Source organism: Alligator mississippiensis, chromosome 1 (assembly GCF_030867095.1).
Source record: "Alligator mississippiensis isolate rAllMis1 chromosome 1, rAllMis1, whole genome shotgun sequence".
Classification (NCBI taxonomy): domain Eukaryota; kingdom Metazoa; phylum Chordata; order Crocodylia; family Alligatoridae; genus Alligator; species Alligator mississippiensis.
The window spans coordinates 120,728,128-120,851,465 of record NC_081824.1 but is presented as its reverse complement, the minus strand read 5'-3'; the positions used below and the strand labels follow the sequence as shown (position 1 = coordinate 120,851,465).

Genomic DNA, 123,338 nt, shown 5'->3' with positions numbered 1-123,338 from the left:
AACACTACTGTGCAGTGGTATCATGCACTGTGCAGTCAGTGTCTCATGTAGACTTGGCCCCTCATGTAGACACAGGTGTGTCTAGCTACATGTACATTAATGTGCTGTTGTTACTGTGCATTAAATTTAGTACCTGTAATAACAGGTACTAACTCATGTGCAGTAACTAGCTCTACTGCACAGTAGTGTCAGCACACAGTCTTAAAAGTGACATTAATGCACAGCAGACTAATTCTACTGCACATTAGCCAATTAGCACGGCTTTTGCCGTGATGCATTAATGCACAGTAGAATTAGTCTACTGCATATTTAACGTCTCGTGTAGATGAGCCCACTTGCAGCTAGATTAACTATGAGCAGCCTGTGGCTGGCATCTGATAAAGCTTTAACTCACACCTCTGGAGCTGTAGCAAGAGTCCTTCATCATTTAACTGCACCCTGCAATTTACTTTAGAGTGGGTGTAAATTACATTCACTGTTAGAATAGTTTAAAGGAGCTTTGATGTACAAAGTCTTGAGAGTCCTGAAATGGAGTCTTGTGAAGTCTCTGCAAAGGCTGATTACATTTTATACTAGTGCACTAAAAGCACCACATTTTAAATTCCTGAGCTTGACTTTTAGTGATCAGGCAGAAGCCAGGTCAGAGTGGCACCTTATAGGCCAGCTCGTTCAGCAATGAATAAGCTCTGTAGGCAGCAACCTACATCATCAGATTTTATTAATGGATTTGCAGAAAACAGGAGTACTAGACAGAAAGGAATAGAATAATTTAAATACAAAGGATAGGGAAACAGGGAGGAAGAGGTTGTGCAAAGGGGCACTACTAAGAGAGGTGAACATGAATTGAAGAGATCACAAAGTATAAAACAAAGCCTTTAACCTATTGAGAGACACATGGCTTATACAAGCTAGTCCAAGTAATGGGAGAAGTATCCATAATGTCTTTTGAGATCATACCTAACACAATCCAGCCTGTGGATGATTTATTGCAACACAATTTTGAATTCAAGTTGGTTTTAAAAGTTTTGCTATTAAAGGACAGCTACTCTGAGGTCAGTGGTAGAATGTCCAGGGAGATGAAGTGTTCTGCCACTGGACTGTGTGTCTTTTTGGAAATGAAAACCAATTGGTGTTCATTCATTCTTTCACATAGAGATTGCCCTGTCTCATCAATGTAGACAGCAGAAGGGCACTGTAAGCAGATGATGACATATCAGCATTTCCCAACATTTTCCAGCCCAAGGCACACTCACATTAAAACTTTTTCGTGGCACACTTTTTAAGGCATTCCCCATTCTCATAACTATTATAGTTCATAATTGTAGCTCATTGCCATGGCAAAAATCCGTGGCACACCTGTTCATTTCTGACGGCACACTTTTGTGCTGTCACACTGGTTGGGAAGCACTGATATATATGACATTGGTAGATGAGCAGGACAGTGAACCCCAGATGTGATAATCCAGGGGTGAGCAAAATACAGGCCCCAGGCTGGATCCAGCCTGCCAGGCCATTCTATCTAGTCCATGGGGGCCCCGCACCCACCCTAAAAAAATTAGTAAATTAATATTTATTTGCTCCTGGCTGCCTGTCAAAGCTGACAGGAGCCAGAGACAATAGGACCCACCATACACATGTACCCACACCCCCCTCACCCTGCCATACATACAGACCCCCACATGCACACCCCCTCACACACTCCAGCCACCCTCCCCTGCCACACAGCCCCCCACAAATCCCACACCCACCTTCTTCCACATACCCACACACCCACAGGCTCCCACAAAACTATACCCACCCCCCCAGTATACAATAGTAAGACTTCATTTTAAGCTATTGTGCAATCACCTCTATGTGCACTACACAAACACATGTAAATCAGGACAAAAATATATTTTGAAATCAAATTAATGAATGCTGTATATGTTTGCTTTTTAGAATATAATTTGGTATTTTTCTAATTCTGAGATGGCAAAACCCCTTGCTGAAGGAGTACTTCCAGGGAAAGGAGAGGGACTTCTGGTGGCAAAGGTCAGGGGTTAGGGAGCGGGACTTCTGGTCACAAGATGGTGACCAGGGGGTGGGGCACCTGTCAAGGGGTAGGGCTATCCATGCGGCCCTTGACAGCTTGCCAAAACATGGTAAGTGGCCCTCCGCCCAAAATAATTGCCTGCCCTTGTGATTATCCATATTGTTTGGTCCAGTGATGATATAGTCTGTGTTGATAATGGAGCATACCTGGCACCTTGATCGGGAACAAGACTTGGTGGCTTAATGAGAATAGAATGTAGGTGGTCTGTTGCTGGAGAGACATTGTGTGAGGTTGGGGGGCTGCCTCTAAGCCAGGACAGGTTTGTGCCCCAAGGCTACAGACGGCCATCATTTTCCAAGAGAGTTTGGAGGTCATTAATGACTTGTTCAAGGTGTTCAAGTTGGGGGCTGCAGGTGACAATAAGAGGGATTCTGTAGTCCTTGTCACCTGGTTGTTATGGTAGCAGGGCAGAGCACAAGCTGGGCCTCTTGATTTGAGTGGATATGGTATTGGTATCTCCTTCCCAGATCCCCAAGGTGTGCATCCTAGTTGGTGAGATCATAGTAGATATATTTTTGATGGAGAGCATGGGTGTAGATGATGGATCTCATGGTGGGCTTAGGATGAAAGCTAGAAGTAGCTGTAGCAGTTGGTTGGTTTCTGATGTGATGTGGAAGTGATATGGTCACTGCAAAGTTTCACAGTGGTGTACAAAAAATGAATTTTCTGGGTGGAGTATTTTAGAGTCAGTTTGATGGAGGAGTATTTGTAAAAGTCCTGGTAGAATTTCTCTAGAGATTCCTTCCCAGGTCTGATTAAAATGTCACTAAAGTACCTTAGGTTTACCAGGGAGATGAGAGGGCAGCTGCAGAGGAAGCAGACTTCAAGGTCTGTCATAAATCTATTGGCATACTGGGGGGCCACGCACATGAATGATGCATGCCCCTGGAGGCTGGGGAGCACGGCAACTGCCTGTAGGCAGCAGCAGCGGTGTCGGGGGGGGAGGTGAATGGCAAGTAGGGACTGCCCACAGCCGCCATCCTCAGTGTTGGCAGCAGCAAGTGGGGACCACCCTCAGCAGCTGGCAGCCACATCAACAGCAAGGGGGCAGGGGGGCACCCGCAGAAGCCAGTGGCAGATTCAGCAGCGGCCACCAATCTCAGTGGGGGCACATGCCCCCCGGTGTCCCCTCTACATGTCGGCTATGGCCACGCATATGCCCATGGCTGTACCATTTATTTGTAGGTATAAGGTGTCACCAAATCTGAAATGATTGTGTGAGAAGCAGAAGAGTGTAACGGAAACAGGTAGTGTAGTGTCATTGTTAGGGATAATGGTGTTTATAGCTTGTAATCTGTGCTCATGAAGAATGTTGGTATACAAAGATATGACATACATGGTAACTAATATGGTGTTTGGTGGAAGCTTGTTAATGAAGCCGATTTTTTTTTAGGAAATCTGTTGCGTCTTCCATATACCTGGAAGCTCCAGTGGTATATGGGAATATGATAAAACCCACATAAGCCATAAAAGCCCTCTGTCTCTGGCACTGGCACCATCACAATGAGGCATCTTAGGTTGTCAGGTCTGTGGATTTTGAATAAAAAGTAAAATATTTCTAGGTGGTATAATCAGAAATGCTCTCCAGTGTTTCCAGAGACAGCATCTTTAAGAGACTGCCTAGTTCCTTTTGGAATTGTTTCATGGGGTCATTGGTCAAAAATTGGTAAAAACCTGTGTTGGAAAATTGTCTCTTGGCTTCTTGTATGTATGCTGTTTTGTCCATGGCAAGAGTGGCACCTCCCTTGTCAGCGTGTTGTATAATAATATCAGGGTTGTTTTTAAGTCCAAGTATGACTCTCTGTTCTGTAGAACTGAGGTTGTAATGTATGCATTTCTCTTTGGCAAACTCAATGCACGCATGGAAGCAGAAACAGTTGATGTACAGCTCTAGCCCTCAAGGAAGTGAAGCTGCAGCCCTTGAGGAAGACACCTCCAAGACTCCACCTTTGTGCTGTGTAGGAGTCAGGTCTGTGGGGGCTGATCATTGTGTGGCTCATTGTCATGGAAACATTTCCTTTATTTTAAGAAACCTCAAAGTTCTCACAAAGCTGTAACTGATTGAAGGGTAGAAGGAAGGGGCAGAAGGAAAAACCAGGGGATTGTACAGATACCTCAGTAGGACTGAGAGTGTTGATGACATTGCTGTGGATTGTAGGGTTGTTGCTGGAGTATGTAAGGTTGAAAAAAGTTTTGCTTCCTTCATCTTCTTTAAGGAGTGGAAGTGTTTATGACAGACTATGACAGACTTCATGGCTGGATGCAGAGATCGCCTCTTGGTAAATGGCTGTTATGTCCAGGCAGTTCTGTATGTTGTTGGTTAGTTCTGCAAGTCTGGTGGTGATTTCTTCCTATTTACTGTATAGAACACAGACAAGGTGGTTCCTCTATTTCTCAGAAACAATGTAGCACAGAATAGGCTGTGTAGTACGTAGAACGGAGTAGACTGGTCACATGGAGTCCCTGAGGTATGATATTCATCTGCTAGCATCTGTTCAGAAAAGAAATATCAGAGTATACCCAAGAAAGTTTTTTTTTCTTTGTAGACTGCAGCACCACACAGCTTTAGATAGAGTGAAAATTATTATTGTGTTCTTTCTATAATTTGCTGTATGCATCCTTCTGAACAAACAACTCAGCTGCCATTTTTCTATAAAATACAGTTATTATTCTGGTTTAATTCACTATCACTGTGCCAATTCTTGTTTCCACCTCTATCTACATGTTTTGTCTTCTGTCACAGGTATTCCTATCATTTCCAAGTCCTATATATGTATTACCTCAATTTTCATCCTTCCTGTTGTAGCTATCTATATTCTTGCCTCTTGCATTAGGTAGATGAGTCACTAGTCTTATTGTTGGTTAGTCCCTTCTGGCTTATATTTCTTTGTAATCAGTATCTGGTCCCATTCCTCTCCAGAGAGACTTTTGGCTCCAGTCTTGAAATGCTTTGTAGCCCTTGTGTCTCAGAACAGCAAAGGATTTAGCCTTCACTAATTCACTTTATTCTCAATTCTCCTTATTAGCAAGTGTTGCTTGTGAAATCAATGCAAGTTTCACACACAGAGCAGCTGAAGGTGTAAGCCCTTAATAGACCTTTTCCAATTCTGCAAGCCAGTTCCAGTGATGACCTAAATTATTTGCGAAGTGAGGGGGTGGAAAGAGAGCACAACAGAAAAACCAACTAGTAGTGTAAGTATGCAGATTAGGCTCCTTTATCTTACACACCACTAACATGGTTACTTTCCCTTCTTTTCCTTCCATCCCTATTCCCCACATCCTTGCCACATACATTAATTTGTACTTACATCCAACGTGTAACTTATATCATCACGGTCATCTAAATGTGTCCAGAGACTTCCATGGGAAAACCAGTTGCTTCCATGGAAAAACCAATACTTGAAAACAAGTGTAAATTTAGCACTGTTCATCTTTGATCCCAGACGTCTATTGATCCCTAAAGGTCTTTTCGGGTAGATGAAAGCTGACTTAGAACAGAATTAAAAAATATTTTCCAGGATGTTTCCATTCCTCAGTTTAGGGTCTGCTCTGTTTCATAGTGGTGTAAATCAAAAGTACCATCATTAAAACAACAGACTAAATGACACATGGCCTTTTTTACTTTCCCAGTAAGTTACCTGTATTGGCATGAAAGAGGGCCATTCCAAAACTGCAGATATGTATTCAAATATGACTTCACGGCTCACCTAAGGGATTTCTTTACCTTCAGCGGGGGTTTTCAAGTGAGACGATTCACCAGTTTGTCAAGTTCCTCAAACAGCACAGATCATAACAAATTTATGGAGAGCCTATCTTTTGGGCACGCTGAAGTGGTAGAGACTGCCTAGAGAAACTGAAACCCTGATAATTGATTTCTCCTGCTCTAAAAGTTTTTGAAAGAACTGAATCTTTCCAAATTTAAATCAAAACTGCACAGTAGCAAGCCACAGGGAATTCCTACAATTTAGAGCAGTTTCTTTCCTTCAATCCAAAAATAATATTCTTACAGATGTAGATTAAGAATTTAATTATTTTCCTCAAAGTGATACTTCTGTTTCCTCTAGGGATTTTCAATGGCAACTAATTTGGCTGTTACTAACTTTGTCATTAGTATCCAGAATCTATGAATTGTAGAAGAGGAAAAGTAGCCAACTTTAGTTATATAAGAAGCCCTTAAGGTCATGAAATATTATTAGATGTCAAATTATAACCTCACCACCCCTTTGATATTGATTTGGTGCTAGGATATCATCAGGAGATAGATACAATATGGGGCACCCAGTTTATGTATCCACACACCTGTGTACAGTTGACAGAGGAGCAGGCACTTCCAGGTGCCTGACAAGGTCACTGTTCACAATGTCTCATTTTGATTTCCAATGTTCAATTGTTTACCATATTCTTCTAACCAAACCAATATAGCAACAACAACAATTGTGACTGGCTGCCAATGAAGTTTTGTAGCACTCTGTGGCCCCAGCACTGTCTGTGATGTAGCTGTATAAGACAGAAAAGACCAACAGGCTCAGAATAAGCCTTTGCATTCCAGGTTACTGGTATATCAAACTACTGTATCTCCTCATACCCTAGGAGTTCTATTTAAACAATTTTAAGTAGCATTCTTCATAAATGCCATACTTACACAAGGTTTCATAAAACATCTTGCACATATGTCTGAATATGACAAACCAAACTTATCTCCAGTAAAGCTTAAAAGACTATTGTGGAGTGACACCACACATAAAGCACATTCTAGATGGACAGAATTCAACTGCTTGTACCAAATGATCACTCATTCGTCCCTGGCCTCACTGCAGTCCATGTATAGGCATGCTGCACTGGGAGAAGGAACAGAGATTCTTCTTGCTTATGTTCTGGCTCACTGGTGCCCAACCTTTTGGGCCCTGGTCCTGGACACTATATCACACCCATGGCCAAAGCCCCACATGCCAGATTGGGCCCAATACCTTACCCTCAGTCAGTCCCACACATGCTGGATCAAGCCCCCGACCCACCACATGTGCTGGATGGGGCCCACCACCTTGTTCTCAACCCTGCATGTACCATATCATGCCTGCCATCCCACTCCAGGCCTGGGCCTCAACCATGCACATTCCAGGTTAAGCCTACCTCCCCAGCCCTGTGTGCTCCTGATCGGGCCCACCACCCCAGCCCCAGCCACACATGCTGCATCAGTCCTGCTGCCCTGTCCCCAGCCCTGCACATGCCAGATTGGGCCTACAACCCAAGCCCTGGCCCCACAAGCAGCAGGCAGATCCCATGCATGGGGCCATGCCATCTGATTCATAGGGCTTGGAAATTTGGCAGTGGGGGAGTTTGGCATTAATTGCCATTGCTCCCCTGCACCACATTTCTGGAACACTGAGGAGCCCTGCAGGCCAGATCATACAGTTCAGCAGGCCAGATCTGACTGGCAGGCCAGGTGTTTAGCACCCCTTCTCTAAGTGAATAGAGAACTTTCTTTGAGAATTGTAGATTCCATATTACAGGGATGGGGCCCTGGGGAGTGTGTAGAAAACCTTCAGAAATAGCCCAGGTTTAACCAGTGTCATCTTTGTAAGGTATGGATGTTGCTCTTAAAACCGAAAGGCGATGCACTAAATCAGGGGTGGGCAATTATTTTGGGCGGAAGGCCACTTACTGAGTTTTGGCAAGCCATCGAGGGCAGATAAATATTAATTTTCTAAATTTTTTAGGGGCCCTGAGGACCAGATAGAATGGCCTGATGGGCCGCATTTTGCCCACCCCTGCACTAAATAGAGTCAGAATTAACTATTTCATTGATGATCATTTTAGAGTTTGGGAAACATGTGGAGGTAAAGCTTAAATGGGAATTAGGAGTCCCAATGTAGAAGATAACACAGAGGAAAGAAAGAAGAGGAGATAGAGAGAACCAGAGGAAGCAAGCTAGGAAAGGAAGAAAAGAAAGGGCAGGAATATTAATAATGCACAGATCTCCCTTCAAAGTAAAGCTAACTGCAGTGAATAATATAGTGAACGCATAAATAGAGCTGAAAGTTTAGTTACTAGATCTGGTAAACGGTCTGCCCTGTTCCTCCACCATGTTATTCCAGTCTTGTATTTGCAGAAATCCCATGACTCCACACACCAAGCTAGAACTTTAATACAGCAAAGAGTCAGGCCTATGGCCTTTATGCAAGCCTCCCACTGACAGCAGTGAAAGTCCTGCTTTGGAATGAAGAGACCAGACAGTCCTAAATTTATAAATCAGCTCAAAAACCCTAACTAAAAATGAAATTCTGCCCTGTCACAGGGATCTCTCAAGCTGTGGGTCTAGCTTTACTAAGACGAAGTCCCAAAACCTCTCCTTTGAACTTAAGTAAAGATTTTATTCAGCCTTCCCCAAACAGGGACAGGACGTTCCAAAAAGATTTATAAAAACCCTCAAAATGTCAAAAGAAATTCAGGTTTCACAAACCAAGTTCTCAGCATGCAATCTTCTCTAGTGTGGTCTTTGCTCATCAGGCTTAACTGTCTTATTATCATGCAGATTCAGAATACTCACAGTTTTCAACATCTGTGTCAATGGTACAACAGTTTCAGAGTACTGCTGAATACTCCTAGCCTGAGTTAGCCTAGTTTCAGTTGTTCCAGTGCATAGTATTTATCCCACTAACATGCATATAACTTCCCTTTTCTTCTGTTTTTCAGGTAGTGCATGGAGCCTTTGGCATCAGCTGGGAGTGTCAGTCAGCTGATCAGTGTTGGCCATATGTTCAATTAAGGTGCAATGGGAACCAGCCATAAAGTTATTACACATATTTTGTTTAATAACTTGGTAGTTTATTTCTTGTTTTATCACACCATTAACTGAATTAATGTTGGGCCAGGTTACTACTTAAGACTTGATTAATTGGCTAATATATCTTAAGTATACCATCTGCCAGAGGCCTGGGCCTTTTATGATCAGGGCAGTTAGATCCTGGTCCTAAACAGCCTGATTCTTGGCTATAATCTTGACAAATTCAAGTAATTTCCTAATGTCAGCAAGCTCTGAGACTCTAGAACACACTTCCCAAATAAAGTAAAAAGGGACTAGAACCAGGAAAATACTGCAGGCTAAATAGATATACAGCAGAGGAGGACAAAAAACAAGATAATCTGTCATACTCCATTAATATCATATTCACTCATTCACTCAATCATGCCACATACAACATGAGAGTTTATCTTCTACCAAAAACTGCTTATGGTAAACCTCTCCTATCTCACCTTTCTATGAGGACTGCCCTTCCTGCAAGATTTCAGACTACTCTGTTTTTAACCCTCGTCTCAAGTTTGATAGCAATGGTCGAGCCCCACAGGCTATTACAGCTATGACTATCATAATTATCACTTAGGGGGTATGTCTACATATGTGCTTTAAATCACAGTAGCCTATTTTACTGCACATTAAAGCATCACATTAAAAACCATGCAATTACACTAATGTACAGTAAAATAGTCTACTGTGCATTAAGCACCACTTTTAAAACGTGCGTTTTTGGCACTGCACATTAGGGTAGCCTAAAGCACATTTATTTAGTACCTTACATTAGAAGTATTAAATTTAATGTGAATTAGGACAAGCACATTATTGCATGTGTAGATGCACCCAGGAATTCCTAGCTCCCATTACCATAACACTACAGACTCCCACAGGACTGGGAACAATCTATCCCAGAAGGGTTTGTCTTAGCCACTTTTTCATAAACTTGAATCAGCAAAGGATAAAAAAATTGGTAATGATAAATTCTGGCTTGGCCTTCATAGTGCCTACCTTTATTTCATTCTTTTTTAATGCATACCTGCTTCAAGGAACACTGTGAAATTTAACAATATTAAAAAGAGACTTTAAGAATTATTCTTGTTTTAAGCCACAGTGTCTGGATTCCCTTTGGACACTTGTTTCCAAACCAGATTTCCCCTGTTGAGAAATAAAACTAATAAAAATAACAGACTGCAAGTATGCACATTTTCTCTAGCTTAGTTTTTACTATCTCTGCTTTTCTCTCTCACCAAGAAAGCTTGATCTCCTGATCTAGCATCTCCTCCTAGTAGTCTACCTAGCATGCTCAGCTACCATTTTCATCTTCCTCTGTATTCCCCTCAAGATAAGATAGATAGCACATTTGAGTTCTTTAGATTGACATTATACTGGGTGATCTTGAGAATTTTTGTCCAGTTCATTATAAAATGGGTGCGTTTTTGACCCTGATATAGACTAATCATTGTCATAGGCCATATTAAATTCTACCTTCACTCCCTTTGCTTTTCTTATGAGACTGCTTCCATCTTGGCTGGTGCCTCTCTTTATCAGTTGTGTGTACACATACTTATAACTGAGGTACAGCATATCAACATGTTAAATGGCCTGCATCTCTCCCCAGGGCCTGCACACCAGCCCTAGGCTATCTGCCATCATATTAAGCTAGTTGCTTGAGAGAGACGCTGATGGCATAATCATCTGGGTCACAGAAGTAGATGTTGGGCTCCATGAAAACAGCATGCAGTTGAATTTCCTTGCAATAGATAGATAGATAGATAGATAGATAGATAGATAGATAGATAGATAGATAGATAGATAGATAGATAGATAGATAGATAGACAGACTTCTGACTGATTTGAGGTCTGCAGATTAGGGTGCAAAAAGTAGGCCAGAAAGGCTGCCTCGGCAGTGGCTGGGACACTAATATGAGGATGCGATGTCTCTCATGCTGTGCCCCCTAAGGTTGCACTGTCACCCCCTTTTTTTAAATTAACACAGCTCACTTCCCCAACCAGCCCATGTTCTCACCTGCTACATCTTGGTGCTTTAGTTTGTTATGAGATTTGAGTTCAGTTGAGGGACCATTGTCCTGATTCTCTCCAGGGCATTAATAGGAGGTCTCACACAACCACAGGTCCAGCCCCACCTGGGGTTGGCCTCAGTCTGATCATTCTGATTCAGTAAGACCATCTTCTTGCCTCCCCTGAAGATCTACTCTCAATTACCCACCATCATCCTCAAGGTGGGTGGATAATTGGTCCACCCACAAGCCATCTTTATGGTTTGGCATATGCACAAAGCCATCTCTAGGGCCTGGTTCACCTGCAAAGCTTGCTTTAGCTGTCTCCCCTTTTTCCACTGGCCATCAAGACAGCTAGAAGAGCTCCAAACTGTCTCCTATTCATCTACTTAGCTCTTTGACTAGGCCTCTTATATACCCTAGAAGAAGGCAGGGCTTCTGCTCTGTGCCTACAGCTTTAAAGGCATATAACCCCATTCAATTTAACAGGGTCTTATACACTAGCAATCTCCATTCACATTGGTGCTATGCTGAGCATCAGGCAGCAGATGGGCTTGTTCAGGGAAAATCTGATCCAAAGACTGGCTGCAATAAGCCAACACAACTAGAAGACCGCATGCAGAAAAGCCCACCAAATTTTTCTTGTATAGTCAAGAAACCTAAGCCCACATTCTATTTACCTTCAAAGGCACCTTAATGGTACTTCAGCAATTCTACTTCACCATGGTCCTAGAAAACCATTAACAGATCAGCTTTGTAACATCCCTTCATATGAGCTTGTAGGGAGGCAGTTAGACGGGCCAAAGCTACCATGGAGCTGAGGATGGCATCCCAAGTTAAGGATAACAAAAAATTGTTTTTTAGATATATAGGGAGTAAAAGGAAGGCCCAGGGAGGAATAGGACCCCTACTAAATGAGCAGAAGCAATTGGTGATGGACAGGGGGGACAAGGCTGAACTCCTCAACGAGTTCTTTGCCTCAGCGTTCATAAGTGAGGGGCAGGACAAGTCTCTCACTGGGATTGTAGAGGCAGCAGCAAGGCGCCAGACTGCCATGCGTAGACCCTGAGATGGTGCAGAGTCACTTGGAGGAACTGGATGCCTTTAAGTCGGCAGGCCCGGATGAGCTCCATCCAAGGGTACTGAAGGCACTGGCCGACGTCATTGCACAGCCACTGGAAGGAATATTTGAACACTCGTGGCGCACAGGCCAAGTCCCGGAGGACTGGAAAAGGGCCAACGTGGTCCCCATTTTCAAGAAGGGGAGGAAGGAGGACCCAGGCAACTATAAGCCAGTCAGTCTCACCTCCATCATTGGCAAAGTCTTTGAAAAAATTATCAAGGCTCACATTTGCAAGAGCCCGGCAGGACAAATTATGCTGAGGGGAAACGAGCATGGGTTCGTAGCAGGCAGATTGTGCCTGACTAATCTAGTCTCTTTTTATGACCAGGTTACAAAACGCCTGGACGCAGGAGTAGGGGTGGATGTCATATACTTAGACTTTAGGAAGGCCTTCGATACGGTATCCCACCCCATACTGGTGAACAAGTTAAGAAGCTGTGACTTGTATGACTACACAGTCCAGTGGGTGGTGAATTGGCTAGAGGGTCGTACCCAGAGAGTCATAGTGGATGGATCAGTTTCGACCTGGAAGGGTGTGGGCAGTGGGGTCCCACAGGGCTCGGTCCTTGGACCGATACTCTTCAATGTCTTCATCAGCGACTTGGACGAGGGAGTGAAGTGTACTCTGTCCAAGTTTGCAGATGACACAAAACTGTGGGGAGAAGTGGACACACCGGAGGGCAGGGAACAGCTACAAGCAGACCTGGACAGGTTGGACAAATGGGCAGAAAACAACAGAATGCAATTCAACAAGGAGAAATGCAAAGTGCTGCACCTAGGGAGGAAAAATGTCCTGCGTACCTACTGCCTAGGGAATGACCTGCTTGGTGACATGAAAGCGGAAAGGGATCTTGGAGTCCTAGTGGACTCCAAGATGAACATGAGTCGGCAGTGTGACGAAGCCATCAGAAAAGCTAATGGCACTTTATCATGCATCAGCAGATGCATGACAAATAGATCCAAGGAGGTGATACTTCTCCTCTGTTGGGCGCTGGTCAGACCGCAGTTGGAGTACTGCGTGCAATTCTGGGCACCGCACTTCAAGAGAGATGTGGATAACCTGGAGAGGGTCCAGAGAAGGGCCACTTGTATGGTTAAGGGCTTGCAGGCCAAGCCCTATGAGGAGAGACTAGAGAACCTGGACCTTTTTAGCCTCCGCAAGAGAAGGTTGAGAGGCGACCTTGTGGCTGCCTATAATTTCATCACGGGGGCACAGAAGGGAATTGGTGAGGTTTTATTCACCAAGGCGCCCCAGGGGGTTACAAGAAATAATGGCCACAAGCTAGCAGAGAGCAGATTTAGACTGGACATTAGGAAGAACTTCTTCACAGAGTGGCCAAGGTCTGGAATGGGCTCCCAAGGTAGGTGGTGCTCTCCCCTACCCTGGGGGTCTTCAAGAGGAGGTTAGATAGGCATCTAGCTGGGGTCATCTAAACCCAGCACTCTTTCCTGCCTATGCAGGGGGTCGGACTCGATGATCTATTGAGGTCCCTTCCAACCCTAACATCTATGAATCTACGAATCTATGAGCTTTATGCCTTCATCTGAGTCATAAATGGAGGAGGACCCACTCACCTTAAACTTAGACACCTTGCAAGTGAAGCAGGATTTGGATGATGGGGCATATTTGACCACTGAGAACCCATCAATAACAGTCATTCCTACAATGCACAGAAGGTCCAAATAGACTTCAGTCTGCAGAGAGGCCAGTACTGGAGGTCTGAAGTTAACTGAGAAGAGCAGCTGCATTTGGATCAAATCCTTCATTTATCCTCTCTCTGTTTAAAGGCCCTCTAGTTCTCTGTTCTTCTTTTCCCATTATGATGTCAGAAAAGGGAACAGCAGTTCTGTCTAGGCTTGGCAGCCAACTCTCAGGCAGCCTCTCTACTCGCCTATCAGATCCAGTCTCTTGGGAAGCCTGCCTTTGAGTTTTGGAGTGTTGCTCTCCTGCTGTCATCTAGTCCTTCCCCCTCCTCTCATCTCTCAATCCCTCCTTCCCTCCATAGCAGGAATACAGTGTGAGAGTCCTATTGCTATCTGTCCTTGTCTGTGCCCTCCTCCTGACATTTTCTCCAGTCAACTCTCTCCTCTTTCAGGTAAGTCTACCAAATACTTTCCATGCTGCCACTACTTTGTGGTATTGTACAATGTCTTCAATCAAAGTGCCTCATTTTGGGACTCTCAGGGCAAGAGTTTTCTAGGTACATCAAAAGCACAGGTGTTTTGTTTGAGAGAGACATCGCTGATATGTTGGGCTGCCATTCTGAAAGGGAACGTGCATTTCTCGAAGAACAATTAGAACAATTAAAACATAATCTGATGTGCATTGCTTCTATGTGAGAAACTAGCTGGGTTGCAACAAAAATAGATCATTGGGACTCAGATGTGTCACGAAAGAAGGAAAGTGACCTGGAAAAGTTTTGGATACGTTTTCTTTCTATTTATGTATTCGCAGCCTCTGGTTATTTTGTTGATCTTTGTAGTAAAATATTATACTTAAATCCTGAATATATTAATGTCTGTTCTATAATTAGTACTGTTAGTTTTATTGCTCTTTTTTTTCAAGTAATATGAAAGGCAGGGACTAGGTCACAAAACACATCCATTTGTCTGTGGGGTAATCAGAACTGATCTGGCATAGGATGTTCCAGAGTTTAATATTTAGAACTTCGAGGTTTTGCTATAGTTCAAATATAGTTTTGTTTCAAAGTAATGCTTTAACTTTTAACAGCACATGATGTCTGTTTTAATAACAGTGGAGACTGTTTTATAAAGGCTTTTTTGGTGAATTTCAAGGATAACGTGCTAAATGCCATTGCCCTTTTTAGAAGTGCTTAAAATAACTTCTGGCTGCAGAGCAGGTGCCATGTGTCTTTCTGCTGGTTACACAGGGAGGCAAGAACTAAATTTAGATAAGTTTGACAACTCTCTCGAACTTCAAACTGCAAGAGGGGCAGGAGAGAGCAATTCCTGTGACAAAGAAGGTCATGCTTTTTGCAGTAAGATCAGCAGCCATTTAAAGGACCACTGTTATTCAGAGAGAACAACATTTATTTTTGTGGCTGTTCAAATTTAAACAATATTCCCTATCACCTTAACACAGTGTCCAATTCAAAGTGCAGAATATAATAAGTGGGTTAAGGGGCTATATGACACAGCTATTTTTCCTAAAAATAGAGGCATACTATTATCACATTTTTATATCAGGGCTGCAGGACTGAGACCAATATGTTACCAAATTTGCCCATTACCTTGGGGTGTGCTCATTTATTAGGGATAGTTTCTAGGGTCTTGGTGATTCTGTCAGTGTGCTGCTTGTGTTACTATACGGAGCTGTATTTCTCCCTTCTGCAAGCCCTCACCCCCAGTGGAGCTATCTTGCAGGACTCAGTCTCAATGGGACTGGGTTCCTCCAGTCACCAAATCAGTCATACACACAAACACACACAAATTAACGTGACACGCCTGACCTGGCTGGGCTGATCAGCATGGACAGGCTGACACCCTCATATGCCAAGAATCAGTTCATAAGAGCAACAATAAAATGCAGTCAGACACAAGCACACAGGTAAACAGAATCCCTCTGAATCCGGCTGGGTGTCCAGCTGACACCCTCATGGGCCAGCATTCAGTTCATAAGGGCACGTCTGAGTCAAACTGGGTCAATCAGCCTGTACAAGCTGATCCCCTTATGTGTTTCAAACTCAGCACGTCCCAATCTTTGGCCTCTTGATGAGCAGACCCCACAATAATTTGGGCTTCACAGGGATCTTTAATATAGGTAAAAGAAGTGTTGCTGCAGAGCACGGGAGGAAAGAGAAGCAGAGAAGGAAAAATATACCCAATTACTACCAGTTTGACTATAAAAGTTATTTATTGCTAAGCATATGAAATATATAATAGTACTAGTAGTAATAGACATGCAAAAGAAAAACAAACACAAACAATGACAATACTACCCTGGTTTCACTAAGTATTTGGGGAAACTTAGCTGAGGCTTAACTAATACAGTTCAGGTTCAGAAGTTTATGCCTAGACAGAAGAGAGAGAACGCTGGGGTCTCACCTAGTCCACGGTACTCAGGCTGCAAAGCTGACAGGCACAGTCCGTAGCACAATCCTTGAAGAGAGAGATGATCTGTTCTTCCAGCGTCCCAAGAATGACAGGGGATGGTGTCAGCACAGGAGTTTTCTTCTTCTTTTCTTTTCCTCTTCTTCTCCTTTCCTCCTGCTTCTTCTTTTTCTTTCTCTCTCTTCTTTGCAGGACACACACTTACAGATTTTTATACCCTCAGTTCAGCTGCTTCGAAGCACCCTCAGTAATGTAAATCATTGTCTTTTCTATTGACAAGGGGTTATCTGGTTTGGACCATCTCAGGAAACTGATTGATAATCAGGAAACACTTAAGATTAGGGAGTAACCCAAATACTTGGGAGCCAGCTTGAGATTCCTATGGATGGCAGATATACTGATGGGATATCTCATGGTTTTTTCAAGAACAATAGATAGCTTGCAGCATCAGGATTTTGGATTTTTACTTGTTGTGCACAAGCCTCATCTTAGCATGACTTTTCCAGATCTTACTATAGTCTTTTAACAGACTTAAAGCAATTATTGGGGTGCTCATAACCTTTTGTGGAGAGGACTCCCACCAGTCGTCTTGGGAAAGATATGACAACACCTGTGATTAGGGCTCCAGCAGGAACCCTTAACCATTGTTCAAATGTTGCCCATACCCCCTCTGACTCGGTCTCTTGCCTCAGCATTCCCTAACCCGGCAACCGAGTTTTAGTCAATCAAGTTTAAATAGGCCTCCCATAGTGGGACTGGGGAATGTACGGCCCGAGATGCCTATTAAACTTAGAGCTCTGTGTGTGTGTCTGGGGGGGAAAAGTCCTTAGCAAATCCAGATTAGAACTGGTCTGATAAATGCTGAGCTGGGTGTGTGTGAACATGGGTTGATTAACATTGGAAGCACAGATTCCCCATCACGCAGTGCTCTCCTGCTTCTCTGGTCCCAGAATTCACTGCAGTTTCTGCTTCAGGCTTTCTGTTTTCCATCTCTCATGTAAATGAATGGTCATCTGGTTCCATCTCGGATGCAAATGAGACCTAGGGCAGTTGATTCACTCTTGTCACCCTTATCTGGTGAGGGTCTTAGGTGCGTCTCTCACTGCATCTTAATCAGTTTCGTTTATGTAGAGGAGGGGAGGGAGTGGGGGGGTGAGTCCTTTGTGAGTCAGACAGACTGCATCCTGTGCCAGGGTTGCCCAAGAACACAGAGCTGAGACGTAACAAATAGGACTTTTACTTTAAAAGTTCTTCCATACTTTAATGTACATATCTAATCACAATGTGTTAGGAGACAGTCACAAACATTTAAAAGATAGCTGATCAAGGAAACTCAACATACAATAATCGTATTTTAAACAAGCTGGAAATATCCATTACAAACAAGCACAATTGTCTCTCTTACCTAAGCAGATTGCAAATTCAAATTCCTCCAGCACCTCCTGGGCTAACTCACTGACCATGCTGTGCAGTATTTGGGGCTACAGTGTTAGATATGCTGCCTAGGTGAAGTAAGGCCCTGTTGGCAGCTGAAACAAATGTTCCTAAAAATAATTCCAGGGTTACAAACCAACTTTTTTCCCCAACATATCCAGAAATATACCATAGTTTCAGGATTCCTGAGCCTCAGTATGCAGAGACAATTTGAGGCAAGGCAGGGCCAAGCAATCAAGGGCACTACAGATCCATTGGCCACTCATTCTCTTCCTTACCATATGATGGGATGCAGCCTGCTTGAGAACCATTACAGCCAAGAGGCAATAGTAGTAGCAAGAAAAAAACTCTATAAATACTTCATGCTATGACAAGTATAGGATTCCTGATATACAGTTGGGTTACGTGGAGTAAAACAAATGGAAGATCAGGGACTATATCACTGAAATTTCCTAATGTCCAAAAGGTTATGTCAGCTGTTACTCAGCATTCAATAGCTGCTGCTCGTACCCAAACATAGTTGCCCTCTGATAATGTTTTGTTTATTAATATTTCAAAGTACCTTGGCTGCCCGTAGACATGTTCGTTCATGTTCTAATTAAAGCGCTCCAGCGTCACCTCACTGTCATGTGAATTAAGCCCCCCTGCATTTCAAAATGGCCACAGGGGCACTTAAACTAAACCTTGTCAAATGAGCTTTAGTTACAGACCCCCCATGGCCATTTTGAAACACAGGTGAACTTAATACACGTGACAGTGAGCCATTTTAATTAAAGCAGCAGTCTGGGAACCAGTCTAATTAGAACATCTCCCGCCACCACCACCACCACCTCCAAGCATGTGTATAGGCAACCCTTCAGTCTCTGATAGCTGCTGTACAAAATGAACTAGGTTGGTCTTTGTCTAGATAGACCAGAATCTCTGTCACTGGAAACTTTTAAGCACTATGTAAACAAATGTTTGTGACAGATGGTTCAGACAGGGATGGTCTTAAATCCAGTCATATTTTTTTTATGATTCTGCATACACAGTAGTAGTGGTGTCTCTTTAAACAAGCGAAGTAGAGAATGGATATAACATCAATACATCTATTTAGGAAATAATTCAATATGACCTAACAAGAGATGCCCCTAAGTTTACAATTAATTTGTCTGAGGGTGGCTTTCACTCCAGGGTTTTAAGTCTGGTTATGGTTCATATTGACCTTACAATTCAAGGTAACAGGCCAGGACTTCAGCCTGGTGTGAATTGCTGTGATTTCATTAACTTGATTATAATCTATCTCTTTCCACTCATGGATGAGATGGATTATCACCACAAGATTATCCTATTTAGACCTACATTTAAATAAATAAATGTGCCCCAGATTCTAAACAGCAAGGCTCTTTTTAATTTATCAGCTTAACACTGTGTTTTGTGATTGCAAAACGAGGCGGTAAACAATGTAACAAATATTTTAAAAGACCAGTGCTGACATACAGATGATGATGCTGGGACACAGGAAAGAACTAAATGAAAGGAACCATGTTGTCTTATGTCTGGCTATAAACATGTTGGGGACATAATGTGAGAGGAGAAAGGGAAATTAATATTTATAAACTGGAAAGGATGAAAACAGCTAAGGCAGAATCCTAATTAATTTTATCTGCCCAAATGGCACTTACCCAGCCACATAAATACCGCTTTTGGCCCTTACACACTGTTTGTGATCCTAGTGCACATGCAGTGTGGGAGTATTCCCACATCTAGTGAGCATGCACAAAAGGTTGTGCTCTAGCCAGGCAGGTATGAAATGCCATACACGTGACAATCACTTGGGTGACTGTCAGTCACAAAATTGCAACTAGGCAAAAACCCATGACTAGCAGATATAAAAAGAGAAGGGTGGCCTTTCCTTGTTTCAGCCCAATAGCTGAAACCCATTGGTGATAGCATGGTCCGGAGCTGGGGCAGAGCCACAATCCACTTCCTGCGCACCCCTGCCCCGGGGCATGTGGGCAGATCGCACCTCTTCCCTGCCTCTGGACCACGCTATCACCACTGTAAGATCCTGGCCCCAGAGCAGCTCCCCAGCCAGCTGCACACCCTGCCAGCTCTGCTAGGGCTGGTCTCCATGGAAACTCTGGAGCCACCTCTGCTGGGGTCTCCATGGAAACCAGCCATGGTGACACGGAAAGGAGCTGCTAGGAAATGGAGTCTCTCATGGGCCCAATCTGGCCTGTGAGCCAGACTTTGCCTGCCCCTGCTCTACTTTCACTATAGCTGATCTGTGCTAATGGCCATCACATCCTAAAAGAAAAAATAACCAACCTGAATGAAGAACTTCCAAAGCAAGACCCAGGTCTTGAGTCTCCAGCTAGTGCTTTGCACCATGACAAAAGGGCAAAGCAGCAATAAAGGATGGAGGCTCCATAGCTTCTCTAGGTAACTTGGTCCAATACTTGACTACCCTCCTGGTCAGAAAGGTCCTCCCAATCTCCGATCTAAATTTCCCCTCCTGCAGATTGAGGCCATTTTTTTCTAGTCATGTCCCCTATGTTCACAGGGAAAAGTCCATTTCTAGCCTCTTTGAAATCACCCTTCAGGTATTTGAAGAATGGTTATCAAATCCCCCCCTCAGTCTTCTCTTCTCCAAACTAAATAACCCTAGTTCTTTCAGTCTTTCCTCATAAGTCTTGCCTCCTAGGCCCCTAATCATGTTTGTTGCTCTGCATTAGACTCTTTCCAAACTGTTCACATCCTTCTTGAAGTGTGGGGTCAGGACTCCAGGTGAGGCCTCACCGGTGCTGAATAAGAGTCACTTCCGTTGATGTGCCTAATTTTCTTCCTGCATTCCTGTATGCTACTCTTATATTTTTCCCTACTACTGTGACTAAGTTTCCACTTTTTGTAGGATTTCTTTTTGAGTTTCAACTCATCACTGTCTAGCCAGCGTTGCTGCCTCTTGCACTTCCCATTCTTCCATCGCATTGGGATAGCTTGGTCCTGTGCCCTTAAGAGGGCCTCCTTAAATTACAGTCAGCTCTCCAGGACTCCTTTTCCCCTCAAATTTACCTCCCAGAGGGTCTTGCCCATGAGGTCCTTGATTTTGTTAGTCTGTTTTTCTCAATCCAATATCCTTATTCTTCTGATCTTCTTCCTTCCTTCCTTCCTTCCCTTAGGATCCTGAATTCAATCATTTCACTGTCACCCACATTATCTTCCATTTTCACATTCTCAACCAATTCCTCCCTGTTTGTGAGCTGTAGATTGTGTTGTACCTGACTTCCTAAATCCTTTGCCCAGTGCTAAGTGGCCTCACAGCACCACTAATTCAATAAATGGGAATCATGCTGTAAAGTAATTTAATGTAGTATTTATTATATTGGGATAAGGCTGAGAAGCCCCACTCAGGGATAAAGGTTTCACTGCTTCTGGCTTTGTAACAACAGAGCAATTTTACAGCTGATGTTTTAGGTTTAAATGTCCCTGGTCAGTGCTGTTGACTCAAGAAATAGCAAATGTTATTGAGCCACAGTGTCAGAAATGGAAAGTGAAACTGATCCGAATCTGAAGTAAACTTCCCCAATCAGCGGTCATTGTCTCAGCTGAATATAATGCAGAAAAGGCAGAAATACATGCAGGAAAGCAAGAAATGTAGGTCTTTTCTGGTGTGATCTTTAGTGGTATCACAGGCAACATTAGCAAAGATTATGTTTTTTGATGTTAGTTTGCTGTCAGTTGTGTTTCCCCCTTTCAGTATGTAAAATGTGATTTTCTCAGTTGGGATAAATAGCCTCAGATGCTGATGTTTTTTACATGATGTATTTATCAAGTGAATGCCAACAGATAAGCACAGTCCCCTGTAATTCCAAATTCTATACAAAATCACTGGTATATTATATGATATTCATGTATGATTAAATAGATGAATTCATTTGCTTAAGTTAAACGTTTCTTTTTTTCCCCCTTTTTAAGCTCCAAGATTCTATAATAAATATGGAGAATAACCAGTCACTTGATCTCAAACCTGAACAGCAATCCCTCTCTCCTGCAAACAGCACTACGGCGTTACCTACTCAGAATGGCCTGGAGAAACAAAACACTGAGAAATCAGCTTCCCAGATTCCACCCAACCCCCCTGAGAATGAACCAACTTCTCCACCTGAAACAATAGTTTGTGACATATCAGAAGAGCTGAACCGACAGCTGGAGGACATTATTAAAACCTACGGGTCTGCTGCTAGTCTGGTGGAGGAGAGAACTACTAAGGAAACAGACAAGTCTGAGAAAGGGGAGTCAGTTAATAATGAGGAAGGAGAATACGAAGATGGAAATGATGAGAATGAGAAAGAACAAATAGCTACTGGGGATGCCTCGGGAGCAAAGGAATCTAGCACCAGTAAGGAGCAAAAACTGGAGAAGAAAATCCTAAAAGGGCTAGGCAAGTACTTGTATAACATAAATGCACCCCTTCTGTGAGCCATGGCTTAAAACAGAAATTAAAAAAAAAAATCCTTCATAGTACTGGTTCCCACATTAAGGGCATGTCCAGATGAGCACGCATGTGCAGTTTGCAGAGCTGCAGACCCATCTTTGACACCGCAAACCACCACTGCACATGCAGGCATCCATTACACTGTTAATTTGCAGCACAGCAGGTTTTTTTGACACTGGGAGATTCTGGTATCAAAAAAAACCTGCACCAGAAAAAATAGCACAGTGTACATGGTGGCAGCATGAACCACCCAGAACTGGAGCCTGGCTGGCCAGAACCACGCTTCAGCTGCCAGCCAGGCTCCACACACCAAGATCGCTGCTGCTGTGGCCCCAAGAAGCCCCCAGAACCCCCAGTAAGGCTGCTGGAGCCAGCCCAGGTACTGTTCCCATCCTCCCCTACCCCACCCAAAGGCAACTTGCCACATGCCAGTGTATATGTGCAAGGGCATTCCCCAGGGACTAATAGCAGTGGCACAATTACGTGCAGTTGCTATTTGTCCCTGGGGAATGGACATGTCCATATGTCCATCATTTAGCGATAATAAGAACTTCCTGGTTACTAGTGACCAAATGTGGCTGGTTTTGCAACCTTTGACTAGTTCATCATTTTTAAACAATTTCCCCAAAAATACATTTAGCTTGTAATACACATTTGTTCTTTTAATACGGCAAAACCACCCAATCCAACATTTTTGTCTCCCACAACCATATGAAAACACCGGATTTGAGAACATGTTGTGGGAAGTTGTTCTTTTAGCAAAAGAAAATCTAATCACTGATTTATTCTAATATAATAAAGGGCATGGTGTATCTGTCTGTCTGTCTGTCTGTCCGTAACACTGTTGGCCAGCTGCACATACACTGCCAAGAGGGTGGGCAATGGCTAGCTGCATGGGCCCAAGTTTGAAACACTGCCGGGGAAGTTTGTGGAGGCAGCAAACACACCCCAGCCTCACGAGCAGCGGGCTTCCCCATGTCTCCCTGCCTGTGGGCAAAGCAGGGGTCACGGTGGCAGCATCCCCCCACCACCCATCTGCGATGCCCCTCGAAACAGCCATTGGAGGGGGGAGGCAGCAGGCAGGGAGGGAGGGAGGGAGGGGAGTGGGGCAGAGGGAGGCAAAGAGGGGGTCATGGTGGCAGCTGTTCTTGGGGTTGGTTGACAGGGAGAAAGGGAGGGGAGCAGGAAAGAGGCCCTGACAACAGCCAGCAGGGAGGGGGAGGTGGCAGGGAGAGAGGGAGACTGCACAGGCCCAGGCGGGCACAGGGGGAAGGCGAAGTGGGGGGTCATGGTGGCTGCTGTTGTCAGGGCCAGGCGGCAGGGAGGCAGGGGAGCAGGGGAGGAGAGAAGAGGTGGAAGGAAGTCCCCATGTCAGAGGCTGCAGGAGGAAGCGGCAGCAGCGAAGGGAGTCTTTACATAGCTGGCCCTGAAGAGTGAGCAGGGGATGAGGGAGGGCCATGTAAACACTCCCTGAAATCCATCATTCTTGATGGGCAATTAGCTAGTAATTCAATAAATCCCTTCTCCAAAACTCCTTACAAACAATCAAAACAGTGTTTATTGTGCTAAATTTATTACTAAGCTTGACTGAGAGGAAATTGCAAAACAAATGCATTGCCTAGTTGAAGTCTATGACAAGGCAGACATCCCAGAGATCCATTTTACCTAGTAAACCACTGAAGTTGCTTCAACAATGTGTGACAGATCTATATGCCACCTCTGTGCAGACACCCTGGGAGTAGAAATAGAACTGTTGGCTGCAGAACAGTAGGTTATCTGAGCTAAAGAGTCACTTCTGTTTTTCCTGGTGTCATATCTTGTATCCTTCTAGTGCAGCAGCCACTGTAGAGTAAGAAGGTCATCTTTCCATTTAATCAGTATATGATATACTCACCATCCACACTCAGCTTGCTTAGATATAACTTGACCTCAAGTTTCATAAATTAACATGATCTCAAAGCCAGTGGCATGCTGTAACAAAACTATTAGGCCTGTGCAAAGTGGCTAGCATTTACTTTGAATTCGGATTTGAGTGATTCGGGGGACAGTGATTTGATTTGGTGATTCGAATCACTGTCCCAAATTGATTCGGTTAAATCTGATTTGGAGATTTGGCTACTGCCGAATCTCTGAATCTCCAAATTACCCAGGCCCATCCCCCACCTGCTCTCCCAGCCCAGCAATGGCTGCCCCTCCCACCTCAGCTCCCAGCACTTGGGGGGAAAAAAAGCCCTGACTCACCAGGTGCTGCCGGGTGGGGGGGAACTCCACTGCCCGCCACTGCCCCACGCTGCATGGAGGACTCTGCACGAGACCCCTGACCCCACCCTGCTCCCCCAAGTCCTCCCCACATGGCTGCCCCACCCACTGCAGCTCAGGCCCTTTAAGAAAAAAAAACGGATAAAACCCCGCATTCACTGTTCCTGCCAGGTGGGGGGCGATCCCTACTGCCCTTCACTGCCCCACGGTTCTTCATGAGCCTCTAAAGCCCCGAGGCTGCTACAGGAGCAGTGAGTCCCAGGACTTTTCTCTGGGTTTTTTTCCCTTAAAGGGCCGGAGCTGGCCGGGGTGGGGCAGGCATGATGGGGGCAGGGGGGTCAGGGGGATCATGCAGAGCCCCCCATGCAGTGTGGGATAGTGGGGGGCAGCAGGGATCGCTCCCCTGCCCAGCATCACCCAGTGAGTTGGGCTTTTTTTAAAGCACCGGGAGCTGGGGTGGGCAGGGCAGCCATGGTGGGGCTGGGGGACTGAAGGAGGGAGGCCAGGGGGGCTGGGGGAACAGGGGGTTGGGGGGGTTGGCAAGGGTTCCCCCATGGTCCCCTCCCTCAGCCCCCCCCCCCCCCCCGCTTACCAGCTCCAAGTCTGGCTGCAGCTCCCTGCTGCAGCCACCGGGGACTATCCGAATCATCAAAACTCTCCAAATCTTTTCTGAAGATTTGGAGAGCTTTGAATCGATTCAGACCTTTTTATTGGTCCCCTGATTCAATTCGGATTCAGAGAATCGGGCTGAATCTCCTCTGAATCAAATCACCACTCAAAGCTTCACACAACCCTAAAAACTATTGTAACAGGCTTGCCTTTTGGAGCTCGGGTTGAGTCCCAGGCTTGAAATCTCCCCCCTTGCTGTTTTGATTGGTGGAGCTCATCTCCCAATCAGGAGGCAGCAAGAGGAGTTCAGTCATGCCCCTTTCCTGAGGGGAGGGGGAGAGGAGTCCCCCCCTCCCCCCATGGACCTGATTGAAGACTGCAACACTCAGGTCTGGAAGACTTCAGGGCTCTGAGACGTATAAAAGGATCTGTGTGTGCAGCATGAGGGAAGCACATCTGGGAGAGAGAGGAGAGAGAAGAGCAGGGCTTAAAAGAGCTGAGGAGAGCTGCTCAGCAGGGCAAAGCAGTAGCCCAGAAGCACCCCTGAAGACTTCCATCAGTGGGAAACGGCGGATGGCTCCAGCAGCTAGGCTCTCGGTGTGCAGCACAGTGCACGGCGTCCAGATCCTGGGAGCTGTGTGAGGCGGCTCAGGTCTGCAACCTCTGGTGCGTAGCCAGAAACCCTGATGCATAGGATGGTGCATGGAGTAGGACCTTTGGAGGGTTTGGGCAGCTCAGGTCCTCAATCCCCAGAATGAGACTGGGAGCTTGGTGCAGGAGTCACTGCATGGAGGGTCCGAGAGTGGACAAAGCCTAGTGCTGCACGAGGCAGCCCAGGCCTCTGACCCATAGCAAAAGGTTGAGTCCAGAGAGCTAGATGGTGATCAGGCTACTGAGCCAGCTGACAGGGCCAAGCCAGAGGCCCCAGAAGCCCTGCATAGCGGAGCCGTGTTCCAGGGGGCAGCGACCCCCACCCCAAAGCCCACTGCAGGCAAGAGAGCAGCCTAGCGCAGAGGACGAGGACCACCCTCCAGGCCTGGGAGCCAAGAGTTGCAGGGAAAAGAGGATTCCTACAGGGGAGGGGAGGGGTTAGTTAAGGGCTTCTGAAAGGGGAGGTCCCACTGAGAGGGGCCCCCTAAAGTTATCAGCTTCTATGTAGGGCTTGGGAAAAGCCCAAGGGCATTGGGGTTTTCCCTCAGGATTGAGTTTATCTTTGGGGTTTATCTGTTTCAAATCAGATACTTACCTGTATCTGGAGCACTGGTATAAGGTTTTATGTCATTTACCCAGAGGGTTTTGTTTATGTTACTGGTTTAGATAGCTTATAAATATATATATACATTGTACATATGTTTATATCCATGTTCCTTTCCCTTGTGATAAGTTAATGTAAATAAATGTGTGCATAGTTAAGTCCCTTGACTGTCCTGGCCTGGTTCTATAGGGACGGAGGGAAACTGAGCGGTCTGCAGTTCCCCCACAGCACACCTGCCAGCTAACAATCCCCTTCAGTTGGAGAAGGAGAGTATATACCAAAATTACCTGGGCTACACTATACATCTAATATACAGGATGGGTCTTCACACACCTGGAACTAAGAATAAGGACCAAGAGCTTTGTTTCCTAAAAAAGGGGCCTGACTTTCCATGGTTTTGCATTTAGTGTAATTATGTAATCTGGTAAGTATAAAGCACTAACAAATCAGGATTTGCCACCTGGGCCTGTAGCATTTTAGATTTATTTTGCACTTGTGTGGCCTGATTTTCTATTGCACTACAGAAGAAAGGCTAGCACTACGGAAGAAAGAGATTTGGGGGTCATCATTGACCACAAGATGAACATGAGCCTTCGATGCAATGCTGTGGCTAGTAAAGTGACCAAAACGCTGGCTTGCATCCATAGATGCTTCTCAAGCAAATCCCGAGACGTCATTCTCCCCCTGTACTTGGCCTTGGTGAGGCCACAGCTGGAATACTGCATCCAGTTTTGGGTCCCACAATTCAAAAAGGATGTGAAGAAGCTTGAGAGAGTCCAGAGAAGAGCCACGCACATGATCAGAGGTCAGGAAAACAGACCTTACAACGACAGGCTGAGAGCTATGGGGCTCTTTAGCCTGGGAAAGCGCAGGCTCATGGGCGATCTGATGGCCACCTATAAGTTTATCAGGGGTGACCACCAGTATCTGGGGGAACGTTTGCTCACCAGAGCACCCCAAGGGATGACAAGGTCGAATGGTCATAAACTACTGCAAGACCATTTCAGGCTGGACATATGGAAGAAATTCTTTACTGTCTAAGCCCCCAAGGTCTGGAATAGCCTGCCATTGGAGGTGGTTCAAGCACCTACATTGAGCACCTTCAAGAAAAAATTGGATGCTTATCTTGCTGGGATCCTATGACCCCAGCTGACTTCCTGCCTTCGGGCGGGGGGCTGGACTCGATGATCTTCCAAGGTCCCTTCCAGCCCTAATGTCTATGAACTCTATAAATAGTGCAATGGTAATGTAAAAGATTTTGGTCCTAGACAACGGACTTTGCCCAAAGGAAGTGGATGTGGAGTAAAGATGGTCCTCAGCTGGTGCACAGCTGGCCAGTCCTCTGCAGAAGGAAGAGGAAGGTGGTACCCTAGAGAATGTTATGTATACCAGGGGGCAGCCATATAGGAAGCAGACTTCAAGGTCTGTCATAAATATAGTGGCAGATAGGGGGCCCATGCATGTGTCTATGGCAGTGCCCTTCATTTGTAGGTACAGGGAGTCTCAAAATCTTAAACGGATGTGTGTGATAACAAAGCACAGGAGTGCGATATAAATATCAGCAGTGTCATCAGCAAGGATAATGTTCTTTATGCCTTGTAGTCTGTAATCATGAGGGATTTGGGTCTACAGAGATGTCTATGATAGCTAAGAAGGTACCACTCTGTCCTGAATGCTGCCTGACTTCAGACTAAGAGGGTAACTTCCTTCCCAGGATCTAGTGTAGGAAGTATACTGGGGAATATGAGGGCATATGCTGTGCTCCAACTATCCTTAATTGTCCATGACCCCTAGAGGGGCCTTGGCAATCTGGACATAAATTAGAGCAGCCCTAATCTTGTTCTAATTTATACAGACTCAAAATGATACACGGGGAACGCATCTACAAATGCAGTTAACTCAACTGAATAAACTCTGGCGCAGTTCGCACTGGACCTGGCACCACAGCACCTTAAACTGACCCCACAGGATCAGCCTGTCAGGCTGGAGCTGCTCCAACCGAGCTCAGAGTGCTGCAGAGGGGCTGGCTGAGGCACGAGTGTGCTCTAACATGGGGCTATCCAGTAGGCAGTCCCTACACTGTAGCACCTTCATGCCCCAGCCAGCCCAATCAGCATCTACATATGTGTTGCAGCACACTAAGTAACACTGCCATAGGATACACAAAGCTCTTGGGTCAGATCCAATACCTTTTATTAGGCTAACTAAATAGTAGCAAAAAAATACTTTCTTTGCAAACTTTCAGTCACATATACCCTTATCACGCTGAGCAGAATTCAAAGATTGTAAAAGTCCCCCTAGATAGAAAATAAACTCCATTTTGCACAGGGAAGGTAGAGGGTGGAAGTTTATTCCCCTGGGTATCTCAAAGTCCTTTTGTGAGAATGTTGCTCTGTGATGAGCAAATTAGGCTGTCTTCTTCCATGGAGGTGTCCAATGTCAGAGTCAGACAGGGAAGTGAAAAAAATCCTTCTTTCTTGCTTAGCAATGAAGTTTGCTTTTCCAAATGTTTACTTTTACAAGTACTATCCTACAGAGGCATTTATTAGTTTACTGCAGCCTAATAAGGCCATACGTGTAGATGCTGAAACTTTATTGTAGAGCTAACTAGTCAGCTCTGCAGTAAACATCTTGTGTAGACATGCCTAGGGAAAACCAGATAGTGTTCTTCATCTCAGTGACAGACATGGGTATTGGTCTGTGAATGTATATGTAATACTATTGATAATATAGAACCTGATTCCCTTCCGCATCCAAGCTTCTCAAGTGGGATCAAGGACCTCACTGATTGCATGGACCAGTTAAACCGAGTAGAAGTAGTGCACTGGCATGTGGTTACAAAGGGCTGGTATAGTGGTACAGAGTACTGTCCCATTCTTCCCCAGCTCAGCTCACATCCAGCATGTTCTTTCCATACCCTACTACGTTCTGGCTTTGGAAGAGGGTGATATGGTGGTTGGCTGTGCCAGCTTTACTTTTACATAGGGAATTCTCAGTTGGCTTCCAAATCCACACCATTGTATCACATGAGAACCAAGTTCGCAAACCTCTATTTCAGTACGATGCATAAGACTCAATCACTTCACAAAAAACATTGAACAGATATTCCATATTCTCCCCAGTAAATTGTAGGGAGGCACATTTTCAAAGGCAATTAACTCCCACTGACTTTCAGACCATTAGGTGCCTATAGGCATTTTTACCTTTTAAAATCTACTCTCATAAATAGAAAACTGCACATGGCTAAGTTCTAGAATAGGAACAAGTTATGGACCATTTTTCCATATAACAAAAACACGATATCACCCTCCCTTGATCCAAGATGCTTCATTTCTCACAGAATCGTTTAGATTTGAACATCAAATCTCCTATTTATTAAAAGCATGCCGTGTACAAACCTCCTTTGCTATCAATTCTTTATTTCTTTTTTAAGGTAAAGAAGCCACCTTACTGATGCAAAGCTTGAACAAGATGAATACGCCAGAGGAGAAGCTGGACATGTTATTTAAGAAGTATGCTGAGCTGGTTCGTAAAACATTTGTTGCCTTTTGTGGAATCAATCTATACCTGAAGTTAGAAACAAGATAAAGAGTGCAATAGGCACTCACAGTATTCATGTTAGACCCTTTTATACAAAATGTGTCCTAGAACACTTTTCGGAGTTAAATAATAAATCATACCCAGAGGACACAAAAAAAAAAGAAAGGTCAAGGAAGAAAAGATAAGTTTTTGGAGACAGACAACTCATGACATAGAACATTCGGAGTTGAAGTGAAATCTGTACAAAAACTTTCAGTAAAATGGAGTATAATTTTGAATTCATAATTTTGCCAACCAGCTGTAAAGCTACAGCCAAAATAAAGATTATTCTTCCTTATCAAACCTATTTATTTACCACAGTTTCCAGTCCATTTTTCAGAAGATTCAATTTTATTCTTTTTATTCTCTCAGTACTCTTTGATTTATCAAGGATCAGAAGAGTTGCTCTCGTTCCATATGTCTCCCTCTTGTTTCCCTCTTACCCCACCAGCACACATCTCGTAAATTCCACAAAGATACTTTAGGACAGATTCCAATGTCATATACACTACCCTGACTCTTTTTACCTTAAAATAAGTCCTGTTCTGCATGTAGTTGAGAGTAGAATCCACAGCAATATCATTTGTAACACCAGGAAAGCCAGAAGGGGTATTATTATACCTCTGATTTCCCATGCTTCTGGACTTTGCTGGTTGCTCCCTCCCCTTTTCTGTTATGTGTGTCAAGGTGTCTTTAGACCTTCCCAAAGGCACTGAATGCTGGCTGGGGTATGCCAATATCCCTGCTAGGAGCAGGGTCATAGATTCCTGGCTAGAGGGTCTTGCCCCTCTGCTCAGTGTCAAACCAATTGCCCTATTTGGGATCAGGAAGGAATTTTACCCCATGATCATATTGGTATGGGCTATGGAGGATTATACCTTCCTCTGTAGTTGGGGACATGGCCCTCTCTCCAGGACCTCTTGAGCATATACTGACAAACTTTTATAGAAGCAGGACATTGGCTACTGTGGTTCTCCTGCTTTACCTGGGGCAGGTTAGTGTGTTAGGTCTATGTTGTGTCAAGGTTGATGGTAGTCTTATGTACAGTTTAGATTATAGTTGTACGGCACAGTTTGGACAGGGATGATCCTGCCTCAGGCAGGGGGGGTCAGACTAGATGACCTCTGGAGGTCCTTTCCAGCCCAATTTCCCTATGAGTCTATGACTATGAAACATATATAATGTAGGGTAGGGGTTTTCAAACTTTTTCGATCTTTGTACCCCCCTGGCGGCCAGACGCAGGGCAGTGTACCCCTGGGTGCCGAGCAGGGGGTGCACAGCCAGATACCAAGGTGGAGGAGAGCATGCAGTTGGACACAGAGTGGCAGCAGTCACTGTATGCAAGATTCCCCCGCCCCTGTGTCCAGCCTGGTGGGTGGCACCTGCACGGCAGTGCAGGATGGTGCATGGTGGCACTCCGTCCCCACCTGCCTGTGATTACCCCCTAGGGCCTTCTCAAGTACCCCCAGGGGTACATGTACCCCTGGTTGACAAGCCCGGAGGTAGGGCATTTTACTTCTTGTACTCTCTATCATTACTTATACCTATTCAAAGGTGTTATAAACATCTATTAGTAGGGTGACCCAATTTAGCCAGGAGAGTCCTGAATTTTGGAGGCTGGTCCTGGCCAGCTGGTGAGAGTTAAAATGAACATTCTGGAAATGCAAGGACTCAGGGAGCAATCTAGTGAGGAAGCAGAGCAGTGCAGAGTGGCACAGCATGCTAGCCAAGCAGACAGGCAGACACCATTGGGAGGCAGTGTCCTGCATGTCTGGAATTCCTTATGGTCAGCCTACCCATTAGGCACTTAAATGGACTAATAAACCTATATGCAATCATATTCTACTCTGCTTGAGTCCATGAAAAACTGATAATACAAAAAGCAAATGGGCCCTCCTCCTTCTTGCTGTTTTTTTGTAACTTAATCTTAAGGCTAAGATGACACCAAGTTACAAAAATAGATGCATGAATACATTTTCAGGAATCAAACAGGGTAGAATAGGATCAATCAGGCACCTAAGTCCACTTAAATGTCTAATAGATGGAATAGGATTTGGCTCTTAGGGCCCTGACCCTCCTTTGCCCTGCACACTGTAAAAAACAGCACAAAGTACCATACTACCACCGTGGTTCAGTTGGGTTTTATATTCAAATTGTACATGTACCATTTAGTACAACACAGTGAAGCATTGGATCATGTAACTGCAATCTGAGGCATGAAACCTATAGTGAACTGCCAGTGACAAACCCCCTTTAAATGTATAGAGCCTCATCTAATTTGACGAGAGCTGATTTTCTGCTTCAGTAGGCTGGGGTCTGTGTGGGAACAAATATCTTCCCAAGCTGAGCTCATTGCAGGATTTGGACAAATTGGCTGCATCCAGATGAGCTCCGATGTGCAGAATGTGGCACCACATACCATATATGCAGGCATTCCTCATGCTGCTACCTTGCAGTGTTGGGGGGCAGGTTTGACTCAGGGAGATCTCGGGGTCAAAAAACTGACACCGAAAAAAAGGCAGGGTGGTGCAAGCCATTGTTTTGGAAATGTACTCTGGAGTTAAGAATTACAATTAGCTCACTACACAGTATTGGAGGAGACAGTAGGTCAAGTTTATACTTTTGACAACACTCAAAAGAGAGAAAAACAATAGAAGTTATTGGTATATCATATTTGAGCCTACCCACCTCAGGCAATGTTTTTCTCAGTATATTGGTTCCTGCACTGTTTGCCTCCTAAAACAGATTAGGGAAAATGGAGAAACTAAGTGTGGTTTTGCATTATCAAGTTAATACATATTGGAGATTAGTGGAATCCTTACCTTCAGAAGCGAGCATTATTTTGGACACTCTATAGCTACTAAGAATGATTGACAGTTTTACTTTACCTTTTCTTTATATACATATGTTTGTATGTAAACATATATTAAAAGGAAATCCTACTATTTTTGACATCTTCTTTAAGGTTTGGATATGATTTTATTGATAAAATACCAGGGCTTAAAAAAGCCGGTAAACTGTAAAGTTGAAAACACATTTAAATAATTTAAGATAAAAAATGTGCTTATTGAAAAAGGGGGAAGAGATATAGAAAACCAGAAAATACAGAGTCAAACTTAAACTTAAAAGAACCTAATATATCAAAAAATATAGAAATGAACAGTCAAGGTAGCAACAACCATAACTTTACCCTGTAACCATGCCAGCCACCCACTTCCCCTTCTTTGTTCTTTTCATACTTTGTAAGATGCGCTATTTTTGGATCAAGACTTTTTCTAAATGCCACAGGCTGTAGCTATCATACATACAGAAATGCCGCTGAATTTTTGCAGAATATTAAAAATCTGCCTCACATACCATTGATTTTATAATTGGTTTTATATACAAATGTATCTGAAACTGTGAGTGGTGTTTTATCACAAAACTAAGTTGATTTTTTTTAGTGAATGTTCTAAATTCATATCCTGGGCCTCTGTTCTTCTACTGAGTTTAATGGGACTTAGGCATGTATTTAAAGGGACGTTATGTTTATGGTACAAGTTAAAGCATTATTCCTTCTACTATAACTTAAACTCTGGCATATTTAGAGAGAGGTAGTTGGCCATATTAGTCTGAAGACAGGAAGAAGCCAAGAAAGGGTTGCGCCTTAGAGACCAACTAACTCAGAAGCACATAGTCTTTAAGGGCATGCGTAGACAAAACAGGGGCCCTAAATTGAAGCGGTGGGTTTTCAAAAACACTGCTTCAATTTAGGGTTGATTAAACCCCTATGTCATGTACACACCTCGCTGACTAACCTGCCTCTCCGGCAAGGAGGGGAGGGCGAGCTGCTGGCCATTAGTGCAGTCCCTGGGCTGCAGGGGGAGCTGGTGCTTCCCTCCACAGCTCCCCCCCCCCCCCAGGCAGCACCCACCCACAGGCACCCAGGGGGCACTGCAACCATGAAGGGAATCACCAGGCCCCCGAGCAGTTCAGGCAGGCAGGCTCCAGGGGGGAAAGAAAAAAAAAGATCAGAGGCTCCCTGCTTTTCTTAGGTGGAGCCTGCTTTCCTGGGCTGCTGCCATGCTGCCTGCATGGGCTTCCTGCAGAGCCCAATGCTTTGCTCTACGGCTGTAGGGGCAGCAAACTGTGCCCCAAGTCATTAAAGGTGCATTATGCCACTGAATTTCCTATAGTGGTTGGAATTAATATGCAATATGCCACCAAAGCATGCAAACACCGACACCATTAAAGTGGTGCTAAAGCATTTAACCCGCTTTAAAGTGTCATACACACATGCCTTTCATTTTGTCTACACATGGCCTAAAGTGCCAACGTGCCCTGCTATATTTAAAGACATTTTGAACATAATAGAAAATTTTGGTCCATACAGTCAGGGCTCCTAACAAAGGGAACAAATGAAGCAAGAGTGCATTTTGATCCACACTGACCCTGCCAATGCAAATTGATTAATAACATTAACTCAGGGCTTGCTGAAAAATCCTCATAGAATTAAATCATCTTTACTGGGTTGCATGGGGCCCTTTCAGGATCTCTTGAGCATATATTGACAACCTTTTATAGAAGCAGGACATTGGCTGGACAGGTTCGGGTGTTAGGTCTATGTTGTGTCAGGATTGATGGTAGTCTTATGTACAGTTTATGGTTGTAAGGGACAGTTTGGATAGGGATGACCCTGCCTCAGTCAGGGGGTCAGACTAGATAACCTCTGGAGGTTTCTTCCAGCCTTACTTCTCTATGGGCATGACTACACATTGCCCTATGGCAACTTTGGTATTGCGGCACACGGTTAGTTTTAAGCCACTACTTCGCCATAGCAGCGCACTAAAATGAGGGAGCGTGCCACTGAGGCAAAGTAGCTGCTGGTTACATGTAGACTCACGTGATCACTACATTGCTATAGCGCATTATACAGCAACATAGTGCATCACCATGACGATTCTGTATGATTCCATGATAATGTTAAAGCTGAGATGCAAAAGTATCTGAAGCTGCCGATTGCTTTCCTTTGCAATCTGACTTGATGTGATTTGATTCATAATATAGTTGGTTCAGTAACACCAAGATAAATTGGAGACCATATGCAGAAATTCACCAAGCAACAGAAATATAAAACATTACTCACTACGACTATCGTTCTAATCTGAGCTACATATCACATAACCTAAACTAACAACCTCTCCCCCTTGTCCTTTTCTGGGTTATGCCTATCATCAACAGTACTTTATTGTTTAGTTTTATGTAAATAATCAATGATCAGGTAGACATGCTAAGTCTAGTACACATATTTATTCATAAATATGATAATATGCTGATAGGACAGACCAGTGGTTTTCAACCTCATTAGATTCGAGGCATCCTCATTAAACTCAAGGCAGTCCTCAGAAAATGCTAGCTCTTAGCTTTCACTGGTTTCTTGACTATGGAAAAATAATAGAGAAATTCTTCTGTTGCAAAGAACTCAGATAAGATCACAAGTGCTCAGAATGTTTTTGATACCGTGAAGTCCTCTTTGAAATCTCAGGGTTTATTGGATGAATCATGTGTAGGTATTTGCACACCTAACATTGCTAATATTGTGTGGCAGTACCGCACAAAAGGATCTCATGGAACGGTGAGAATCACTGGTATAGAGGAAAGGAAAGTTCCCTTGGAATAAAAATAAAGATGTAAATATTTCAAAGATTACTCTGTGGTATTTCTGTTGACACGTGGGACTTGCCTGATTTGAAAAATGGACATTCAATACTGCTCACAAACATGTGCCAGGATCAGTGAACAGTATATGGAGCATAGTTTTTAATGTTACACTGCCTTGTTTTTTTTCCCTCAATGTGGGCTCTTGAATTTATAGTAGAATACTGTAACATCAACAGAAAGGTATTAAAGTCCGTGGAGTATTTTATGGAGACTGCAGCACCTCTTATTCCATGCAAATGTTGGAGGCCAAGTATGTGCCTGACCACAGTGAAAATTATATTGTGCTTGTACATATATAATAGAAGGGACTGTGGGGTTTTTTGGGTGTTTTGTTTTGTTTTATGCGGAACAGAACATTTTTTTAGGAGGTGATAGGCCTCTAGTCAGCTTGACTAGATTTCTATCCTGTGTCCAGTGTGAGCAATGGTATTATAGGGCTGTTTCTGCAGGTCTTCAAAAGCTGACAGAACCCAAGTGCTACCCACATGTGTAATTTCGTTAACAAATATTTGTTAACAAAACTAGAATTCTTGCATCTTGATGCTGTACCTCAGGATGTGTGTGTCCTGATCAGCATGGTATAACATGAACCCCTTGAACAACACAACTCCCTGGTGCAAGCAGACCTCTTACAGGGCCTTTTTGGAGAGGAAATTTTGCTTGGGATAGGCTAGTTGTTTGTTAATTTGCTTGTGGGTTGGGTTTTGTTTGTTTGTTTGTTTGTTTGTTTGTTTCAATGGGTGCATCCACACAAGTGTGCATGTGCCCCTTTCAGTGTCTCAAAGCCCTTTGAGATGCTGCAAGAGGTACCTGCGGGAACAAATAAACGCTCCCCGCACTGCAAATTTACAGTGTGGAGGCAAAATTAGACCCCAGGATATCCAGGGATCAAAAAAATCCATGGGAGAAAAAAGCAGGGCAGGCAACCGGAGGGCTGGTCCTCCACAATGATGCTAGGGTAGCAGCCAGAGTATCTCTATGGCTGGCCCTTGCCCTGGTGCTGACGCACGCTGCTTGCCAATGAGGGGCAGGCACTGTGCCAGCTGCAGGGAGCTAGACCCGGGCTGCTGCCGGAAACTAGAGGGTGGAGGAGCTGGAGGAGGGGGACAGGACCATGGGGGGACCCCACCGACCCCACCTGCACCCCCAGACCCCGATTGCTGCCTGTGGGGGCCATGTGGCCCCTGTTGGGGGGGCTGTAGCCCTGTGGGGGGGCAGTCTGTGAGCTGTGCAGGGGGAAGTGCCCTGTGGGGAGCAGGGTGCCCACCCCTCCTGAGCAGCATCCCCTCACAGTCCCTCTACAATCCACCCACACCTACCCACACACCCCACAGCCTCTCATATCCCTCCACAGCCACCCACATCCCTCCATCCCCCTTCTCCCCCTGTCCTGCAAACCCCACATTCCCCCAGCAAACACCCTGCGTGCCCAGCTGCCAGACAGGATGAAATCTGCTGGCAGGAACTGTGGCTGCAGGGGCAGCTGTCCCCACATCCTGGTTAGTGAAGGGGTCACAGAGAGTTCTAACTGCTCTATGGCTTCCAAATTGCTTGAACACCGTAGATATAGCAATAAAACATTGCCCAACTGATTGCTGTCTCTCTGTCTCTCACATATATATAGTGGTTTTTTGTTTTAATTGTGGAAGAACATGGATTTGGGGGTATTTTACATAGTGACTTTGGGATTTTTTTATCGGGGATTTTTCAGTTTTCAAATAGGGCACACCAGAATTCCTGCTAGGAAGGCAAGTGGCAGGACCCAGGCAGAAGAGCCTGCTCAGAGCTGGCATCTTGGATCCAGCTGGCTGTGGCTGACCTCCTGGCCAATTGGGGCCAGGAGGACATGTTTTGACAGTTCAAAGCAGGCCACCAAACTGGGAACATCTACCAGGTGATAGCTGCCCAGATGGGCAGGCAAGGGCACAAATGGCAGTAGTGCCACACAAAGGCCAACTCTGCAGCCACAGCCCACTGGCAGGGAACTCTCAGGGCTGCTTCAGCTGGCACAAGTGGTAGTGTCCCCAGGTGCCAATTGGCTGGGCCCCAGAAGCTCCTGAGAGCGAGTAGCCCTGAGCTACTTGACAGGGTAGGTTTTTGTACTGATGGGGCCAAGAGAGGGCAGTTATTTATACTGCTGGGGATAGAACAGGTGCTGGCCCTGGGCTCTAGCTCCCACTGGCTGCAGCTCCGGGAGGAGCCAGGCAGGGTTCTTTTGCCCTAAATGGCACAATTTGCCCCACACCAAAGTGCATGTCCAGGCACATGTGCTGAGGCAAAAAGCTACAGCTCAAATTTGCACCACTTCTACTTGAGCTGTTGCAAGCACACATGCTCGCACGTGTAGATGCGCCTATGCAGAGGTGCAACAGAGCAACAGTGACTTCTGGCTGCTGGTGCTGCCAGTGCAGACATGCAACTGTGGCAGCAGGTGTTATTTTGCAAAACCCTGCCACAAGTTGGCACCCAGGGCTGTTGCTCCAATCACCTTGCCTTAGTTATGCTACTGGGGTTATGGATAGCAGGGGTTTCACTATTGTTAATGACATTCTTAGGGCAGAAATGCTTTTTCTAAAAGGATGGGGGGGTTCATATTTCTTCAGTTTCTTCATATTTCTGACCTGTAGATATCAAGACTTGTGCATTTCACAGTTGAATAAATAAATCACTGTCTGTACTGCTTTGGTTAGTCACATGGTATTTTTCTGGTCACTGAACAGATGCCTTATATAACTAATAATATTGACCTGAAGAAGATTGCATTGCATTTGAAAGCTTGTCTAAGTCTATCCCAACCATACAGTTGATCCAATAAAAGATATTATGCACCAAAATCCTTGCCTCTCACATATTTCCTGGATCATCATGGCTATAGCATCATTCAAATGCTAATAGGCCCTGTGAAATTCAGACTTTCTATTCCACTGTAATCATTTCCTCAGAATTGTACTGTGGCATTGCAGAAGTCAACTGACAGTCAGGCAACAGAAATAATACCATGTAACTTCTATAACTGACCAGCATAGCGCAAATAATGCGTTGCTTAATTTTTTTGTAGAATCTGCAATGCCAGCTAAGGAACAGCATCAGTTATTACCAAACTTGAATTAAAAAATTGTCTTCCTGTGTACTTGTTAGAATTAGGCAATGGAAAATATTTGAAAACTTTTGCCAGATATTTACACCAGCCATTACTTTATAATATTATTATCCTATGCCCTAAAGGAATTTTTACAACTGAAGGATATATCATCAGTGACAACAGAAACCCATAGAAGGTGTCTCCCCACAAGTGCGAACTTGAGTTTCCCCAGGGACAAACAGCAGCAGCACATATTTGTGCTGCTGCTACTAGTCCCCAGGGAAAGCCCCTGCACACACATTGTGGCACACAGCAAGCTGCCCCAGGTGGGGTAGAGGAGGCTGGAGCCAGCACCTGGGCTAGCCCCAGCAGCCTTATCTGGAGTCCTGGGGGTCTCCCAGGGTTGCAGTGGCAGCGATCCGGGCATGCAGAGCCTGACTGGCAGCTGGAGTGTGGCTTTGGCCGGCCAGGCTCTCATTTCAGGTAGCACACACTGCTGCCACATGCCCTGCCCGGCTTTTTTCTGGCACAGTTTCCTTTTACACTGGGAGATCCCGGTGTAAAAAAAACTGCTATTCTTCAAATTAGCAGCATGGTGAATGCCTGCATGTGCAACATGTGCATTTTGCAGTGCTGCAGATGGGTTTTTGGTGCCACAAACTGCATCTGCGTGCTTGTCTGTATGCACCCAGAGAGGCTACATTCTTGATCTCCAGGTGCCTTTCTTTTAACAGATGCCTAAAAAGAAAGAAAATATAGCATTTTTCCTTTTCCTGATATATCTGCCTGCCCCTCACAAATCCCATTGCACGAGTCTCCAGTTACTGCCTCAGTTTAAACAACTAAACAAAAACTAAGATAATAACCAGGAATCAGAATTCGGAGCAGAGGTGATATCTTTTATTAGACCAACTAGATATTTGCAAAAAAATATATTTGCAAGCTTTCAGGCACAAGTCCCCTTCTTCAGTCATAGGAGAGAGCAAAGATTGTAAAAATTCTCCTCAGTAGAAAAGAAAATGAAATATGAATTTTCATTTCTACCTAGGAGAACTTTTATAATCTTTGCTCTCTCCTATGCCTGAAGAAGGGAGCTTGTGCCTAAAAGCTTGCAAATCAAGAATTTTTTTTGCAAATATCTAATTGGTCTAATAAAAAATATCACCTCTGCCATGAGTTCTGATTACTTTTGTTTCTAAGATAATAACCAGGTATTCAAAATAAATTTGGATCTGGCAAACTGAAGAAGAAAAAGTTGAAATAAGAGAATGGAATATTAAAAATTACTTCTTTCCCCTTCAATGCTTCCACACCATTCATTGGGCTATTGTAGAAAGTAGGTTTGTGATTTTACCATAAGCAGTTTGCTTTTTTTCAATAGGTGCTAAAAAACACAAGCAAGTTTCTAAATGCTTATGAAAGAATGAGATTGAACTGAAAGCCCCGTGTACGTATTCTTTCCCTTCTTTTCTTCCCCTCTCTCTTTAGCTGGAAGAACATCGTGCTGAGCAGAAAAAACTGAAGCACCTGCAGAAGAGACAGGCACAGATCATCAAAGAGAAGGACCAGCTGCAGAGTGAGCACAGTAGAGCCATCCTTGCCCGCAGCAAACTTGAGAGTCTCTGTCGAGAGCTCCAGAGACACAACAAAACCCTCAAGGTAAGTAAGGGGCCTCTCAAATTACACAGCAGGATATAAACTCCATACTGACTGGGCAGGCTCAGAAACCTCCTCATTCTGGTCTACCATCATACTGAAAAGAATTTTTACAGGAACGTACACAATATACAATTATTTACAGTGCGTTTGATTCCTATTTACATTAAGGTTGCTTAAAACAGCTCCTAAAGAAGACACTTTACAATGAGAGTTCAGATAGAGTCCAACTTTTCTTTACAGCAATGGTATGGGATTTTTGGACTCTCAGAATTGTGAGATAAGCCTTATGGTACACAAAATTTGGATGCAATAAGCATGCATATAAATGTATAAACATACAGAAATTATTTATGTAGATAATTTGTGTTGGTAAATCTACAGGTACAAATTAAAGTGTGTGTGTGTGTGTGTGTGTGAGCACGTGCGTGTGCGCGGGCGGGCACACGCACACAGGTGATTTTCTGCCAAAGATTCTCTATAGTTTCTCAGGTATCTTGATATAATTTGGACAGTGGCATATTTGGAAAAGAGGAATTAATATTGACCAAGGAAAGACATCGGCCTGATTTGCCTTGAAGATGGGAGGAATGTTGATTGGGTGCACAAAAAACTTCTGAACTTACAATATGAGTTTGAGAGAAAAAAAATTAAGGGGTATGATGATTTAAACTATGCCTCGCTCTTCCTTGATATATTATGCCATTTAGATGCTAAATCTAAAACATAGCCAGATATCTTTAAAGGTCTAATTCTCTATATATTTTCTTTCGGATATAAACATTCTAACCAGGTATAGCTATGTGTGCTAAACTTCTGTTCTGTTACTGGTATAAACCAGTTTTGTGTTCTGAACTTCAGTCCTGTTACATGTATAAACCAGTTGTGCTTGCCAAATTTCTGTTCCCTTATGGGTATAGACTGGTTTCCGATCGCTTATACTGGTAAAAGTGTAATGTCTGTACCTGGCTAAATGTTAGTTATAAGCTGATCAAAATGGAGCATTAGCAAACTAGCTTCTAGGGCTAGGGACAGAAGTTTAAACTGGTTTAAGTGATCAGAAACCATATTATACCTATAATAGAACAGAAGTTTAGTGCACATAAATTACTTTCAAAATGGCTGAAACCCGTTTAAGATAAACCTGGAGGTAGTAACAGACTTAACTGATTTAGGTCAAACCAGTTTATGGTTTGGTCAAACCAGTTATGGAATTTCTGTCCCAGAACCCCTCCTGATTCCAGTTAACTCATAGTGCCTCAGCATCCCAGGATGCTCTGCAGACCTGAGCTGTGTTTTCTGCTCCAGCAGAGGAGGGCTTGCCCCACCGCCCCCTGCTGTCATGGAGCTGAAGCAGTAAAGCCTCTGCTCCCTAGCCGCTGCTTGTACCTATCAACACAGTGGGATGGGGGCCACGGGAAGGTACCCCAGGCCCTCCTAGCATGGGTCTGCACAGAACAAGGGGAGGGAAAGCATCCTCTGTGGGGCTAATCATCCCAACACACACACTCTTGAGCTGGCTGGAATCACCTTAGTCACACCCCACCCCCCAGCTGCCCTTGCCTTGGAAAGGCTGCAGGGGTGGGGAAATGCACCCACCCAACACAGGAGCCCTATCTGGGGTCTGCACCACATGAGGGAAAGTCCCTTCCACCCTGCCTCCCCCTGCAGATATCTGGGCTGGGATCCCTTAGCCCCACACCTTTACCAGCTGTCATTATCTCCAAAGGGCTGGGGGGGCAGGGGAATACTCCCCCCCAGCCCAGCACCAGCCCCCCCCCCAGCTGGGGTTTGCAAGAGACCTGCAAAGATTGAAACTATTCGGCCTCAGGCTTTTTGACTGTCTGAACTTAGCCTAGGGGAGGTTATGGCCCTGTCTACACAAAGAAACCATGCTAAAAGATAAAAGCTCTTGAATCAAACCAGGACAAACATCTCTGTGGACACGTAATTTTGTTTTCAGAGAGTTTCTACCAGTTTAATTTACTCTTGTAAATTAAAACAATATAAGGCATTTTTAAAGTGATTTAAAAATGTTCACTCAAGGGTTAGTACAGGTTTAACAAGGTCATTTTAGAAAGCCAGGCCTTCAGGCTGCTTGCAGATGTGGGGAAAAAAAAACAGTGTTTTATTTTAAACTCAGCACACTTCCACCCCAAGCCCAGCAAATGCCCAGAAGAGGCAGTGAGTTAGCTGCACCTAGCTTTTCCAACATCCATAGAGATTGGGCGCTTTACTGGGGCTTTTTTGGCACTTTTATCTAATATCTGATTGAATCAGCTTTAGCTAAAAGCTCCACTGAAGTGCCCAATCTTTACAAACGCCACAGAGCCAGGCCAAAGTAACATGCTGCTGCTTCTGGTAGAGTCCAGTTTTTTTCCCCCCATGCCTATCAACACCTTCAGTTAACCAGTGAAACTTTGTATGGAATGCTGCCCTACTAATACATAAAGAGTATGGACAGACATAACACTTAAAGTGCTTCAAATGACTCTGAAATGGTGAATGCCCTCCAAAAATAACCCTGAAGAAAACAAAAAACTCTTTATAAGAGCTTCAAAATGAAGCACTTCCTGTTTCATGTGCATGCTTTCTGCACCTGCCCGTACCTAATGGAGGGAGTGTGGGGAGAGTGGAGCAGACTGTCAATATGCTCTCCTGTGTGCCCCATCTCTGCCATCTCAGAGGTGTCCCATCCCCCCCAGAACTGGAAGACTGGAGGCCCTGTGCCCTCCACACCTGTCCCAGTTCCAGCAGGATGGTGCTCTGGGGCATGGGCAACTGGTGCTGCATTAGTCAGGGGGGGCACATGCCCCCCCCCAACAACTAGTCAGCGACCAGGGGGAGGGGGTCCCCCTGCAGCCAATCGCACCAACCGGGGGGGGGTTCCCTTGCAGCTGATCACGTTGACCGGGGGTGGGGGTCCTCCTGCGGCTGATCGCATTGGCCAGGAAGCAGCTGTGACACGCCAGGAACCAGCCGCAGCACTCCCACTCCCCAGTCGGCGCTCGCAGGGGGCGCACCGGTGCTCCCACCTGCCCCCCCGCCCATCACCTGAATGAGGAATGTGGCCTGTCAGGGGGTGCACCAGCACTCTCAGGGGGTGCACATGCACCCCTGTGCACCCACTATGAGCTCTGGGAGAACAGAGAACACGGGAGAAATCTCACTGGCAGTCAGCTCCATTCACTGTTACTGAGCACCCCATGTACAACTCCCCAACCCCATCTCCCCAGTTTCCTAGAAATTGATGCATCCTGTGGCTCAGCTCTGTAGCTCCTGCTATCCTAAGGGCTGCTGTGACCTGCAACTCAGCTCTACCCCAACACCACTGGGATGGGGATGAAGCAGAACTGACTTCCAGTGAGTGTTTTCCAATGTGCCCTGGCTCTAGTCTTGTATGTTCCACCTCCACTCTCCTGGAGTCCCACCCCTCCCTCCAAAGTTTGAGAGGCACAGAGGAGTGCAGGACCCCTGGTTTCTGGGTTCTGTTGGTAGGAGAGTTCTCTGAGATATGGAGACAGAGCACACAAGGGACAGTCTACTTCACTTCCACCCTGCTATGGTCATTTTGACGGACTCCAACTGGGGTCATGACAGGGAGCTGTACACCTGTCCATGGCTGATGCATTCCATTTTTAAAGCACTTCAAAGGGCAGATGCACTTTGAAGTACTTCAAATGTTACATCTGTCCTTACCCAAAGACTGAATCTGAGGATAGAGGCACTACCTCACTGTAGACCTTGTGCTGACATCCAAAAAAGCAAGATAAAATGAACTATGAAGAAAAAAATAGTGTCTGTAGAATAGATAAGAATGAAAAGTGTAGATAAAGAAATTGTTTTCTTACATAGAATTGCCAGCCCTCACAATGTTAACATTGTTTTTACAATATTCAGTGTTTCTTTATAGCCCTCACTTCTGGAGTCATGTGATGACATGACAATCTCAGTTTCCAGTCTTGTAACTTTCTAGCCCTTGTGATTCGAGGAAAAAAGTCTTGAAAATAAGACTAATAAACAAAATCCAAAATTTGCTGTTTAAAATCTGTTTTTAAGTCAGTTTAAAAACTCTTTTGTAAGTCAGTTTTATGAGGGCAGAAGGCTTACTTCTGATATTTTTCATACTTGAAACTGGAAATTCTGCTAATCTTGAAGAATACAGAGAAATAAAAACTGTATTAAGTACTTTATTGTCATTCAGGTAGCAGAAGGTAAACAAAACATACCTATCCATCAAATTTCCCCTCATTTACCATATAACATATTATGTCATGTGAATATCATAAGAATATTTGTTGCTCATTCAGTGTCTTAAATTCCCACTCACTGGAGATCCAAGAATGGAACTGGTGCTTAATAGATAATATAATACATGTCTGCATTCCTGCAGACAAGAATTTCTCAGTTCAGATCAGAGAGGTGCAATTTTGCCCTTTGGCTTTGGGGAGAGTTTTTCCTTCCTAATGCCAGGGATAAAGCCTCAAACCATTTACAAATTGCCTTGTCTCAGAATCTTGGGACCATTAGATGTCATTTATATCTATTTTTACTGGTGTGACTTCCATGGAGTAACAGTACACCAGGGCAAGATGAGAATCAAGCCCAGATAAATTTAATTCTATTAGTTTCCTTTTATGTACAATATATTTCTTATTCACATGATGAAACCTAATACATAATGTATTTTCTGCGTAATTTTATGGGAGCTTATTAAATAAGTTCCATTGACAACACTGAAGGATATGAAAGCTATATCAGCATGATACTGGAATATAAACGCAGGCATATAATTCAGCTATTGGAAAGATGGAGAAAATAGATTAAGAAAAGAGGGAGGTAGAAGAAGGATGGAGAGCTAGCTCAAGAGAATAATATTTTAAAACTAAACTTTAGTCTCCTGAAGCTCATCCACTTGGAAGTACAGGAGAGATATAGCCTAACTGTGGTAAAAGCAGACTTTTATCCCTGAGATGGCATTAGAAGAGCAAACATAGATTGCACTAATTAATGCAGAAAGTATGATTAGGTTTAGGGTCACATATGCTAAAAAGAAACTCCACGGACAAATTCTGCTCTACTACAGCAGTGTGACTCCGGAGCACCAAATCAGTTCAGTTTTTTCCAATGTAACTGAAGTAACCAGGAACAGAATCTGGCCCTTAATCTTCATTATTGTGGGGAAAAAATGCTCTTGCTTTATAGAAACAAAGCTTGAGAAACTGAGGGATAAGAATCAATGGAGCTTTTGCAATGGTGTCAAACTCACTTGGGGCCCCGGGCCATATCTAGAACATGGGACTCCTTGGGCGCATCCAAATGAGCCCGAACATATGCTCCACATATGTGAGCCCACACATCTGGAATATGGGACTCCTTGGGCATGTCCAAACAAGCCTGCTGCAAATATGCAGTGCGGGGAAAGTTGTTTTTGTTCCCAGAGTGCCTCTTGCAGCATCTCAAACTGCTTTGAGACACCACAAGAGGCATGCTGGGAACAAAACAAACTTTCCTTGCTCTGTATATTTGCAGTGCAGGCTCAAAATATGATACCTGGAAATCCAGGTATCAAAAATAAAACCCAAGGAATAAAAGTGGGACAGGGCACAGTCCAGCACCACACCCTGAGGCAACCAGAGGCTGGGGTCCTCCAAAGAGATGCTCTGGTAGCCAGCCAAAGCATCTCTTTAGCTGCTCCTTGCCAGGTGTTTCAGCACACTGCCTCCACGTGTGGGGCAGCCTGGAGCAGTGCAGCTTGCAGCTTGATGGGACCAGGCTCTATCTCAGGTAAGTAAGGGACTTCAGGGTGAGGGGGACTGGAGCAGGGTACGGTGTGGGTGTGGGGGACTGTGAGGGGGGGCTGCTCAGGAGGGGTGGGTCCCCCGCTTGCCCCCCCCCACACACACACACACACAGCAGCAGCAGCCATTGGGGCATGCAGGGCCCTCCTGGCACACCAACCCTGTGCTGCGGGGCATCACGGCATAGCCTGGCCGCCTGACACCCAGCGCTGCCTGTGCCACATCCTGCAGACCCAGCTTGGCGTGGGGTCATGGGCCTTTGGGCAGCTCTGGGCCACTCAGGTTGTCACCCAGGAGCCAGCATCGCTCTCAAGGACTGTGTGTCGTGCTGGGCCAGGTCCTGCCTCCATGGGCCCCACATGCCATTGGGCCAGGCCAGTTTCATGGAGGCAGGACCTGGCCTGACACAACACATGATCCCTGAGAGCAGCACTGGCCCTTGAGTGACAACCAGAGTGGCCCATTGGGTCTGAAGGTGCAAGGCCCTATGTCAGGCCAGGCCAGGCTGGGCCCACACGATGTGGCACATCTGTAAAATGGGGACAGTAATAATACTTCCTTTTCCTACCTGGTTGTAAACTCTTAGACAAAGAGTGTTTTCTGCTAGCCCAATGGGAATACAATCTCAGAAGCCTCTAGACACTACTAAGAAATAAAAACAATGAAAAAATAATAATTTACTTACCAAGAATTCCCCCCACAGGGCACACATGCCTCCCCCACACCCCACACATGCCCCCACAGAGCACATGACCCCCGCGCCACACAGCCCACAGCCCCTCCCCCCTGCAGCAGCAGCAGCAGCAGCCATTGGGGCGCTCGGGGCTCTCCTGGCACAGCCTCTCCCATGGCATGGGGCAGCACTGTGTGGCCCAGGCTGCCTGGCACCTGGTGCTGCTTATCAATTCAATCTACACAGCTTAAACCAGGGGTGGGCAAAATGAGGCCCATGGGCCAGATGTGGCCTGCCACGCCATTCTATCCTGCCCATGGGGCCCCTAAAAAATTTAGAAAATTAATATTTATCTGCCTCTGGCTGCCTGTCATACAACCAGCCCTCAATGGCTTGCCAAAACTCTGTAAGCAGCCCTCTATCCAAACTAATTGCCCATCCCTGGCTTAGAATAACCTGTGAAGACTGAATGTATTCAGCCTCTGGCTTTTTGACTGCCTGTACTTAGTCCTAGTGCTGCAGAGTAGTTTATACAAGGTCCCAGAACCCCATGAGGCAGCTAGTACCTTGGTCATTCTCTAGTCTTTTGTTTGGGAGAGAGGAAAAGATCAAAATTAACACTCCAGGTCTCTGAAAAAACTGCTGCATTATTTAAAGTGCCTTTTACTAGTGATATTTTTCTATAATCTTCCTGGTCCAAGCAATTATTTTTCCCTTTACAGCATGATAAATGATACCTAAGATTCAATGTGTTGTCAGTGTGCTTTAATATTTGCGTAATTTTTATTTTCTGGCTGTTTTATTTTCATAGTGTTACAAAAGCTTGTTACAGGTATAACTAATACAGGGAGATTTTTTTTTTTTAACATTCAGTTGAATTTATTACTTTGCTAAGTTTCAAATAATGACCATGATAGCACTGTTTTAATGAAAGAAGTTGTCATTTTTGAGGAAGAGTAGTCCAAAGACTTTGTTCAATTCCCAGCTTTACCGTTGCCTTCTTGTGTGATCTGAGCCAGTCACTTAATCTTTCTGGGGCACAATTCTCCACAAAACAGAAATTATCATTAGAACGGAGTGGTTTGGGTTTTTTTTCATTAAATAGTGGATTTGCCACCAAAAGAACAGAGTCTTGAGAGAGGGACTCAAAAAAACATGTGAATTTGGTTAAATTTGGCAAATACTTTAGGAAAGGGGTAGCCTACCTGCAGCACAGGTGACAAGTGGTACGCAGATCTGGGAGAGGAAAGGTAGCACAGTGGCAAATAAGGCAGGGAGCAGAAAGTAGAGCAGCAAATTGGGTAGAGAGCACAGAAAAGGAAAAAGAGTAACAGAAGCTACCCAGACATATGCTGGGAGGAGCAGTCAGCTAGATCTAACCACTCACGCAGGTTCTTAACCTGTATTCAGGACCTCTACCTAACACAGGAGGTAAGGTGTCCCGCCAGGGGCAACACCTTGCTTGACTTGGTGTTGGCCACAGGGGATGACCTGGTGGGAGACCTGCGGATTCAAGGCAACTTAGGGGACAGCGATCACCAAATGATTAAATTCACTATCCAGTGAAGGGCAGGCATTATACCCAGCAGGGCACACGTGCTAAACTTTAAAAAAGCTGACTTTAACAGACTCAGGGGATTGGTTAGCAGGGTGCTAGGAGCTAAGAACTTAGATGCATTGAGGGTCCAGGATGGGTGGACATTCCTCAAGGAAACCATTCTTTGGGCTCAGAGTGAGTCAATTCCATGGCAGAGGAAAGGGGACAAGGGGGCCAGGAAGCCCCTTTGGCTAACCAGAGGCATCCAGGATACCTTAAGGGTAAAAAAAAGAGGCGTACAGGAAGTGGAAGCAGGGGGTAGCTAGCAAAGAGGAGTATACTTCTTTGGCCCGCACCTTCAGGGCGTCGGTCAGGAAGGCCAAGGCAGCTCTAGAACTCAGGCTAGCATCAGGCATTAAGGACAATAAAAAGTCCTTCTTTAGGTATATGTTGGGAGCAAAACGAGGGTGTGGGGTAGCATAGGACCCATACAGGATGGGCAGGGAGGCTTAGTGATGGATAACAGAGACAAGGCAGAGCTCTTCAATGAGTTTTTTACCTCTGTCTTCTTAAATGGGAATATAGACAAACCCTCAACATACATCACAGACACCAACAAAGAGAACATCAGCCGACCAACAGTCAGTGCCAACACGGTAAAAAGACACTTGGAGGGACTGGATGTATTCAAATCACTGGGACCGGAGGGACTCCACCCATGAGTAATGAAAGAATTAGCGGGGTTCATAGCTGATCCACTGGCCAGGATATATGAGTGCTCATGGTGCTCGGGTCAGGTTCCAGAGGACTGGAAGAGGGCTAACATCGTCCCAATCTTTAAGAAGGGGAGGAAGGAGGACCCAGGGAACTATAGACCAGTCAACCATACCTCTATCCCTGGGAAAATCCTAGAAAAAGTTATCAAGGAACACATCTGTGGGATCACAGCTAATGTGATGTGGAGGGGTAACATGGGTTTTTAGCAGGCAGGTCCTGCCTGACTAACCTAGTTTCTATTTACGACAAGGCCACCAATTGTTTAGATGCAGGAGTCAAGGTGGATGTTATCTATCCGGACTTCAAGAAGGCCTTTGACAAGGTATCCCATACCATCCTTATTAATAAACTGAGGAGATTTGCCTTGGATGATTACACGATAGACTGGGTAGCAAATTGGCTCAAGGGTCGCACTCAGAGAGTGGTAGTGGATGGGTCGGTGTCAACCTGGAAAGGTGTGGGCAGTGGAGTCCCTCAGGGCTCAGTTCTGGGGCCGGTGCTGTTTAACATCTTCATCAGTGATCTGGATGAGGGGGCGGGAAGCACCCTGTCCAAATTCGCAACAACACAAAATTATGGGGTGCAGCTAACACCTTGGAGAGAAGGAACCAGATCCAGGCCAACCTAAACAGGATGGGAAAGTGGGCAGAGAGCAACAGGATGCAATTCAATAAGGACAAGTGCAAGGTGCTGCATCTAGGGAGGAAGAACTGCCATCATACCTACAGGCTGGGGGGCAACCTTCTCAGCTCCACTGAGGCAGAAAAAGATCTTGGAGTCACTGTTGACTCCAGGATGAACATGAGTAGCCAATGTGATGAAGCAGTTGGCAGAACCAATCACACTTTGTCGTGCATCTGTAGGTGCTTCACAACCAGGTCCAGGGAAGTGATTCTCCCCTTCTATGCGGCACTGGTCAGGCCACAGCTGGAGTACTGTTTCCAGTTCTGGATGCCGCAGATCAAGGAGGATGCGAACAACCTGGAGAGGGTCCAAAGAAGAGCCACTTGCCTGATTAGAGGCTGCAGGGAAGGCCCTATGAGGAAAGGCTAAAGGACCTTAACCTTTTCAGCCTCTCCAAGAGAAGGCTGAGAGGGGACCTTGTGGCGGCGTACAAATTCATAAGGGGAGAACAACATGAAGTAGGTGACAATCTGTTCACCAGGGCACCCCCTGGAATGACAAGGAACAATGGCCATAAGCTACTAGAGAGAAGGTTCAGGCTGGACATTAGGAACAAGTTCTTCACGGTCAAGGTTGCCAGAATCTGGAATGGGCTCCCAAGGGAGGTGGTGCTCGCCCCATCCTTGGGGGTCTTCAAGAAGAGACTGGACAGGCACCTGGCTGGGATCACATGACCCCAGGGTTGGTGTTTCTTTTCTTGCCTGCCAGGGGCAGGGGGTTGGACTAGATGGCCCACTGAGGTCCCTCCCGACTCTATGAATCTATAAGAAGACTGGAGTGGCACTTGGGGATCATGCCAGATTAAGTTGTGGTAAAAACACCAAAAAGGTTGGCCCCTACTACTACAGGTGAAAAAAACATGGAAATGTTGAAATATTGCATTTGGACCTTTTCTAAATGAAATGTTTCGTTTGAGAAATGTCAAAATGTTTTGCTTTGACATTTTCTAAACTAATTTTTGGACTCTTGAGTGAATTTTAACTATCCTTGCAATAGCAGGACATTAACATCCCTTGTTACCCTGCTTTATCTGTAGCAGGTTAGGGTGCTTTTGGTGGTTTAATGGAAAGTGCTTTGTAGTTGTGTGACAGGATTGTGTAGTTTTAGGAATAAGTTAGATAAGGATTTGTCTCAAACAAGCTGGATAGGGATGGCACTAGATGGCCTCTGGAGGTTCCCTTCCAGCCCTACTTTTCTATAATTCTGTGACTTTCTTTTCAAAATGGCCTGACTGACCCCCATTATAAGAAAACAGGTTACATCAAAATGAATCACAACACATTATTTCAGGTCAAATAAAATGTTTTGGGACTTTTTTCCTAATTTCACCACATTCATTGTCTTGTAAAATAAGGGGTAAAAGTACTTCTTTTGGTTGAAGAGTATTCATTTAAATGCAAGACTTTGTTTTCCTCATTTTTTTCAAGGTTACTGTGTAATCTGATCTATGTATTTATAGTCATACTTGTTGCTTGGATATATGAAATATAGACAGGGCTCCAAAGAGAAATGAAACCCTGTAATCCTTCAATGATAACCTTCACACTAATCAAATGCATTATGTTTTTCAAACTGGTTGTTGTGTTATCCATTTAAATGATCATGTTCTCTACCTTTTTGACAACAGGAGGAAACAATCCAACGGGCACGGGAGGAAGATGAAAAGAGAAAAGAGATAACTAATCATTTCCAGGGCACACTGAGTGAAATCCAGTCTCAGATTGAACAGCAAAGTGAGAGGAATATGAAACTATGTCAAGAGAACACAGAGTTGGCAGAGAAACTGAAATGCATCATTGATCAATATGAACTCAGAGAGGAGGTGAGAACAATATGCATGCCTTCCAAACAGACACTTAGGTAGGAAGAGGCAGACTTTGAAGTGTATAAGGGTCAGTCTTATTGCCCTCCTGTCCTCCCAACTCGTTAACAATTGTGTTTTCATGGAGGCTTTTGTGCAGTAGATCATATGCGTAGCACAGTAAAGATTTAAGAATATGCTCCAATTTAACAAAGACTTTAAAGGAGGCAGGTAAAGTCCTTCTTTCTACAGATTAATAAAAATGTAAACATGGGCATTTTGAATAGATTCTACTTGGCAGGCACAGCCTTTTTGATAGATATTATCCTTTCAGTAAATATCACAGCTGATCATAACATTTCAATGCACACAAAAATTCAAGAAATGTTTTCAAACTTTCCTGATTTTTCTTGAATTAAATATATGTGCTTTGGATGGTCTCTAGTAGCGGGCCAAAAAAGTAAAGGGATATTCTCAGGATTTTTAGTCCTGTAATTATGTGAAAGTGGCATGGTTTACTCTGGGGTACAAGAGTCAAAAGGTTCATTCTTGGCATTTCTTTTGGAGATGCTGTTATATATACAAATATTTTAAGGCTGAAAGGAACTACTAGATCATCTAGTCCGATCAACCTCCTGTGTATAGGGGTTAAATAAATTTGCCCAGTGCTTTTTACTGTGTTATGAGGTTGAGCTGGAGCACATAGATTTGTGAGGAGAAAAAAATAATGATCAATGAAGATTTGACCCTGCAAGGTACCAAGAAGTGTGTTCAGGAGATCAGACATGGGTATCCAGTTAAGCACACACGCCTTTACTTAACTTGACATCTGTTAAATAAAGACAGTGCCATTGACTTGAGTAGGACAGCACACATGCTTGAAGATTAGCACCTATCTACATACTTCGCTGAATGAGGGCAGGTGCTCTGTACTCAAAGGCCTTGATCTTGCATGGAGCTCTGTGGTGGTAAATACTTTGCAGCTGCATAAATGGTTCCTTGCAAGACGTGGGCCTAAAGTGCCTGTTTTCTTTACGGGCTCAGTTAGCTTTGAGACTTGTTTCCCAAATCCTCTCTCAGTCAAAAAAATCTTCACCAGTTAACTGTGTGTCACTTATGTTTATGTTTTGGTGAGCAGTTATTTGAGATCTAGCTGGCCTCTTTGATCATACTGATGATATAGGTAGATACTATATATTTTAATGCCCAGTTCTGAAAAGGGCACACAAGCATTTTTAGGTGCACTGGTTTCACTTCCAGCATAAATTCTGACACAACTTGTTCTTACAAGTGTTAGAGTTTCCTGGGAATATTGTGGTTTGAGAGTTGCAGTACATTTAGTTTTATTCTTGTCCCAGAAGGCAGTCATACATGTTTGAGCATGAGGGTATATATGCGTCAGTAAACCTGCACATTCAGTAGGGTTTGTTTTCCTGCAGCACCTTGACAAAATATTCAAGCACAGAGAGCTTCAACAGAAACTGGTAGATGCCAAGTTGGAGCAGTCACAGGAAATGATGAAGGAGGCAGAGGAGCGACATCAGAGAGAAAAGGAATATGTAAGTATCTGTGTCATCTGTCTGATTGTCTGTCTTTTATCTAGCAATAATCCCTAAATCACCCCTTACTGCCATTTCATCCCTCATCTTGGTGGCACTCCTGGTCTGAGTTCTGAAACAATGGCAGAACAGTGTGAAGAAGTCTTTCATTGCTACTCTGTCCTGAGTTGAGAGGAAAGCAGTCTCCTGGACTATCAGACTAGCACTTTTCATTAGCACTAAACAGTTTTTAAGCAAACCATAACATATAATTACATATAAAGGGCCAAGTTGTGCTGTTACTTTGTAAGAATCCCTCTGATATCCCATATTCTCTCTCTTCAAAAGAAAGGAATATAATAAAACACTACACTTTGTCAGGAGAACAAAGTCATATGGTCATACGGTCACACTGAAGTAACAAACTCACCTCAGGGGGCTGATGGCCTTTCACAGGGGTGGGCAGAAGCTAAAAGCAGTGCAAAAGTGATGCAGTCAATTCAGGATGGGCGAGAATGAGGCACTTTGCACCAGCTATTCAGCTGATTCTAAAGGAGTGTTGATGAGATAATATGGAAGCTGTGCTTATCCTCTACTCTCCCCACATTGTCTGAGAAATGAATAGTCTTGACATGTAACCTGGAAAATGGCGACAGCAAAGCAAAATATAGGGAAAAACTAGGAACTTAAACCATGCTTGAAAGGGAGAAACAGTACAAATAAATAGATACGAGTGGACGCTGAGTCGTCGTAGCATGTTGCTACATCGATGTTGCATCACGTGTACGCACACCCAGATTTACCCACTAGTAGAAATTTAGGAAGGGCTAGGATTTTGTTCTCTGGTTTGAGAGCTGCATGAAATGCTAGGTTCACAAGTGGATCAAAACCAAGGAAAATATTTATATAAGCCATTTTATAGATTCATAGATGCTAGGGTCAGAAGGGACCCAATGGATCACTGAGTCCAACCCCTGCCCGTGGCAAGAAAAAGTGCTGGGGTCATGTGAGCCCCGCCAAGTGCTTGTCGTGTCTGTTCTTGAAGACCCCCAAGGTAGGGGAGAGCACCACCTCCCTGGGAAACCCATTCCAGATTCTGGCAACCCTTACTGTGAAGAAGTTCTTTCTGATGTCCAACCTAAATCTGCTCGCTATCAGTTTGTGGCTGTTGTTTCTGGTTATTCCAAGAGGTGCTCTGGTAAACAGAGCATCTCCTATTCCCTGCTGCCCCTCTGGTGAATTTGTTTACTGTCACAAGATCTCCCCTCAGCCTTCTCTTGCAGAGGCTGAAAAGGTCCAGGTCCTTTAGCATTTCCTCATAGGGCATTCCCAGCAGGCCTTTAACCATATGAGTGGCCCTCCTCTGGACCCTCTCAAGGTTGTCCACATCCCTCTTGAATTGTGGCACTCAGAATTGGACACAGTACTCCAGCTGCAACCTGACCAGTGCTCAATAGAGGGGAAGGATCACCTCCCTGGACCTGTTTGTGATGCACCTACTAATGCATGACAATGTGTGGTTAGCTCTACTAATTACTTTGTCACATTGACAACCCATATTCATCTTTTAGACTCAAGGCACCCTCCATTAGACTGGAGGCACCCCTCTGAAAATGGCAGCTCTTAATTTTCACTAATTTCTTGACTACAGAAAAATAATAGAGCAATTCTTCTGTTGCAAAGAATTCAATTCTGAGTTCTGCACAGCTCTGTTCATAGTAAACATCCTGATTGTGACTATGTTATCCTATTACATTAGGATCACTTTAGGAGCACCCATCACTTTAGTATATGCGCAAATAAGGCAGGTGAGATTGAGGGTCTCCCTCATACATGTACAGATATAAATATTTAGTGGCCATATCTACACGAGATGCTGACTTCACAGTAGCCCATGACTACTGCACAATAGTGTTGCATGGCAAAAAGCATGATGCGACACTACTGCGGAGTCTTGGACTACTGCAAAGTCAGGGTCACAAAAAAGCCATTTGGCGGCATTACTGTGAAGTAACTGGTTACTCTGCAGTCATTTACTACTTGTTTATAGTACTTGTTTTTAGTGCTGTGAAGTTAGCATCTTGTGTAGACGCAGCCAGTATGTACAAAAAAAGGGGATTTCCCAGGCCCACCACAACAGTAACATGGAACTAATCAAAATCTGGCAAAGGAGATTTATATTCTTGCCTGGGCACACAATGTGAAGTATCATACCATTCCAGGGACAATGAGAGTAATTATACACTGGAATAATTATATACTGAAGTCTTTGGGAGCTTTGCCATTGATTCCAAACAGCTGAGGATTTCATCCATTTAGCAAAAAAAAAAAGGTGAAAGGCAGCATCAAGACAAATTCCAGGTTTTGTTGAGCAGTGTGCAAAATTAACCTATAAGGCCTTGCATCAATCACCTCTCTGCCTCCCTATGATGTTTGGCTCTGAAGACCCTACACCAAGGGTGAGCAAAATGCAGCCATTCTATCCAGCCCACGGGGCCCCTAAAAAAATTAGAAAATTAATATATATCTGCCCCTGACTGCCTGTCATGCAGCCCTTGATGGCTTGCCAAAACTCAGTAAGCAGCCCTCCGCCCAAAATAATTGCCCGCCCCTGACCTACACAGTATTCAAATGAAGACCAACCACTCAGCTGAAAGCGGTAAGGAATTAAGGAACTTATGAAGAGGGCTGAAGAGGATCATCCAGTAATCAGTGTGTGCTGAAAGTACAGTCCCTATAAGTGGTGGTCCTCTCAGAAGGTGGCTGACCACATGGGGCTGCAATTGCTGTCTTTGGCTGGCTCTGTCTAGCATATAGTTACCTAGGGTACATAGAGACATTGCTGTTATTTCCATTTTTTACAAAGCAGTTGTAATCATCATCCTTCCAAATTGTACAGGGTGGGGATATTTTTTTTGCAGTGCTGCTCTGCGTGACTAACACCTCTGAGATAACAGGCTTGAGAACCAGTTCAATTAGCTAAAAAGCCATATAAAATAGGCACATAATAATAAGGCCTTAAGTATAAAAACCTTTACAAATATTATCCAAGTTAATGCTCACAACCCTGCCTTTGAAGTATGTTCATATATATTGTCATCACCCCTTTAGAGCAAGGGAAACCTGAAGTCGAGTGACTGGCTGAAAGCCATGCAATGAGTCAGTGTTAGAGCAGGATTAGTTCGTCATTCAGAGTCCTGCCTCCAGACTACTAGACTACACTTGTCCCCCTCTTGAATCATATTGTAGACTTAGTTTAAGACCCTGTTATTAAAGTACATCTAATTAAGACATTTTGGGTGCAGGCCTTCTCAAATTTATCTCCATCCAACACTGTGGAGATAAAAGGGATACAGAAGGAAAGTGTTTTGGAATATTCTTAACATCTATCTTATACATTTCTATATACTGTTTTGGAGATCACATCAGCTTAGCTACAGTTTTTTTTAATTTTCAAACTTTTTAGGCAAATATTTTTATCTAAGCATCTGTTTGGTATTTCTTTGAAGCCTAATTTATTGTCTTAACTTCAACACGATGCTGTAGCTTGCATGAGCTTTTACTCCAGCTACAAAAATTCTGTACCACACTCAGCTAGACATGCTGGACCTACAAAATTTTGCATTGTACAAGGATACTTTTTAAGATGTGTTCCTGATACTCAGGAACCTATGCCACAAAGTATTAAACAAATGTTTATGTTCCTAGAACATCAGCTCAGAATGAACCGGGCACTCTATATTGAATGTAGTGGCTTTTTTCAGTATGTAGATGCTTACGCACAGTCAATAGCACAAATTTGCCACAAAGTAAAAAACAAAACAATCTTTCTGAGTTTGGAGCATTGGTCAAGGAGTAACTCTGCTGCCCCCAAGTGTCCACAGAAGAAGATTCCCCCTCCTGTAGTTCCCCACCAAGAACTGGGGAACCCAGCTACTCAAGCCAGGAAGCAAGGGCAGGATGCATCTTTAACATAATGACAAACTGAGTCAAGAAGCTAGTCATTTAATAAAATATAAGTACATAACTGCTCAAGCAAAATAAAGTTCTACACTAAACTCAGTAACATTTTTCTGTGTATCTGTAGTGTGGTAACTTCTGAATAAGGCAGAATACAGATGCACCTTATAAGCTAACAGAATCAGAGATGTATAAGCTTTCATGTGCAGGAACTCATTTAATCAGATGCTATGAAAAGACCTCTATGCTGCCTTCTGTCTGACTTCAGAATATCATAGCTAACTTTGTTTCTCAACTTCTGAATACTGTTTCCAATCAATTTCAGCATCCCAGGAATATTCTGATTTCTAACAGTGCCAGAAAAAGTCAAACCTACAGAGTGATGCAGGCAGAGAAATTTCTCGGGTGCTCCCGCTATTGCTACCTACACTATTACAGACAGCAATTTAATATGGTTCTCTCTCTCCAGGTGCACAGCTCAGCCTACACAAGCAAAAAAAAAAAAAATGCAAGCTCTAGTAAAAAATGTACCAGTTGGCACTAGTTTAGACCTGAGGAATGGCACTGGATGCCCAAAAACTTGTCCAACAGCTCTTTATATATTGGTCCAGTAAAAGATATCACAAAAAAGTCTTGCCTCTAGTTATTACTGTAAGTCCTTCCCTAGAGGTCAGCACAACCTAAGAATTGATTAGCACACAGCTTCCATGGCCTATTATAGCCTTTCTCTATCATCCTATATCTATCTGGTTGATATCTGACTCTATGATATGATTTGGACTCCCCAGTTTCCTTGTCTTACTTGTAACACACATTTTAGATCAAGTTAATTGCAGGAGCAATTTAGACCATTTAGGAGACATGGGTTTGCTAAGTCAACCCCAAATATTTCTTCTTACATCTTGTCTTAAATTCTTTCTGAAGGGCATTCCTATGGGGCAACAACTGTTCTTGTGTTCTCCAGCACAACAGGGTCTGATGCTAATTGGGCCTTCAGGCCACTACTATGCCCAAAGTAACAAAATATTACAAAATATTTTTCAGTGAAGCAATATGTGAACACAATATTAAATATACATTGATATTTTATGAGTTGGGTCTCCCTTGTTACCACTTCATATCTTATTAATAAAAACATCAGTTTTTATGATTCAGTTTCTACCAATTTTATGTTTATACATGACTCCAGGCTAGGTAAGAAGGCATACTGGTTTGTGTCAATGCTCTGCAGTTTGCCTCTGTTACATAAAATTTTATTCCTGGAAGTAGTAATGCAATAAGATAGAAATAGGGTTTCATTAGCAGGTAGAGGTACATTATCAAAAAAACTACTTTCCTCTGCCTCGTCAGTTTATTTTAAGTATATTGCATTATAGCATGAGACCTAAGGTCTCTGAGCAGGGGGCACTTCAACATACTAACTGAAAAGGCTTCCAAAAAAGCTCCCATGAAATTTAGGCAATAATGATCAAAGTCCAAGCAGTCCTTGGGATTAATGACTGGTCTGGAGAATGACAGGCCTTTAGGCTTTTCAATGTTTTGTTTCAAACCATTAAACCCAAGCACCCATCATTCCACCAAAAAGCACAGAGGTACAAAAAGCAAGGCCTAGCCTTGAAAATCCAGCCCATTGTCAAATGTTAACACAAATAAGCAGGCTTCACATATATTATATGCATGCCTTACCAAGAAAGAGATGCAAAAATTAGGCCCATCCAACTAAAAATCATCTATATCATTGCTTCATGCTGGGTGGATTTCCCTGTGATTCTCTGCATTACACTTACACCTGACAATTATTTGTTAGCCAAAACTTGGGATCTTAGCTAAAATCCTGCCTCTGTAAAAGCCAGTGGGAGCTTTGCATGAGTGGACCCAACTTTTTATCCAATTGGCTGAGTTAAAGGTATATAGACATGTTTCATTTGATGCTGTACTGGAGCCACACAAATGACAGATTCTTCAGGTCAGTGACCAAACTATAAAAATATTTTTTTTTGTGTTGACTGAGATGTGCGTTTCACCTGAAACAAAATGTCTGCTTTCACTCTGGGGTTATTTAACTTTTTTTAACAAGTCAGAACAATTTAAAAAATGTCATCTTAAAATTAGAAGTTGAATGTAATAATATTCTGGCCTTTCTGATTTTTTTTCTATTCTAATAGTCTTGACCTAGATTTGTGAATAAATTTGGTCATCGTGAAACTGCATTTTTCCGCAAACTCATCATTCACTAAAGAATTCACCTAGCTCTAGGCTATATGTCCACTTTTGTAGAGATACCACACTGTGTAGAGATATCTTGATTTAAAGACAAGGTAGAGGGCAGATTGTATACTCAACATGAAAGCTCCTATGTTGCTCTCTGTTGTTTTAAATCAGAGGTGTCAAAACAGCGGGATTCAGGTAATGGGTTCTGGTAGGGTTTGTAGAGGAGCCAGACACTCGTTCTTAATTATGCTACTGTGAACACCATTTATGGCACCACTCCTCCTAATCCCAAAGCTTCCCTCTGTGATTCTTAGGTGTAAACAAGGATGTGACCATAACTTGAACTTCATATGACCCTGGTCTGGAGTTTCTATGTGAGTGTTGATAATTTGTCAATGGAACTAGTTTTGCCAACATTTATATGGTATTGCCTCACTTTCTTGTGTTATGTATTGTTCAAGAAATCCTGCCCATGTTATCTTTACTAGAATGGTTAGTGTCAAACTTTCACAATGTCCAGGTGTACTTGGTAGCTATGTTGGTCTGAGACAAGAAGACATACAAAAAACTAGAATTCTTGGTTCCAAAATGATAATACCTTTTATTAGATCAACTAGACTTTGATCCCAAAAGCTTGTGAAAAGGACAACTTTCTTGCTATTTCCCAGTTGGTCTAATAAAAGGTATCATTTTGGAACCAAGAATTCTAGTTTTTTTGTATATAAACTTTCACAATGGAATTTCAGAGTTTTCTATGCTATTTATGTGATCTCCCCCAAAATGCCCCGTACCAGAGAACTTAGTTATGTTTTCAGGTATAGTTCTTCAGTATCTACTTTGGTTGTTCTCAGTACCTCTTGTTTCTATAGAAAACTGGTTCTGAACCCTTTTTTAGACTTGAAGCATCTTTCATTAGACTTAAGGCACCCCTCAGAAAATGCCAGCTGTTAGCTTTCACTTTTTTTTGTGACTTCAAAGAAATACTGGCAATACAGCTATTTGTCTGTTGCAAAGAATTCAGAAAGACCACAATAGATCAGAATGTTTTTGGCTTCCTACTTGAAATCTCTGGGTTTATCCTCATGTTTGTACACTATCAATGTTAACACCGATGTTAGCCATGGCACCCTGGTTGAGAATCACTGCTATAGGACATGGTCCCACATTAAACCAATCAACTCATCCATCATTTCTCAAGTTGCCTGTAGGATTTCACCCTAAAAACATTTATATTTGGCTTTAGCAGTCAAAGAAAATGCTTACTAAATGTTTGGCAAATGCTTTTTCCAGGCATTTCTTAAACATTTCATTACTACGTCAGGGAAACTTCCCGTCTTTAGTTATAAATAATTGTTAAACTTCTACTAAGTGTTTTCCCAGGTGCTGGGAGCAGCAGCGGCTGTTGTTCTTGCTGTTCTAAATGGACACTGAGGGCTGATGCTGCAGTCGCCCAACCCTTGTAACACTACTGAGAACAGGCGCAGGCTCTAAGTTGTATTAGCACAGACACATACCACAAGGAGGATTTAAGAGGCCCATAGAAGTTTGAGGCACTTTTCTGTGATTAGCTGCTGCACTCTTTACTACACAATATATTGTAACTCCCCAACTTTCAAAATAACATGAAACACTAATCTATGAAACATGAAACAAACTAGCTGACACATAAAACAGACTAGCTTCTTGTGCTGCACTTTGCTGGGGCTAACTTCTGTTATTTCCAAAAGGTGCTAGTGAATATAAAGAACACGTTCATGAGTGAAGCACTAGGATTTAAAATTATAAAAGCAAGAAAATAACAAAATTCTCTTTGTTGCTCTACACCCAGCTCCTGAATCAAGCTGCAGAATGGAAACTCCAGGCCAAAATGCTGAAGGAGCAGGAGACTATACTACAGGCCCAGGTGAAGTAGGGGAGTCCCGTGCATGGTGTACCTTTGTTTGCCCATTTTTAACCCATGAGACACATCCCAGGTAAAATACTTAAAGTGCTTTATAGGTGTTCTTTCTAATTTAATTATCAACCATAAAGAGGCCATGGCAATGCAATAATGCTATTTCCAAGTACATAGAAGAACACAGAACTATAGTGCAAATCATTCTGAGGTGTTTGCATATGTATACAACACTGATCCATGGAACTGTGCTGAATTACAGCTGGGTGTCCATACCAGTATACCATCCATATCATTTTTTTCATCCCACAGCTACTTGCCCTCTCATCCACTGAATATTTAACTTGAAGTACTCAAGTGAGATCTTAAATGTGTGCTTAAGTGGTCTGAATGCAGATTCTCATTAGCTTCCAATGAAGTGGTTATGCATAGAGGGCCTGTATACAGAGAAGCTTTCAGACATATCTATAACCCATTGGACAGGGCTTGGGAGTGTTGCTATGACAATCCCCACCCACTCACTCACTCCTTCTTTGTATATGCCACGTGCTGAAATAAAAAGTCATGTGGGTGGCTTTTCATACATGCCTAGCACTGTGTTCAGACTTTCATCAGAGCAGTTATGTGACATTTTTTCACTATGTGGCACAGGCAGAACATAGGCTTGTTTTCACAGAGACATTTTCAAGCACTGTCAGACATGGCCTAGACTTGCCTGTAGGTTTTCTGTTCAGCTAGTGCTTAGCTAGTGCTTGATAAATGCATTTAAATAAATTTTATTTTAAAAAGTGTCACACAGATCAGGCCTGAGTGGATGTCGAGTAACGTACAGCTAGCTGGTACAAAAGCACTGACTGGTCACCACTTCACCCAAAAGGACTGATGAAATAATTCAAGACCTCGAATCTTCATTAAGAATTAAGAGGGACTTAGAAAATATATATAATATCCCTAGCCTTATAGAAACATTAATAGAGAACGATATTTTAGAATGTAAACGAGAATGATCTCTGTTCTACAAACTTTATAAGACAGCCTGTAGAATTCTATTAACTCAGAGAGAATGATCTGAGAAATGGTGTGCTTACTACCCTCCTAGTGCTTGTTGATTGTCCTTGAAGAACTCGGAACCCATCTAGCTAACAAAACAAAGTGGTCAAAACAGTGGTAACAGCTAACGCTAGTGCTTCCACTGGTACAACCACCAATCAAATATCACACCCAGTAACAATCAGAAATATTATGAGGGAGAAAAGGCTATTATAAACATAGCCTTTGTGGCTCTGGATCTGTTTATGGGCTAGAACAGCATTTCTCAACCTGTGGGTCATGACCCAAAAGTGGGTTGCAAGAATATATGAAAGTGTTGCGACCAAACTTTAAAAATGAAAGAAAAAAATGAAGGAAACCATGGCTTTTCCCTTGCAGGTTGGCAGAGTTCCAGCCTGCAAGGGGCTGCTTGGGGCCCCCCATGCCCTACACACCTCCCCGCTGCCCCACACACTGGGGGGCTGGGTCCTGGGGATGGAGGGCAGCAGGTCAGGAGTGAGGGGTAATGGGTCAGGATTGCCCATTGAGATTTACAAATCAGTCATGGTATAAAAGATGTTGAGAACCACTGGGCTAGAACACAGATGCTCAATCTCTGGCCTACAGGCCAACTGTAGCCCATAGAGCCATGGTATCCAGGCTATGGGACTCCCCATGGGTTGAATAATTTAGCAGTGGAGAAGTGGTGTCAGTTAATACAGTCACTGTCCCCCACTTCCAAATTTCCAATCCCCAAGCCCTGCATTGTGGGTTGGGGCCAGGCCACACCCCCTTCCTCCTCCCCACCTCCATGCAGTCGAATCAGGACCAGGACACACCCCTTCCTCCCAAGCAGCTGGACTGCCAGACCACACCCAGTTCCCCTGCTGTATCAGGGCCAAGCCATGTCCCTTTCCCCCATCGCTGGTTTGGGACCAAACCATGCCCCCTCCCCTCCTTGGGGCCAGGTTGGGGTCCTGCCATAATCCCACTGGATACCAGGTCAGGATCACCGGTCAGGTTCGTCCAGATCAAAAAGGTTGAGCACCACTGGGCTAGAATGTAGAAGTGACATTTTCCAAACAACATTCTGGGGGTGAAAGTACAACTCAAAGAACAGCATTTTTTTTTCTGGCCTTCTTCTTGCCCTATATGAGTAAGTTATTTATTTCTTTTTGTGGAGTGTCTTACTTGCTGCTGTGTGTCCAGAGAGCTATTTTAGCTAGCAAGGAAAGGCATAAGAAATCAAAGCTTTCCATGGCTTTTTCCAATCAACCTGTACATGATGCATTATACTGGACTAGGATTTCCTGACCCACACATTTTTGGAGTTACAGTCCATGCAAAACAGTCTAGGTCTCCTGTGCAATCACATCAGAGGTGTCTTCATCTATATTTCTATGAATATGATAAGGTCTTTAATGTACGTTTTCAAAGGTTAAAAAAAAGCAGGGAAGACACTGAAGAAAATTACATTATTTATTGCGAGCCCTCTGTTTACGGACACAAATTTGACAGGTCCCTCTATCAAACTTCAAAGGTCTCCTGAAGAGTTGGTCCTAAATGCAAATCTGTTCCCAATTTTCTTTTAATTAGCTTTTATGCTGGGTTCAAAAAGCTTTGTGTATCAGCTATACCTTTGTAGCCAATTTAATGAAATTGAAAGGACAGATAAAACAGAATAGATTTAACATACATTTCAAATGGTAATAAAAAATTGTAAAAAAGGAACCCAATCAGACTGTTGACAGTGCCCCATGCTCCTCTCACATTGTTTAGTTAAAGGTTTCAGTGTCTGGTTTTAGCGGGACTACTCACATACTTAACTTATATGTTCTGCTGTAGCATGGCCTTAATTTGAGAGGCCAAGTAGTCAAAGAGGTCTATTACTCCTGGGGCTCTGGTGCAGTGCCTGAAGACTGGAAGAAGGCCAATGTGGTGCCTATCTTCAAGAAAGGGAGGAAAGTGGATCCGGCAAACTATAGGCCCATCAGCCTGACTTCTATCCTGGGAAAGATCTTTAAAAAGTTTATTAAAGAGGCCATCCTTAATGGACTGGCTGATGCCAACATCCTGAGGGATAGCCAGCATGGGTTTGTAGAGGGTAGGTCTTGCTTGACCAATCTCATTTCCTTCTACGACCAGGTGACCTATCACCTGGACAAAGGAGAAGAGATTCATGTCATATATCTTGACTCCAAAAAAGCCTTCGATCTGGTATCCCATGATCACCTCCTAGTGAAACTGGCCAATTGTGGCCTTGGGTACACCACGATCCACTGGCTGGGAAATTGGCTCTGTGGTTGGACCCAAAGGGTAGTAATTGACAGAAATCAACTGTCATGGTGCCCTGTGACCAGTGGGGTCCCCCAAGGCTCTGGCCTGGGACCCATATTGTTCAACATCTTCATTAATGATGAGGACATTGGAGTCAGAAGCGGCCTGGCCAAGTTCACCGATGACACCAAACTTTGGAGCAAAGCATCCACACCAGAAGACAGGGGGGTGATCCAGGCTGACCTGGACAGGCTCAGCAAATGGGCGGATGAAACCCTGATGGTGTTTAACACTGAAAAATGCAAGGTTCTTCACCTTGGAAGGAAAAACCTGCAGCATCCTTATAGGCTCGGCAGTGCTACACTGGCTAGCACTATGGAAGAAAGAGACTTAGGGGTCATCATTGACCACAAGATGAACATGAGCCTTCAATGCGATGCTGCGGCTAGTAAAGCGACCAAAACGCTGGCTTGCATCCATAGATGCTTCTCAAGCAAATCCCGGGACGTCATTCTCCCCCTGTACTCGGCCTTGGTGAGGCCACAGCTGGAGTACTGCGTCCAGTTTTGGGCTCCACAGTTCAAAAAGGATGTGGAGAAGCTTGGGAGAGTGCAGAGAAGAGCCATGCGCACAATCAGAGGTCAGGAAAACGGACCTTACGATGACAGGCTGAGAGCCATGGGGCTCTTTAGCCTGGAAAAGCGCAGGCTCAGGGGTGATCTGATGGCCACCTATAAGTTTATCAGGGGTGACCACCAGTATCTGGGGGAACGTTTGCTCACCAGAGCGCCCCAAGGGATGATGAGGTCAAACAGTTATAAACTACTGCAAGACCATTTCAGGCTGGTCATAAGGAAGAATTTCTTTACTGTCCGAGCCCCCAAGGTCTGCAACAGCCTGCCATCAGAGGTGGTTCAAGCACCTACATTGAACACCTTCAAGAGTAAATTGGATGCTTATCTTGCTGGGATCCTATGACCCCAGCTGACTTCCTGCCCTTCGGGCAGGGGGCTGGACTCGATGATCTTCCAAGGTCCCTTCCAGCCCTAATGTCTATGAAATCTATTAAATTACTTTAGAATATTTCAGTAATTCTTATTTGTTATTTATTACTTACATCACCATAGCTCTGAGAAGTCCCAGTCTTGGACCAGTTCTTATTGTACTTGGTGCTGTTAAAACACAGAACAAATAACTCAGTTCCTGCCTCAGATAACCTAAGCAAGTTAGAGACAGCGTATGGATATAGACAGACTGGGAAGCCTATGGAATGAGGAGACGATATTTGTCAGTATGGGAGGCATCGCTTTTGCCCAGTGTAATACCAGAGTTATATTCTGCTCCATTTCCAAGGAGCAGCTAAGCTTCCACTGAACTAAGCAGTAACATTAGCACCACAACTAATCAAGCACTTAAAAAGTAGTGCGCACCTTATGCTGGAGAACTCAAATGCTCATCATAGTTAAAAGTACTTGGTATTAACTCAAAACACACACCTATTGTGTGATGATCTGATTCAATATAATGCACATGCTCTCCAAGTGTACTGCTTATCACTTTGTGCTTTATATTTTGAAAGAAAGCATAAGATAAAAGCTAATATAGGCCTTTCATTTTGTCTGAATAAGACCCTACATTAAAGATAACAAATTGAACTGAATGTAAAACATGTGGTGACTTCATGAGAGTCCTCACTGTAACTCCACACCCAAGCTTTGCAAATGGAGCCACCATCTTTCTGAGGACGTATTCATTTAAAGCACTACCTTCTGCTCATTCAAGCACATAATTAACAGAATGGTGGGAGGGTTCTAATTCCTATAGCACTACATCTATACATTTATACTTGAAGCAGCAGCAGCTGTCTCTTTTTACCCAGGGTCTTCACCCACACAAGGAATTTAAGAGCACGTCTACACCACCTCCATGCCACACACAGGAGCACCAGCACAAAGCACCTCTTGGCCATTCACTCCCACTCAATACACACTAACTCCCAGAAATGAAGCAACATAGCTGCCTTAGAGTGGCCTTGAGCTCATGCCAATGACACACCCACTGCCTCATTTGGGGAGTTGGCACATGCAGAGTGGAAGCAATCGGGCAGGACTTCCTTCATGTTGTGGCTTCCAAGAACAGCATACAGAGGGTATGGACATGCCTTGCCAAACCATGAAAGTGAAGCTAAGTGCTCTTTATCTCCCTATGATAACATGATTCATGGTCATAACAAGGGATGGTTCCTAATCCAGACACTATAAAATACATTAATTTGTTTATTAAATTTAGATTATATGTATTATTATTATTAGTGTGATCCAGAGACCCCAGCCAAGATCAGGGCTTGTCATTGGACAGGCATATTTTACTCTGAAAGAATTATACTATAATGAAGCACAAAAGGTGGGAGGGAAAGAAGGGGGAAGGGGGCACAAAGAAGTGCAGTGACTTTCACAAGAAAGCAGTAGCACTGGGATTTGAAGCCAGGTGTCCTGGCTCCTGACCCAGTAACTAACAGTAGTATTGTTAAGCATCTAATTAACATTTAGAATGACCCATCAGATTTCACATTGCCCTTCAACTTAAATCTTGTCTCTCTCTTGTGTTTACCCTCATTTACATATTTATCTTCAGCAACAATCATATTGTAGATCAGCCTACATCTTGCCAGGCCTCTTGTTAGTTCTGCCAAACTAACCTCTTTTAGTTTCTTCTCAAAAAATAGACCCTCCTTTCCTATGCTCTCCTGGTAGCCTCCCTCTGCACCTGGTCTGTTCATTTCTCTAGAAACATGGGAAAATATGATAGTTTTATGCAGGTGTTATATTCAGGTCTTGTAGTTAAAACAAGAGTCCCTGGGTTCTTTTCTAGGTTTCACTGCTGTCTGCTTGAGAGAACTTAAGGACATCACATATGCAAACATTTTCAGCAGTCACCACTTATTGGGGCTTTCTCCTCTTTTTGGGGGGGGGGAGGGGCACATAAAACCAGCTGAGCCTGATTTTCAGCAACAATAGTTTCCAGCTACTTTTGAAAATATTAGCCAAAATATTTCTGCTCTCTCTCTGAGTTTACTCCTCTGTAATAGAGAAATGATAATACTTCTTGACCTCATAAGTGTATAAAAAGGCTAAATTCACTCAAGTTTTTGTAGTGTTTTCAGATCTCCAAACAGAAGCTGGTCTGCAGCCGCTAAAATATCTTATCATTTAGTTAGAGTTATGCCTCTCACATTTAATTAAATAAGAGCCAATCGAATAAAATCAGTTTGCCCTCATGGGGATTGTAAAGCTGATCTGGTTTTTCTTTCTTTTCCTTTCTTTGCTCCTGGATCTGTAGATAACTCTGTACTCTGAAAGGTTTGAAGAATTCCAGAAAACGCTGACAAAAAGTAATGAAGTGTTTGCTAGTTTCAAACAGGAGATGGAGAAAGTAAGTAGCACAGATAATTTCCAAAAACAGCTCTTGACACTTTTCATTTTGATTTGGATGATTCTCTTTGGTGATTGTCTTTGGATTTCTGCACACATGGTAGAACAATACACTGATCACCAAGACCAATCACATTACATGACTCTGATATACTTTCAATGTATATTTCTAATTTCTATTGTCAGCTGATACCATACTCCAGTGGTTTGCAACCTTTGGTCCACAAACTATGTCTAAGGAATCCATGAAAGATGACTAGGAAAATAAAGTTTTAGATCCCAAGTGCAGGGGGGCTGGACCCGATGATCATGTAAGGTCCCTTCCAACCTCTAATATCTATGAATCTATAAAAGGCATTCCATTTCCAAAGGAGTCTGCACCTCCATTTTCAATTTTTTTTAGGGGTCTGCACCTCCATTCACTTTTTTTAGGGGTCTGCAAATGAAAAAAGGTTGAAAACCACTACCATGCTCAAAGTCCAGTAGAAGAATGGACCTAGGATCTGCTCTTTACAGAAACATGTGGGTCCAGCTCTTCTGTAGACCTAATGGAGCTATGATGATTTTTGCCAGCTTAGAGTTTATACCCCTCTGTGTCTTCTCAGCACTGGAGGTTGAATATTCCAGTCTCTTCTCCAGCAAAAAATCAAAATGATTTGAAAGAATAAAGAGGAACAATCCAAAGGATACCTAAAATCTAACCTAGTGCTTTATATAGTGTCCACTTAATATCATATATGAGTTGGCAAAAATGTTGGCATCAATCTTTAGAGCCCTATTCACCACCACTGTGCACCTTGTGTATTCGCTTCTTCCAATACAAAGAGAATTTAAATATGACCAAACCAAATCTAGCCCCTTTTGGCACTAGTGCCAATAACAGCAAAGTGCAAACACAAAAGCAAATTGGACCCTTACAGTTCATGTGTTTCAGGATGCAAAATGCTGGTGTCCTGGATCATGGAAACTTTAATGATCTTCAGTGCTGGAGGTGCTATTGTAGCCACAGGGTACATGGTTTTCCCTCTTCCCTCCAAGGCAAGGGTGAGCACAGTATAGGCCTAAAGAGTACCTCAGTATTTGTCCTCAAGAGTGGAAATCTTAAACTAATAAGGAAGGAGAAAGAATCCTTTCCAATGCTGGAAACTGTACTTTAAATTTAGTAAAAGCAGCCAAGAGGGGCTTTGCTTTCAGAAGCATCTCAGACTTCAGATGGAAGTGGAAGGAACACAGAATTGGAAGTCACCTCTTGAGCCATCATGTCCAGGTCCCAACTGCCAATACCTCATAGGATGGGGTCTACTTAAATTGCAGAGAAAATAAACAATTTTCATTGGTTGCTCTTGGCATAAATAGCAAATTTCATTCATATTTCCTGGATGAACTCCAGAGGCCCTGCCCCTCAGTGCTGATTGGTGGAGAAATCCTAGTGGGGGGGCGAGGGGGGAGGAGGGAGGGCAGAGGGACAAGATGGCCCCCATCTTATCTGCCATACTTCATGCTACCCCTCCAGCTGGTGCCTCTCACGCCCCCAGCCAGGCTGCAAGGTTAGGTTGCAGCAGTAGTGAGGACCACTGGCTTGCCAGCATTTTATTTTTATTAAGTCTTTTTTAGTTGATTTTGCAGACAATCCCAGATTTTGCAGTTCTGTGAAATCCACAGAACATGAATTGAGTAGACTTAGTAATCAGGAATCTCCCTTTCCACAGTCTTTCAATTTCCTCCACCTCCTGATAAATTTGGTATAGAACTGATATTGGCTACAGATCATTCTCTTGCAAGAGATGGTAAAAGAGAACAGCACTGAGTTTATAAACTGACCCTTTGTATTGGAGTAACCACTTTTGGTTACTCATTATTTGGTGAGACCTGGGTATCCCTTCCCATTACATAGCTTTCCTTTGAGAAATGTTTACTTGCCTCCATCACAGGTACCAGCTTGAACTTGTATTTCCTACATGTATAATTAACTGTGTAATAAACTTCTCCACCTTTAAAGGAGTAGATATCAGGGTGGAAGGCACATGGCAAGAGGGACTCGTGTGTCAAATTTCAGCCCTCAGGAATTAAAACTAAACAAGGTTAATGGTGAGAGTTATTACTCAGTCATCATTCTTTGACAATGGCATTATTATGTTCACTGCAGTTACTGGCACCTGAGCTATAAGTATGCCCTAAAGAAAAGATTGCTAAAATTCTGTTCTTACTTCGGTTAACTATTTGGATTTCCTGCTATGAATTAGATTATCTTCCTGTTTGTATAGATGACTAAGAAGATGAAGAAGCTGGAAAAAGACACAGCTACATGGAAATCCCGGTTTGAGAACTGTAACAAAGCTCTACTGGACATGATTGAGGAGGTGAGGAGAGGAAGCTGTTTTGAAATGTTTCTTCACACTTCAGAGTTAATTATGACTGATCCATATGTTCCAGTGACAGTGGGCAAACTCCAATTAATTTTGATGGTCTCTGGATGAGATCTCTTTTCTTATAGTTTCATAGTTGATAGGATCGGAAGGGACCTGAGCAGATCATCAAGTCCGACCCCAGAAAGAAAGGATGGTGGGGTCAAATAACCCCAGCAGGGTGATTATCTAGCCTCCTTTTGAAGACCCCCAGGGTAGGAGCGAGCACCACTTCCCTTGGAAGTTGGTTCCAGATCCTAGCTGCCCTGACTGTGAAGGAGTGCTTCTTGATGACTAGCCTGAATCTACTCTCCATCAATTTACGGCCATTATTCCTTGTTACTCCCTGTAGTACATTCTTAAGGAGATCTTTTTCGTGGAAAAATACCATATATGTCAGGGCCTAGATATTACTGTATCTGGCTTATTGTGTATATTCACAGTTTGCCTACATGGGGGTTTAAGCCAAATTAGGTAAAGGTATAAATTTTAGCTGCATTTGGCCACATGCAACCCCTGTGTGGAACAGTAAATTGGCTTTAGTTCACTTCAACTACCAGTCCATTTACTTCTAAATTAAAGCCTCCACCAAGAGGTGTGATGCTGTAATGCATTTTAAATTAACACCTTCAGCTGACTGTGTAGATAAACCCAAAGAGCCAAAACCAGGGCCTATCATAGCCCCCCAGCTTTTTTGGCTAGCTGGCAGTAAAGTGGAACCAGAAACCATAAGAGATGTTTTTTCATAAAAATGCCAACCCAGTCTTGCAAAAAGTCTAGATAAGACTTAGTCTTCTGGTGCTTATTTGTGCTGACATCTAGAATGTTTTAATGTTCTTTTATTGCTAGAGATTATTCATCACTGTGTCTATGTATCATAAGAGGCCTGCAGAATGCCTCGAGCACCACAGAATTGACAAACGTGAGTGCAGTAGGGTGAATTTTCCTTAAGTTCTTTGTGCTTATTTAGGAAGACTTCAGTTGCATTGCGCTGCTGTGTGAGAATCAGCTACTTAGCAGGGAAGGAGAGCTGCATAGAGCTGAAGTTGTATCTTTAGAACTGCCACATACTTGCATGACTCACAAATACAAACTCCGTTTTTCTCTATCCTGATTTGATTTTTTATATTTGATCACAGAAAGCAATGAGGACCAAGGAGTATGAATGCTTTGTGCTGAAAATCCAGAGGCTAGAAAATCTTTGCAGAGCTCTGCAGGAAGAGAGGAAAGAACTCTACAAAAAAATAAGAGATGCAAAATTCCCTGAAGAGTTAGAAGAGGAGGATAGAAACGATGACATCTTGCAAGAGGAGGCCGGTGCAAGTCCTTCTGTTATTGAACAGCCTAATACAGAGCTGTACACTGCTGATGAGAACATGCTGAAGAATCTGGCTGCAGCTTTCATGGTGACTCATCAGAAGGAACAGCCCCTCGCAGTCTCCGACGAAAACACCAATCAAGAAACCTGTGACATGCAAGCATGCAGTCCTCTGCCCCCACCAGAGCCAGAACTTCTGCCTCATCCCACCCTTCAGCCTGAGATAGCAAGTCACTCAGAGCCAGCAAGTCCAGCACTGAAGCCAACTGAAAGTGAGCCAAAGGATGAAGAATGTGTAGGAGCTCAGGCTCAGTGGCCAACTCAAGATCAGCCCACACAACAAACACCAGATAATGACATGGAAGGAGTAGATTAAATACAATGCAGTGTTCAGGCTCATTTTCTACCAATCACAGTTCCTCTTACTCTCCCCAGATTGATTTTAAAAACAAAACAGCAAAAAATAGGGCTTGAAAACATGCTGAAATGTATTTGTAGGATACTGTGCTGTTTGTAGGAGCATATAATGCAATTTTCTTCTTTGCCACCATTGTACTGTAACAATAGGTCTTCAGTTTTGCTGTTCCTTGTACTCCAATCATATTTTCTTAATTATAGTAAATTATAAAACAAAAAATTGCAAGATCTTCTTTCCAGGCATTATGAGTCACTGCACTTGGCAAAAATCACTTGAAACCACTGAGGCTTTGTGTTTTAAGAGTTATTGCAATACAGATGCACATTTTTTAAAACTATAATCAACTGTGTCAATTTGGTTTGGTATGACATAATAGATGCCTCTTTAGGCACCAGGTGATTTTAAGAAAAAAGATGAGACTTTGTAATCATAGCAAAATGCTGTGAAAGCCTCAATGAGCTTAGTCAAATCCAGGACAGATAATAACAACAGGCTCATTTGTTGCAAGATTTCACTGTCATTGGCAACTGTGTATAGTATAAACACTCACAGCACTGAACATTGACCCTCACCTCTGTTTAGTGCTGTGGTTATGTCACTGCTTTCAACAGAATCAGCTGAAAGGAAAAAAAATTCCTTTGCTAGATTCCTCACATAATTAGTGGTTTAATCCTGAAGGCCAGATGCTGGCTTTTAAGTAACAGCCCTTGAATGGGAGGCAGAGTAGAGACAATGTTGCATAGACTGCTTCCTCCATGAGAATGAAGCAGATTCCCTCCTGTGCTCCAGTCCTGCTACACAAGTGGGTGCAGACAGAAATGTAATCCTATAGCTTCTATCTCACCCCTTTCCTGGAATCCTGCTGCCCAGAATGCTACCTGTCCTTGCTCCTTCTGGGTATGAGTAATGTGGGAACATGCTGTTGTAAGCAGGAGAGGAGGAAGGTTGTAGGTGCACCCCTGCACACCTGCACGTCCACACAGACATCTCAAGCAATAAAAGAACATTAAAACATTCTAGATGTCAGCACAGTCTGAGTTGGGTTTGTTTTTTTTAATACATCAGGCAGTTTCAAGACCTCTCTCATCTCTACCATGTGTTTTCTATAATCAGTATGGGTCCACAAGATACCATTCTGACCTGAATAGGTCAACGTTATAAAGATATAGACTGTGTGAGAACAGATGTCCAGAAGCTAGACAAGGAAATTTTCTATCCAAGCAAATCCACTTTTACATGCAAACCTTGGTAATCCCTAAACTGCTGTAAAGCAGTCTTTATCAAACTGTGGAACATAAACCATTGGTGTTTCATTAGGCCATAATAAGTGGTCACGCTGTTTCTCTGCCTTTTTTTATTATAATTCTCATGATAAAGGTACATGGTCATCTATGACAAATTTTGAGGGCTGACAGTGTTCCATTGGTTCTTAAAGTACGAGAACCACTATGCTAGAATATTACACATTCAAACTGAAGTTGAAATGTAGATGAAATAAGAGAAAGTGTCATCAGTGGGAGACTGATCACAAAGAACAGAATCTTTACCCTTCATCCACCCAACTGGCAGTTTCCAAATGCTTAAGAGGCATTTTTGTACTGCTTGCAATTTTATTACACATTCTGTGTGGATACATAATTGTCCGCATGGCTTCTGAGCATGTGTAGTAGGCTATATGCTGGCTAGGAATGTACACACATACCTGAGCGTACGTATTGAAAGAACAAGGAAAAGGAGGGCCCTTCCCATCTTTCAGCCCCAATAGTTGAGTAGATAGGGCACCCCCCAGCAATCAGGGGACCCTCAACCAGATGTGTAAACGTCTGAATTGTCAGCATAGTGCCATAACACTACCTATCCAGTCATGCCTGCAGCCCCTCCTTTTGGAGCTGAGCTACTGCCCCTTGTATTTAACATTCATCAACTAAGCTGGACCCTTGCTCCCAGTAGGAGCAAGGGTCTGAGCTAGAAGTCTTTTATCCAGGGCAACAGTCACGTAACTGAGACATACTACACAGCTTGCCTGACCCTACACGTTCTTTGTCTCTTGAACGCTCAGGGAGCCAACTTCAAAAGAAAGGCTAAAAAGGGCCTTTTATTGCCTTTCCATGCCTAACCTGTGGTTTGAGCACTGTGCTAGAAGTTGAACAAATACAGGCTCAAAACCACTCGGAGTGAAGAAGGGACCCTAGAACCTAAGGCTTCCACACCCTAGCCAAGGATGTTAAGCACTCAGCTCATGGGGTGGAAGACCCTTCTGCTCCTCCTGTATCTTGCACCAGCTAGTTGTCAGTTTTTGCAAGATGGAATTTTATAAATTATGCATACCAGCATATGCAGATATGGAGATACATATTCACTCAGCCAGTGCATAGCCTACTACAATATGGTCAGTAGCTGTTGGGTATTTACATAGGCAAAAATTGCAAACTTTGTTTAAGTGCCAAGAATGTCATTTGTACGGCTGAAACACTGCCATTTGGGTAAGGGAATTCTGTTGCAGTTCACCCAAAACACTTTTTACCTTCTTTGCTCATTCCCAATGAGATCTTCACCCTGGTTGACTTAATATAACTTTTTCTGTTTGCACTGTTTGGTACAATCTTTTGGGAAAGGTAACTGGTGTCAGTGTTCCTAGCATGATTTGTAACAGTTGTTTGTTTGGATATTAGCCCTATCTATCCTGGCTGAAATTTTCAAACTTTGAGGCCTAAGTAGGACACCTACATTCATATTCAGGCTCCTACATAAATGGTCATCTTTTCTGAAAATCATCCCATTTAAGTGCCTAGTATTGATAATTTTAGCCTAAATAAATCCTTTCAGAAGCTGAACATCTATAATCATTTGATTTACTCTCTATGGGTTCTAGTGTTTTGTGTCTATAGAAGCCCATATAGCTTTGCTTGTTGTTAGGGTGATTTTTTTTTAATTAACATAATTTATATATCTATTAAACCTTTTTTTTCCTTTACTCATCTCCTTGGCTTTTTTTTTGTCATTTCAATACTCACATTTATGAAACCATCTTTTCTCTTCAACTAAGATAATATCCTTAGCACTGTTATGTCTGACATCCTTACAAACATCCAAAGAATAGTTGAAATAAATTAAGCACCCCTAAAATAGGGAATGACAGAATAAGTGTTGCCTGGGCACGACATACCTTGTGTGTACACATTATAATACCATCTTTAATTACATGATCAGTGTAGCAATGTCTCAGTTGCCACAACTTCCAATTTCTGCAAGAAATGAAACAAGGATCTTACAACTAGTAGCTGCCTTCACCACACGCCCATAATTCATGCCCAGAGCACAGTCCATTCCCAAATAATGTAGGGCTTCCTGTGGAAAACATTGTATATAATCATAACCCTCAATTTCTGCACTTAACTCCCTCCCCGTATGCTATTCCCTCCTTGAATTCCTACACTTGTAGGAATTATACCCAACAATTGTCATCCATCCCTGCATCTTTCACCAGCTTCCATCTGCCATTATTTACCTCTCTGCATTTTAGTCAAGCAGTCTCCTCTCCTACTCTTGCTCTTCCTCCATGTTGTACATCAGAGGCATACATTAAGAGGCTCAGTGAACAACTGTTCACCAGGGCACCCTTGGGGAAAACTAGGAGTAATGGTCGCTAACTCCTGGAAGACCGCTTCAGGCTCAACATTAGGAAAAACTGCTTCACAACTAGGGTGTCCAGACTGTGGAATAAGCTCCCTCCAGAGGTGGTGCAATCGCCTACCTTAGAAATCTTCAAGAGGAGACTGGGCAGTCACCTTGCTGGGGTTAACTGGCCCCAGTGGTCTTTCTTGCTTGGTGCAGGAGGCTGGCTCCAATAATCTTCCAAGGTCCCTTCCAGCCTTACAATCTATGACTCTATGTTGCCTGTGAGCCAACGGCACAACACTTAGAACAGGAGAGAGAATCTTCCTTCTCTTGGCTCCAGGACCTACCATGACAATGGCTTGCACCAGATGGCTTATACCCTGCAATTTCAAAAAGGAGCATGCACAGCCACTTTAGAAATGGCACGTGTAGAATCTGGTAGCATGCAGGAAATCTTAAGGGATGAAGCATGCTCAGTGCAGATCAGATTCCCAGCAAATTTAGTTATGAAATGCTTCTTTCATTTGCTACCCAGACTGGTAGGTAGACAGGCAGCCTCAGTAATTTCTGTCCTATCCTGCCAACACACTTCCTTCCATGACAGCCTTTGTTTTCTGCTGTTCCACAGATATCCATCTTTCTCATTAGTTACAGGCCTCTTCTCTTTATATTTCCCTGTGGTGGTATTCAGTACAATGCTTCTCAATCCTTGCATCCTCCATTCTGGACAAATGGCAAAATCACGTTATTCAACATTGGCACAGCAATCCAGACATTGCTTCTGCACCCACAGTCTTCCTTACTTTATTATTTGAGGCGTAAATGTATGTTTATGATATTTTGAAAGCACTGATGATGAAACATTTCTAAGCATCTTTTGTATCACCTTTCTTCTCACACTGATGATGCTGGATCTCCAGACATCGTGGAGCCTATCAATGACATGCATAGGTTTTTTTATCCCATCAGTTTCCTCCAGCAAACACTCCCTTCCACATCTCATAGTAACAAAACTTTTCAACAGGTATCAGTCCCTTGCTTACAATTTTTTTTGCCATCAGCACTGCCAGCTTTCCTCACCTTGGTCTTCTTAAAAAGTCTCTACTTGGCCTGTGAAAACAGGTCTTTCAAAATCTCATGATTTAGCCAGATTTTGATGAATTTTCATAAGGATAGAGAAGCCCAATTGATTATGCTAGCATGACTCCCTTCCATACTCCAAATCTCTAGCACCTGCTCCAGTGCACGGAGCTGGTAGATCGTGTAAGTGAAAGAGTTTATAAGACTTTGCTCATTAACATGAACAAAACACTGCATCTTTCCCTAACTTTGTAATCAGAAATAGCTGAACTGCTTTTAGCTGAAGATACCTCAAAAAGGTGGTCTGAAGCAATTGCCAGTATGAAAAAATTCAGCCCAGTTAGTTTAAGTTTGGAAAAGCTATAACCAATTGAAAACAAAATGTCTTTGGACACAAAATGGTAGCAGAAGAGCTAGCTTTTTTCTCTCTCTGCTCCCCATCCTCTTCTAATTATCTCCTAATAAATACACCAGCTTTAGCTCTTGGCAAAAGTCTTCCCTGGATAATGTGTCCACACAGTCAATAAAAAATCACATATGTATCTAACTCAACACTGCAGTACATAGAATCATAGAAATTAAGGGCTGGAAGGCACCTTGAAAGATTGAGTTCAACCCTCCCCGCTCTGGGCAGGAATACTGCTAAGATCAAATGATCCCAGCAAGGTGTCTGTCCAGTCTCCTCTTGAAAACTTCCAAAGTTGGGGACTGCACCACCTCCTTGGGAAATCCATTCCAGATTTTGGTCACCTTTACTGTAAAGAAGTTCTTCCTTACATGAAACCATCACCTGACAGTTTATGGCCATTGCTCCTTGTCCTCCCCTGGGTGCCCTAGTGAACAGTTTTCTCTCTCAGTTCCCAATGTTCACCCTTTACATACTTATAAAAGGTCACCAAGTCGCCCCTCAGTCTTCTCTTCCCCAGTCTGAGCAGTCCCAGATTCCTTAGTCTTTCCTCATGAGTTTTGTCCTCCAGGCCCTTAAATCATTCTTGTTGCTCTTCTCTGGACCCTTTCAAGATTCTCTACATCTTTTCTGAAGTGCAGCACGCAGAATTGGATACCATACTTCAGCTAGGGTCTCACATCTTTCCTATCCTTTTTAAATGAACAACACTGAACAGGCTGTACATCAACATTGATTGGGACATTGTTAATTTTAAAAGAGGCTTTAGGAAAATAGTAGTACTCACTGTACACATACCTCCCCCACTCTACCTCTACCCAGACCCATTGACTCTAGAGTTTAGTCATGCCTCAATATAACCAGTGAATTAAGGCTGCCAGCACTGGAGGATTGAGGGGTTCCCTGCATTTGGGGGGAAAGGTCAAAAGGCCACTGAGGTTTTTCCCATTTACATATTTACTCCACATATTATTTGAGGCCCCCTGACTTTTATAGCCCATTGCAAAGATTGTGGTCATGCAACAGTCTCTCTGCTAATTGTTACCAAAAAGGCTTGAGAGCAAGTCTATACCTGAATAAGTAATTACTAGCTAGATTTGAGATTCAGCTGACACTCCCACAATGCAAATATATTTTGCAAATGCTGGCTATCATTCTGCCATGCTCAGCACAAAAGATTTCAAAAGCTTAACAAAGGCTTCCCACCTGATAGCTGCAGGCTATGGCTCAAACAAGGGAAGGAAAACATCTCCTCCTTACCAACTTTATTAGAACATCAGAATGCAGTATCCAAGTAAATGATTTCCTAATTTGTAAAAGATTCCCTGTTTCATTTACCCTAGATCAAGATGCTGCCTGCCTATTCTTATTATCCTTTTCATATAGTACTTTTCATAAAATACCATGTATAGTCCCTTTAATGACAAAGGATCTGCAAATGCTTTATGTTCTGTAAGCACACCGAATCAATTCACAGAGCTGAACAGTAACCATCTTGCAACAGTGCACAATAATATATAAATTCTGGACAGATGTTTTGATTAAACAGATAAGAGATATGTATACTCATACTTCTGAGCAGATCCAACCACTAATTGCATGGGATTTGGGAACTATTTTCCCAATGGCCAGATTATCCCATAATCATTTAATTTTTGCATCTTCCTCTGATGGATTTGACACTGGTAACAGTCAGAGACAGAGGGCCAAATTCTCTACTGGTGTAAATCTGTATACTTATATATAGAACATTGGCAACTTCACTGTTCCTAATAGGCAAATATTTTACCCAGCTGAAATTGCCGTGGCCTTGGGATATATAAAATAAAGTTACCAAATTAGAATTAGTCCAGAAGATCATGTTTAATTATCTACTTGGATCTTAAGTGACCACAGCTGGTTTTAACCTTGTCCAAAAGACAGTTCCTTCAACACAACACTCCAAAAGGTCTCCCATCCCATTACTAGGCCCTCTTGCTCTGCTTTCTAACCAGTTTCAGTAAAATGTGTTCACACCTACTAGATTTCATAGACATTAGAGCTGGAAGGGACCTCGGAAGATCATCGAGTCCAGCCCCCTACCCCAGGGGCAGGAAGTCAGCTGGGGTCATAGGATCCCAGCAAGAAAAACATTCCAGGTTTCTCTTAAAGGCATTCAAAGTAGGTGCTTGAACCACCTCCAAATGGTTTTGCAGGGGTTTATAACCATTCGACCTTGTAATCCCTTGGTGCACTCTGGTGAACAAATGTTCCCCCAGGTCCTGGTGAACACCCCTTATAAACTTATAGGTGGCCATCAGGTCGCCCCTGAACCTGCGCTTTTCCAGGCTGAAGAGTCCCATGGCTCTCAGCCTCTCATCATAAGGTCTGTTTTCCTGACCTCTGATCATGCGCGTGGCTCTCCTCTGGACTCTCCCAAGCTACTATACCAAACCATAAAAGAATGACAAAATCTCACTTGTGTTCAGGTCTCATTTCCAACAAAATATTTCGGCCAGTTTTAGAAAAAAGTTGTTAGATAAACTTGAACTCAGTTTCAAGCAGTCAGTAGGGGGTTCATGGAAATGCTTGGCAGTTTTCTCAGTTAATCATTTGAACCAAGGTCCAAAAAAGGTTCTGAAGTATCTGAAGTGGCACTTAGGTAGATTTTAGAGGTGCCTGTAGACATGTCGTGAATTGGAGCAGACTTGATTGAGTCTGCTGGAGTGTGCTAATTAGCATGCTCTAGCAACCTCAGTGTCTTGTATATTCAGCATCCCCATGCTTCAAAATGGCAGTGGGGGTGCTTTAATCAAAGCTTGTCGAACAAGCATTAGTTAAAGTGCCCTTGCTACCATTTTGAAGTGCAGGATGCTGAATACATGAGATGCTGAAGGCACTTTGATTAGAGCAGCTCCTGAGACCCCTGGAGTATGTGTAAAGACACCCTAAGTACCCAAGTCCTGAAAACTCCCACTCACCTGTCACTCATCCCTGGAGGCACCTAAACTCCACAGCTGGTTCAGTTCTTGACTCCCAGGATGCTAAAAATTCCTTTCTGCACATGCACATAAGCATCTCCATCACAACACAGCTGAGTAGCTTGATACTTAGCTTCCCCTGAAAATGATAAACATCCAGAAAGTAGGCACACCTCTGCCTATCTCACCCAAGGGGTGGGGGCTTTCACAGAACAGGCCTAGGAAATGAGGCTTGGCACAAAATAGTGTGGCAGCTGCCACACTTTTTTTTTTTTAAATGAAAAGGTAGTGTACAACTGCCCTTCTTTCATAGAAATACTCAGTGATTCTCAATGGGGGTAATGTGAGATCCTTTGAAGGGTAACGCATAATATTAGCACTGTTAGGTGTGCAAACATCTACACACAATTCACAAGCACAGATTTCAAATAGGAATCCGTTGTGTAAAAAACAATTCTGATCTGTTGTGATCTTTCTGAGTTCTTTAAAATGAATGAATTGCTTTGGATAATGCAAAAAAAAAAAAGTATGTCAAAAATGTAAAGAGAGCTAGAATAGCTGGATTAGACCATTCATGGCTGTGGAAGACCTAGGTTCTGTCTCCTCCTCTGACTCAAGGTTTCAAATCCACAGCTCTCACCCCTCTAGAGTGTGCTCTAGTTACCAGATAAGAGGCTATTCTGAGCTGGAATGGGAAACACTCTCCATGCCTCCTGTAAAAGTTGGTCAGCTATGAAGAAAAAAATCATTAAGTCAGAGACAGACTCTACAACAGAGTAACTAAGGCATTCATCTGAGAGGGAATGGAGTCCTAGGTTCTGACTCATGCTCCAAGAACTGCTTTTGCATTTTATTTGGTGTCTGTTTCATGTACAGTACACAAGCAGCCCTTGGGACAGGGAGTATAACCAACCACTCCTCTGAACTAACTAAGTGCTTTCACTACTGGTACAGAGAATAATGCTCTTTCTCCCTGGTCCAAGGACTTCTTAATTTTTTTCTGCATAGTAAATAAAGGTGAAGAATGCTTATGGCTCAGAAGGGCCTGGAGCCATAAAGTTAAGATAACTCACTTTTACATCTTTCACTAACAAAGAAAGTAAATCATGCTTGGAGACAGAGATGTAGAGGCTCTCAAATGTTCCAAGAAGGAGACCTGACAGAATATATCTTCATCCAGCTGATCATTGACTAGATTTATCTATGTGGCTCCAGTAATTTCATTGTTTGCTAAAGGGTGAGCTCCTTCGGCAGTAAGACTGCTCAGGATTTTTGTCTAATGTCCAATTCAACATTTTGTCAAAATGTTAAATTCAACAATATTGGACACACTGTTTATTGCATTGCAAGATATGCAATACCAAACTGTCTGTAGACCACAATCTTCCAGCACACAAAGATTTAACTAAATTAGTTTTCCCTCAAATCAGATTAAAGCCAGATGCTGCAAGAAACAGGAAGAAAATTAGAAACATTTTCTTAAAAAGCAAAAACAAAGAACAGTGCAGTCAATGCCCAGTTGTGTTACAAGCAACATTTTTGTGGTTAGATAATGCAATCTCACATTAAAGTCACATATTTAGGGTCGTATCTGGTTTCAATAAAAAGAAAGATAACTTTGGGCTGAAATTTGCTCATGTGAACACTACACCACTACAGAAAACAACCCACCACTCTGGCACTATTTATCACAACTGAAAATGTCTGCTCATAGAAGGCTGAGGACTAGAAGAATGAGGTTGATGAGGGTCTGGAAAAAAGATGTACTTTCAGCTGTGAAAGACAATTTACTCAGCAGTTTTCCCACACTATGCACGAGTTGACCCATTTCATTTTTTGTTCTTCTTTTTCAGGAGCATTAAATTTGTCTATATGATTTCAAAAAAGATATTTTAAAAACCGATGAACCAGGACAACTATACAAACCAGCAACGGTGTGGAACTTAAGCTGGCTTTACGGAAAGAAAACTGAGCACCTCCACTGTATAAAATTATCATATTCATATATTCACTGGATGTGTGTAAAGCAATTCTCACTATATTACACAGGGCTCCTCAGTATATAACTCAATGCATACCACAGAAATATGTCGATCCAGATTTTAAATCACTTGACATAAACACAGCAAAGCAATGTAATTTACGTTTGTCTGTGAATGTTAATACAGTCCTGACATTATCACCACCAATGGCAAAAAGGTATGCATACTGACTGCATCCAGACATGCACTTAACTGCAGAGTAGACTAATAAGCTGTAGAGTAAAGCATCACTGTCTACACATGTGACAGTATTGGGCTACACTAAACTAATCAACACTGCAGTAAGACAGTCAGGGACACTATTATGTTACACTGGGGTACTTTATTACGATTAAACACATATGTAGATGCTGACCACAGGCATAAATTGCACCCAGTCAACACAGCCAGCTGGGGGCCAGGCTCCTGCCTGCCACCTGGCCACATAGCTCTGTACTTTCAGCACTCTCATGCTGCAGCCAGCCCCACTGCTGCCTGGTGCCACCACCCAAAGTTGAGCAGCCCTGGTGTAAACTGCCCTGCCCTGGTTCAAATTACTGCAGTCCTGGGTGTATGAGTTAAAGCTGTGCCCAGGAGTAGTTTACTCTGGTTCAAAGTGCTCCAGAGTTTATTGCTTTGGAATAATTGCACATGTAAATGCACCTAGCATGCATAAGAGATATGATAAGAGCCCTACATAGAGTCCTTGCAGTTCCTAAATTCTAATGTCAGCCTTAGGTAATCCTTACATCCTTAGATAAACCAACTGAGTTTACTGCCTCAGTTTCGTATGGGGAGACTGAGCTTGAGCAAGTTTGTGCACTCATTTTGAATTAAGAGTACTCTGTTGCAACATAGCCCAAATAGCTGCAAAACTAAATCACTTTAAGTAAAATAGGAAACTCTTCTTCCAAAAAAGAGTTTCCACAAAGAAACTTGCACCCAAAGTGCAAGTTACAGCCCTCCTAGTTTGGTTCCCGTTTCCATATCAACATGTCCAGTTTGCATCACTTTCTAGGAAGGCTTGACTATCGTGTCTCCTCAAGACATTAGTAGCTCAGCAACAGCAATAAAGAATAGCTTTTATGCACATATATGAATTTCTGATTGGTTCTATCCCTGGCTTTATAAGAAAAAGACAGAATGCTATTGTGATTAAGGATGAAAATGGACCACCTTTCACAATTTGCTCACATTACAACCAGCACATTAAAGGAGGAAGAGGAGATCTGAATCCTCAAACAATAAAAAAGTGCTATCACTGTGTGTGTCACTCTGTGGTACCCTTGAAAGGTTCTCAAGGCACTCCAGGGTGCCATGGCATGCTGGTTGAGAATTGCTGCTGTAGAGGAAGGGTTCCCCACTTGACTGGCCCAGGAGCTACAATACTAAACAGGTAATGCACCACAGGTAATGCAATACTTCGTTCTCTCTGTCAACTTGAGGTTTAATTTTTGGATTTTTTTGTACCAGTGAGCAACATCAGAGGGTCTTATAGCCAACATACTGTCTGCAAGCCATAGGTTGGGGACCACTGCTATAAAGAGAGTGTCTCCCCTTCTTTTCCAAACAGCAAAGCCTAAATTAGAAAATACACGGAAATGGTTTTGAAAGTGTTTTAAAACAAGTGAGAGCCAGTCTTTTTGGCTGGCATGCCACAAAGTAAGCCTGCCCCTTCACAGAGTGCCACCTTGATCCATTGCTTTGCTTTCCACCCCGTTTATTTGCGCTATTATCACTACTTGCTGACAGATCTGTCAAGTGCCAAACAAAGCGTTTTACATGTCATTTGTAGTACACATACCACAGGATGTTTCCTTTCCCAAGAGATAAATAAGGGCATTTGAGCTGACAGTGGATGTAAGCAGTTTTTTTCAAAACCAGTTAGAGAGACTAACTTGCAAATTATCTTTGAATTTGGCCTACTTAACCTAAGTCCAGCAAAAGTCTAAGGTTTGCAATTAGATCAGGTTTAAGTGTCAGTCTAGTTAGTCTGAACCTAGCAGAGATGCAAAAAACAGGTTTATCCCTTGCTTAAGTTACAGCATTTTAAAATTATTTTTAGTGAAAACAGTGAGAGTTCTCATGGGGTACCAGACTTATGTCCCATAAAGAGGACAGATGAAGGTGCAATTCGCTCCAACTCATACTCCAAGATTCTTTAGCTTTACTTATATCCACCTCTGAATCTGGCCCATGTTCTCCACCATGGCTTATGAAACTGTCTAAAGAGAAAAGACAAGGACAAGATTTATTTTAGGAGGAAAGAGGAGCAGCATAAAATATTACTCCAGAATTTCATGTCTTGCTGCTTATTAGGTATAGATGTGTGTTTAGACAGTCTTATTAGTACTGAGAAGGTGACATGAAAAAATGGATCTGTCAGTAGTAATGTCCCAAAAAGAATGGAGTATGGACTATCCTCTCCCTTGCCAAATCTGTTGCTATGACTTGTGATTTCAGTGCATTTTCACTGAAGACAGTCAGTCTATGAGCATGCCAAAAATCTACACACTTAACACACTTCCAGTAACACTGTACCAGGGGGCGGAGACTAAACAGAATAGTCTTGCTCTTTAGCAAAAACTGAGTTAAACATATGATTCTACAATGCTTTCAAGAGCCTATGATACACTTTTTGTAGCTTGTGTCCAATACTACCACAGGAAACTCATCCTTGGTTTAATTCCAATTTCTAAAGCAAAGGGGAACCAAAGTTGCATTTGAGCCCTTGTTATTTGGTAGCAATGTTCTTCCCAAACCAAATCTCATCTCATCAAAAAATTAAAGCAGTTAGTAAACAGTTAGTAAAACATCTGAGTAACAGTTATCTCTTCCATTCCTCTGAAATTCTTATCTTGACTCTTTTGCATTCTGCCAGATAATGAACGTTCCTCCTTTAATTATGTAATTATGTAATTTAATGATAACTTTCCATTGTACATTATTCTACATAATAATGCATCCATGTTAAGTCTTATGCCACCTCCCTTTCTCCAAGTGCCTTCACTAAATTTCCTCACTACAAATCAAATATCAGGTTCTTTTCTTACTGCAAAGTGTGTTTACATGGGTAATTGCTCACTAGAGTTAATAAGAAATCCCCCAAATATGATTAGATTCATTTGTGTAGTACTTCATTTTACTGGCATCTGTACTTTGAACTTCCATTTTTCGTGTTCATGTGTTAGCAGACACATTTCCATCTGGCATAAGCAGGCAAAATACTCCATTTCAAGCAAAGGCATGCCCATTTATTATGGTGGTAAAACTGCAGTCTAACTCTGGCAACTCTCTCTCTCTCACACATACACACACCCACACACACACACACAAACACCCAGACACAGACACACACATATTCCTTTGCTCCCCTGAAGATTTTATATCTGTAAATCATTTCAGCAGCAAAAATATAATGTATTACAATTTTTATTTAGTTTGGGCTTCTCATCCAGGGTTAAATCCTATCTTTACTGGTGGAAGATGGGCTGGTTAGGCAGGAAACAGAATTAACCATATTTGTGGATTGGGCAGAATGCCTCACAAGAGGCACACCTCATTGTTGCTGCAAAAAGAAACATGCCCACAACTATTACGTTGCAGTCAGCGTATATCTAAGATGGCTACATGCCTGATCGGACTTCCCCATGGCCATGGTACAAGTGTAATTCCAGGAAACTCTCCATACTCTTTTGAAGCATGGGATTAGAAGTACTGCCCTACCAATGCACCAAAGCAGGAGCAGTTAAGCATATCTGTTTACCCAAATTTCCTCTGCCTGTCAATTGAGTCCATAGAATATATGGCAGGAACAGGTCCTTGTGATGTAGTCTCCTGGCAGCTTGAGCACATCTGGATACTGCACTGATGTCGTCAGCAAAATATTGTTTGTGCTTTACCTTGCTACTAACTGTACTAGACTCGCATCCTCGACTGATGGGTCTTGAAGAGTTCAGCTGCTATCATCTAGTTTCTGCTGTCATCTAGCCTGTCCGGTGCTGAATATACAGCATTTATTTATTCAATTCATATGCCACCTTTCCCAGCAGAGGCTCAGGAAGGCTTATAATAACAGATCACAATAAGTTATAGATGACAAGAAAGGAGAATGACAAGAGAACAAAAAGGGAACTAGGATATCAACATAAAACAGGCAACCTCTAAATAGTATCTCGACCCAGCTTCGTTGGTTAAACACCTGCCCAAATAGAAGGGCCTTACAGCATTTCTGAAAGATGTCCACACTTGGGTTCTGGTAGGCCTCAAGAGTTGAAGGATTATCTTGCAGTGAAGAAGCCTTCCATACTGCTTAAAGTATTCTTTAGTGTACCTGAAAGGGATTTCAGTCCACATTTAATTACTACTTGCCTAAAGAAGTGACAAAGCTTCCCATCTTCTATCTTCTCCCCCATTGAACATACAGTAATTTGATTCCCTTTACTTTCCCATGTTAACTTTCCTGTCTGAATTCTCAGAAGTCTTGTACGCTTGAAGTTCTTATGGAAGACTAGAGGCAATCAAATATTAATCTTGAATTGCTGAACACCTTCAGTCATCATGGTTGCTTGCCTTTCGGGGAGTTGGGTTATGCTTATATATGTATGAACAGGAACATATCCCATTATGAAAAGTGGTGGGTTTATGATCACCATATACTTTACCTTGTTTCAGAAGGCAATGGGACATTACTTGGAACTACCCTTGAGCAGCAAGCTTGAGCCAATAATTCATATTCCAAAGAAGGTGGATAGATTACTCTAAATATATCCAATCTAATGGTCCTAAAAGCCAAGACATTGGAAATGAGCATGACTAAAATGTCTGGTAGTTCTGTATCACTATTCAAGTTTTCTTGGCTTTGTGGTTGGATTACATCAAGATTTTTGAGGAATCTGTTCCACAGCTAGAATTACTGCACTAGTAAGAATCATGCAGGAGTTACCAAAAGCAACATAATTCTATAATTCTCTCAGGATAACCATAGAGATGCTGCATTTTTCTTTTGAAAACATCATGCTGTAGCTTTTAATTTTTCACCTGTTTGTTACCAGAGCATATAGCACAGAAAATTCATTGTAGAAGCAAATAAAATGTGGGTTATAAACATGCTTTTTCTCACAAGGAAACAAAAAGGGAGTATCAGTGTAACAGAAGTCAGTAGCTTCAGGGTTCAGTTATATAAGTGAAGCCAGTTCTAAACTCTTGAATATACTTGCTCCAGGAAGTTATTTAAAAATAAAAAAAATCTTTGATTCCAGTGGCAGGGCAACTAGTCTCTTCTTGAAAACATGACTGATACAGAGCTCTTGAAATGTCATTACTGTGGGCCCAATTTTGCAAGACTTACTTGCATTAACAGTCCCACCAAAGAATTAACATTGGAAGAGAAAGGTATTAAGATCCATCCATGGACCAGTGTATTATACCAGACAACATGGTTTGCTCTGCAAGCCATATTGAATTGAACTGAACATAAGACAATGAAAAAAAATTAACAACAAAATCTATGACTTCAGGTGCAGGCAGAGGTGACAATTTTTGCCTGATCTGGCCACAGAGAGCAGTTTAGATGTGACCAAACAAGTGCACGGCTGCAAACAGCTTCAAAAATGGCTGATCAGGTGAAAATCTGCCCCTCTTTGAATGAGGTATAAGATAGGCATTTAAAAATGTATTGGCTTCTGTAACTTGCATCTGCCAAGCTCCCAGCCTGTTGCTGTTTTCAGAATGGGGGGGGGGAAGGAGAAGAGTTCAGTCTGGGCATTTTTCAGCCCACCCAGACTGTGGTATGGGTGTACTGGAGCCCTCACCCCACCCGAAGTGGGGGGGGGGGTTCCAACTTACCCACCCCATCCTTCAACACCTGCTGGGGCATCCCAAGAATGAGCTCCCTCCACTGCCTTTCCTCCCTCCCATTCTGAAAACAGTGCACACTGGCAGAAGGCCTGGCCATTGCTATGGGATCCTGGCTGCAGGCTTAGAGCCAGTAGCTAGGTTCTCCCTTCCTCTCCCCTACAACCAACAGTGAGCTTCTGTTTGGTCTGGGATAACCTTGTAACTCAGAATGATTTCTGGAAAGTGTTCTGAGTTACAGTTGAGACCAACACTTCTCCTGCTGTATGTGTATTTAAGGCCAAAACATTCTAAAATTAAAATGTATAGAATAAATGACAAAAGTACCTCAGCAATAACTTAAAAGGAAGATGTTTTGATTAAACAGGTAGGTTTTACCAGAATCAGAATGAAAAGAATAGTTTTCAGAAACAGTAGTGTTTAAGAGACAAGGGATCATTAGTGGGGCACTTAGAGGGGGCATAAGAACAGCAGCTGCCAATGTTAGCCTGGCAGCCTAGCGCACAGCACCTGCTTATTACGCCTCTGTTCAGAGAACACTGTCAAAATAGAAAGAAAATCCTAATATAGTCATGTAAGGCTTGCAAATGTATTCCTAGGTATAGATGTTCACATGTACATGCAATCTACATAGATTGTTCCTTGCCTCTGAAATAATGAGGAACACTGTCAGCAGAAATACAAAACAAAGCACATTTCTGACCCAATCTAAACCTATGGCACCTCCAGTTAACTTCACACTGTATTATGTAACAATTTGAAATCTTTTCTCCCTGTAATTCTAGTCTTCCTCTATAGTCGTCCAATGACAGTCCATTAATTTAGGAACATAGGAATTACTGTATTGGATCACACATGCAGTCCTAAATTTAGCACCATCTTTATAGGAAGGGATAAAGAACCCTGCAATAAGAAGTTGTAAGATAATCTGTCCCTCAGCATGGGGTCATCATCATGTTTCTAAGAGCTCATTTTGGCTTAAGCCTTGAGGAAGCACAAGGCTTAATATCCCTGCCACCAATATTCCCCAACATAATGAATCCCAGGTTACTGGGGCTCCCCACCATGCCCTATTCTATACTCCATATAAAAGTTTACTGCATGAATATACCAGTTCTTCTTTTCTCATTTAGGAGACACATGCAGTGTGCTGTTACTAGCCTGTGTGAATACCAATCTTCTAGGTACGCAAGCTATCAAAACCATGTGCAGCATTTGCCCCCAACTTCAGGTCTGGACATCTTGACCTCTGCTGACTCATCATCAGGGCATCTTTCTTGTCTCAGATTCTCACCCTATGAGCCATCAGTCACTAGGCCTTTCTTCTTTCACCTTTGGTAAATCCTCAGACACATTCTATACCAGCTGAAACAACTTTTGAATCCCCCTTATGTCTTGTAGCTCATCTTGACATTCCTGTTTTGTTGCTTACAAATGTGTTAAAACTTGTACTAAATATATGCACTGACCTGCTAAAATGTAAATCTACTTACTTGCCAGCACTGAAGGTAGGCAGCAGCCAACTTGACGTGGGGAAACAAATGAAATCCATCCCCCTGAGCAGAGTTTCAGAAGTGAAGAGCTCAGTCTGAACACAATAGTAACACTGCAGAGCAGGATTTTCCTATCCCAATCTCCAATTAAGCCCTGACAGGTATAAGAGGGGCTGCTCCCTTTAAATATATTCAAGAAAGGTTTTAGTGGGCTGCATACTTTTTATTCCAGCTGGTTAATGGAACTGTATATATAGTATACAGGGACTTTGCTGTATTGCAGCATCAACAACTAAAGAGCTAACCTGAGTAACAGAACTCCCACTTTATCAACCACTGCCTCTACCCCTTACTAAAGCTACCTTCCTAGACACCGACGTGTCTAAAATACAGTTATTGATAATGTCTTGAAAATTTAAAGCTATGATGTCCTTGAATACCACAGGTGTTTTCTATAAAAAGTAGAAGAGCTAGCGTGACACACCCAGCTCCTGGAAAGTGATAGTACTTGGCTATTTGAATGTCCAGAAATATATTTTTAAAGAAAACTAGCTAGCTCAAGTTATTTCCTAAACAAACCAAAATTAGACCATTAGGAACTCTTGTTCTTCCTATTAAAAAAAGAGAGACCCACACAATCACCTTTCTAGAATTTATTATTGTCTTAATACAGAGAAGTCACAACAAAAAAAAATCCTCTAACACCACACGCAAATGATATCATAACCAATTATTTAAATTTCATCAACATTCATTTGTTATGTATATACACTTCCCTTTGCAAAAGTGCAATCCAATAATGTCTCAATGAGAAACTTTATTGAGAAGTAGATTTTAGAGCCCCCTCCCCCCAACCCACCCCCAGAGATTACCTCACATGTTTGTCCTTAGTTACCTGGTATAATTAAAAAAACAGTATATGAAAATAAAGACATTGGGTTAGATGTTATTCATCTTAGGAATACTTAATGAAAATTGCTTATTTCCTTCAACTAAGCCACCCTAGAAATTCAACCCTTTATACACTGCTTAATACTAGGCAAATTAATGAAATTTTGTATCTCTGTATCTCTTAGCTCAGGCAATAGGGCACTATATCTTTAGTGTCTTTGTAGCACTAGGTTAAAGAAGAATTTCAATCAGATTGTGTGGGTAGATGTCTAATTACCTATCAAGAAAGAGATTGTGTTCATTACCATTACCAAAATCTAGTTTTAGATGTTCTACTGATGGATGAATTAAATTTACAAATTCAAGACTACGATGTCTACCTGAATGCACACATCTCCCCTGGAAAATTTATTTGGCTATTCAGAGAACTAAGTGACATATGCATATCTCCCCCAATAATATCAAGAGAGCACCATGCATGTGGGGTGAGCAGAATGAATCCCCAAATCCAACAGGCTACGTTCTGGTTTACAAAAGCACATTTCATGCACATAATTTTACTCCGACCACAACATCAAATAAAAAGATTCAACCCCAGACAAATGAAATGAAAATATAAAACTTGTGCTAGACAAGCAAAGCAACCAACTTTTGCGGTTATTTCCCACTTGAAAAATTGAAGGGCTCCTGACACTTTCCAGCTCTCATCAAGATGCGCAGCAAAACAAATGAAGTCTTTAACCTACATTTTAAAAGCAACCATAGACTCCATCACTGGTTCCTTCTATCTGTATACAACTCTAGCTCAAACCTGTGAAAGCAGACTCTTGCAGATTTAACTGCAGAACTTGGGTATGTTAAACAAAATATCATATTAGGTAACAACTTGAGACCCAGTTTTCAATGTTGGCAAGAAATACAAAAATAATTCTCTACCAATTAAAGACAGTTTACTTTGGAAGAGACATCAGGAGGAGTACTTTTACAGTTCAGCTGGTTTCTATCAAGGATACCTTTTACCTATGCAATGTTAACATCCAGTTGAGAGCTGCAGTATGTAAGATAATATGCATTCTTTCAAGCAATGGCTAGGGCACATTTAATAGCAAAATCAAAATAAAGAGCTTGGTTGAGAACTAAATTGTTTTCTTATGATAGTGTTGCATCTAAAGCCCTCAGTACATTTGCTTAAGATGTTAAACATGCTTTATCCCAATATATTGTGTGCTGTATTCTTGGCTTTGTTTTGCAGATATTGTATAGCCTTTCATACAATTATTATTTTTTTAAAAATCAGCCAAAGCTCTTTTTGCCTATGCTCTTATTACAGATTGTCATACATACATGTATGGATAGGCATCTAACTGGTTAAATACTGAAACAAAAGCAGCAAAAATTAAGCAACTGTATGAAAGCCAAATTAACTGAAAAAAGAGGGAGGGAAGTGATTGGCGGTGGTGGGGGAGGAGAAGAGGGGGAAGGAGCCCCAAAGAAAGCAAGAGCCTGTCTCTGCTGCCTTATACCATGCGTAGTTGTATGGCAGCTTTAGAGAGCAAGATAGACATAAATAGGAAGTTACCATTCCCATTGACGCCTATTCTACTCTGCACAGGTGAGAATTGCTACCCTTAACCCAAGGTAGAGGAGTGATACAGTTACAAGTGCCCCATTTGTTCTCCTTGTATTACAGCATTCCTCACTGCTACATGATTTTAGAACACTAAAATGAGTGCAGTATACTGTACCCTCAAACCACTCATCATACTGTTAGGCAAAAGAGTCAGATTATTTTCAAGTAATTAATCATTTAATCATGGAGAATACAAGTGACTCCTGTGTGTCAAAATCAGTTCTAAATGTTTGAGAATGTCTTCCCTGCAGAGTTCATTCAAATTACAGCTTGAATGTTGTCCTACGTGCGTCTTCCATTTTCACCCAGGGTATACCACTAACCACTGCTATTGACCACACAGAAAAGCCTCTTTCTGGACACATTTTAAGCTAAGACTACCTCACCCAGCTGTGGGTTTAGGTTAGCACACAGACCCACAGAATATGCTCCAAATGTACACGCAAGTGCAGAAACCATAAGAAGGTTCCTTGGGTGAATTTGATATCTTTTATTAGACCAACCTAAATGGTTGAAGAATAGTTATTAAGCAAGCTTTCGGGTTCAAAAACCCTTCGTCCGAAAGCTTGCTTAATAACTATTCTCCAACCATTTAGGTTGGTCTAATAAAAGATATCAAATTCACCCAAGGAACCTTGTCTGCCTATATCCTTAGACCAACACGGCTACAACCTAAACCCCTGAAACCATAAGAACACATTAATAAGGAGAGGATCATGGGCGACTGGTGCCTCCCGAGTCTGGGGAGGCACCAGATCGCCGACTGGGGGTGGGGGGAAGAGGAGGTCCCCCAGCAGCTGATCGCCGAGCCAGTGGCGAAACTGGAAGTGCACTTCCAGTTTCACAGCTGGTGCTTCCAGGAGGTGCACGGCCAAATCTCAGGGGATGCATGTGCACCTGTGTGTACTCCCTACGCATAGCCAATGGGGAGGATTATTTAGTATTTAATAACCTAGCCAGATTATTCAAGTACTATGTAAACAGTATTGTATTTAAACTGGTAGAAAGCCTACCTATACAGAATGTGACAGGTTTTCATTTTTGCTTGGTTTGGGGGTTAGGCTTCCATTATGGGGTGTGCAGCATGTCAAAGCCATTTAAAATACATACTTCAAACAAAACACATTCTGAAAAATTCCAATGCAAGAAAACTGTGTTTTGTTTGAACACAGCATCTTACAGCTTCTAAAAAAAAGTATTCTATTTATGCAACAGCAATTCTTGACTCAGGAAAAGAATTCATGATGAACATGGCATGAAAATAACTTAGACTGATCTTATAAAACCAAGTAATAGATGTAGGACGTTTTATTTTTAAATTTCTGCATTAAAAATGTAGAAACCAAGAAGCAGAACATTGACAAAGGTTACCCCTCTGATACAAATTAATTTTCTGGTGTACAGTCTGCTAGGCATAGGTATTTAAAAAAATAATTTTAAAACATTTACTTTTTTTTTCTTTTTTTTTTTTCTTTAGTATAGTCTCCCAGTCCTCAGAATCTCAACTAAATTTGGATAGTTTTGAAAGACAAAGGTGCAGTGTTTGCTTTAAATGAATTCAACCAAGTCTATACCGATGATTAAGAGTTGACCTTAAGGCCTCGAACCTTTATACACCAACCATATACACTAAGTCCTTTAGCTTGAGTCCTGGCAGCAGCCCAGCCCAACCCAACTTTGGAAGTTCTCCTGAAGTTTGGGGCATGAAATCAGCCCCACCCCTGCTCACTTCCCACTGCCACTCTTTCTGCAGCGTGTTTGGAACTTATGAGGCACCACAGATCACCAGCTCCTGCACTAGTATCAGCAACCCCACAGTTCCCTGGTTCTTGACTTCCTCTCTCCAACAGCCCATAGGCAGAGACAAGAAACCTGGAGATCAATACCTGGAAGGGCTCTATAAGACAACATGGAATACATCTTGCCACTATGCTCAAGCATTAAACATCACAATATGGATGGTTTTGGCACAGGCTGCGGGATATGATATAGATGGGGAAGGGCATCTCACATAGCTCAGGCTTCTTGTGGGTGACCATATCAGTGCAAACATCCTCTTCATGACACACTCACACTAAAATGGCACAAATACCCCACAGATCTTACAGATCACACTTTAGGGTCTTCTTTCAAAGTCAGACATACTGGTCTGAGGCATGCTACCTGAAAAGGTCCAGCCTCAAGACGCAAACATGCACACACTCCTCTCTATAGCTGCTTTGCCATAGACCATACCACTCTCTGTTCCTTCTGTGTGTAACACAGCAGATTCCTAAAATATTTAAAAAATAAGAATACCTTTAAATAAAGTGTTTTAAAATCTCAAACTTGTTTTGGTATAAATCATTTACCCGATGGCTAAAATTACAATACTGGTGGAAACAGTACTATCTCCATATGATCTGTCAGTGAGGGTAACGGATGTCAAATATACACTGCAGGAAGACACTATGCCAAAAGTGGAAAAAAAAACCCCAACATTTTTTAAAGGCTGCATTTTCTGGCATAGATTTACATTCACTCGTCACAATATTTTAGTTTACTCAATTCTGAGGAATCTAAACAACAGATCTGCTACTGCTACTATGAACTTAGGGACAAATTCTGCTCCCAATGGCATCAATAGCAAAGACTCTAATAAATTCAGCAGTAATAAGACTGCACCCTTTATGAGGCTTTCCTCTTCCCACCCAGCCATATGAGCTACAGGCCCATAAGAGCTCTCATTTCCAACCTTTCCTATATCATGATAACATGAAAAATAAAACCAGTCCACTTCCAGCTGAATTTTCCCCCATTCTTAGGACATACTTCAAGGCCATTAATTGGCTTTCCTACAACCTTCAACTGACATCTGCCAGGAGGACCCTGGTCTTAACAACACATATCTTAATGTGTACACAGACAAGGAGCTGCTCTTTCAGTTAGAAAAGAAATTAATTCTGTCACAGAATGCATCCTATAAAAGATATGTAATAAAGTAGTAATACCCATAAAATAGCTATTACTAAAGCAAAGCTTTTGTCAATAAGCCTCCAGAACTTTAAATGAAGAGAATGGCTTCACAAAATGGTAGTCTAGATTTCCACAGTGTGGACACTGCTGGACGTTGCTGTACTCTGAGAAATACTGCATCCCAATCCGTACATCAATGACTGGCTTTCCGCAGTGCTTACAGTTCAGTCGAGCCTGTAAAAGAGCAGAGAAACACTTCTGAAACAAGTGACTACACCACAGAAAAATAAGTTATTTTACACAGTTCATTCCTCTTTCATAAAAGGAAATCAGGCTTCAATCAGGAACTATATCTAGTATTATCTGATGGTGAAGACAACTGCTTGGAATAGTAACCTCCATTAATTGGGACATCTCCATGTGATTTTGGATCCACTCCTGTAAAGCACTGGATAGTTTCAGCTACCTTTTAAGCACTCTTCAAGACTGAGCCCTTAGAGAACATCTTCACAGCACCATGCAGATAGATTGTTCAGAACTGCTACCAGAATGTAACTGGCTTGTTCAAAGCTGCCTCTGATCTCTCTGTGCTGTACCATGTAAATATAATCAAAGAGAAAACCCACGTGATCCTGATGGTAGCCAATTACTCTGCATAAAACTCCAAAAGTTACTTCAAAATCCCCTTTTATTAAGAAAAACAAACAAAAAAAACCCCACCAACCCTTCTCCAAATGCACTCAAAGTTCCCCTTTGTCAGGCTGCCACAGCATGAGTGTCCACGTTTCTGGCAGACTCGTTATCACGTAAAATTTTAGAAACCTAAATTACTTAGGGAATTTTATGCTGCATGCAATTCATGGGAAAGCTACCAAGCCTCTTGCCAGAGGCAAGGAAATGTTCATTTTTTGATTTTTTGGTGAGTCCTAAAGTTTGGTAAAAAGTATAATGTGGCGATCAAAGCAACTGGGAGAAAAAAAAACTTCAGCTAATCAATAGCTTTCTAGTTAATCTCATCAATGGCCATATAGTAGGGCATCCCAACTAAATACGGTACATTCTAGGGAAGTCTCCAAACAGTGCTAGAGTCCCCAGCATAAGCAGTATGTACGTTTTAGCAATATAATACTTGAATTTGTAAGTTAACTACATTTTGGCAAGTCTAAAAACAAAAAGCAAATGGCATATTTGAAGTATGCACCTATACAGACTTGATTAATGAACTTGAAGTCACTTCCAAAGCCATTAGTACACATCATGAGAGCTATTTTTATATGAAAACTAACTGCTAAGAAATTAAGGGGAGTTAAGTTCTTACTTGACATATATGCAACATATCAACTTTAAATGCATAAATACTGATTTTTATATCGATTATATTCCTAAACTAGACCCATGTACTTCACATTATTCTTCCTGTCTATGTACCTTAACTTTGAAAAGACACTAAAGAAAAGAAAAAGTAAACGATTTTTAAATCCTTGCAACATCATACTTAATCTAAAGATTCTTACTGTGATGCTATTTAGGTTTATACTTAAACATAATCTTACTGTGCTACACATCAACATTTTAATCTTTATGGATTAACAAATTTAAAGGTTACCATATTTCAGTAGCATGATATGGTATTATACATTGTATTGTAATTTAAAATCTTCTTCAGATTTTGAAAACTTACATATGAGCTAGATATTATTATAGTATAAAAGCATTTTAAAAAAATCCAATTTACATAGGCCCTACTTTAATTGGATAGATCTGTGAGGCAATTAAAAAGTAAGTGTCAGGATGAGAACAGCTAGAACTATTGCTGAATAGAACAGATGGCTAGGCAAAATAAGTGGGTCTAAGGAAGATATTGGGCTGTGAAAAAAATCAGGCCACTGGATGTACAAGGCAGCAGGTGGCTAAAACCACAGCAAGCAAAGTGGAGGGGGGTTGGGAGAAGACAAATATAAGAACGGAAGAAACATAAGGCAGAGCATAGAAGGAAAGAGGAATGACATGTAGGTAGGGTCCAAAATGCACAATAAAGCCCCAAACACAATTTAATGGGTACTTTGGAACTTCTACCACAGGTCAAGAGCAACAATGACTGCTCAAAGTGTCAGATTCATTAGATCTTCACTTGGAAAAAATATATAAATTGTTTAAATTATATATTGTTTATTATATTTTTTATGTTATATGTATATATTAAAATGGTTTATTATATCAGTGCTGGACTCAAATGATCCTCCGCGGTCCCTTCCAGCCCGAATGTCTATGAAATCTATGAAATTCAAGTAAGAGAGCATTAGTATAGTTTTACGTATAAATAAATAAATAGATAAATCAGTCTTGTCTTCTCTGCTAGGACACCAGAGATCCTAAAGCAGGGGTAGGCAACGGTTTTTGGCCCGAGTGCTGAAAAAACCACAATGTCTACCTTGTAAGGTGCCGGAATGCCACAAAAACGAAACTGGGCTGGAGGGGGTACATGGCAGGATGCACTGCATATTTAATACTATTAATAATCATTAATGTTGCATATTTTTTATTTTTATATATATATATATATATATATATATATTTTTTTTTTACAGTAAATAGAGAGCTGGTGTCAGGCGAGGAGCAGGGGCTGCCTCAGGGCTTTGCTACTCGGGCCACAGCAGGGGGCCCAGCAGCACCGGAGGTGGGGCCCAGCTGACCTGCGCAGCTCCACGGGGATGGGGCACAGCCACCCTGCCCACGAAGGGACGCTGCCTGACTGGGGCAGGACACTGGGCTCAGGGGGCTCCTGCTTGGTTCTGTGTGTGCCGGGTAGAGTGGGAGTGAGAGCTGCAGCCACAGGCTGTTCCCTGGGCTCTGGAAACAGCTGCCGCAGCTGGTGCTCAGGGCCAAGCCAGCCGGGAGCCTGCAGTGCAGAGGCTCTGTGCAGTGCCTGCCCTAGCCCTGGCCCCTTGAGGGGAGTTGCGGGTGGGCAAGGCTGGGACCTGGGCTGGCTGAGGTAGCTGTAGTGGCTGTTTCCAGGCTCCGGGGGCTCCTGTGGCCAGGCCCCTGCACCGGGGACAGGCCTGCCATGCCTGTGCTGCAACATGCAGGGAGGCCAATCCCAGAGAGGGAAGTCCCATGAGCCCAGTGTCCTGCCCCAGCCAGGCAGCATCCCCACGTGCACAGGGTGGCTGTGGCCCACCCCTGAGGAGCTGCGCGGGCTGGGCCAGGCCCCACCATGGGTGCCACTAGGCATCCCCACCTGCCCACCCACCACAGCTCAAGCCCGCAGAGCCCCAGGGCAGCCCCCACCTTCCTAAGGGCCTGACCAGGCTGGCTTGCCCACGGTACCTCCTCCCACACTGCCCAGACCCTGTCCCAAATGCCCAGCCCCAGCACTCGGCACCTCAGTGCTGCCCCAGGTGGAACAGCGTGTCTGCCTGCCTGGGCAGCCCCCTCCAGGGGCCAGCCAGGCTGGAGGGTGCAGTCTGGGAGCACGGGGTGGGGGCAGTAGAGCACAGACAGCCTTCCTGCCTGTGTTCTTCTGGCTCCGCCCTGGTGCCTGCCACGGTGCTATGACTTGTGGCTACACAGGAGAGCCCAGAGCAGCAACTTTAAAAAAAAAAAACAACAATTTCTTTGCGTGCCTCCCGACATGCCAGGAAAACGTCTCTGCGAGCCACTAATGGCACGCGTGCCAGGGGTTGCCGACCCCTGTCCTAAAGCATTCCCTGATGGAAAGTACATGTATAAGTCACTGTGGTCAATTTTCCCTCCTCCAGTGCCCCTCAACCTCCTTGTGTCAGCCAGCTTGTTAGCTTCCATCCTTACAGTGGCTATATTATAATAATGCTGCTTATATAGTTCGTGAAGTGCTCTGGGATTTTTTGGAACAAGGTACTGAATTATTTAGCTGAGAAGTAGAAAATCAGTTCAGAATTAATTTACAAAGCAACTCTTAACTCTGCCCCTTTGGGTACTTGCCCACATGTATATGGAAATTTTAAAGTTAAATATATAGGAAGTCAATGCACATTTGCATGATGAGCGGACAGTCTCTTCTCATCATGCAAAGGTCTTCAGGGCAGGGACCGTCCCCTTTCATGTTTTAGGTAGAGCCAAGAATTTGTGGTACTTAGCATTAATAACATCTAGAAACTGGAAAGTCTTATAAAGTGAGTGCACAAGAAAAGTAATTAAATACTGAATTAAAAAAAAACTATTTTTTCTTCCATTGTGATGAAACCAGTCTATGTATCCTTGGATATGAATGCAATAGAGCTACATATTGAACTGAAAGGACCTATTTTTTTCTATTTTCTTTTCTGTCTAAGTAACAGTTCCATTGAGCCCCTCCACTCACACCGGCAGCTCAATGCAACTTGCATACAATTTAGCTCACCCTTAGTATATACTTAAGCAATATGCCAATGAGCTACTGCCATTGTGACAATTTTGAAAAGCCTCTTGAGGCTTGATGCTGTGAACTGCGAAGCATTCTCATCAATAATCAATCACATGTTAATCTGCAACAACATGGCATGAGATTTTCCTATGTAAGGAAAATCCTACAAACTGGGCTGCTGTTATACATATCAAAAAGAAGTTCTTTCAAAATGTGGTATTATTTCAAATATACACACACATTCCAAAGTTAAACAAAAAGGAGTGAGGGGGAGCTCCTTTAAGACTTCCTATTATCTCTACCTTTCTGCTATGACTACCCCTTGATAAAGGCGTATTTAGAGACTTTTAGTTGTCTAAACTAATTTGACACTGTTTGCAGTAACTACCATGGTGCTATTAAGATACTATTAAAGTCAAAGATAATATTAAAGTAAACACTAATGCAAAAACTAGAGGTGCATGAGATACTCTGTAGTGCTTATTCAATCTGAGTATTAAGGGTTAATATATTTAAATAATGTTTAAATAAATGAACTAACAGTTACGGTTCTATCAACTAACAGTTCCCCAATTTTAAGTTCTATTATTATACACCTCAGTGCTTTATAATTTCACCATTTAAAACTATGAAGGACCATTACAGTATTAGTCTGACATCCTAAATAACACTGGCGTGTGCTTGTAGGCCATCTGTTTTTCTGGAGGAAGAGGAAGGAAGGAAAATTTAAAACACCCATCAGTTTCACTTACCAGTTGGAACTTCTCCTTGCAAGCCTTGTTATGCATAATACTGACCTGACAACAGGGAGAAGCCGCCAGAATATCGTAGGTATACATAGTTCCCAGCTGGTGCCAACTTCCATCCCATCGGGACTTGCACTTAATGCAGATGATTTTGTGAACTCCTTCTAAGCAGTCTACACAAACAGCATAAAGGTGCATAAGCCTTCCTGTGGACAGGAAACACATTTCTTAAGGAAAGGACATATTGTCAAAAGATCAAAACAGACATTTCCTTTAACATGCTATTTGCTGTTTGTTGCAATACAAATCATACCTTATTAAAAAATGCTTCTCTATTAAATTTAATAGAGCTTGGCCCAAAGTATATTCAAAAGAGATCAAAAAAAAAAACCCCTTTACAAAAAAAAAAATCCCAACAAAACAGCCGCAGGGATGTCAGGTCCTTAATCCTCTCTTTACTAAAAGTTATTAACACAATATCAAATGATGGAAAGAACAGTCACAGCAAACAATATATTCAACTATGCTCCAAAAGTAATATTTTGCCCTTCCTCGGTTCCCACCTCAAGAAGGAAATGTTATAACTGGCCAGTTCAATCTGCAGATATTCATCTTACCATGTTCTTCTAAGGAGGGAGAAGTAAGGACCTGACATTGCTAACATGAGGAACAAGCAAAACAGAAAGCAAAACTGAAAATTTTGGTTTTGTTCAGCAGTTCACTTTAAGGTGTGAGTAAATAATCTTTACTACATATTATGTTTTCAGATTTTTACATTTATGTACACAGCTGACTCAATACATTCTACCTTATTTTAACTTTAAAGAATCTCCCTACCCTCCAATCATATTCTGAATTCTTATCACCCTATGGGGTGAATTCCCATGGAGCCAAGCAGTTCAGACCTTATAACTGAATAGTTAAGCCATAAAAACTTTTATATGATTCTTACTAATGACTTGTTCCAAGAAGCAAATCCAGATCAAAATATAAAAAACTCCACATACATTTCTGGTATTCAGTGTTTTGATCTGACGTCTAGTTTAATAGCCAATGCTCCACTCTCTGGGCCCACATGCTATATAAATAAAAAATTATCACCACATTTTTCATTACTGGTATGCAAGACAATGTAAAACTAATACAATTATAAATACCAACTACAAAAGAATTGTGGGTTGTGCTTACGCACTTTTCATGACAGTCTATGATCTTAAGCAAGAAGGTGTTGGATGTATGCATAATTCATATAATCAATATGTGTGCAGCAGCCACTTTGAAAACTCAGTTAACATACCCAAAATGCAGAGAAGCCAAAAACACATCTGATCAGTCTACCGCAGTTAAATTAATATTTTTTGAAGCAACCTTCTTAGAGAAATGGAGAACAAAACCCTTTGAAAACCAATTAATCTCCCAATTATTTTTAACTATGAACACATAAAACTGTAGTTATTTCAAATTAGCAAAAGCATTCCCCATCCAAAGAAGTGTTTAAATCTCATAGCCTAAGTGAACACCTGGAATTAGAGTCTTCAAATAATTCCATGCATTTACAAAGCTTTGTGTGCATGACAATATTATTTTTTTCTCAGAAAGTAACTTTGGGCATATTAGCTGCTGCTCCAAAGCAGAAATACTTCATTACTTCATTCTCCACTAACCATTTGACATTCCTCATCAAAAATATAAAACCAAACACCTGACCTCTAACATGCCCACCGAAAAAGAAACAATTATTATTTGTTTAACCCATGAAGAAAATACTACCGTAAAAACAATGACATTTACCTACAATTCTAAACATCCACTAAAAAAAAAATATCTTTCAGTAACAAACCAATCTACTGAAAATAAGGAAAAAAGAGGAGAAAAAAAAAGCAATGAATTATGTAGATCCTGTCTTCTGAGCCAGGATTTCCACAAATTTACCAAACACTTGGAATGTAAAGTAATATATATATATTTTTTTATTTTTTTTTTATTTTTTTATTTTTTTAAGTAATAGTTATGTTAGGCAGAGTTTCAAACTGTCCTTAGTAAGTGACAATACATTCACTGTTGCCAAAACACAGTACTGGCAAAAGCACAACCATACTGCACCTTTCTCCAAAATGGCAATAAGCATTTTGATTTGTAACATAACCTCATTAGAGTTTACTTCTTTTATTGATTTTGTCAGATTTATACGCCACACTTGCTAGATCAGGGAGATTATATACACTGGAGCCAACTCAATCTGGTAAATCCATCAAAACTAAAAGGTGACTTCATTATCATGTACATGTAACAAGGAGAAAATACTGGTTTATGGTAGTTTATGTTATGAACCTTAGTTCATTTGCCTTTTATCTATCACTAGTTTTCCTCTGAAGTACAGTAGGTATTATAAAAACAATATTGTTAGCATAGACGTGGCTTTGCGACAGATGCAAAAGTTTTAAATACACCTCATTATCTGTTAAATAAAAAGGATCTTAGATAAAAGAGTATTATAACTTAAGTGTGGGATATAACAAGCTATAAATGAGAAAACAGAACATATAGCCACCCAAGAAGTGGCATGCTTGACTCCCACAGTACCTATTTAACTTCAAATCCCTATTCTGTGCTGCAGCAATAATCTTAACTTTCAAGTCCAAATTCATGATTTTGTCTCAGACTCAAAGCAAGCAAGCCAGTGTGCACATACTGGCTAAAAACCTTTACATACTGCACTAGAACCCTAAAGGCAAATTCCTTGCTTGTAAAAAAAAAAAACTAAATGCTAAATGCAGAAGCAACAAGGTAAATCAGTGTTTAGACCTTTTCTTTCTAAATATTGTTTCAGATCTCAACCAGTCACATGAATGTGAATTTAGACTTTACATAATTACTTTTAAAACACTGCCCGGGGAGACATCTGAAATGCACAGAAAGCATTTCCATCTTTTAATGAGAGATCACACACAACGGACAGACAACCTGTACCTTGAAGGTGACAGGGAACATCATATTCAATTTCATCGTGTCGCGACGGACTAAGAAACAGGGTTCCATCCACAAGTGGGAACTGTTCAAACACTGGCAATGTTCTGTGGCACAGCGCACAATTTACAACATTTCTGTGGCTGGCACTAAGTGCTGCAAGAATAAACTTCCGAAGGTCCTCTCCTTGACCCACTTGGGCATCATCTTCCATCCGAACATGGAAAGTATTCAGTTTATGCCTTGGGATGTGAGTGAGAAGTTCAGATAGATCAAGCCTCCTCAAAAATTGCACAGGCGCATCAAAATGTCCTGACCTATGTGCTTGCAGCCCAGCTGCCCCATAATCAAAATGGGCATTTCTGAACATCCCGCCACCAGCCATATTCTTTTTGTGTGGTTCCAGGTGAATGGCGTTTTTTAAAAATTCTCCTAAATAGCGTGAAGAACGGGGACCACTGAAATGTGCAGGGGCAAGAATGGAGTAGCCTGTAGGAGGGGACTGGCCAGGAGAGCCACAGGGAGAACGAACAGCATAGCCCCCACTAACTACACCTTTCTCTTGAGAGTTCTGTCTGTCCATTGAATGCCTTCGCTGAATATCATGACTTAAACCTTTCTGTGGCTTGTTACTAGGCCTGCCCTTTTTAGCATCTTCTGCAGACTCTCCCATGGACCTTCCTGTGCTCTTCTCTGCCACAGACTTTTTCTTCTTGTCATCCTGCATGCGTTTCACTTGGTACCAATCAGTATCTTTCTTTAAGTGGCCCTGTCCACATCGGCAGGAGCAAAAGCGAAAAGCAAGATCATATCCTTTCTTTGTCCACATGTTCTGGCGACACTGTTTTTCATTCCAACTCCTTGCTCTGCCAATACAATTAAACTGGACAAGAATGCTGCTTTCCCACTCATAAAAACACTGAAGGTGCATCCAGGTGCTGTAAGGGCAATGTTCATTGTTGCATATAACCTTCTGGTAGTCATCCTTTTCAAGGTCAACAGGCCTTCCAAAACTACATATCAGTGGAGTAGCACAAGGTGCTTCTGTGGAACATAAAACAAATATATTAATAATAAACTTACCCTCTGTGCAATTCGTTATTTGTATATTTGTTACTTGTGTGTGTATCACTTGGCAGGACAAGGCCTGTTACTTAACGTTCACTTTACTTTCATGCTGAAGAGCACTAATCATGGGCAAAGATTATGCTAGCTGCAAACACAGAACAAAGGTGGCCCTTGACCCAAAGAGTTTATAAATACAAGATGAGAGATGAGATGCAGACAGAAGCACAAGAAAACAATGATAACATGGGAAATGTTACAGTCAGTCGTGAAAGCAGGCCCTGGCACACCTGTTGTCATGAATCTGTAGGCACAATACCAAAGGAAACATTTCAAGAAGGATTTGGAGAGGAACAAATAAGGCAGATGCTATGGGGAATGACTCTGTGGCAGTACAGGAGAAAACACAAGGGTATTAAATTTTCCAATAAGTGTGTAAGCAATGGAGGCTGGCTTCATGGCTGATCAGAGGTAGAAACTGACCCTCTGGTAATTAACAAGAGATGACAAGGTAGAGTTAAGCTGGGAAGAGCTTTTGAAAAACAAGCAGCTTATATTTGAGAGAGCGAAAGCAGATGCTAGGGCAGGTTCTCAGACAAGTAAAAAAGCCACCATAATTTCCAATTTATCTACCCTCAAGGTTTTACAAACTGATAGACTTCAGCAAAGGATAAGAAACCAGTGATCATGCAAAGTCCTTGCAAGATCAGATCCTAAACATCTGTGTAACTGGATGCTTGCAGTGTCCCATTCGACTATTCAAGGTAGGGCGGGGAGGGAAGGTATGCAAAAAATGGCAGGGGGAAAATCCTCCTATTGGTCCATCTCAACCCGGTGAAGAGATCCACCTCTACAGGCAATAGTCTCCAAACTATGTCAATCATTTACCTCTCTGTTCTCCGTGCCAACAAGGGTGGAGATTACAGTGGGATTCTCTCCTACAGTTACCTTTCTATCAAGAACTGGACTAATACAGTTTCACCATGTTTTTTTTTCCAAACTCTTCTCTCTGAATTGACAAAGAATGACATGCTTCATTTCAGAATGCATCTAACATTCATATGCAAAGTAAGCTAAGGGGAGAAGGAAACAGGTCCTCCTGGATAGTATAGCTAGCATCAGAGGGAGGAACCAGGGTATTCCTCTGGCACTATTTAAGAAGTTCACCCTGCTAGAATTAAATCTATTATCTTACTAGTTGTCTAAACTCTAAAGCAACTCTTCAGCTCTGTGGACCAGATGCTACATGAGGGGCTGGCCCTCAGGTTAGACCCAGCTTGGGGTCAGTGCATACGGTCAGTCCATCAGCATGATCTGGCTGCAGCACAACCCCAGGCACCAGCCCAACCCCATGCACTGGACAGGGCTGCAGCACAACACCACGTGCTGGCCCGACAATGCACACCAGGTCCAGCTGCAGAGCAACTGCATGGCAGTGCAATCGTGCATATGGGACCATGTCATTCAGACTGCAAGTTCCCCACAGGTCCAAAAATTTGGTAACACAGGAGAGGTGGCAGCATTACTTGCAATTAATGCTGCTCCCCCACCACCAAATTTCTGAACTTAGGGGAATCTCCCTGTGCCTAATGAGACAGCTCCACAGGCCAGATCCAGCCCATGGGCTGGAGGTTGATCACCACTAATCTAGACTTTCGAACAGCCCAGAAAGAATACTGTAAGCTTTTGTTTTGTGTTTTCAGGTGGTTACTCTTCAATAAATAGTGTTTGGGCCGACACCAATTACTATGACTTCTCTTTAAGCTGCTACTGAGTATTGTTGAGCATATATTTTGAAGACCACGATGAGAAACGATGACAACTTATCTGCCTTGAGCCAAAAACTGCCAGTTTCCCAGTTCACACAGCTTCTCCCACCCTTGCTACTTATTTATTATTGTCCCCTTCCAGTCAGTTACAACCATATCACGCCATGTCAAGCAACTCCTAAGTAGATGTTTTTCTTCTCCTGGCTATATGGCAAGCAGTTAAAACTTTAAGATACTGTTGCCTGATATTTGGAAGTGTAATTTAATTATAGCATCTAAAGCAATAACATTCAATTTATCTCAGAGGGGCCAATTAAAGTTAAACCATCAAAGGCACATCATCATAAACCTGATGCTGAATAAGTGATAAAAAAAATTACTAAAAAAAAAAACCAAACCACTCACTCACACATTCCCAGCACTCATTTGTACTTGGATGCAGTTTTCTTAATACCATTCCTAAGAGAAGAGGAGACTAAAAGTCCACTCACCCACCCCCAAAATTTAAAATGCTCAAACATCTGTGCATATAAATACAACCATAAATGCCTATAATTTAAAGGCTTTTTTAATTTTAACAAAGATCTCAGGTTTGGGGATTTTTTTTTTTTCTTATTAGAACACCCTTTGGAACAGAATATAAGCATTAACTCTGTTTCTTAATACCAGTATAATAGTTACCATTAAAGCTAATGAAATGCTTTCTTTGACCCGCTCCCACCCCCCTGCAAAAAAAAAACCCTCACACAGTACCTCCAGTTTACTGGATGCAAAATAAATAGATTATGTATAATCATATAAAGGAGCCTACCCACTGTTGTGGGTCAATGGTAAAATACTTGTCTGCCACACAGGAGACCAGGGTTCAATTCCCAGATGCATATATAACCAAAGCCATCAAGGCACCAAACATGGACTCAGTCTGGTCCTTGGATTCTGTCTCAATGGCCTAAAAGGGGAAGAAAGGTCTGACCAGCCTCCAATAACAAAACTGGATTAATAAGTGCTTAAAAAAAAAAAAACAAAAAAAAACCAAACCATGATTTATACAGAAGGCTGCCAGTCAACTTGTTCACTACTGTTGTTGCTGTTTGTATAGAATAAGATTACAGCTGAGGGAAAGGGAATATTTTAAAGGTAAATTGCCAAGAAGATATTCTTTTTTAATCTGGTTGTGTGCCTTTTTGTTACTGTTTTATCCATCATGAAATCTGGATGGAGTTTGCCCTCTTTTCTGCTTTATTATCCCTCTTCATCCTCAACCCTAAAAATAGCAGGGCTGTTAGAAGTACCCTTTCTTTTTTCCCCCCTGAAGTATACACTGAATATCTGAGTTTTATTGCTAAATTTCAATTCCATTGAAGGATGAAGGAAAAGGAGCACTGAAAGTAATGCTGATATCTTCTGACATTTAAGTTTAAAAAATGTTTTATATCTATCTATCTATCTATCCATCTCAATTATAGAAATGTGAAGGCAATGCTACAGTTAACTTATCAGAAGCTAAATATTAAAAAAGAGAACACAACTGGCCAGGGACATTTACCACATTAAGCTCAAATGGGTTTGCTTTAGAACTCAAACTTGACACGTACATGTCTGAAGCGTTTTTTGCCAAACTTAAATGCGACTACGAAATAAAATTATAGATGAAAATTCTAATTATTCATGCACACTAAAGATTTACCTTACAAACCAAGGGCTCCCATCCTGCCCGTCTGTCAATGGCAGTGCACACAGACACAATTCTGGGATAAAAATGTATGGCTCTGACCTTCCATTATGCATCTTGTGAACTGACTCCAAGATTGATAATGTAATAATGAGATAGAGAATGGATGGGACTTCAGACATGCAAAGTGTCCACAGCAAGACACCAATAGCCAAAAGCAGCTTTTTATCAACATAAATCTGCTCCAAGTAACTGTCTAATCATGCACTTATTTAACAGTTCAGTATTATAATTTTAGTAGCTAACATGCACTTAGAGATGGATGGATCATCTCCATTTCTGAATTAACTGACTGGCAAGGTCAGTGAATGCTTGCATGTGCCTATATCATCTTTTTAGTTGTAGATTTTTTTCCGTAGGCAAAATTTACAGATACTGGCTGTATATAAACTTACATGGCTTTTTTGCCTACCTAAAACTCCCCCTACAGCTTTGAAGGAGAAGCAAAGGGTAACTTAAAGTTGAAACATTTAAAAAAATGTTAAACTAACAAAAACGTCTTCTAGGTCTGGATGTAGCTGTATGTCAGTAAACAAAGGGATTCAAATGATGAAGCTATTTGAAGCAAGTGTCCACTGATCACCTTAGCGAGTTTTGCTACATCATGGATATGCTTCTAGCTACTGTGATTTCTATCTGCTGATGTAGTAATTTTATTTGGTATATCTTTCAAACAGATGTAAAAGAGAGGATCTAGTAAGGTACCAGACAACAGTCATAAATATTACTTTTATTCACAATGTTATACTAAGCCCAAATAACTCATTGCTTAAATGAAGCATGTTTTGGTTTTCACACTAAACAATCTGAATTAACTTTGCAATTGGAAACAAAAAAATGACTGAAAACTGGTTTACACTGAACTCAGTTTCTACATACTTAAACTACAATAAAAGCTGGTGATTAAAATCGGCAATTTAAAGCAATCATCCTTGATGAAAGCTTATTAACATGTTTCTACTGTGAAAAAACAGAGCAACAAATATATATAAGGAATCTCTCCCACTTCCATATTTAAATGACGTAAAATGTACCCTGTTGCAGTTTTGGTTTCCATCAAATGGTAATTAACCAAATCCAGTGGATTCTGGCTACTGTGGACCTGCACCAGGTCAAGGAAATGGTATAAACTTTGGACCTTCTCTACAGTTTGTCAAGGGCTTGTCAGTTGCAAAATATTCTGTTCTCAACAGCATTTTCTCCCAACTTCATCTGCCTTCAGGATCTCCATCTTAATTATCTTGCTGCCAGTTGGTTTAAGTCTCAAACTACAACTTGCACGAAAAATATGGCTGACATGGAGAAATGACTATTTCAACCCTACCTCTAATTACATCACAAGGATAAGTTAATTTGAAATTGCAAATGTTTCCAAGTCCCTTAATGAATCCTATCCTGTGCTACTCCACCATCCCACTATTTATGCTGCAATTTTAATAGCCACGCAAGGCTGAGGAGAAATGGATCAAACAGGTTTCAACCTTGCAAACACAGACTCCGTCAACAAGCTCCAACACAACCGTGAGTAACAAATAACACTTCACTCTACCTGCTGGAACAGTTCTACTCACCTGATCTCATAATCATATAGAGAAGTGCTGGGACCACTCTCTGTCACCTGCAGGGCCTTGGAAGTTTCCCCCACAAGCAACCTATCTCCATTCTCATCCACATCAGTCTAGTCACATGTATGGTGACCACTAGCTGAACACCATGTCAGAAACTAAGGAAAGACAGAACAGGATAGTTGCACTAAGCTCACTAACCAACATCTAGCATGCACCCTCCTCAACATCTCAACATACTCAAGCATACATGTTCACCAAAGTAATTTTTAATCCTGTGGAAAAAAAAACAAAAAACTTCTAGATCACATCTAAAGGAAGAACTTACAGAGCTCTTTAAACAGTACAATCACAGATTCACAAATAACTAACTACCAACTAGTAGAGGTGCACCGATACATCGGTCCATATCGGTCCATATTGTATCAACAATGATAAAAGGGAAATTGACATTATTGGCAATCAGGTTTTTTTTGGCTGATGTGGCCAATAATGTTACCAATAAATGTTGCATGAATGTGCACAGCTGCAGCATGCAAGTGGCCAGGAAAGCAACACAGCAGCTTGGAAAGCAGCGTCTGGTGGGTAAGCCTGTGTGGGGGAAGGGGTACAGGGCAGACTGAGGCCCCCATGGTGAGGGAGGGAGTTGGGCTGGGGCAAGGGCAGGGGAAGGTACTGCCCAGCCACGGCGGGGCAAGGCACAGGACAGAGCTGCGAGCAGCTTGTCCTGGAGGAGTGGTGGGGGCATCTCCCACCCCTGGGGGAGGCATGGCCATGTGGCCGCCAGATCTGTGCACAGGGTGAGGGTGGGCTGCCTGCTGCGGGCTGGGGGAAGTTTTGGGCTCTTCTCAGCATGGGGGTTGGGTTGAGGCTGCGCTTGGGGCAGGTGGCACCAGGAAGGGAAGCTACAGTAGGCTACAGCCACCCCAAAATTCCCTGTAGCTCTCCCATACCTCCCCCTCCCAGTGCTGCTGCCGCCTACACCAAACACAGCCCTGGTCCAAGCCACCCCACCAGGAAGAGCCCAGCACTGCCCCCAGCCCCAACCTGCAGCAGGCAGCCCACCCTTACCCCATGCACAGATCTGAGGAACATGCTCCCCATGCCTCCTCTGGGGGTGCATGCAGTGGGGGGAGCCGCCCCCCTTCTCTGAACAAGCCACTTGCAGCTCCACCCTATGCCATGCCCTGCCCAAACAGCACCTGCCCCAGTACCTGCCTCTGCCCTAGACCCATTCTCTACCTCACCATGGGGGCCTCCATCTGCCCCTCCTCCCCACGCCTGTCCCCCGTCCCTCCCCAAAACAGATTTACCAGCCGGATGCTGCTCTCCTAGCATATTGGAGAATCAAATCGGTATCAGCCCAAAAATCTTTATCAGTGCACCCCTACCAACTAGAGATCCTGAATACCTCCTGAAGAACATTCTGTGGCTTCTTCCCAGCAATAGACATGTCAAGATCTAGAAGGAAGCATGAGCAGGCCTTCAAAAATTTGGAGCAGCACAAAATTCACCACATACACAGCTATAAAAGGACTTTCCGAACAGTGCTGTAATACAAATACCTCATTGCTAAAGAAAATAAAAACTTTTGGAGGGGGGATTCAATCAAATAGAAGAGTGGTATTAAACGTAAGAAACACCCCCCCTCCCCCAACCCAGCTCAGCCATGACAAATTTTCCAATCATTCTCTAAGAAAAAGAAATGCACAAAAAAATAAATAAATAAAAATCAATAAAAAGAAAGCAATGCATCACCAGACAATGCATTGCCAGGACTCCTACAACTTCTTAAGCAGAAAAGTCAGTGAACCTTTTATGTTTTGCATCGTACACATATAGTGAAAAGCTAGAGACGTAGTTACACTGATGGCAAAACAACACATGTGATCTGATCAAGCAGATTTTGACCAAGTTGAAGCAAACGTGACCAAGTGCTAGTGCTCACTATGCATGCTGAAAATGAACTGCAGAAGAAAAGAAAAACATCCTGTGACAGCCTACAACACAATTGGGCACACAGGTCTGCTGTACAAGATGTCAAGAGCTCTTCCTAAAAGAGTTCTTCTGGCAACTGATTCTCCTAGTCAAATCAAGTCATCTTTTTGCATGGTAAGTGGTTGACAGATGAGTCAAAGCCAGCTTTCCTACTTGCATGCAAACTCGACATGGCTCAAGTAGCTTAGAAGATTAAAAAAAGACCATCTCCTGAACAAACTGGCAGAATACAGGTAAGGAGTCAATGCTCAAATACGACATAATTCAGGGCTTGCTGTGACCCAGATAATAAATGCCATGCCCCAGTTTGATGAAATTCTGTCCACACCAGACCAGCAGCCACACATTAATCATACCATGAAAATCCTCACAAACGATGAAGCCAAAAAATGGTATAGATTACTGGGCCTACTGAACACCAACATCAGATGCAAGCTGATCACCAAAGTGCAACATATGCAACACTTGTCACAGTTTTCAGAACATATGGACTCACTTGCTGCTGACTACTTGGTAGAAGCCCTGTCTGGACACTGAGAACACCACCCATTCAGGGAGACAGAGAGAATGGGAGATGGTTTCTGCTGTCACTAGGATCTCCCACACAGTCACCAGGCCAGATTAACAGCTCCTTGGTTTTGGGCTCCTATAAGGCCACTGGAACCAGCTTAACAGGCTTAGGTGTGGTATGGTGCCAAAACTGCTTATGCCAAGACATCTGGGACAGCACACTGTGCATTCGAACAACTACAAAACAAGCTATGTATGTGCATATTAACTGCTCTTCTTGTGTCAGACACCCTAGAAGTCTTCTCCAGCTAAATCTGGCTAACTCAGAAAATGACCCCTATAACTGGTGTGTGCATGTGTACATGCATTAAACCTTGCCTGGCTTGCTCTGCCCACATGCCACACTGCTGTGAGAAGATATCATTTAATCATTACATTCCCTGTTCATGCTTCCCACAGCCTTTAAAAATTTGAAGCCCTTCAGTAAATCAACCCCCACATCTCAGGGAGGAAAAATACCTTTAATATTAATGTAAATTACAATGCTACTGCTCTAACAGTTTACTAAACTCTTAGTGCTTTTCCCAACAGACACCCCAGCAAAGGATCAGTAGTAACCGGTTCTAGTCTTTCCCCAAAGATATTTCACACTATTAACACAAAATTCTAACTTCTGAAGTGAAGAAAGGAGAACCTTAAGTAAAAGGCTACATTATGAAATAACTCATTCTTAAATTTGAGGAACAAATGCAGTTCAGATTCACTCAAGGTCAATGCCAGCATTTACTAACCACCCCAGTCCAACAGCAAAAAGTCTGATGGGGAGAACAAACAAAATAGGAGATGGCACAAGGTGTTTGCCACCTCTTTTTCAGCATGAGACATCAGTTTTGGGGCCATATAGGCCACTCTTGAGTGCTTTGGTTGAAGAAGTGGTATATAGCAGTGATGCCTAATGTTTCTGCCCCATGGACAAGATTCAGCCAGTGGTCCCCATCCAGCTCAACCAAGTGGAAGGCTCAACCCAGGCCCAATTGTAGCTGCACAAAAAGAGCCTCATCCAGGCTGATCCAGCTGTGTGGGGCTTGGAAATTTTGCAACAGGGGAAGGTTGGTAGTGTCAAGTGCCACCACCCCTCTGCTGCCAAATTTCCTGAGCCATGGGGAGCCCTGCAGGCTGAATGCCATGACTCCATGAAACAGATTTGGCCCAAAGGCCAGGGTCTAAACATTCCTAATGGTTGGGGTTGCAGACCACACTCCCTAGCTAGTCTCTCTTAAAATCCATCTGCAGCTTCCAGTGCAAACCAAAGCAGCCCTTTCCCAAAAGACACCTCAAGAAAGTCAGTGCTAATGGTATCTTGTCCTCCTCCAGAGAATCCCCTTTTGAAGAACACCACTCATTGCTGGGACAAAGAACTGAATTTGCATTCACTGCAGCAGAAGTATTTTCCCTTTCTCTCTCTCTCAGCCTAACGGAAGATGCACTTTCTTATGACATGTTTCAAGAATATTACAACAGCCTAAATGCATCCTGTTTCCAGGGCTCTGCACCGTACGAACCATGAAACTCCAGCGCTGGTTAGTCTTATAGTCAGAATGGAGCCAACCTTCTGCATTTGAACTTCCAGTTGTGAATTTAACTATTTCCTCAAAGGTTCTATGCTTCTGTTGCCCTGAATTTCTACTATGACTAATTAGAAGATATATATATATATATGAGAGAGAGAGAGAGAGAGAGAGAGAGAGAGAGAGAGAGAGAGAGTTGTTGTAATTCAGGTGCCTTTTTAAGATCACAAATCCCACACACTTTCCTATATAGGAGGAAATCTGTAAGATGCTGACCATCAGCTCCCAATATCAACAGCAGTGGGAAGAGGAGGAAAGAAAGAGGCCCGTAGGGGGAGAGTAAGCAAAATCTCTCAGCACTTCAATAATTGAAACTTTTAGTTCAATTTTGGACAAATTGCTTCTTTTTTTTTTTGTCTAATTTGTGCCACAGGCATGAACAAGCAAGGATGAATCCAACATCCATGAATATTAAGCATGCAAACCAGCATGTTTCTATATGCAAGGCTGTAAAGGAGTCCAGAGACAGCATTTATACAAGCCTCCAGTACCCAGTAACAGTTTTGTCACTCTTACCTACAAGCGTAAGGAGGAAGATCTCAAGTATGCGGGTGCAAAGAAGTTATCTGATTTTAAAAACCTCTCTCAAAGAGAAATGCAATACAGAGTCAGACCATCACCTTTTATTTATACAGATATGGTCTAACTTACTTTAAAGGAATTCAATGATGAAGATAAAATGCACACTCAAACACATGGTTAACCATTCTGATAGAAAAAATTTTAAAAAAAGATCACAGATGATACAGAGGGCAGGGTGTGTTCACTTGTCTTACACAAAAGGACAATAGTTACTTTATTGAGAAACACTATATGTATGCTTCCACTGGCATACATTTGTAGCATATGAATCTTCCTGACACAAACAAGCAACTGCACAGTTTAAGAGTTACTTCCTAAAGTAAGTACCCCAAATACAAAAGGATTTCTTTTTGCCCTGTAAAAATGAAGTACTCTAGTATAGATAATAGCTATGTTCACCAAGCTGATTAGTAGAACATAACAGAAGTATGAAGCACAAGAATAATGTTTTAGTAGCTTGTTAGAAGTTAGATCAGAGATCAGCAATGTTTTGGGCAGAGTGCCATAAACACCCACAACCTTGACTTGTAGGACGTTGCCGTGCCAGGGGTGGGTGACAGAGGAGCTGCAAGGGGCCCAATCCTTGTTGTGGCAGCACAGCCCCGGCGACTTCCCTGCCATCTGCCCAAGGTGCACATGCCAAGCAAAATGCCTTCACATGCCACACTGACATGTGCCAGGAGTTGCCAACCCCGAGTCAGACTCTGACCTAAAACTATCTTAATTGTGCGTACGGCCTACTCAACTTGTATTTAATAAGAGGCTTCTTATACAAAGTACCCAAGTACCAAGTTGGAATTAGAGTTATGCACATCTCAGAATATCTGATAGTGTGCAAATTAAACATGAATTATGTCATACTCTTTACAAAATTCTACCATTCTATTGGCAAATTATGTGAAATTTCCTTAACTGCTTTGTCCCCACAATATAATCAGTTTTTGAATCTTAATTGTTGACCAGTTACACCTTTCAGAAGATCTTGGTCATCTCTAGTCTCATTTTTCTAGTTACAAAACTAGAATCAGCTGGGTTTTTGGTTGTAGCAATGTTGGTCTAAGGACATAGGCAGGCAAGGGTCTTTGAGTAGATGTGCTCTTTTATTAGACCAGCTGGGTAGCTGGAAAAACATTCTTGGCAAGCTTTCAGGTGCAGTCACCCTTCTTCAGGTATAGAGTCCACATGCCTGAAGAAGGGTGACTACACCCGAAAGCTTGCCAAGAACTTTTTTCCAACTACTCAGTTGGTCTAATAAAACATATCACAACTACCAAAATTAGAATCACAAATTTTAAAAATATTTTCTCCCTTCTAGTATTTTTAATTGAAAGTAAATAAAAGTCTTTAAGAATTTGTAGAGTCAAGATAAAACAGCCGGCCACTTTATTTTAAATTAAACCTTTAAAATAGGTATCTAATTTTAAACCTGAACTTAACTTAGCTGGAGAGATTTCACATGTGGATACTGTAATATACTTCAAGGACTGCTTATTTATTTCATCATTGTTTAAGTTAAAATGACAGTATGCAGTTTTAATATCAGTATTAATAACTTATTTTTCTTGTATAAAAAGAATAAAATACTATCTGATTTGAAATGAATTTAAAAGTAGCCACATAACAGTTCCAATGAAGAACTCAGAGTGGGTAAATAACACCAAGAAATATTCAAAACATGCCACTGACCTTGCACATTACAATACATTAACTAATAACCTAAGTGCATGCCCTTCTGCCCTATCTCACTTACAGTTAATAAGTATGGCATTATATTTTTAGCTATGCCATTTTACAGCATAGGCCCCAAATGCATCTCTCAAATTAAGCAGGGTTACAGTAGATTGTTACTTGCATGACACAAAACGTAGGTGCTTCAGGAAGTGGTTGCAATGACATGAGAGAACTGTCTACAAGGCCTGTACTAGAACAAGGCTTCTGCAAGGGAAAAGGAAACTACCGTTGTTAGAAAATGTAGACCTAAGTGAAACCCAAAACCAAGATCCTGATCACTAACTATCCAAATGTTAGCCTTCCTAAGAGCATACTTAAACCCAGTGTCTTGGCCAAAATTCAAAGTTAGGTAATTACATTCCGCCAACTTCTAGCAATTCTGCTGTTCTGCAATTTAAGGATATATCTGTTAGGGATGCTTTACCATATGACAGCTAACATATTAAGATGCTGGAATAGACCAACCAAGCTGTATTTTTACATCAATTTACCTGCTTGAGATGAACCCTCAACTACAGATACTGGGTCCAAAAATTAAAGAGCAAGGGCCCACTTTCTCCTGTGCTGTCACTGCTCCTACCAGTGAGGAGGCAGCTGGGAGAAAGAACCAATCTGATGGAAAAGCTGAGTGTGAGGAGGCAAGCAGGAGACAGTAGAGAGATAAGGAACCTGGGGGCTGCAGGCTAAGGAGACTAGAATTGGAAGCCAGGCAGATACAATATAACCTACAGTGGGGAGGGCAGCAATGCTATGACCAACTAAGGAAACTAATTTGGAGAAGCTCCTTATAAGGAGACATGCCCACACTGGAGGGGATGAGGCAAAAGGAGGTCAGGCTCAAGTATGGAGAAATGGAGACCAAATGGCCTGTGACTACTAAATATTTATCTCAGACCCAAAACAGAACACAAGACCTCAGTGCTTCACCATTCCTTTGCTCTCAACAAATAACTATACAACCTACTGGCACATCGCATCTCATCTTCCTCCAGGGCTGGTGCTCGTAGAGGAGAACAACCACCAATTATTGCCATCAGCTACTGTGTTAAAGCAAGAAGTAGAGTTCTACATGGTGGATCTAAATGTTCCAGGCATCACTACATGCATTGCAGGCATCAGTGTGTGTAGTGGCATAGAAGTGATGTTGATGGTCCAGGATGTAAAAGAAGAAAGAATTGTTGGGGGTAATATCTTTTATTGGACCAACTGTATGATTGGGGATAGACTTAGACAAAGCTTTCAAATGTGGTGCATTCTTCTTCAGGTCACTCCTAATTGTTGTAGAAGCTAGTATAACAGATTCACCGCAAGACAAAGTTACTTCTGCGGGGTCACCATGCGGCATGCATTAGGATATTCTCCTAAATTAGGCTCACTCTTGTGGTGTTTAAATCTAACTGTAGCTAGGGCACAGCTGTGTTCACAGTTTTATTGTTCTCATACCTGCCTGCCTTAGAGTATTTGATATAAAATGTATTACTGATGAATCACAGCCAGGTTGTGTCAGTAAGGCAGGGATTAACTTGAGCAGCCCTCAACTGTTCACACTTAGAAAAGTTAATGGCTGATAATTAGCAGTTGACTGGGGTTGTTTACTGGTCCAATGTGGAATGCAGGCACAGGAAAGCCAAGATCTGGTCAGGCAGTGAGAAATTTACATTTTCAAAGAAGAGGCAGAAGCCTGACACCTGGCTAGTCAAAACTATCTTGGGGGAGAGAGGGATATTGCATTAGCACATCTACATTTCTAAAAAAGATGCAATTTTGTAATCTAGTAAATATGCACCTTTGAGAGTCAGGAATTACTGGCATACCTAGAAACACAGGGGTGAGTATGTTAATAACCAGACTAGCAAAAGTACTTAAGCCTACCTCAAAAGCATGACTTTGTCTTCAGTCTTCCTTTGAACAAGTGTGCGTGTGTGTGCGTGTGCGCGCAGAAGGGGGCGGGGGGTGTCCTCTAGCCATAGAAGCTGGGAAGAGCAAAAGATGCAGGAAGCCCTGACGGGAAAGGTCAGAGGCAGGGTCTGTATTTAGACCCGTGAAGCTAGCTAGGAACTGCATCCTTGGATTTAAGGTGCAAAGTAAGAACAGTTCAATATTCTGGTATTTTATTTTTTTTCTTTAGTCTTATATCCCTGTTTATCTCAGCACGTGGTTACTGATTTCTTATGCTTGTTCTGTTTTTATAGTAAATCCTTTTGTTGTGCATCTCCTGACTGATTGCCTGTGGAAAGAGTGATTTCCAGGCAATTTCTTCCCTAACCCAAAGTGAGATTCCTTCACTGCAGCTGGAAGATCCAGCAGAACTGATCCTTGTGGAACTGATGCTCCAGTGGAACAAGGCAGTGGAATTGAGGCTTGCTAGGATGGGAGCTATCCCCTAGGTCTATATTTTGGGGCAGGAGGCAGCACAGTGGGGAGAAACTTGAGACTCCAGAGTCCCCTGGGAATAGGCCTGTGCAAGGTGAGTTATTTACCTTCAAAGGAAAAAAAACCCCAAAAAACAGTGTATAAAGTTGGAAGTTATGTGAACCTGGGACTGCAGGAAGAAAAAGGCATGTTGTCACATGGTTAAAGAAGCAGAATGCCATCCCAGAGCACTGGAATCTCCCCCTGCTTCTCCCATGAAGTTCCACCACTCCACAAAGCTCCAAGTCTATTCCAACTCCAAAACTGAGCCAAAGGCTACTGAATCAGTGGGAGATTTTCTTCAAGAGGTCCCTGAATAAAAGGAAGAGACATCTTACCATTTTGTTCCTCATTCTCTTGATTCCCAACATGAGATTCAGATTCTCAGTTTTGGCTTTAAATTTCAGGCTTCCCCAAGGTAAAATGGAGATAATACCACCTTGCTGCACAAGCTGATTGTGAAGTTCATTTTATACAAATGTTAATTTAAAATTCAATGAAAGGAATACAAAAAAGACCATAAGGAAATGCACTATAGAGAATTTTTTTTTAAATGCCTAACTACCAATTTTGCTAAATGAGGCAGTGGTCCCATGGGGAAGGGAAATAATAGCATGTGACCATACTATTAAATTATCATACCGAATAGGCACAAGGATGCCAGTCAAGGCAACCTTAACTCTGGCATTTTGTACCTCTTCAACTGAATGTTCTTTTCATTCAGTTTGCATGCAACAGACATTTAATGCAGGGGAAGAACTAAATTATGTTATGCTATTATATTAATGTAGGGTAATTGAAAACGTTCTCAAAATTCACTGCAGCAAAACAACCTGTATCAGGAAATAATGCATCATCTCTGATAAACGTTTCAGCTGTGGTAACACTACTTTTCCAGGGACATGCTTAAACTACAGTTTCAAATGAAATTCACATATTTTAAAGGCAGCAATTTAAACCCAAATCAAATGATCTGGGCAAAAATGCTGAAGTACAACCTAGGAAGGATGATCAGATGACTCTTTGGGAGCCCATTATAAAAGAACAATAATAGAGGCCACATAATCAAAGAGAGAGATTAGAGGCCATATAATAAAAGCTACCATCATAATTGGTACTATAGTTGGATGAAAACTTGTTACCTTGTCAAGACAGGAATGAGGCACGTTAACAGGATACTCAGAGTAATTGCCAACCCAATGCTGCACGTTCTGCTGTGCAAAAGAGGACTTTGGTCTCCAGAGCTGTCAGAGTCTAACATTCTACAAGCACTGAAGTCGTAAAGAAAAAAATATAGTTCAAAGGAACTTCTCAGTATGGCTTTCCAAAAGGACTACTCAGAAACCAGATTAAACAAAGTAAGTATATGTGAAATGCACGGCACAATCAGGCATATATTTATAAAAAAAGAATATCTGTCCAGCTGGGGGTTGATACTGCTATCATTTTATAACTCAGAATTGCCATTGTATTCAACAGGAATCTGCCCAAGAAATAGGGTCTCATTTCCCTATGCAAACACACTTGTTTACAATGTTTCCTTCTAGTGTCACAATGGTTCTGCTGGGGAGAGAGAGGAAAAATAGGAGTCTTTCCACCCCCACCCTTCCCACCACACACACACACATACTACTTTCTCTTTTAAGCAAAAAACCCAACAATTCTCCTTTCCAAGGCAGAGGCCCTGTTCATTCTCTATCATGGCAGCAAAACCCTGCATTATTTCACAATATGATAATCAAGGTTAACGGTTCTAAAAATTCTGTAACTTCAGTTCGTTTTTCATTCCCTCCCATCCTTTATCTAACCAAAATATGGGAACTTCCAATTATATTCTGTATAGTTTTGTGTAAACAATAGTCTTCGTACACACACGCATACACACCCCTGACAAAGACCTAGCAAGATGAAAAGGTTTGTAATTAATCAACACACAATATTCCTCAGGAATAAACACAGAATAATACCTCTAGATTCACATATTATTGCAGCAAGATCCTTGACATTTTTACTGAATGACTACAGCCATGCAAAACTGTCAAGGAAAGGTCTCAGTCCAATTGCATCTACTGCCCCCATTCTTCAGGGTACAGAAAAAGGCTAGGGAAAGCCCTAATACCCTAACTTTGACTTTCTATGGCTCTGCATGGGGTTCTTTGCAGATCTGAGAAGTGAATACAATTTGAGGCCTTGTTTCCAATCAAACACAAACATACCTAACTAGCCTGGGATATGGAGAATCCTGAACTGCTCATTTAAAGGACCTAAAAACTGTCATTCTCCAAAGAAACTGCAAATGACAAGGTTCCCACAAGAAAACAACATACTGCTCCGAGTCAAAATATATAGCACAGAAATGGCTTCAGGCAAAAACATCACCCTAAGAGCCAGTCTGCATGTATGATTATACATCTCTTCCAAAATTTCTCATCATTTGCCATTTTGCAATAAGCTAGGACTCCATCTCTTTAGTTGTGACTTACATTAATTTAGAAATTCTTCATGAAAACAAATATTCTGAATCAAAAATAAAACTTCTAAGCAGGGAAGGAGAGGATGCCACCAGTTTTTATGTTCAACAAGGATTCACCACTCAGTGAGGATTTCTACTATTAAACCCCGATGGGTATTTTCAGCCCGTCAAGTTTTGACTGCAGGCAATCCCATAGCTCGTCACATAATATTCCCAATATTTACTTTGATACGTGGTCTTCCCGTAAGCCTCTACCACAGCAAGGGTATGAGCAATGAGTTGCTGGCGTTAATAATTCCTTTTAATCACAGCAATGGCTGGAGACTAATCAAGGGGCTGGCTGCCTGCTTCTTCTGATGCTTTAGGGTTGTTGGTTGTAGCCGTGTTGGTCTAAGGACGTAAGCAGACAAGGTTCTTTGGGTAAATGTGATACCTTTTATTAGACTAACTAAATAGTTGGAAAAATTGTTCTTTGCATGCTTGTGCCCGAAAGCTTGCAAAGAACAATTTTTCCAACCATCTAGTTGGTCTAACAAAAGGTATCACGTTTACCCAAAAAACCCCGTCTGCCTACTTCTTCTGATGACAGTTACTGCAGTACTAGATGGAGGTCTATGAGCTGCACATCGGGTATCTGAAGAAATAAAACATGACCCGCAAGCTTAAAACATCAGTGCCACCGAAAGTCTTGAGAGGACCAGGTCTCTCTCAAGGCTGAGGTAAAAAAAAATCAAAATTAAAAAAAAATTAAAAAAATGCAACACTCATGGAAGGACCCCCAAAAGGCTTTGTGATGGGACAAAGCCACGGGTAATATCAGCTACCCAGACAAGGTTGCCTACCACCTGATAACCCCCAGTAACCGCTCTACACTTTACCAGCTACATCCTATCACCAGGTCACGGATCCCTCTTCCCCCCAGTCCACCTACGTGTCTTGCACCCATCCTCTCTCACCCCCTCTGATCCTCACTGCCACACATTTTCATTTTCACAGACCTGCATTTTTACATACATAGCTTCTATCCATCCAGAAAACACATAACACCAGCAGACTCTCCCTGCGCCTGAAGAAGGGCCTTTGTATCCGAACGCCTGCAAGGACCCATTTTTCCAACTATTTAGTTGGTCTAATAAAAGACATATCTACCCAAAGAACCTTGTCTGCCTATGTCCTTAAACATGAATTTTCATTTCTACCTAGGAGAACTTTTACAATCTTTGCAATCTCCTGTGCCTCAGGAAGGGTGCCTGTGCTAAAGAAATAATAATAGCTTGCAAATCAAGACTTTTTTTTTTCCCCCAAATATCTAGTTGGTCTCATAAAAGACCATAAGTTTTGATTCCTTTTGCCTCGGCAGTTCCCAACCTGTGGTACAGGTACCACCAGTGGCATGCAGACAACCTGTCAGTGGTATGTGTTAACAGATTTCTTATAATTACTTTAGATGATTGGCTGGTGGTACTGAAGGTTGTATCATTTTAAAGTGGTTAGGCATGACCTGTCAGTTTGGGAACCGGTGCTCTAGACCAAAACAGGTACAACCTGGATACCTCCCCTATGTCCTTAGACCCACACCCCCAAAACCACCTACCAGGCCCACCTGCAGCAGCAACTCACACCAGGTGCTCAACACAGACCACCCCCTCCCTGCCACCAGCCCTGAACTTGTCAGGAGCAACACCTGCCACCAGTGAGCAAAACAAATCCCCAGGGGCTCATGCCAAACCCACTGGGTGCTGTCAGCGCTGTACCTAGCCCCCTGGTGGCCCCAGACAGACTTAGTATTGGGCCCCCCTCCCACCAACGACAATGATAATAATCATCATCATTTTCCCCATTCTCAGGCCCTGTTTTGGGGGCCCAGGTGGCCGCCTGGTTTGCCCATGCCTGTGTCCAGCCCTTGGTGCTGTGGGAGTGTGGGCAGTGCCAAACACACTGGGTGCTGCACCAGGTCACTCTCAGACACCCCCAGGCAAACTTTTGGTATCGGGCCCCCTCCACCAGAGATAAAGATAACAATAATTTCTTTAAATGACCGTTTTTGGGCACCCTTCCTGTCAGCCGCCCGCTTCACCCCTGCCCGCGCTGGGTGCTGTGGGAGTGCTCAGCGCGAGGAAGCGCCCGGGGGCTGCTCCCCGTTCCGTGCAAGCCCCCCCTGCTAGGACAGCGAGCCCACCGCCCGCCCGCCGCGCTGCCAAGCAGCCCAGGCCGCGGCCGGGCCTGGCGCAGCGGGCTGGGCCCGAGGCGGCCCCCGGAGGCTCCCGCGGACCCGCTCACCCGGCTTGACGTCCCCGGGGCCGGCGCCGCCCACCGCGGCCCCCGCGGCCGCCGCCCCGCCGCCCAGCGCCGCCGCCGCCGCCGCCCCGCTGCCCAGCGCCGCCGCCGGAGCTGCTACTGCCGCCGCCGCCGCCGCTCCCCCGGCCGCCGCCGCCGCCGCCCCTCCTGCTGCCGCCGCCCCGGCCCCGGGCCCGGATCCGGCTCCCGCTGCAGCCGCCGCCGCGGCTCCATTTTCCTGCTCGTCGCCGCTGCTGTTGGCGCGCTTGTTCTTCCTGCCCTTGCTGCTCTTCTGGTTCGGCATCGCCCCGCGCCGCGCCCTCCGCCGGCTACCGCGGCCCGCGGATCATGGCGGGGCAGCGGAGCGGAGCGCGGCCGCGGGCGAGGGGCGGGAGGCGGGTCCCGCTTGTTTTGATTCCGCTGCCCCGGCGGCTCCTGCTGCTGCAGCGCCCCGCCCCGCCCCGCCCCGCCCGGGAGGGAGGGAGCGAGCGGGCGAGCGCGTGTCCGCGCGGGGAGGCTCGGCCCCCTGCGCACGCGGGCACACGCGCGGGCACGCGGAGCACACTCCCAGGCAGGTGCCCGCACACAGAGGCGCGCACACATTCATACACACACGCTCACGGGCAGACGCACACGCATAGTCACATGTGCACACACTCGCAGGCAGACGCCCACAGGCGCACGGACATA

General features: G+C 42.8%; 2 protein-coding genes across 2 annotated transcripts; one reads left to right on the top strand and one right to left on the bottom strand.

Moving 5' to 3' along the window:
- Window positions 1-13,921: 13,921 nt before the first annotated feature.
- Window positions 13,922-74,876, top strand: TXLNB (taxilin beta). The gene is made up of 10 exons (XM_006267452.3): window positions 13,922-14,122; window positions 21,489-21,954; window positions 29,565-29,656; window positions 39,981-40,151; window positions 51,248-51,442; window positions 52,861-52,980; window positions 60,959-61,033; window positions 67,670-67,762; window positions 70,026-70,121; window positions 71,306-74,876. Exons 2-10 carry the CDS (start codon window positions 21,510-21,512, stop codon window positions 71,858-71,860), a joined length of 1,842 nt encoding a protein of 613 aa, XP_006267514.2. The 5' UTR covers window positions 13,922-14,122; window positions 21,489-21,509; the 3' UTR covers window positions 71,861-74,876.
- Window positions 74,877-89,974: 15,098 nt separating this feature from the next.
- On the bottom strand, window positions 89,975-123,116 carry HECA (hdc homolog, cell cycle regulator). The gene is made up of 4 exons (XM_059713563.1): window positions 122,652-123,116; window positions 102,910-103,950; window positions 99,991-100,145; window positions 89,975-95,046 (listed from the first exon to the last, which is right to left on the bottom strand). The coding sequence occupies exons 1-4, from the start codon at window positions 122,950-122,952 to the stop codon at window positions 94,882-94,884; spliced, it is 1,662 nt and encodes a 553-aa protein (XP_059569546.1). The 5' UTR covers window positions 122,953-123,116; the 3' UTR covers window positions 89,975-94,881.
- Between the last annotated feature and the right edge of the window lie 222 nt (window positions 123,117-123,338).

Bases quoted from the DNA above. Each gene is read 5' to 3' on its own strand.
- TXLNB (XM_006267452.3), top strand. From the start codon at position 21,510: ATGGAGAATAACCAGTCACTTGATCTCAAACCTGAACAGCAATCCCTC. The intron at 21,955-29,564 runs GCAAGTACTTGT...TTCTTTTTTAAG, and splicing joins GAAAATCCTAAAAGGGCTAG to GTAAAGAAGCCACCTTACTG. The intron at 67,763-70,025 runs GTAAGTAGCACA...CTGTTTGTATAG, and splicing joins TCAAACAGGAGATGGAGAAA to ATGACTAAGAAGATGAAGAA.
- HECA (XM_059713563.1), bottom strand. From the start codon at position 122,952: ATGCCGAACCAGAAGAGCAGCAAGGGCAGGAAGAACAAGCGCGCCAAC. The intron at 100,146-102,909 runs GTACAGGTTGTC...TCCTGTCCACAG, and splicing joins TGTTCCCTGTCACCTTCAAG to GAAGGCTTATGCACCTTTAT. The intron at 95,047-99,990 runs GTCAGTATTATG...GCTCTTTTACAG, and splicing joins CGGCTTCTCCCTGTTGTCAG to GCTCGACTGAACTGTAAGCA.